We start from the raw sequence: 114313 nt of genomic DNA on the forward strand, positions 1-114313 counted from the left end.
TCCAAAGTCAGTTTCTCAGTGTCTGCTCTCCCAGGCGTCTGGGAGAGACCCATACTCTTCTGTTGGTTTTTCTTCATTTCTGTAGATTTTTCTCCCTCTCCCCCTTTCTCTCCCCCTCTTCAATTCTGTTTTTGAGGGAAGGTGGGGTTGCTTTTATTTCTCTTCTGCAATGACCTGTTCTTCCTTATGAGGGTCTTCTGGCTTTGTTCACTTTTCCCTCTGCTTTACAGTCTGTCTATTCAGCAGTATGCAGTCTTGGTTCATTCAGAGAATCTCACCAGTTCACCTATGCCATCACCATCTTGCCCCATCTCCACAAATGCATCTTTTAACAAAATAATCATTTAAACCAGGCATGTCCAACCCATGACCTGCAGGCCACATGCAGCCCAGGACAGCTAGTAATGCGGCTCCACACGATTTTTCAGCATCATGTGTTTTTTAGTGTCATGGATAAGAATAAGGTGTGATTGTGAACTGCAAAAATGGAACTATACCTCATTCATGACATAATTTTGTGACAGCACATACATTTCTGAGCAGCTGTTTTCAGTTATGAAGCACACAAAGAGCAAAATTCAAACAAACAAGTGGTCATCATTCAGGTAATGTTTGGACCCGTCTTTGGTCCCCACTTTGCCTTGTTTGAGTTCGAGTACCCTTATTAATGTTGTGTTCCCATAACCACCCTGGCAGTATCCCGCTACTGTCAATTCCTTTCTTGTAGTATTTTGGTAAATGTTCAGGGTCTGCTTATGAGCGAGAACATGTGATCCTCAGTTCTTTGTTTCTGTGATAGATCACTGAGTATTATATATTCTAAATCCATCCATGTTGTTGCAAAGTCCATATTTTGTCCTTCTTTATGGCTGCATAATATTGCATCATGTATATGTACTACATCTTTTTTATTCAGTCTAGTTTCAATGGACAGAAAGACTGGTTTCATGTTTTTGCTATCGTGAGTAGAACTGAAATAAATAGGCATGTGCAGGTATCTTTTTGGTACAATGATTTGAATTCTTCTAGGTGTATTCCCAGTAGGGGGATTACTGGGTCATACTAAAGGTCAATTTCTAGTTCTTTTAGAAATTGCCACACTGTTTTCCATAGAGGTTGAACAAGTTTTCAGTCCCACCAGCAGTGTGCAAGTGTTTCGTTTTCTCCACATACTTACCAGCATCTGTTGTTTTCTGTTTTTAATGATGACCGTTCTTACTGGAGTTAGGTGGTGTCTCAATGTAGTTTTGATATCCATTTCTCTGATAATGAGTGAGGCTGAGCACTTTTTCATGTGTCTGTTGGCTTCCCATTTATCTTCTTTTGAGGAGTGTCTATTCGTGTCTTTTGCCAACTTTTTAATGGGTTTTTTTTTTCCCTTTTAGTGGATTTGAGTTCTTATAGATCCTGGATATTAGGCCTTTTTCAGATATGCAGCTGGGAAACATTTTGTCCCATTCTGTGGGCTTTCTCTTCACTCTCTTGATAGTTTCTTTGACTTTTCAGATGCTTTGGAGTTCTATGAGGTCACACTTATCTGTCTTATCTCTTATGGCCTGGACATCTGGGGTTTTGATCAGGAATTGGTTACCTATTCTGATTCCCATAAGGGTATCTCCTTCCTTTTCTAAGATTCTTATAGTTTGAGGGTTTTACGTTAAGCTCTTTGATCCATTTAGAGTTAATTTTTGTGTGTGGTGATAGGTAGGAGTCCTGTTTCAATATTCTGCGTGTGATCATCCAGTTTACCCAGCACCATTCACTGAATAGGTTCTCCTCTCCCCAGTGGTTGTTGGTGGATTTCTCTTGGATTTTTGAGGGATAGGGTTATATTGTCAGCAAAGAGGGGTAGCTTAACTTCCTCTTTTCCTCTTTGAAGACCTGATTCCCTTCTCTTGTCTAATTGCTCTAGCTAGCACTTCTCACACAATGTTGAACAGGAGGGGTGAGAGTGGGCGGCCTTGTCATGTTCTGGTTTTCAGGGAAATTGCTTAGAGTTTCTGTCCATTTAACGATATGCTGGCTGTGGGTTTATAAGAGATGGCATTTACTGTTTTGAGGCGTGTGCCTTCTATGCCTAGGTGTTCAAGGGTTTTATCGAGAAGGGATACTGGATTTTAACAATAGCTTTCTCTACATCTAATGATATAATGATGTGGTTCTTTTTTTTTTTTTGCTTATGGTGATGTATTTAATTACACGTATGGTCCTGCAGATGTTGAAGCAGCCCTGCATCCCTTGGGCGAAACTCCCTTTGTCATGGTGGATAATATTTGAGATGCGTTGTTGGATCCGATTTGTTAGAATCTTATTGAGAATTTTTTGGGGCTGTCTCTATGTTCATCAGGGATATTGACCTGTGGTTCTCTTTTTTTGTTGGATCTTTAACGTGTTTGGGTATCGGTGTGATGTTAGCTTCATAAAATGATTTGGAGAGAATTCTGTTTTTCTCAATTTCCTGGAATACTTTCAATAGGATTGGTATCAGTTTCTCCTTGTCCATTTTGTAGAATTCCACTGGAAAGCTGTCTGGCCTGTGGATTCGTTTTTGGAGGTAGTTTGCTTATGATGGAGTCAATTTCCTGGGTTATTACTGGTCTATTTAGTGTCTCAATATCTTCTTGTTTTAACCTTGGAAGGTTGTGTGTTTTCACAAAGTCCACCATTTCATTTAGATTATTGGATTTGTTTCCATACAGATGTGCATAGTAATCTCTGATAACTTTTGTATTTCTTTGGGACCATTTGTGATTTGATCTTTTGTGTTTTTTATTGTATTTATTTGGACTTTTTCTCTATTGTTTTGGTCTTTCTGGCTAGGGTGTCCATCAATCTTGTTTATCCTTTCAAATAACCAGTTTTGGTTTTGTTGATTTTTTCTATGATATTTTTTGTCTTCTGTGTCCCGTATTTGGGCTTTTATTTTGGTGATCTGGACTATTTTGCTAGAGTTAGAATTTTGGTGGTCTTGCCTTTCCAGCTCCCTTAGGTGATTGGTTAGATTGTTAGCTTGTGATCTTCTTTCCACTTTCTTGATGTGTGTTCAAAGAGATATAAATTCCCCTCTTAGAACTGTTTTCATGGCATCCCAGAGTTTTTGGTAAGGTGTTTCTTCATTTTCATTTTTTCCAGGAGTCCTTTAATTTCTGTTTTGATTTCTGTGTTGACCCAGGAGTCATCAATATCATGCTGTTTAGGGTGTGTGTCGTTATAGGCTTGGGAGGAATTTTGCTGGTGTTGATATTTATTTTTATTCCACTGTGGTCTGAAAAGGTGCTTGGCAGTATTTCAATCTTATGAAATTTGTTTATGCCTGATTTATGGCCAAGGATGATCCATCTTGGCATATATTCCATGTGGTGGTGAGTAGAATGTATATTCTGTGGCTGTTGAGTGGAGTGTTCTGTAGTTATTTATTAAGTCCATTTCATCAAGCATCAATTTGAGTTTCCATATCGCTTTGTTGATTTCTTGCCTGACTGATTTATCTGGGGTTGTTAGTGAGATACTAAATTCCCCAGGTATGATAGACAGTGTTAGATTCAATATCTTTTTTTTAGTTTACTTAGTAGTTGCTTTATAAAAGTTAGTGCTTCTGTGTTGGGTTCATATATATTTAGGATGAATATGTCTAGTTGATGGAGTGAACCTTTTATTATTATGTAGTGACCTTCTGTATCTTTTTAATTTTTGATAGGTTAAATGATGTTTTGTGTGATATTAAAGTTGTGACTCCTGCTTTCCTTTGTGATCTGTTTGCCTAGAAGTTCATTTTCCATTCTCTAACTTTAAGTCTGTGTGCGTCCTTTTTGGTGAAATGAGTTTCCTGGATGCAGCAAATTATTGTATCATGTTTTCTTTAATCCAGTTTGCTATTCTATGTCTTTTCAGTGGTGTGTTTAGTCCATTCACGTTTAGGCTGATTATTGAAATGTGAGTGTTTATCCCTGTCATTAGGCTCTTATAAAGCTTTTTCTTTGTTTTCTTTTAACTTTTGAGTTGATGCATGTATGTGTTTTCAAGTTTGTGTGATGTACTTTCTGTTGATTCTGTGTTCTCCCATTCTCTTGGGAAGTGCATGGTTATCTTTTTTCTTTTTTTTTCTGTGCTTACTACTTTTCTAAGCATTTCCTATAGAGCTGATCTGGAAACTGTATAATCTCTTATGGATTGGATGTCTGAGAATGATTTTAATTCTCCATCACTGATGAAGCTGAGCATAGCTGGGTAGGAAATTCTTTATTGAAATTGTTTATCTTTGAGGACTTTGAATATTGGACTCCAGTCCCTTTTAGCTTATAGTGTTTCTGCTAATAGGTCAGCTGTTATTCTGATTGATTTTTCCTTGGTAGGTAGACTGACCTTTCTCTTTTGCTGCCTTTAGGATTTTTTCTTTTGTGCCTACTTGTGTAAATGAATTACTATGTGTCTAGGGATTGGTCTTCTCATTTGCTGTCTTGCAGGGATTCTCTTTATCTGTTGTGTTTGGATGGTCACATCTCTGGTGAGATGAGGAATGTTTTCTTAGATAAACTCCTTGTTGGATAAATTGCTCCAAGGTATTCTCCATTTCCCTTTCTTTTTCTGGTATGCCAATCAGGTATAGGTTCAGTCTCTTGATATAATCACATATCTCTTGGGGATTTTTTTCTTAGTTTTCTTTCTATATTTTTTGCAGAACAGGTTAATTCCATAGTTTGTTCTGAGATTCATTCTTCTGCTTGATTAATTCTGCTTTCCATACTTGTCATCTTGTTATTTATTTCTGGAAAAAAAATTTTTTATGGCAAAAATCTCTGTTACAAGTGGCAATGGAAAGGACTTTCACTTCTGATGTTTTCTCAGCCCTCTATTCTTTTTTTTAAGGACTCTGACTTTTATTCCAAGGAATTTGGAAAACCATTCAAATATTTTAAATAGAAGAATGTGATCTGATTTACATTTTTGTAGGATCACTCCTGCTACTGTGTTGCAAATAGGATATGTGGGGTTGGCAGCAAGAATTGGAGTAGAAAGCTCCCAGTTAGGGAGCTACTATAGTTATCCTCATGTAAGACTTAGGTGACTCAATAACGGTAGTATCCAAGAATGTAAAGGGCAGTGATCTTGTGTTTAATTTGGAGTTCAGAGCCAGCAGGACTGCCCTTCTTTCCAAGAAATGACAAAAGTGGAGATAAGGGCCCGGTGCCAATACTTTAGCACTGGGTTCAGCTCCAGAATCCAGTTCTGAGTATAACCTTGCACTCACTCTGGGGCAGCATGGGTCTTGGTGAGATGTGCTGTCCTTTGGGGATGTAGCATTTGAAGACTTCAGCCCTGAAGGCCTATTTTTAGAACCTAGGCACCTACCTCAGCAGTCTTCCCTGGTGCAGCCTTCTTAGAAAGGAAAACTTATAATATGAATTAAGGCTGGGCTCAGTGGCTTAGCCTGTAATCCCAGCACTTTGGGAGGCTGAAGCGAGTGGATTGCCTGAGCGCATAGGTTTGAGACCAGCCCAGGCAACTTGGTAAGACCTCGTCTCCACAATAAATAAAATTTTAAAAGTTAGCCAGACTTGGTAGTGCACACCTGCAGTTCTGACTACTTGGAAGGCTGAGGTGGAACAATTACTGGAGCCCAGCAGGTTGACGCTGGGTTTGGGGACAAACATATCTGGATCTGGTTCCACCTCAGACACGCTTAGTAGTTGCCTCACCTTGGAAAAATGACCTAACTTCCTGTAGATTTTGTCGCCTCATCTGCAATAGGGAGTGTCTCAGTTTGCTTTGCATTGCAATAACAATATCAGAGACTATATATTTGTTTTTAAAAAATATGTATTTATCTCATAGTTTTGCAGACTGGGAAAATCAAGGGCACAGCCCTGGCTTCTGGTGATGACTTTTATGTTGCATCATAAAATGGTGAAGAAGTTCATAATAGAAGCAAAAAGCAAAGCCCAATGGGTATCCTGGCTTTATGATAGCCCACTACCTTTTCAAGCTAAAAAGTTTTTGCACAACAGCAACAACAAAATCATCAAGAGAGTAAAGAGACAACCCACAGAATAGGAAAAAAATACTTGCAAGTTATGCATCCAACATCCAGGATCTATGAGGAACTCAAACAAATCAATAGGAAAAAAGCAAATTACCCTGTTAAAAATGGGCAAAGAACATGAACAGACACATCACAAAGGAACACCTACAAGTAGCCAACAAACATGAAAAAATGTTCAGTATTACTAATCATCAGAGAAATGCAAATCAAAACTACAATGAGAACAGCTCACACCACTCAGGATGGCTATCATTAAAAAGTCAAAAAACAACAAATACTGGTGAGGCTGCCAAGAAAAGGGAGTGCTCATACACTGTTGGTGAGAATGCAAGTTAGTTCAACCTTTGTGGAAAGCAGTTTGAAGATTGCTCAAAGAATTAAAAATAGAGCTACCATTTGATCCAGCAATTTCACTTCTGGGAATACACCCAAAGGAACACAAATCGCTCTCCCAAAAAGACATCTGCACATGCATGTTTATGGCAACACCACTCACAATAGCAAACCACAGAACCAACACAGATACCCATCGAAGGTAGACTGGTTATAGAAAATGTGAGGCCAGGCGTGGTGGTTCACACCTATAATCCCAGCACTCTGGGAGGCTCAGGTCAGAGGATTGCCTAAGTCCATGGACTTGAGACCAGCCTGGGCCACCTGGCAAGACCTCATCTCTACAACAAATCAAAAAATTAGCTGGACATGGCGGCATGTGCATGTAATTCCAGCTACTTGGAAGGTTAAGGCAGAAGAATCACCTGAGCCCAGCACCAGCAGGTTGAGGCTGCAGTGGCCATGAGTGTGCCACTGCACTCCAGCCTGGGTGACAGAGTGAGACTCCAACTCAAAAAACTAAAAAAGAGAGAAGAAAATATGGTAATGTACATTATGGAATACCATGCAGCCATAAAGGAGAGCAAAATAATATCCTTCACACCAACATGGATGCAGAGGGGGTCCATAATTCTAAGTGAACTACCACAGAAACAAAAAACTGAACACCCTACGTTCTTACCCATAAACAGTAACCCTCTATTCTTCCCTGATCTAGGCTCTGATTTTTTTTCTATTTTGAAATAGGGCCGCGGATGGGAAGTTTTGCTGTCTCTTGTAGGTTTGAGACTCAAATAAGGTGGAGAATGGGGAGCAAGGATTCAGAAAACACTTCCAAATTACAATGTTCACTGACTGGGATATGGGTTCCCTGAGACCCCTTCTGCACCACCACTGTATATGATGATTTAAGGGGTACATGTGTATACCCCTTGAGTCAAGAATAATGTAATATAAATGAGGAGAACAGAGAAAAGTAGAATGAAATAAGACAGACAAAAATAATAAAATAAAAAACAGAAAAACAAAAACAGAAACCAAAACAAAAAACAAGAAAACACACACACACATACACACACACACATCAAAACAAAGAGGAAAAGAAAAACTACCCCCCCCACAAAAAACAGGAAAACGGAACACATACACACACACTTAACACAAAATGAAAGGAGAAGAAAAAAAAGAAACTGAAAGATAAAGACTCAATCATTCGCAAACACACATAAACAGAAAACAGAAAATGAAAGGAAAAGGAAAAAAGAGGAAAGAAAAATAGAACAAAAAGGTGGGGAGATGCAAATTGAATCCTCACATACATATTCACACACAAAGAAAAAGAAAGAGAAAATTAAATTTCTGGTCACTAAGTGTCCTCTTGTGGTGGGTTTTATAATTGTTCCTCTCAGCTGCTCACAGATAAGACCCTCTGCTGTCTCCTGTGGAGCTGCGACCTCACTCACAATTTTTCCAATGCCTAGCTCAGGGAAGGAGGAGGCTGCAGTGGGGTGGGTGCAGCTTCACTCCTCCCCTCCCACTCTCATATTGTTGGGAGGATCCCCTCCAGTGGGGAGGTGCCAGATTGTCTCCTCCCCAGGTAATGGTTGGGGGCACCCCAGCCAGGCTTATTCTCGAGTAGAGTCCTCCTATCATGGCTGATGTCCAGGCTTCACCTGGGTTCATCCCGTTCAGTTATGCCCCAGCAGTGTGTCTGATGTTCAGAGGATTGATGGGGGGAGGGCGTTGTGTCAGCCCTGGACTCACAGCTGATCTCTTCAGGGGACTTCCTCATCCTTTTCTTGTAGCACCCTTTGTTCCATGGTTGAATCTGGTCAGGGGAGTGTGGGGTGCCTGAGACTCTGCTCTCGTCTTGTCCCTCAGAAGTTTGTATATTCAGGCTATTCCCTCTGAGTCATGATCAGCCCCTGAGTAGTTAACCTGCTGACCACAGAGTTTGGATCTGTTGCTCTGTGGTGAGCAAGCCAGAGCACTTCCCCTCTTCCCTGCCCAGTTTTCAAGATAGTGCCAGGGCACCTGTTTTGTCTTCTCCAGTGAGGCTCTGCCTCTGGCTACCTCTCTGTGCTCCCTCCACAGCCCTGGCTGCCAATTTCCAGCCAGGCACTGCAGTGGTGAGGCAGAACCTGGAGCCTGCAGTCACTCTCAGCAGCTTCTTCCTGGGAAGGATATTGCTGATTTTAAAAATAGTGCTTGGTTTCTGTGCTGTGGAAGCACTAGGGACCAAGTAGAGCAGCTGTGGCACCTGCCACTACACCAGGAGAGCTCTGGCCATTTGTTACTGACTCCACACTCAGTCAGTCATTCACATGCCCACTTACTCACAGACACATATGTAAAATTGGCCATACACTCACCCACTCACACAGGGACTTGCATAGTGCAACTGGTTCTGCCACCATCTTACCTGATCCCCCATGTCCAGTTTTGATAGAATGATTACTTGGATGCATTTCTGTTATGAACCTAGCAAGTCAAGGTCATTACATGATAAATGTAATGATTTATTTTTAGTACAAGTTTAAGCAGCATTGGGAATAACTTTAAATAGTGTAGAGATCGATAGACATCATTTTTAATTCAAGCAGACAACCAGGCATAAGCAATAGTGCAAAGTATTTACTAAATGGTTTCCCCAGATCTAAGACATTTTTTAAGTAAATGGGTATCATAATACACTGAACTTTACACTATGGAGAATGATATAAGAGTCTATCATGTTCCAAATACAATTCTAAGCATTTTATAAGTATCAATTAATTCTCCATTTCCCTGACTCTAGACCCTGGCAACACTAATCCATTTTTGAGTATTCATACAAATGGAATCATAAAATTTGTGACCTTTTTTTGTGTCTGACTTCTTTCACTTAATATTATGTTTTAAAGATTCACTTATATTGTAGCATATATCAGTATTTCATTCCTTGAAAATATCATTCATGTTTATTTTTATTCAGGTAAAAGTCACATAACATACAATTAAATATTAACCATTTAAAAGTATCTTCATAGGCCAGGCCCAGTGGCTCAAGCTTGTAATCCCAGCACTTTGGGAGGCCAAGGTGAGTGGATTGCCTGAGCCTACAGGTTTGAGAACAGCCTGGGAAACTTGGCAAGACCTCATCTCTACAATAAAATTTTTTAAAAAATTAGCCGGGTGTGGTGGCACACACCGGTAGTTACAGCTACTTGTAAGGCTGAGACGAAAGGGTTTCCTGAGTCCAGCTGGTCAATGCTGGGGTGGCTGTGAGCATGCCACTGCATTCCTACCTGGGCAATGAAGTGAGACTCCAACTCAAAAATAAAATAAAATAAAATAAAACTACACTGAGATACCACCTAACTCCAGCCAGAATGGCAATTATCAATAACTCAAAAAATAACAGATACTGGAGAGGATGTAGTCAAAAGGGAACACTACTACACTGTTGGTGGGAGTGTAAACTAGTGCAACCTCTGTTGAAAGCAGTGTGGCGATTCCTAAAAACTCTAAATATCGACCTCCCATATGACCCCGTAATCCCACTACTGAGAATATACCCTGAAGAACTCAAATCACTCTATAAAAAAGATACCTGCACATGTATGTTTATCGCAGCATTGTTCACAATAGCAAGAACCTGGAAACAACCATGCTGTCCATCAAAAGAGAACTGGATTAAAAAATGTGGTACATATACATGATGAAATACTACGCAGCCATAAAAAAGAACAAAATCATGAATTTCGCAGCAACCTGGATGGAACTAGAGTCTATAATACTGAGTGATCTCTCACAGAAACAAAGATCTGAGTATCACATATTCTCACTCATATAGTGGACCTAGTATCATAACACTATAAGAAAAGGATTGACAGTGGTGGGAAACTATGGTGGGGGTAGGGAGGGGAAGAGAGGTGGGATTAACACTAGTCAATATTTGTCTGGGGACGGGGAGACTCCGCTTATCAGGGGTGTCTGAATGATGCATATTTGTATACCTAACCCTTAACTGTACCCCACAATTTTAAAATAAAAAATATGTTTAAAATAAAATAAAAAATAAGAGTATCTGCATCAATGGCATTTATTATATTCACAATGTTCTGTGAGTATGAACTCTTTCTAATTCCAAGACATTTTCATCATCCTCAAAGACAATCCCATACACATTAAGCAGTCATTCCCAATTCCCATTCCTCCCTTTTCTGAGTCCTTGATAACCACTAGACTACTTTCTGTATTCATGGATTTACCTATTTGAATGTTATGTATACATGGAAACCTGCAATGTGTCACCTTTTGTGTCTGGTTTCTTTCATTCAGCAAAATGTTTTTGAGGTTCATTCACATTGTAGTATAGATCAGTAGTTCATTCATTTTTGTATGACTGAGTAATATTCAATGGTATGACAAAATTACATTTTCTTCATCCATTCATCCATTAATGGATACTTGAATGGTTTCTGCCTGTTGGCTATTGTGAATAATGTTGTTATTTGTGAAAAAGTATTTAAATATCTATTTTCATGTTTTGGAGATAGATACCTAGTAGTGGAAATGTTAAGCCATATGGTAATTTCAAGTTTAACTTTGTGAGGGACTGCCAGACTGTTTTCAACAGTGGCTGCACCATTGCATATACCCAACAGCAATAAACAAGTGTTCCAATTTCTCCATATCCTCACCGGCATTGTCATTTTCCATTGAAAAAACAAAAACAAAAAACTATAGCTATCCTAATGGGTATGAAGTGGTATATCATTTTGGTTTTGATTTGCATTTATCAAGTTCTTTGCCCACGTGTCAATTATGCTTTTATTGTCACGTATAAGAGTTCCTTGTATATTCCCGGTACTAGACTGTTAATAAATATATGGTTTGTAAATATTTTCTCCCAAACTATAGGTCATGTTTTCACTTTCTTGATAGTGTCCTTTGCTGAACAAAAGTTTCTGAATTTTGAGAAATCTAATTTTCCTGTTTTCTTTTGCTGCTTGTTCTTTTGTGGATATCTAAGAATTCATTGCCAAATCTGTGGTCTTGAAGATTTATCTCTATATTTTCTTCTAAGGATTTTATAGTATTAATTCCTATATTTAGGCTTTAACTCATTCTGAGTTAATTTTTGTAAGCTGTGTGAACTAGGGTCCAATTTTTAATCATTTGCATATGGATATTCAATTGTTGCAGTACAAATTGTTGAAAAGACTCCTTTTTCTCCATTGAATGGTCTTGGCACTGTTGTCAAAAATCAGTTGACCATAGATATAAGCTTTTTTGTGGATTCTCAATTTTATTTAGTTGATATATATGCCTGTTCTCATACCAGTACAACACTGTTTTGATTACTGTTACTTTGTAGTAAGTTGTGAAATTTGAAAGTGATTCCTCAAACTTTGAGTATGTTTATTTCAACGTTGGGTATTTCAGGTTTCCTGAAATGGCAAAAGAATTTTAGGATCAGTTTTGCGATCTCTGAAAACAAGGTCATTGGGATTTTTTTTTTTTAACTTTAAAAAAATTTTTAAGCTGGGCTCGGTGGCTCAGCCTGTAATCCTGCACCTTTGGGAAGCTGAGGTGAGTGGATTGCCTGAGTCCACGGGTTCGAGACCCGCCTGGGCAGGCGAGGCCTCATCTCTACAATAAATAAAAAAATTAGCCGGGCGTGGTAGCGCGTGCCTGTAATTCTGGCTACTTGGAAAGCTGAGGAGGAAGGATCGCCGGAGCCCAGCAGGTCGAGGCTGCGGTGGCCGGGAGCAGCCACTGCACTCCAGTCTGGGCGACAGAGTGAGACTCCAACTCAAAAAAAAAAAATTTTTTTATTGTAAAGATGTGGGGTACAATTCAGGGTTAGGTATACAAACATTGATCATGCAGGTACCCATGTTAATGGAGTATGCCCCTCCCTCCCCTAGCAATTTTGTCACTCATAAGATGATCTTGAACAATTATAATGCTATAAGAAAGTGATTGGCAGTAATGGGAAACTGTTGGGGGGGTGAATTGGCATTAGGATTTTGATAGGGATTCCACTGAATTTGTAGAGCACCTTGAGGAATAGTGCCCTTTTAATAATTGTAAAACTTCCAGGTGGCATGTACCATGTCCAATTGCTCAAGAAGCAGACCAAGGAGATGGACTAGGAAGATAAGGATTTCAAGCAGAAAGAAAAAAAAAGAACTTGAAGCACAAAAAGCAAAGGCAACAGATAAGGATCCCGTGGCTACTTATGGAATTAAGAAATTTGGCAAAAGTAAGCTGTTTCTTATGCCTGAGGCAATGGAAACACTTGATTTCATTCTTCAACATCTGTATTCCATGCCATAACATCTTTAGCCGCCTATAGCTACAATGAAATGCTGTCTTGGAGTCTCCTGCACAGTTAAGAAAAAACTTTTGAAAAAAATAAAAATCATATAGTGGCTCATCATCTCTTTAATAGCTTTCACTCAGCCATTCCTACCATAACTGTGAATTTAAAGTAAAACCAGTCCAAGATGGATGAATTTTTTTGGCATATTTGCTCTAGCTAGAAAGTCTCCTTTTTGGTCTTTATTCTACTCTAAACTCTGTGTTAACTGGAATTAAACCAGTTCATTAAATCAATCAATCAATCAATCAAGCAATCAGTCTTCCAGTTCATTTACATGGGATATCTTTTTAAAATTTAATCAAGTCTTCTGTTTTCTCAGTAGTGTTTTGTAGTTTTCAGTGTACAAGTCTGTCAGCTTCTTGATTAAATTTATTTCTAAGTATTTTATTCTTTTTGATGCTATTGTAAATGGAATTGTTTTTTAATTTCATTTTTGGATTGTTCATTGCTTATGTATTGAAATACAAATCATCTTTCTGACCTGATCTTTTATCCTGCAATTATTCAGAATTTGTATATTTGCTTCAATAGTTGTGTGTGTGTGTGTGTGTGTGTGTGTGTGTGTGTGTGTGTGTATTCTTTAGAATTTTATCTATATGACATGCCATGTACATATAAATATAATTTTACATATTTCAAATTTGGATGAATTTTTTTGGCATATTTGCTCTGGCTAGTACTTCCAGTACAATGTTGAACAGAAGTGATGAAAGTGGGCATTCTTGTCTTGTTCCTGATCTTAGGAGGAAAACTCTCAGTCTTTCACTATTGAGTATAATGTTCCTGTGAAGTTTTCCACAAATGTCTTTCATCATATTGAGAAAGTCCTATTTCTAACTTGTTGTGTGTTTGTTTTGTGAAAAGAGTGTTGAATTTTGTCATATATTTTTCTGCATCAATTGAGGTGATGATTTTTTCTTTTCATTTTATTGATATGAATTACATTGGTCAATTTTCTTATATTGAAACATCTTTGAATCTCTGAGTTCAATCAACTTGATCAGGAAGTATATTTCCCTTAATAATCTGCTAAACATGGTTTGCTAGTATTTTTAAAGGAAATTTGCATCTATATTCATAAGATATATTAGTCTGTAGTTATCCTTTCTTGTGATGTCTTTACCTGGCTTTCAGAGCAGAGTAATGCTGCCTTCTTTGAATGAGTTAGGAAGTGATCCCTCTCTTATTTTTTGGGAAGACTTTGAAAATAATTGTTGTTAATTCTTCCTTAAATGTTTGCTATATTTACAGGTAACGTTATCTTGTTCTTTGCTTTTTTGTTGTTCATGTTTAGAAATTTTTAATTACTGATTCAATTACTTTACTTGTTATCATTTTTTAAAGAGATTTTCTATTTCTTCTTGGGTCATCTTTGGTAATGTTTTGTGTATGAATTTGTCCATTTCATCTAAGCTATCTAATTTATTGGTGTACACTTATTCATTGTATTTTCTCAAAATTTTTCTTTAAATTTCTATAAGGTCTTTTGTAACATCCTTACTTTTATTTATTTTAATAACTTGTCTTTTCTCATTTTTCTTGATCAGTCTGGCTAAAAGTTTGTCAATTTTGTTAATATTTCTCAAAGCATCATCTTTTGCTTTTGTTGTTTTTATTTTTTCTAGTTCCTTGAGATGTAAAATTAGTTTATTCATTTGGGATATTTTTTCTTTTTAAATGTAAGTGTTTAAAGCTAAACATTTCCCGTTGAGCCTTGTTTTTGCTGCATCGTGTTAATTTGACATGTAGTGTTTTTATTTTGTCTGAAAGTATTTTCTAATTCCACCTGCAATTTTTTCGTTGACCCATTTCTACATATTTCTAAATTTTTCAGTTTTCCTTTCATTATTCATTTCTAGTTTCATTACATTGTGGTTAGATAAAACAAATCTTATGATTTCAATCTTTTAAAAATTTTTAAAGATGTATTTTGTGACATAAAATGAGGTCTATCTTAGAGAATGTTCCATGTGCACTTGATAAAAATGTGTATTCTTATATTGTTGGGTGGAGTGTGTTATGTATGTCTGGTAAATCTAGTTGATTTATAATGTTAAGTCCTTTATTTTTTTACTGACCTTCTGTATAGTTTTTCTATCAGCTATTGAAAGTGAGGTAGTGAAGTTCCCACAAATTATTATAGAATTGTCAATTTCTCTCTGTACATTTTGGAGAGCTTTACAAAAACTGTATTTCTCTATCTATGTCTTCATTTCCAGTCTTTGGGTCATTTTTGCTTGTGACAATTTTTTTCCCCCAGGCTGTCTCAACAAATACTTGTACTTTAGGCAAAAAGCATCTCTGAAAGCTGCTCCAGCCTCAGGAACTTTCTGAGTCAGGCAACACAAAGGCAAACCTTTGTGCCAGTCCTTTAAGGCAGCACCAGACAGGTTCAAAGCCACAACTACAATTCTTTGAGAATAAGTTCTGTGTTGCTTTCTCTGGCAATAGTAGTATGCAGCAGGAGTGCGGGCTGACCTCCTCATAGCTACCACGATGAGGGAGGATCTAATAGTTTTGCAAAAAGTTGATCATGAGAGTTTTTGATGGCACATTGGTGAATTTGTGGAGAGGAAGGTAGCTGGAGTTCCTTTCTCTGCCATTTTCAAGGATGTCCACAGGAGAACTTTCAGGGATGATGCTATATTCTGCGTCTTGATATGTCTGAGCATTTTTTAAAAACTCATTAAATTGTATATTTAAGACCTGTATCTTTTATACAAAGGAAATTATACTTCAGTAAAACCATGCTATCTTCTATCTTTCATCCTATACAAAACTCAAAATGGGTTAAAGATTTAAGTGTAAGCCCCAAAAGTATGAAAGTACTAGAGGAAAACATAGGGGAAGGACATCATAACATTAGTCTGGGCAAATGTTGTTTGGATAAAACCTCAAAAGCACAGGCAACAAAAGCAAAAATAAATAAATGAGATTACATCAAACTCAGAACCCTCTATACAACAAAGAAAAACAAACAACGGAACAAAAAGATAGCCTACAGAATGGGAGAAAATATTTGCAAACTTTGTATCTGACAAATTGTTACTATCCTGTATATATGTGGAATTAATAGCAAAAAATCTAATTAAAAATGAACAAAAGACTTAAAAAGATATATTTTTAAAGCATACAAACAAGTGGCCAATATGTATATGAAAGAATGGTGAAAATCACCAATCATCAGGGAAACGCAAATCAAAACCACAGTGAAATATCACTTAACCAGAGTTAGAATAGTTATTCTCAAAATGAGGGAAAAAAAATACTGACAGGGATGTGAAGAAAGGGGGAACTCTTATACACTCTTGGTGGAAATGTAAATTAGTATAGCCATTATGGAAAACACTATAAAGGTTCCTCAAAAAATTGAAAATAGAACTACCATTTGATCCAGCAATCCCACTACTGGATAGCCAAAGGAAATAAGGTCAGTATACCAAAGAGATATCTGCACTTTCATGTTAGTTGCAACACTATACACAAAACCAAGATAGGAAATCAATGTACATGTTCGTCAATGGATGGATGGATAAAAAATGTGGTCCATATACCAAATACAATATAGTCAGCCATAAAAAGGAATTAAATCCTCTCATTTGCCACAATATGGGTGAACTTAGAGGGCATTAGGGTAAATGAAATAAGTTAAGCTCAGAAGGACAATACCACAAGTTCTCACTCATATATGGGAGCTAAAAAAGTAAATCTCATGGAAGTGGAGAGTAGAATAATGGTTACCAGCGTCTGGGGAGGGTTGGGCGATTAGGAGTATGGGGAGAGGTTGGTCAATTGGGAAAAAGTAACAGTTAGATAGAATAAATAAATTTTGGTGTTCTATTGCACCATAGAGTGAATATAGTTAATGGTAACATATTTATATTTTTTAAAAGCTAGAAGAGAGAACTTTGAATGTTCTTACCATAAAGAAATGATAAATGTTAGAAGTGATGTATATGCTCATTACCTTGAGTTGATCATTGCACAATGTACAAATGTATTGAAACAGATCCTGCACAGTGGCTTAAACCTTTGGGCCAGCACTTTGAAAGCCAGCATTTTGGGAGGCAGAGACGAGAGGATTGCCAGAGCCCAGGAGTTTGAGACCATCCTGGGAAACATAGAAAGACATTGTCTCTACAAAAAAACTAAAAAATTAGCTGGGCATATTGATGCATGCTTGTAGTCTTGCTACTTGAGAGGCCGAAGTAGAAGGATCACCTGATCCCAGCAGGTCGAAGCTGCGGTAGCTAGAATCGTGCTAGTACATTTCATCATGGATGACAGAGTGAGATTCAGACTCAACAACAACAAAAAATATTTAAAAATCACACTGTACCCTATACATATTTATAATTATTATGTGTCAATTAAAATATATAAGTTAGAGCCAAGGATGAATATCTAGTTACATAGATAAGGAGAAAAATAAATAATATTTATTTATTTACTTGCTAAAAAAATTATTTGCTTCGAGACCAGCCTGGGCAACCTGATAAGACCTCGTCTCTACAATAAATCACACTTACACACACAAAAAATTAGCCAGACATGGTGGCATGTGTCTGTAGTTTCAGCTACTTGGAAGGCTGAGGCGGGGATTGCCTAAGCCCGCAGGTCGAGGCTGCAGTGGCCGTAAACGTACCACTGCACTCCAGCCTGGGAGACAGAGTGAGACTCTAACTCAAATATATATATATTTGCATAGGCTTATAGAGAACAAGTGCAATTTTGTTATATGCATAGGTTGCGTAGTAGTCAAGTCAGGGCTTTTAGGATATCCATTACCTGAATAACATACACTGTACCCAATAACTAATTTCTTATCTTTCACTCCCATCACACTCTCCCACCCTTCTGAGTCTCCATTGTCTATTATGCCGCTCTTTAAATCCTTGAAGAATAACATTTTAAACACTTCAAAAAAAGTGTTAAGAATTATTCTGGGCCAAATGTGGTGGTTAATGATGGTAATCCCAGCAATTTGGAAAGCTGAGGCAGGAGAATCGCTTAACCCAGAAGTTCAAGACCAGCCTGGGTAACATAATGAGACCTTGTCTCTACAAAAAAATAAAATAAAAAGCCACACATACACACACAAAGTTGAGTATGGTGGTGCATGCCTGTAGTCCTAGCAATTTGAAGGGCTAAGGCAGAAGGATGGTTTGTGCCCAGGAATTTGAGGTTACAGTGAACTATCATGGCACTACCGCACTCCAGCTTGAGCAAAGAAGTGAGACCTTGTCTCTAAAATAATAGCAATAATAATAATAATCTTTATCATCATCATCATCGTCATCATCATTCTGGCTTCTGTGTGATGAACATGTTGGCAGAGGCCACAGCCCAAATAAAAGACTGTTGTTTAGGCTAGAGATAACTAGGGACATTATAAGATTAAGTAGACTTATGTAAGGGTTATTGATAAGGTTAAATATTGACATAGCTTTCTTTGAAACACTTTGCACTAGAGCACAGAATTTCTCACTGCTGGGGTTAGAACATATTTGTAATGGTAGTGGAGCTGTTAGAAAAGTTCTAAACATTAAGAGTGATAACTAATCTGCTTTTCTTTTTAAAAAAATCAAGAGAATTGTTATTTCCCCCTTAAAAATAAAGCAATTGTTTTGCTACCTCTGAGTATGTTTTGCACAGTGATTAGTAGAGGTCAGCTGATTATGCTTATTACTCAGTCATTGAGTAATTGGTTTTTCACTTAGTTGAAGGCTGGGAGTTAATTATTTTGACTTTGATTATTATACAAGTTTTTCATTGTTTTTATTGGTCATATTGATCATTGTGGGTTAATGGTAAACTTTTTATATGTAATAAACATTTTAAAGTTTTTAAATGGATACAAATTGAGATAATTCCCTAATACTATACTTTAATTAAAATTGATGATCACTTATTACCTAAAAGTTCTAAAATGATTTTTGAAATCAGAGTTTGTTACTGTTTAAAGAGATTTTCAATCAGAAAATGTCAGGAAATCTTAATTCTAGCCCCTTAATTTGGAGAAAGAAAAATACTTTTGTCAAGCAATAAAACTGTCTATAAGCAGCAAGAACTTCTAGGTATGGTAGGCCACTTTGTCATAGATTAAGCAGTAAGAACACAAGGATGCAGTTTATTACTAACACAGACAGCATAAACAAGAATATTATGGTGTCAGTTCCCTGCTTCCCTAGTTCCACAGGATTACAATGAACCCGAGGGACCGAATGACAGTTGATATAAGCAGTAGGTCGTTTTGTCACGGAGGAACCTTTTCCATATACTACATCTACATGGTTCTATGGACTGGCGTTGTACAATGAGAGATGAAGCAGGAAGGAAAGTCCCATGCCTTAAGAGAATGAGGAAGATGGATGAGAAACTGCCTTTGGGCAGCTTCCCACAAAATAATAAGGTAGTGAGAAATAATCTTCACAAGACTGCTTATTTCACCATGGTACAGGGAGAGTTACAGGCCACTTCACTATGACTTAGTTCAGCTTGCAGTTGACCGTTTTCTATGTGGCCTATGTAGATCTCAGCAGAGGCATTCCTCTATAACCAAGAACAAATACCAAAAACTAAGGGAAATTTGAATTATAACTTTGAACTATATTGATACACAGTAATGCAGAAAGTATTTGTTTATAATAATAAAATTTATAGTACTATTTAATTTGTCAAATTATGGGTTATTAGAAATTCTTCAGTCGCAGCTAATCAGTACTTTAACACTAGATGGCGCATGAAAAATATAGCTGTCCTGTACTTTTCAGGTTTGGTTACAGAATCTCCCACAGTTACCAAACTCTGTAGACGCTCAAGTCTTTCAAGTAAAATAGTGTGGTGCATATAATCTACGCACATCCTCCCGTACACTTTAAATCATCTCTAGATTACTTATAAGACATAATACAATGTAAATGCTATGTATAGAATTGTTATCCAGACATAACTTGGGGATATTCCAGGTGCAGTTCCAAATAATTGCAATAAAGCAAATATCCCGATAAAGCAAGTCACATGAATTTTTGGTTTTCCAGAGCATAGGAAAGTTATGTTTGCACTATACTGTAGTACATTAAATGTGTAATAACATTATGTCTAAGGAAAAAACCCAATATACATGCCTTAATTTAAATAGTTTATTAATAAAAATGTTAATGGTCATCTGAGCCTTCAGTCAGTCAATCTTTTTGCTGATGGAGGGTCTTGCCTTGACGTTGATGGCAGCTGACTGATCAGGGTGGTAGTTCTTGAAGGCTGGAGTAGCTGTGGCAATTTCTTAAAATAAAGCAATAATGAAGCTTGCTGCATCAGTTAACTCTTCCTTTCACAAAAAAATTTCTCTGTAGCATGTGATGCTATTTGATAGCATTTTATCCACAGTAAAGCGCCTTTCAAAATTAGAGTAAATTCGCTTAAGTTCTGCCACTGCTTTATCAACACTGTTTATGTAATAGTCTAAATCCTTTGTTGTCATTTCAGCAATATTCACAGCATCTTCACCAGGAGTAGAATCCATCTCAGGAAACCATTTTCTTTACTCATCCATCAGAAGCATTTCCTTATCCATTCCAGTTTTGTCATGAGATTGAAGCAATTTACTCACACCTTCAATCTCCACTTCTAATTCTAATTATCTTGCTATTTCGACCACATCAACAGTGACTTCCTCTGCTAAAGTATTGAACCCCTCAAAGTCATCCATAAGAACTGGAACCAACATCTTACCCACTCCTGTTTTTTTATTTTTGTTATACTCATTTCCACCAAAATATCCAGCATCTATTTCTTTTTTAAATATTTTTTATTATAAAGATTTGGGGTACAATTCAGGGTTAGGTATACAAACGCTGATCATGCAGGTATCCTTGTTGATGAGGTGTGTCGCTCCCTTCCCTAGCGGTTTCCCTCAACTGCCGATCCCACTCCGCCTCCACTGACAGTTTCTCATTACTGCCAAATGCTTTCTTATAGTATTATAATTGTTCAAGGTCTGCTTCTGAGTGAGAACATATGGAACTCTGTTCTTTGTTTCTGTGATAGATCACTGAGTATGATCGACTCCAAATCCATTGCAAAGTTGTTGCAAAGTCCATATATTTGTCCTTCTTTATGACTGCATAATATTCCATTGTGTATATATGCCACATTTTTTTTATCCAGTCCAGCTTCGATGGGCAAAGCGGTTGGTTCCATGTTTTTGCTATTGTGAATAGAGCTGCAACACACATATGTGTGCAGGAATCTTTGTCCTAGAATGACTTGAGTTCCTCCAGGTATATTCCCATTAGGAGAATTGTTGGGTCATATAGAAGGTCAATTTCTAGTTCTTTCAGAAACCGCCACACTGTCTTCCAAAGAGGTTGCACTAGTTTGCATTCCCACCAGCAGTGTAGAAGCGTTCCTTTCTCTCCACATCCTCGCCAGCCAGCATCTGTTGTTGTTTGTTTTATTAATGATGGCCATTCTTACAAGGGTTGGGTGGTATCTCAATGTGGTTTTGATTTGCATTTCTCTGATGATGAGTGAGGCTGAGCACTTTTTCATATGTCTGTTGGCTGCCCCTGTATCTTCTTCTGAGAAGAGTCTATTTATGCCTTTTGCTCACTTTTTAAAGGGGCTGTTTGTTTTTTTCTTTTCGGCGTGTTTGAGTTCCTTGTAGATCCTAGATGTTAGGCCTTTGTCAGATACACAGTTGGCAAATATATTTTCCCATTCTGTGGGCTGTCTCCCTGCCCTCCTTATGGTTTCTTTTCCTTTGCAGAAGCTTGTTAGTTTGATGAGGTCCCACCTGCCTATCTTATTTCTTAAGGTATTGGCCTTTAGGGTTCTGAATAGGAATTGGTTGCCAGTTCCAATTTCCATAAGGGTGTCTCCTGCATTTTCTAAGATTCTTATAGTTTGAGGTTTTACGTTCAGGTCTTTGATCCATTTAGAGCTAATTTTTGTATATGGGGATAGGTAGAGGTCCTGTTTCAATCTTCTGCATGTGATCAGTCAGTTTTCCCAGCACCATTTACTGAATAGGTTCTCCTCTTCCCAGTGGTTGTGGTGGAGGCTTTGTTGAAGATGAGTTGGTTGAGAAATTGAGGTTTTGCTTCTGGAATCTCTATCCTGTTCCATTGGTCTATGTGCCTGTCCTTGTACCAATACCAGGCTGTTTTGATTACTGTAGCCTTATAGTAAAGTTTGAAGTCTGGAAGTGTGATACCTCCTGCTTTGTTTCTTTTGCTAAGGATTGTTTTGGGTATCTATGGCCATTTATGTTTCCATATGAATTTCTGTATTGTGTCATTTCCAGGTCTGAGAAGAATGATGTTGGTAACTTAATGGGTATTGCATTGAATCTGTAGATTGCCTTTGGTAGGATGGACATCTTAACAATGTTGAGTCTTCCTATCCATGAACATGGAAAATCTTTCCATTTGTTTGTGTCTTCTTAGATTTATTTGAGCAGCGTTTTGTAGTTCTCATTGTAAAGGTCTTTCACTTCTCTGGCTAAGATGATGCTGAGGTATTTCATTTATATTTGTGGCTATTGTGATTGGGATTGTGCTTTTTATTTGGGTCTCTGCCAGCTTGTTGTTTGTGCATAGGAATGCAACTGTCTTTTGCACATTTATTTTGTACCCTGAGACTTTGCCAAACTCCTTTATCCTTTATTGTGACAGATTGTCTTGGATTTTCAAGGTATAGGATCATATCATCAGCCAAGAGGGATAACTTGACTTCCTCTTTTCCTATTTGGATACCCCTGTTTTTCTTCTCTTGTCTAATTGCCCGAGCTAGGACTTCCAACACAATATTGAACAAGAGGGGGGAGAGTGGGCAGCCTTGTCTTGCTCCAGTTTTCAGGGGAAATGTTTCCAGCCTCTGTCCATTTAGCAATATGTTAGCTCCCCACTCCTGTTAATGCTGATATTTTGAAATTCTTCCATGAATCACAAATGTTCTTAATTACATCTAGAATAGTGAATCTTTTTCAGATGATTTTCAGTTTACTTTTCCCAGTTCCATCAGAGAAATTGGCATCTATAAACTTATTAAATATATTTCTTAAATAATAAGACCTAAAAGTGAAAATTTCCCTTTGAGTGACAAGGTGCATTACCAGTGAGCAGTAATAGCTTGAAAAGAATCTTTTTTCCTCAGTCCTAAGTCTCACCAGTGGGATTAAAATATTCAGTAAGCCATGCTGTTAACAGATATGCTGCCATCTAGGCTCTGTTGGTTCGTTTATAGAACCCAGGCAGAGTAGATTTAGCATGATTCTTAAGGGACCTAGGATTTTCAGAATGGTAAATGAGCACTGGTTTCAACTTAATGTCACCAGATACATCATCCCCTAACAAGAGAGTTAGCCTGTCTTAAAGATTTGAAACCAGACACTGATTTCTCCTCTCTAGCTGTTAAAGTCCTAGATTACATCTAGTTTTAACAGAAGGTTGTTTTGTCTCCATTGAAAATCTGTTGTTGAATGTAGTCACCTTCATCATGATCTGAGTTAGATCATCTGGGTTACTCTCTACAGCATCTATATCAGCACTTGCTGCTTCACCTTGCACTATTATATTATGGAGACAGCTTATTTCCTTAAACTTCATGAACTCTGATAACTTCAAACTTTTCTTCTGCAGCTTCATCACTTCTCTGTCTTTGAAGACTTGAAGAGAGGTAGGCCCTGTCTGGCTTTGGTATGAGGAAATGTGACTGGCTTGATCTTCTACCTACACCACTAAAATTTTCCCCATATTGGCAATAAGGCAATTTTTCTTTTTCATTACTCATGTGCTCACTGGAGCAGCATTTTTTAAAAAGATGGGGTATACAATTCAAATTTAGGTACACAAATGTTCATTATGCAGGTACCCTTGTTGATGAGGTGTGCCCCTCCCTCCCCTGGCAGTTTCCCTCAACTGCTAATCCCACCCCCCTTCCCCTGTCAGTTTCCCACTACTGCCAATCCCTTTGTTATAGTATTATGATAATTGTTCAAGGTCTGCTTATGAGTGAGAACATGTGGTACTCTGTTCTTTGTTTCTGTGATAGACTACTGAGTATGATCAATTCTAAATCCATCCAAGTTGCTTTGATGTCCATATGCTTGTCCTTCTTTATGGCTGCATAATATTCCATTGTGTATATGTGCCACTTTTCTCCCCAGTAATACTTTTAATTTCATCCAAGAACCTTTCCTTTGAATTCACAACTTAGCTAGCTGGCTCAAGATGATTAACTTTTAGCATGTCTCAGTTTCTGACATACCTTCCTCACTAAGCTTAATCATTTATAGCTTTTGATTTGCAGTGAGAGACGTGAGACTTTTCCTTTCACTTGAACATTCAGAGGTTACTGTAGGGTTACTACTGGACTTTGTTTTATTAATGTTGTGTCTCAGGGAATATGGAGGCCTGAGGAGAGGGAAAGAGATGGGAAAATGACTGGGTGGTGGAACAATCAGAACTCACACAACATTTATCAAGTTTGCCTTTTCATATGGGAACTGTTTGTGCCCAAAACAATTACAATAACATCAAAGATTACTGATCCCCAAAACAGATATAATAATGATGAAAAAGTTTGAAATATTGTGAGAATTATCAGAATGTGACACAGAGACACAAAATGAGCACAAGCTGTTGGACAAATGGCAGCAACACTCTTGTTTGGCACAGGGTTGACACAAACTATCTGCAAAGTGCAGTAAAGTGAATTGCACTACACTGAGGTATGTCTGTATTGTATTGTTTAGGGACTAACAACAAAGAAAAAATGTCTGTACATGTTCTGATCAGATCATTTTTTTCTACTATTTTCGACATGCAGTTGGTTGAATCCAGGGGAGCAGAACTCTTGTATATGGAGGGCCGACAGTAATAATCATCCAAGATGTCCATATGGAAAGTTATGCCTCTGAGAGGTTACAAACCTGATTTTCCTTAAGTCCAAAATTTAAATGAATTTGAACTTTAAATAAATGATTGTGCAATAATTCTTTTTCTCACAGTATTTATTTTTCATTTACTTTTTAATAATTTTTTTCATGTAAAGTGCTTTAAGTGTATGGAAAATTTTTTTTTAAAAAAACAAGTGAACACCTGCATATACTTGACCTAGGTTTATCAATTATTAATATATTGCTACATTTACTTTATATCTGTCTCTATTGTTTTTCTAAATTATTTGAGAGTAATTTGTAGGTATTATGACCCTTCTCTTCCCAATACTTTAACATGTATCTTATGAGAACAAGTCTATCATCCTACATTATCATACCAAAACTCTTTTGCATTGAGGCAATGTTATCTAATTGTCGATATTCACATGTCCCTAATTGTCTCCAAAATGTCTTTTTATAGCTGTTTTGTTTTCTATCTAGGTGTTAATTAAGGATAACAAATTCCATTTGGTAGTTATATCTATTTAAACTTTATTCATATATGATAGTTTCTCTGTCTCTCTTCCTTTTAAAAATATTACAATGACAGTTTCAAGGGTTCATGTCAGTTGTCTTATAGAATGTTCCACAATCTGAATTTACTGATTGATACTTCAGATCAAATATTTTTGGCAATACTAAATAGGTGATATGTGCTTCTCATTTCATCACATCAGAAGGTACATTTCAATTTGTGCTACTACTGGTGACATGATGTTTAATCGATTAAATTGTAGTATGCCAAATCTTTCTATTGAAAATGCACATTTTAATGTTTTGTAATTAATTAATAACCTACGGCTGATACTTTAAAATATTGTGAATATTTTCTTCCTCTGTATTTCGACTAATGGTTTTTGTATGCTTTGATGAACATTGCCTAAATCAGTTACTTCAATGATGGTTTTAATATGATCATTTATTAATTCTGGCATTATTTACAAATATATAAACTATTATTATTTTATAAAAAAGGAATTCCCCATCCCATTGCCACTTCTTTTTTACTATCACTGTGGACTCATGGGTTCTTTTAATTCAATTTTTATAGTCAACTACCATCATTATTCTTTTGGATGTTCAAATTTTATTAAATTTGACTCTGTGTGTGTCCTACAATACATAGCTTTAAAATTTACTTCTCATAAATTCACCAATAACAAAGATTATATTTGGGTTTTTTGGTTAGAATCAAATGATGACATTTGTTAAAAATACAGATTTCTGGACTTACTCCTAGCCTAATGAAACAAAATATTTGGGAATAAGTTCCTCTAGTCTTCATTTAAAAAATTGATACTTGAGGTGATTAAGAAAAATTCTGATGTTTGAGATGCAACTGTGTAGTAATTTGCAGCATGGAGGTTAGGTAAGAATAATTAGTGTCTTTATTCTGTGTCTTAATTTCTCCAGTTTCTTTATCAGTGTAATGTTCTCCAGTTTCTTTATCAGTGCAATGTGATGATAATAATATCTTCAGATTCATTTGGTACTTAGAAAAGTCCCTGGCATATAATAATTGTATAGCAAATGGTCTTAGTCATTTTTAGTGTAAAATATTAAACTGGATTATCACATATTTCTTATCTTGTAAAAAATAAATTAATTTTTAAAAAACAGCTTATGTAATAATGTAGTGTTATATACTTTTTCTGAGGTGAATGAATTTGTGAAAATAAAGGTAAGTGCATATTATCTGTCGAGATATACAAATATATGTTTATATGTTAAACAACTAAATATGAATCGCCAAAATAATCCTTAACAACAACAACAACAACAAAGCTGGAGGTATCATACTCCCAGACCTTAAACTCTATTATAAAGCTACAATAATCAAAACAGATTTGTATTGGTACAAGAACAGACATACAGACCAATGTAACAGGATAGAGATTCCAGAAGCAAAACCTCAATTTCTCAACCAGCTCATCTTGGACAAAGCCTCCACCGCCAATGACTAGGAGAGGAGAATCTATTCAGTAGATGGTGCTGGGAAAATTGGCTGACTACATGCAGAAGATTAAAACAAGACTCCTACCTATCACCATACACAAAAATCAACTCTAAATGAATTAAAGACTCAAACTACAAGAACCTTAGAAAATACAGGAGACACCCTTATGGAAATTGGAACTGTCAACCAATTCCTGATCAAAATCCCAAGTGCCCATGCCATAAGAGATAAGATAGACAAGTGGGACCTCATCAAACTGACAAGCTTCTGCAAAGTCAAAGAAACCATCAAGAGAGTAGGGAGACAGCCCGCAGACTGGCAAAAAATATTTGCCAACTGTATGTCTGACAAAGGCTTAACTAACATCTAGGCTCTACAAGGAACTCAAACGTGCTGAAAAGAAAAAAAACAGGCATTCCTATTATAGAGTAGGCAAAAGATATAAATAGAAAGTTCTCAAAAGAAGACAGACAAGCAGTCAACAGATACATGAAAAAATACTCAGCCTCACTATTCAACAAAGAAATGCTAATTAAAACCTCACTGAGTTACCACCTAACTCTAGTCAGGATGGCCATCATCAATAACTCAAAAACAACAGATACTGGAGAGGATGTGGTGAAAAGGGAACACTTTTACACTGCTGGTGGGAGTATAAACTAGTGGAAAACAGTGTGGCAATTCCAAAATGATCTGAAAATCGACTTTCCATACTACCCCACAATCCCCCTACTGGGAATATACCTGGAAGAACTCAAATCACTCTATTAAAAAGATGCCTGCACACAAATGTTTATCGCAGCATTGTTCACAGTAGCAAGAACATGGAACCAACCGTGTTGCCCATCAAAAAAGGATTGGATTAAAAAAATGTGATGCATATACACGATAGAATATTATGTAGCCAAAAAGAAGAACAAAATCATGAACTTCACAGCAACCTGGATGGACTTAGAGTCTATTATACTGAGTGATCTTTCACAGAAACAAAGAACTGAGTACCATATGTTCTCACTCATAAGCGGACCTTGAACAATTATCATAATACTATAAGAAAAGGATTGGCAGTAGCAGGAAACTGCTGAGGGGTGGTGGGGAAGGTGGGATTGGCAGTAGTGGAAATCTGCTGGGGGAGGGAGAGTACACCTCATCAACAAGGGTACCTGCATAATGAACATTTTTATATCCTGCTTTGTACTCCACATCATTAATTGTACTCCACATCATTAAAATAAAAAAAACTAAAATAAAAAATAAAAAGATCAAAATTTTAAAAATAAAAATAAATAAATAAAATAAAAAGCTAAATATGTATGCTTTACTTCCTCCTCCCATTTGGAGTCCAATATTTTTGGGCAGATCATGTAACAACTGTACTTACAAATGTTACCCAAAGTAATGAAGGAAAAAAATAAGATCAACAAAATCCCTCTATTTTGCTACATGTGTAAATTGTTATTATTAATATTTAGAAGAGGTATAGACTGATTTTCATTCACTTTTTAAATCTTTGCCTCCAGCACTGTATTTGTGGTGAGATTCAACACATATTTCTGGAGTAATCAAATGGTGCTTTCTTATTTTATTGTAGTATAATATACATAACATAAAATTGATCATTTTAAATATTTTAAGTGTATGGTTCAAAGGCATTAAGTACATTCATATTAGAGCAAAGGTCTAATAACATCACTGCACCAAGGGGAGGGGACCAGAAAAATCTCTGTTGTTCACTGTGGAATGTCATTTGAATTAGAAAGCTTCTTCTAGAGAATTTGTTGTTGAATTTCTGACTTTTATTATTACTAGCCTTGGGGAAATGCATGTTGAAAAACAAAATGGTAACGCTTATAATTAGATGCTAGATATTGTCAATGTCTTCTGATGCCTAGTAGGACCACTGCATGATAAAAAAAAAAAAGTTAATAAGACTGTTGCTAGGAGACGGGAGAGCCAAAATCCAATGGTCTTGTAGGGGTTCCACTGAAAATCAAGGCAATTTAAGTGTGTTTTGAATCTGAGGTTTAGCTATTAAAATCTGTCCTTTGATGAGCATGCACATTTTAGCATATACTGTTTGGTATGATTTCATGTTTTTGGAGGATTTTTGAGGATAATCTTAAGGCATTTTGTTTTTTTTCCTTAGGGGTAATCCCTTCTTCAGAGCATAGCTCATTTTCAAGTGGCTGTTGCGCTGCTGTTTTGCCCCCACCCCTTCAGTGCGACAAGCCTCAGAGCTGGTGGAGAGACAGAGACCATGCCACTGGTAAGTAGCTGAGAAATATTTTGTAAAATAGATATCAAGGTTATGTTTTTAAAAGCAAGTGCCATATTTTGATAGATTGGAATAATACAGAACTGTGTAGGAATTTCTGATTCAATCAGTGGCATTGGGAAAATGGATTAATTAAATTTTAAATATTGCATAGTCATTTTTAGTTTCAATCTTTCTTCTTAAACAGTGAATGAGTTGCTAGGAGGAAATACAGAAATTTCTCCTTGTGATTCTGGTAAGATATTTCTCAAAATAAGATTTAATTGAAGATGTTACTAAAGTGGGAAATTGCCTTCAGGATCATATGTCAACTTTATGATGTTTAGATTAGATGTTCTCAGATCTGGTTTATTTTCTGTGTTGAGAGAGCATGAGAAAAATATTTTGCAATGGGAAAAAGAATGCCATGCCTTTTTTTTTTTTTAAATTAAGAAAATCATGTGACTGGATGTCTGTACTGGAGAGAAAATCAGGAAGAAGGCAGTTCGGAATAATGTTCAGATTGATTGCTTTATGTGAAATGTGAACGTGTGTTGAATGAGAAAGATTAAAATTTGGCTTTTGGACAAAAAATCAAGAAAAAGAAACAGCAAATATTGTGACCGTGCCTTCAGAGGAAAAATATCATTAGTATTTTTGAGCATCAACTTGTATATTAAAGACAGTATTCTTGGTGCTTCTCTTTTTGTAAAGGATGTGAGAAAGATAGCAAAGATTCCTTTCAACAAAGCTTTTATGTTTGTATCTGAAATATGCCTAAATGCGAATGCTTTTGTAGATCTGTTTCTGCAAGAAAAAACATTTTTAAAAGGTGAAGTGATGTATTTGTATTTATTTAAAATTCAGATTGTTTTGACACTTGATTAGGAAGAAGGGAGAAAAAAGATAGATAGATGATAGATAAATAGAGAAAGAGAAAGAAAGAAAGAAAGAAAGAAAGAAAGAAAGAAAGAAAGAAAGAAAGAAAGAAAGAAAGAGAAAGAAGATAGATTGGTTTTTGAGTAATATGACAAAGCAGTCAGCAGGGAGGAAAAATAAAAATGAAGAAGCTTAAAAGAAAGTCCACAAGATAGACCATTTTGCCAAGTTGAACATGTCTGCTAGTAGCATGTTTTGCAGAGGAAAAGGAAGCAAACATATTGAAAGCAAAGGGAGGGGGTGTGGAACAGAGCACTGCGGCAAAGAGAGTGACTGACGCATTCAGGGACATGTGATCATTCTCTTGTGTGGTGAAGAAAATTTTCCAGGACTCCATCTTGTATAAGAAATTCTATACATACTAACATGCAAATAATGCCGTATTCTTTCTGTAGTACGTAATGCATTTGTTTTGTGTGACCGTCCATTGGTTTACATTAGTATTTAGTCTTCGTTCTTAGACTTTCTTCTCTGTGCTCCCAGTACTTTTATACACATTAAAAATGATGTTTTCCTTTTATTGTAAAAATATCGTACTCAATGTAGAAAATTTGGAAAAATCTAAAGATGAATATAAAAATTACTTATAACCCCATAAACGAAAGATAATTATATTACCATAGTAACTCTCAGTCTCTTTTCTCTGAATATATGCAGATAAATACAGTGACATGTATATTTTTATACAAAATGAATATCGTATATACATGTAGTTTTGACCTTTTTTATTTATTAAACATATATTGGGAGCAATTTCCCATATTTTAAAATATTCCACAAAAATGCGATGTTTTATGAATGCATAATTTTCCATCATATAGTTTTTCCACTAAATGTCCAATTATTGAATGCTTTTATGTGCAATTTTTGCTGTCACAAATAATGTATATCTTTCAATATAAATTTCTGTGTGCTTTTCTGTTTTTTCCCCCAGGATAAATTCGTAGATGTGGAATTCCTGGATCAAATGGTATGAGCCAGTTTAAGGTTTCTTTCCCTTCAATACATATCATGTAATTTATTTATCATATGCAGTAAACACATTATTTTCCAGTCATTTGCCTATTGATTTTTATTATCTATTGTGGTGATTTTTTTTGACATTTTACAACTTTACACTCTCAGACAGGCACATTTCTTAATTTTGATCTTATGATTTCTTTCCTTTGATGAGCGTATTCACTTGTATTTTTTTTTTTTTTTGGTCATTTAATTGCTTCTTTTTTATCATTAACTCTTTAGTCCATCTATAATTCATTTTGTTATATAGTATACAGTAGGATCTAATTTTGTTTTTTTTCCGTATAGGTCACCAATTGTTTCAGCATCATTTATTGAATAATCCAACCTTCCTCCACTGATTTGAAATGACAACAACTGTTCTCCCATTAGATAGGGTGTAGCTTTCCACAGGTCGGCCATTTTCTCTTTACCCAAGATGGTTACATTCCACAATACTACTTCTACCTTCTTGCAGCTTCTGGCAGCTTATGCCTTTCAAGAATCCTAGGCATGTGGCAGCTGAGGGCAGTTGTTTTTAATTAGGACTTTTTATTTTAAAAATTTTGAAAATTTTATTGTTGTCATGTGCTTTTTACAAATTAAATTGAGGAATACGAATATATAAAACTATTGTTCCAGGTGTCCTAGTCTTCTTAGACACACCTGATATCCCAATTGTATACTTAAAAAAAAAAAAAAAACTTCTGTAGTTAGTGTAAGTCCTAAAGTTCCTCCTTTAACCTGTTTTTCTACTTCTCAGGTACTCAGAGAGTTAAAGCTGTCTGGATTCAGTTCCTGGAGCTTTTTTTAATTTTTCATTTTTACGTGATATAAGAGAGAAATGTAAGAAATATATGAGGACTACTGTTGTTAGCAATCGTATGATGTGGGGATTTAAAGAAATTAGGGTGAGTCCCAAAATCTATGCTACCACTGACTGCCATCTCCTCCTCTAGATAGAAACACCACAATGATCCACCTCTTTTCACTGCAGGTAGAAGGCAAATGATATAAACGACGCGGTTTTTTAGTAGGAGATGGGCAAAATATTGCCCACAGAGAGATTTGACAATTAAAATCACCTACTACTTATTACTGACCACTCCACCCCCGACCCCAACCAAGTCTTCTTTATTGACTCCTGACCCTGACCTCTAGCTTTACATATTTTGGAAGAAAAAAAGTGGTGACACATGAATGGGAGGCTGCCTTGCCTCGGTTATTGCAAGGAGCTCCTATGGTTCACAACCTCAGCTTCAGTTATTTCCTGACTTGCCGCATTAGGCTGTGATTTGTTTATGAGTGGAGGCTGGTTACCCTGGCAACCGCAGCTTGCCAGGGCAAGCGCATTCGCTCTTTCGCAGTAGCAGAATGCTACTGTGGGGATAGGGGAGGGGTCGGAGCTGCAGTGGCTGAAAGAGTTATTTGGCAGACATGATGTCAATTTTTCTGCGCTAAACTGCCATTGTTATTGCATATAAAGCATTGCGTTAAAAAATACAAAACAAAAAAACCTTGGGAGGCGTTGAGCCACTTCCTTTTTCTTCCTCTCAATATGTTCACCAGTGAATCACGAAGTCTTTCCAACGTTTAAGGGCACTGATGTCCTCAGGTCCCCAAGGATATTTATAATAGTGTAGGAACAGGGAGCAGACTGCCTGGTTTCAAACCTCCGCCACTTGTTAGCTGATTGTGGGACAATTATTTAATCTCTGTGCCTCAGTTTCCTCAGATATAAAATGAGGATAATAATAACACCTCTAGAATAGTGTCTGGTACACAATAACCATTATGTAAGTGTTGTCAATTATTATTTGTAGATATTAAGAGAAACAGACTTGCGCTAGCAATGTACAAACTCACCCTCTAATGCCCACACTGACGAAATAACACAAACACACATTTGCTCCCACAGCACACAGATTTGCCGTACAATACACAGATACACCCCAAGGCACACAGCAAAAATACTTTCCCCAGAGCACACAGACACTCCCCATATCACTAGATTCTCCCAGAAAAATATATGTTCTCCCCAATGCAGAGACACACCCAGAGGACACTGAGCCATCCACATGATGCAAACTCTTCCCACCCTAAATTATCTACCCATGACACACAGGCAATCCCCAACATCATACACTGTCCCCCACATCACCTAGACTATTCCTAGGACACACACAGTATAAGACTTGCCCTACAGAATACAGATTATCCTGAAAACACATATTCTCAAAGCCAAAAGACTCACACGGACTCTCTCCATAGCATTCAGAGTCTTCCCATAACACACAGACTCTCCCCCACAGCACGCAGATACTCCTCATGATATACAGACTCCCCCCTTGCCTCATTGACTAAACCTATGACTGAGACTTTTGCCAGGGCACACAGACTTCCCTCACATCACATTGGTACTCTCAAGAGCACACAACCTCACCTCATGACACACAGACTCACCTCATGGCACACAGACTCTCGTCATGCAACACTTTCTCACCACAAAACAAAGACTCTGCCTACGGCACACAGATTTGCTCTAGAGCACAAAAACTATTGCCACAGAACACAGACTTTTCCTCAGAACAGACTCATGACACAACTTGAAGACTCATACCATGACACAAAGAATCTCCCACATCAGGCAGATTCACCCTCTGGCATACAGACAAGTACCACAGGCCACAGACCATCCAATCATGACATATATTCACTCCACACTACACAGACACACTCCAGATCATGCAGACTCACCACACAAAACACAGACTAAACCCACAGTACAGAGACTCACCCTGCAGCAGTCAGATAATCTAACAATAAACACAGAGATGCAACAGTACATCCTACAGCACATATAGCATTCCTGGATGCACAGGATTGTGCCACAGCACACAAACTTGTCTTACAATGTGCCAATTCAATTTTCAACACACACTTACTACACGATACAAATACTTGCTTCACAATTGACTCACTTGCCCTAAAATATCTGGACCTCCCCCCAAACACACAGAGTCACCACACAATGCATACTGTTGCCCTATATCACCATAATGGACCTCAGATTCTTCAGACACACACTGAAAAATAGACATACCTCACAATGCACACAGCTTGGGAACATAGCATAAAAATTGGCCCTACAATGGACAGACTTGTTCCACAGCAGACATACTCATGCTGCTGCAATATATACTCTTTCTGTAAAGCATTTAGACTCACCCATCGGGGCACAGTCGCAGATGTGATTCACAGTACCCTGCCTCAACCCACCACTGAAGCTACCTGCAAAATACAAACACATTACACAGCATAACACTCTCCCCTTACAGTGCTCAGAATTATGTCACAAACACACAACTGCCATATAGATTCATTTCACAAAAAACAGGCTTCTTGCAGTGGCTACAATGTAAACACATGTCCCAAAACACATGAAGTCATTTGCTATACCACTCTCCGGTTTCCCCCAGTCGTATAAACTGACTTCATTGTTGAAGCTGCTGCCTACAAAATAGGCTATGTCCAACCATGCACAGAAATCCACCAAAATGTAGACTCACCTGTCAAAATACATACTTGCCTCACAACTCACACAAACATCACTGAACACCGAGACTCACCTTAATTTTTTAGACAAGCCCTTCAGTGCACAGACTTATCCCATAACATGCTAAATCACACCCATAACACTTAGAAGTGACTTAAGATTCATAGGAATGCCTGTAAACACATAGATTCCTTATATGATGCATAGAATTGCATCACAACACAGACTTACTCTATAAACGCAAAACCTACCATACACATAAATATTTCCCAAGGTGTAGAAATACAGCACACATATTACTCTCACAATGAAAGGATTTAAATCATAGTGGACAAACATATTTTACCATACTACTGAGCTACCACTCTGGCCTACAACAGAGATACTGCTGTGTAATGGTTGTGAGCAAGGTCCTGGACCCAGACAACCTGGGTTTGAATCAAAGTCCCATCCCTTGCTAATTCTTTCACCTTGGGTAAGTATATTTCTTTTTTCTTTAGTTTGCTCATCTGAAAAACATAGATAACAGGAATATCTATTTCAAAGAGTTGTTGTGAATAATAAATTGAACCAAGATATGTTGTGTTTAGTAAAGTGCCAGGCATATAGAAACTATGAGAATTGTTTACTTATATTACAATCATCCTCCATTCCTACCCAATCACCACCATTACTACTAAAGTAAAAAGGGCCTACCCAAGACACGTAGAATCATCTGACAACAAAAAGTTTCCACCACATCATACATATACTAGCCCCAGAACATCTAGAAACACTTGACAGCACACAGACCCCCTGCCATAGTACCCTCATGCTCTATAGAACACAGACAGAACACTAAATTAGACACCACTCACAACACATAGAATTACGTCACAGTTAAAAAATTTGCTTATCAATGCACAGGCTTGCTCCATAATACACAGACCCATCCCACAATGCCCAGACTAGATGCACAACACCCAGCCTCACCCCACAAGACATAGACCCATGACACAGCACACACACACACACACACACACACACACACACACACACACACATATAAAACTCATAGATATTCCCTACATCATACAAACACACCCTATCACACATCTTTTTTGTCTCATAACATGTGAAAACCCCTACCATTTACAAACATGCTCCTAAATCCATGAGACTAAAATTTACAGTATAACCTTAAAATACAGAGCACCCTTCCCACAACACATTTACTTTCCCATACCTCATACTTGACCCATAAAGAATTATGTGCCCCACATCTCCCAGCTTGTCCATAAATCTGACTTACTTCAAAACACTACCACACATCTGACCACAGGACTCACAGCACACAGATTTGCTTTGTAATACCTAAATAAATCATACCATGCAGAGATATCTTCCTAAGCACAAAACCCCTCCTAAATGCAGTTACATCACAACATAAACATAAACTCATCCCACAACATGCAGACTTACCCTGAAACACCCAGACTCACACAAGGCAAAACCAGGCTTACAATGCAAAAACCCTCTGCATAGTGCCCAGGCTGGCACAAGGCAAATACTAGCCTTAATTCACCTAGACTTAACCTACATAATACAAAACTTGGCCCACAATACCCAGACTCTTTCTATGGTTAAAAGTTTATACTCAGAACTCAGACTGTCTGGGTCCCAATCCCACATACATCACTTACTAATTTTTTGATTTTGGAAAGGTTTCTTGGTCTCTCTTGTCTTAGTTTGCTGAGCCATTAATTAGGAATAATATTTGTACCTACCTCATACTGCTGTAAAGAGGAATAAATGAGTAAGTGCCTATAAAGTGCTTAGAACAATGCCTAGTAAAGAATTAGTGATATTGATGTTCACTGATCATGTTGCTATTGCTATTACATGTGGAACTGGACCATAATGGTAAGACTTAATCTGAAAGAACTAGAATCAGCACACAGCTCATAAAATATCACCCATAAAGCACAAATTCACATCACAACTCATATTCTCGCCACTCTTCCCTTATAACATCCATATTGATTGCACCCAACCTATAGCACCTAGAAGCATCTATCATAAAGAGTGTCTACATAACACCCAGACTCATCACACAACAGCTAGACACACTAAAATGTACAGACATATCCATGAAACAGAAACTTATTCATACAAAGACTCATCCCAGGTCGACCAAATGCTCCCCATCATACACATACATGCTCCACATTACACACATTCATCCCAGTATACTACATTGGCTCTGCAATACAAACAACTCACATCAAAATTCCCAGAAACAACCCACAATCCACACACATAGCTCAGCTTGGCTACAATGAACAGAAAAGCCTCATAATACAAGAAACCAGGACATGCCCTACAACACACAGATTTTCTCCATGATATACATACTGTTCCAGCAAAATGATCTTGCCTATGCAACACTAAAACTAGCCTCATGGAACACAGATGTGCTGGACAACACACATTAAAATATCTCATAATGCACATATATGTCCTAAAACACAGACTTCCTCCACTACACCCATACATACCTTATATCATCCAAAATTGACTGACAACCGCATACTTGCCTAATAACACATGGCAATACCCCATAATAAAAAGTCTGTCCTTACCACACACAGTTTGGCCAAAAAAGTTTTCCTGCTATTACTTTCCTTACAGCAGCACACCCCACAAAGGATGGTTCACACACAGATACAATGCGTAGATATGTTCTCAACAGACAAACTTTCTGCACAAGACCAAGGCTTTCCATGAAACACTCGAATTCTCTTCACATCATACAAACTCACATCCCAAACTCCAGACTAATCTACCGACCCATGGACATGCTCCACAAGACATGGATAAAACCACAACACACAGACATACTCAGAACATATGAACTTACAGAGACTCTACCCTTAACACCCAGATAGACTCAATAAAACACACCTCTGCCTTTATAAAACCTAGCCTAGCATCATGGAAAATACACATGGAATCAACAAGGCACAGACATATCCCACTTCAACCAGCCTTGCCCTATAGCACCCAGACACATTTGAAACACAGAGATTCATTCCACCATACTCAGACTAGCTCAAAGCACCAAAAGAGGAGCCATGGCATATGGACATAATTCCAAATATATAAATACTTCTCACACATATATAAAACATATAAATATATAAATCTTCTTATAATTGTTCATCCCACAAAACCCTTCTTTGCTCCACAACACCAACACTTACCTTTCAGCACATAGAAATTCTTGATGATATATAAAAACTTCCTACAATTACAGACATGTTCATGATACTATGCTTTTCTGTAACACACCCAGACTTGCTTCAAGGCACATAGAATCACTCCATGACAGCTGAACTCACCCAATGACACCCAGCAAAATAATGAGCATGATCTCTAATACACATAATCTCCAGACAACAAAGTCTGGCCCTGAAAAAATGGGGTTGTTTGCACAGCACCAAAACTTTGAGAGCACCAAAAAATGCTGAGCGAAAACACACATAAAACCCCATGATACATAGACATTCCTCACAACACCAAAAGTCACGCCATTAATACTGAGTCTCACCGCAGCACATCGACACAGAGACTCAGACTATCACTTGAAATCCAGATCTACCCCCACCACATCCTAAGACCCCATGTTACCCAGACTTACTTTTCATAATTGCCAGACTTGACCTGTAATAGCCTTACTGGCTCCATGACAACCAGACCAGACTATTCATACAACACATAGAAAGGACCACTGCAATGTATGCTTGTCTCCACAACACTGAGATTTTTATTATAAACACATAGAAATGACGCAAAACACACACAAGGTCTGCAATGCCAAGATTTGTCCTCATAATCCCCAGATTTGCTGAACAACACCCAGAATAGCCCTACAAAACCAAAAAAAAAAAAAATGCACCACAACAAGCACACATGCCCTGCAACACCAGGTTGTGCCTTCTACCACATGGCATGCTCTATAACACACCAACTTCCCAATAATATACACTGACTCCACAGTTACTTGCCTCAACAAGTAACTGTGAGAAGTGTTGAATAACACACAGAAAAATCCCATAAAACGCAGATATGCCACACAACACTGAGATTCATCTCATAACACTCAGGTTTGCCTGTGATGGTAGATGCACCCTAACACACCTAGACCTACTCCACAGCACCCTGACTTGTTCTTCAAAACCAGAAATACCACGTATCACTCAAACACTTCCCAACAACTAGTATTGCCTGGAAATCCAGACTTGCCTCACAACATACAGTAATAACCTACAGCCAAAAAACTTCTCACAACTTACAGATTGGCCACCAAAAAAAAAACATCTTTTTCCTTTCACACTGGTGCTTGCCTCATAGCACATAGAAACAGTGGATAAAATACAGAAAATCTCACAGTGTACTGGTATGCCTTATAACACACAGACTCACTTCACAACCCCTAGACTCACCCTGTAATATCCAGACTGGCCCAGTAACACAGAGATAATACCCACAATAAGCAGACATGCCCCCAAATATATAAATTTATCTCACAACACACATATTGTCACCACAAACACTTTTTTTGCCTCTACAACAACAACAAAAAACTAGTTTCACAGAACAGAGAAATGCTGGACAGTGTACAAGCAATTAAAAAAAAAAAAACACCTCACAGACATAGCATTCATCATCCAGATTTGTTCCATAACAATAAGACAATCCCTGGACACACATATCTACCCCACAACATTAGACCAGTTCCATAAAATTACTTCTTGCTTCTACGTTAACAAGACTTGCCTCACTCAAGCTTGAAGTGCAGGAGAACATCCAGACAAAACCCCTAACATACATAAATGTCACACAGATTCACTCCATGACATGAAATATATACATATTTAGCAGAGATGCATACATATACAGATTTACAATCACAGAAGCATATATCTACACACATAGACATATAGATGTAGGCCCAAAGAGACACAAAAAGCTATACACTGGCAAACGCGTCTACATTCTCACACTAACTCATTCAGCTACACAAGAGGAGCATGCAAAGCCACATTCACATGCAGAAACACAGGTAAATCCAAAGAGACATGGCATGTGCACAGAGACAGAGATATAAACACACTTACACTCCTACAGACTCACATAGAGATGACAAGTTTGCACAGATGCATGCAGAAATATATATATAAATGTCCAAATGTTTATAGACATTTATAAACATGCAGACATGTCATATAAATGTACACATACATGTGGCAATGCACCAATATATACCTGTAAAAACACAGAGACACACAGATACACAAAGAAGTTTGTGTCTGTTGACCTGTACAAATAGACATAGAAACGTGTATCCACACTGAAAGAGTCCAGCATACCTTCACAGACACATACTTGTGCAGGCAATTGTGTGTAGTCATATGTATAAACACAAGCATAGTTGAGCATGCATATTACAGAGGCATGACACAAACAAACCCAGGAACAGAGATACATTTGTACTACAAGATGCACAATTCCCATGCCATATTGAATGCTCACATGCATACAGCAACATAAACAACTGCAAATGGACACGCATATACTCACTAAGAGATTCATCCAAATATATTCATTTGCATGCTGACAGATTTATGCAGATACACACATATGGTTCCATAGACATGCAGATGGTCATACAAACATATGCGTGTAAACACAGGTGGATGATCACATAAACACTAAGGCATGCTCATGTGAATATAGAAGCACCTAGACACAGACAAACAGACTAACAAGCTAGAATGTTCAAGTACAGACACAGATTCACACCCAGATGCACATACATATGTTATGTACACATAGATACATAAGCATGTGGAAGCTAACATGGATGAATGTTTGCAAGCAGTAAACATAATGACCAAATATGTCCACACAAACACAGGTGCTATCTTGTATGCATGGATTCATGCAGTAATAAATGCAGGTAAATACAGGCATGGACTCACAGACTTACATATGTACGCACAGACATGGTAATGGTCCCTAAAGAAGACAAGATTTCACCCATTTAGATGGTGACACACTCAAAACCCCTCTTACAGGCACATGTACAAAGAGTTCTAGAAATGCACCTGCATATACAGACGTGTAAGTGCACATGCAGATGTACACTCAGATTCCATGTACATTCTCACAGAAATACCCAAGCAGCCCACATACTAAGCATATAAAGGTAAGAGACATACACATATATGTATTGTCAATGCATACTTAAACACACTCCAAAATGTGCATAAGCACATATAGATATCCACAGACACACAAATGCATAGGTACACAGACATGTATTTTCACATATCAATTCATATTGGCACACAAGGTAATCAACAAATGTATGCTTATGCTCACGACACAAAAGCCCTAAATGCACATTGAATATATGAATGCACCACATACACATGTGCCAATATAGGTATGCGGATGCATTAGCAGACTTAATCATACCACAGACAGAAACACATACTTGCACATGCACAAACATAAAGACACATGCAGATGTATATATATGAAAACACAGACACCTGACCACAAATAAACACTTTGTCAAAGGATGCTGTGACTTATAATTTGCCCTTGTCTTAGCCTTTTCAAGAAAGAATAAAAATTATAAATTCTGACCAGGTGTGGTGGCTCACGCCTGTAATTCCAGCATTTTGGGAGGCCAAGACAAGAGGGTTGTTTGACAGGAGTTTGAGACCAGCCTGGGCAACATGGAAAATCTTCATCTCTAAAAAAAAAAGCAAATTAACCTGGCATGGTAGCGTATGCCTGTAGTCTCAGAGACTCAGGAACCAGAAAGATTGCCTCAGCCCAGGAGATCGAGACTGGGGTGGACCATGATCAAGCCACTGCACTCCAGCCTTGGCGACAGAATAAGACCCTGACTCAAACATAACACATAACACTCAGTGAAATGAAGGTCTTAGCCTAGTGCGTAGAATGTCACAGATGCTGCTGCTAACTGCTGTTATTTTTTGGTTTGGCTACTGGCAAAGTGCTTAACTAGATAGCATTAGTTTATTTGTGTGTGTGTGTGGTCAAGCTGCATGATTATATCAGAGAGATGTATTAACCAACATTATTTGTAAATATATTAATAAATAATAATTTATTAATGTAAGACTAGATAATGTCAACAAATAAGGTCATTTCTGAAATTCACAGAGATGATAAGAACTTATGACCTTCCCTGGCAAATGGAATGACATGAAAGAAATATTTCCTGGTATTGTTTGTTGCTGTTGCTATCATTAATGTTCTTTTCCTTTTTGCAGGAGGAGATGGAAGATTCAGGAAGAGCAGAGAAAGGGATGTGGAGATAGGGCTTCGTGCCCAGTGCACATTTGCCACCTAGTGACCAAGTTGAGTAAGTACCATATTTGTGGATTGCTCAGAAACATACCCAAAACCATCCATTGCAAGGTTGTGTGACCCATCTGGCGAATAAGCTCACATATATCAAGTTACAGCGGTTTCTGCTACATCTAGAAATAAAAAAGAGTCATAAAATAAAAAGAAGTTTTTGCATTTGTGTGTCTGTGGTGTCTATCCACCACCCCAAATTTCCCTCTGAGCTTCACTGAGACCGTGTTCTTTAGCAGTGGTCTTTACACTTTTTCATTATTTGCCATCTAAAATCATTTTGGAAAACGATATACTCCATTACACATCTTGAAGTTAACATTTGAAATTTCTTATCATAAATATAGCTGGGTGTGGTGACACGGACCTGTATTCCCAGCTACTTGGGAGGCTGAGGAGGGAGGATTGCTTGAGCCCAGGAGTTTTAGGCTGCAGTGAGCTGTGATGTTGCCACTGCACACCAGTCTGGGTAACAGAGTGAGACCCCTAACTCAAAAAAAAAAAGTTTAAGTATTTGGAGAGTTATCACTTCAAGCAAATTTTAAATATTATACTTTTAGATAAATTGAGTTCATCATATTTTTGCAAGCATTTAATGAAATAAAAAAACCATACTAATTTGAAACTTTTTATTGCTGTTTAAAAAGAGCCAGAATAATGAAGGAAGTCTTTAAAAGAAATTTTACATGATTTTTCCACCTCCAATATCACCATTTCAGTTTCCCTTACATAACTTATCCTAAAGTAATATATTTATTATGTTTAAAGGTTCTTTTTTTGTCATCTTACCATTAATCTCTACAAAAGGTATATAGGGATTGAAATAAATTTTTTGTGACACAAATTCTGTAAGTATTAATATTTTTATTATTTAATTAGTAGTAGTACACAGTTAATCAGAAGAGCATAAAATATTACACATTTTGATAAGTGACTAGTAAAGCTGAAAAATAAAATTAGTTAGAATTACATCTCTTAAGTGAACATGACTTTTTTCCAAATTAGTTCTTGAATCTGAGGATGACATATGCTTTTTTCTAATGAGACAAACTGCAATATAAATTTTGTTCTTGTTTTTTTATTTTATAGATGAAAGAACTCAGAATATATTGTTCCCATAAATAAGTAGAAAAGAATGAAATGGGTGTCCAAGTCATGGGCCAAAAAACACACAATGACATATCATCAAACATAATTTTTTCTTCTTTTATTATTTCTTTTAAAAATATGGGGTACAAGCCGGGCTTGGTGGCTCAGCCTGTAATCCCGCGCCTTTGGGAGGCTGAGGTGAGTGGATTGCCAGAGCCCGCGGGTTCGAGACCCGCCTGGGCAACTTGGTGAGACCTCATCTCTACAATAAATAAAAAAAATCAGCCGGGCGTGGTAACGCGCGCCTGTAGTTCCAGCTACTCGGAAGACTGAGGCGGAAGAATCGCCGGAGCCCAGCAGGTCGAGGCTGCGGTGGCCGGGAGCGGCCCCTGCACTCCAGTCTGGGTGACAGCGTGAGACTCCAACTCAAAAAAAAAAGGTGTACAATTCAAACTTAGGTACATAAGTGGTCACAAATCAAAAATTTTTAAGTAAAATTTTAGTTTTTGACAGAGAACTTGATTAGGCCTTTAATTCTGTGAAAACAAAGAAACCCTCTGATTTACTAAAGGATTTGTTGCCGAGTTATTTACTAATTAAATTTCCGAAAAGTTTACTAAAACGGCTTTCTAGAATTAATCAAATGACTGTTATATGTTATGCTTTCATTTTGAGACATAATTTTCAATCAACTATACTTATAAAAATCTGAGAAAATAAAGTACTTACAGTAATATATCTTTGCCAATACAATAATTTTAATAAAATACTTTTAACTTATTATTAATCCTTTGAATATAAAACTTGAGGCTACAGATTTGAATCAACAACTTTATAGAAAATATTTACAATATAATTTAATTGACAAAAGCAGTGTTCATATCAACATAATTGGCCAAATCCAATTTACTTTCAGAAAAAGTGTCTGACTTCATTTTTCAATAAAAAAGTGTTAATATACATTTTGAGGAGCCTTATTAAAACCAGGGAGAGGTCAGTTATTGGACACCTCTTTTAAATAGATAACTAACAAAGTAGATATAAGATTAGAATAAAAATGAGATTTTCATCCACTTCAAAATAAATTAAGAAATTAAATAATAATTTTCTTACATGCAATTTTAAATTAAATGATGTAATATGTAGCCATGCTTGAAACAAGAAATACACGCATGTATATTTTGGAACATTGGGTTGAATTTTTGGGAATAATTAACTAAGACTGACACACCTTTTTAAATCCATGAATTTAGTTACACCACAAAACAAAACTTTTCAACTATATTTTATAAGCCATAAATGTAGGTATTGCTAAAAAATAATTGACCTAGCAATTAGCATTCTATTTTACTTTTCATAACATAAAGTAGAAAATATAAAGATTGTTAATAAAATGAAATGAGGATCTATTTTAATCTATTTTAATTAGAAAATATACTTTAAGATACAGTTTGAGCAAATAGGTTCTAACAATTTTAATTGAGCAATGTGCCCTATATGAAGGAAATCACATACAATATCTTTTTTAAAATAATTTTTAAAATATATTTTATTTTTTGATAGATTATATTTGTTTTTATTTATGGAGTACATGCAAAATTTTGTTGCATGTGTAGAATGTGTAATAATCAACTCTGGGTATTTTGTGTATATATCACCTTGAGTATCATTCCTATATGTTGGATACGTTTCAGGTCTTCTCTTTTAGCTATTCTGAAAAAAATGCAATACATTGTTGTGAACTGTAGTCAGCCTACTCTGCTATCAAAAATTGGAACGTATATAAGCGTTTCATTAATTATACACTATTTAACTGTGTTTCTACCCATTAACCAATCTCTCTTCATCCCCCTACCACCTACATACTGTCCCCAGTCTCTGGTTTCTATCATTCTACTTTCACCTTCATATGATCAACCTTTTTACCTCCCATATATGTGAGAACATTTGATATTTGTCTCTCTGTGCCTGGTTTATATTACCTAACATAATGACATCCTGTTACATCCATGTTGCTGCAAATTGCAGAATTATTTATTTTTTATGACTGAATAGTATTCCATTGTATATATATACTACATTTTCTTGATCCATCCTACTGTTGATAAACACTTAGATTGATTCCATATCTTGGCTACTGTGAATAATGCTGCAATAAACATGGAGGTATATGCAGCCCTTTGATATATCAATTTCTTTTCCTTTAGATAAATACCCAGTAGTGGGATTGCCAGTTTCTATAGAAAGGTTTTATTAGTGCAAACATTTTTTAGTATTCGGAAACTGTCCAATTATATTTAAAATCAGCATCAGCAATATATATTGCTATTAAGTGTATCTCCTGATAGTATCCCTACTTATGCACTTTTTGAAAATAATACCTGCCACAGTAAACTAGTTTGAAGACCACTATTCTAGACTGTCTCCAGCTATATTATTCCAGAGCAATATAATGTTGTCATTATTGGAATAACCAGTTTATTGTAGTTGACATTCACAAGTGGGCGGTGGAAGTAGCTGCCACTCTTGAATTTCTGCCAAATGTTTCTGTGATTAATCATGTTTGAGTAAAATGTTCTGGAAGAGATTTTTTTCTTTGTTTTGTTGATAGATACATATATTGACTAGACCCGTGTTGTCCAGTACGGGAGTCACAATCACATATGGCTACTTAACATTAGAAATATGACTGGTAGGTAGCAGACAACAGACACTCTGGCTATTGTCCTCACAACATGCCTTTCCTTGAATAAATCCATGTTTCCTAGTTCAAAATAAAAAAGAAACATGGCTAGTAAAAACTGAGATATGCTGTAAGCGTAAAATACATACTGGATTTTAACGACACAGCAAATATAAATTAAACATCTCACTGATATTTTCACAGTAATTTCATGTTGACATCAAAATATTTCAGGTATATTGTTAACTGATGCATATCATTAAAATTGATCTCAGTTGACTACTAGTCTTTTTAAAATGCCACAACATGAAAATTTAAAATTAAATCTAAATCCATCCAAGTTGCTGCAAAGTTCATATGTTTGTCCTTCTTATAACTGTGTAATATTCCATTGTGTATGTGTAAAACTTTTTTTTTTTATCCAGTCCAGTTTCGATGGGCAGCATGGTTGACGTTCTCTCATAAGCAGACCTTAAACATTTACTATAATACTATAAGAAAGGGATTGGCAGTAGTGGGATACTACTGAGGTGAGGGGGGATCATGACATCAATAAGGGCACCTGATCTCAAACCAGGCAAAGTGGGGACCAAAGGGAGGCCCAAACTTTATCTATTTAATGTCTACTTTTATATCAAATCCTGAATGGTATGCTACATCTTTGCAATAAAATATATATAAAAAATAAAATTTGAATTTACTTGCATGGATCGCATTATATATATTATTGATTGCACTGTATTGTATGATAGCACTTGTTTAAAGCTTATATTGAAAATCTCTAACTTTCTCTAAAACCACAATTATAAAAAAACTTATTGTCCACTAATCTGGTCCAGTACATTGGTGTTCTGATGTAACTGGTACCTTTTACTAGTAGTTGGTGTTCCATGTTGGGAATTTCTTCTTTTTTTTTGAGTTGGAGTCTCACTCTGTCACCCAGACTGGAGTGCCTGATCGCTCCCGGCCACCGCAGCCTTGACCTGCTGGGCTCCGGCGGTCCTTCTGCCTCAGCCTTCCAAGTAGCTGGAACTACAGGCATGCCCTACCACGCCCAGCTAATTTTTTATTTATTGTAGAGATGAGGTCTCGCCAAGTTGCCCAGGCAGGTCTCAAACCCGTGGGCTCAGGCAATCCACTCACCTCGGCCTCCCAAAGCGTGGGATTACAGGCTGAGCCACCGAGCCCGGCTCATATTTGAAATTTTTATGTAACACTAAGAAAATATTATTTCCAAATGAACTATGATATAATGTTTTCACATTCATTGAATTTTAATTTTATACTTGCTGAGTTATTTTAGACCTATTTAGATATATATTTGTAGTAGATATTATGATACAGCAACAGCCATGACCAAGTTTGAGTGTACAAAATATCCACTCCCATTCAGTTGCCTCCTGGCCCATAGTGACTGTAAAATGGCATTATAAGACACATTATGATTTCAGACATGTGAAAAAACATGCGTCTTAGAACCAACTAAATACGGTATGTCATTTATCAAGAGAAAAGAATCATGGAAGGCAGAAAGCCAAACTCCAAGATATCAGCCTAATGAAAGCACCTTTTCTGTGCATTATTGTATTTACAAAAATTAAAATGTGGTTTTAATTTAAAATTAGTTCTCTTAAATAGTCCTCTAAAATAACATTACATAATGCATTTCATTATAATTGGTATTGGTTTTCCAAGCATTCTGTTCTTTGTTTCCTGGCCTGGACGTGAGAGGGCTAGGGAAAAATGGTGACAGGTGGGGCAGGGCTGGAGATAGACTGCATCTGTCTAGTATCTCTGTTGGGAGAACCACTCAGCTCAGTCTTCTGTGAGACTGTGCCTTCAATGCCTCTGTTTGTTTTTCATAAGTGGGTTGACAAAGGGAACCTTTCTCCTTGTCACAGCATAGTTTAGTCTTAGTATAATCAACGTATACTTTTTTGAATGAAGTGCCAGGGAGAGGAAGGAATTGAAATTGAACTGTTTTCCCAGTTCTTGTTTTTTTAATTTTTAATTTTAAAGATGTGGGGTACAATTCAGGGCTAGGTATACAAATGTTCATTATGCAGGTATCATTGTTGATGAGGTGATAGTTCTTGTTTTCTATTGTATTCAAGACTGTCAACAAGGTTCATTGAAATTCTACAGGAAGTTCATTATCTCAAAAGTCAATAAAATAAAAAGCAGATTTGTCATCCAGGAACTATGACACATTTCTGATTCAAATGGTCCCCTGATAATATAAGAGACTTACAAGAGGTAACAAAACGCAAGTTTTTATGAAATAAGAAGAATAAGAGAGCAAATGACATATTTCCTCCCTTGTTCCTACAGTGAAATCTTATTGAAGACATAAGTGACTTTTGAGGGTTCATAAGCAGGGCCAACTTCATGAGCTGTTGATCTGTGCTTTCACACAGGGCCCCTTGCTTTGAAGGTCTTCAGGCTTTGCTTAATGCTCTGCTGTCACTGTCTTGAAATTCCTAAGAATTTTAGAAAAAGGGGCCCCACATTTTCATTTCACACTATTCTCACAAATTGCATAGCTGATTCTGTTCAAAAGGAGATACTTGCTAGTGGAAAATTACCTGAAGTTGCAAAATTAAGCTATAAGCATTACTTTCCCTTTTCTTTGGGAAATATATATGTATTTTTAAATTTTTAGAGTTGTGTGGTGCCTGTGAGGATTTGCTACATAAATATATTGCATAAAGACATGATTTGGGTATCTAGTGAGCCCTCCCCCCATAATGAACATGGTATCCAATGGGTAATTGTGTGCCCTTTATCACCCCTCTCTTCCCCCCTTCTTTAGCAGTGCCCAGCATCTGTTGTTCCCACTTCTGTGCTTGTACACCCAATATGTAGTGCCCGCTTATGAGTGAGAATGTGTGATATTTAGTTTTTTTTACAATAGTTCACTTGGAATGATGGCCCCAGTTGTCCATGTTGCTGCAAAAGACAGACTTTTGTTCTTCTTCCTAGCTGTATAGTATTCCACTGTGAATCTGTACCACATTTTCTTTATCCAGTCTACCTTTGATGGGAACCTGGGTTGATTCCATGTTTTTGCTGTTGTGAATAGTGCTGCAATAAATATATGTGTGCAGGTGTCTTTTTGGTAGAGTGATTTACGTTTCTTTGGCTATATTCCCAGAAGTGGGATTGCTGCATAGAGTGGTAGCTCAGTTTTTAGTTTTTTGAGAAATTACTACACTGCTTTTCATAAAGGCTGAACTAGGCTTACATTCTCACCAACAGTGTAGAAACATTCCCTTTTCTCCACAGCCTCGCCAAAACCTGTTGTTTTTTGACTTTTAAATGATAGTCATCCTGACTGGTGTGAGGTGGTATCTCATTATATTTATGTAAGGGTAAAAACAGATGTAAAAAGATGACTTATTTTCTTCTGAAGCTTGAAGTGTGGGTGGCAAACACCTTCCATGGGCCCTAGGGGCCTGAGTTAGAATTGGCAGGTATTCCAGGGCATCCTAGAGCCAGAAAATCAGTGCCTTCGAAAGCTCAAGAGCCCAACCAGGGCATCTCACTACTGTCAAAAGGGCTGGGTTGCGATACCTGGATGAAAACTGCAGACATGCGAACAGGGCTAGAGGATTCAAAAGAAGGGAGAGGAAGTGCAGCCTGGAAATATCCTCTGAGCCCCTGAGGCATGGTCACAAGCACTTGTCTTTGGCATCAGGATTGAGGAAGGAGCCACAAAGGGTGCCAGCCACCTCAAACTGACATGGAAGTTTTCTTATTGTCCAGACAGAATTCTGTTCAGAACTGTCATTATCTAAGTAAAGAAAGGACACTTTTGTCTCCATTGTGTGAAGGAACTAATTTTCCTGGACGTAAAGGGAAAAAACTCAAAACGGAGACCTGGAAGTAGTCAAAAAACATCAGCTGGCTCTAAAATATGCAAGAGTGCCTATTGATGATTAATTTCCTAAGACATCCTTAGAGTCTTATTTGAACATTTGCAGAACTTTTCTACAAAATGCAATGGAGAGAGTGGAAAGTAGCACTTTAAAGAAGGCTACAGAAAATTCCATTATAAAGCTAATTTGCATATCATCTAGGCAAAGTTTTCTCTGGCTGATGGGAGATGGTGATCAACAGTTAGCTTTATTCACATTGTCTCTTCTACATTGTGGGCAGAATGACCAGTGTGTTCTTCCCTGTCACTCAACCTTAACCTGTCCCAAGGAATCAATTTAATTTAACCTCATTATATCTTTGTAGAGAACTTTGATCTATTTTTTATAGTAAGCAAACTGAATATATTGGTTGCATTTAATCTAAAGAAAGTTTTCCAGAGGTACTTTACTTTATAAAAGCTTATTGGAAAATATTTGTGTCAATTGAATTATGATTTAAATTGTTTAATGCGCCATCACATGAGCACAAATTGGGACTGGCAGATGCTGGACATCACTAGGAGAGGGAGGGAGGAGGGATGGGGAATACACGGCAACACACTGGGTACCAGGTCCACTATTGAGGGGGGAGAGAGTTCTCTAGAAGTCTAAACTTTACCTGCACGCAACTTACTGATGTAGTAAATTCTCACATGTACCTCACAACTCTAAAATACAATAAAAGTAAATGAGTAAAAAAAAATGTGATACAAATCTATTTAGTGTAGCTTATTAAAAGGTTTTGTGCTGAATATTTTTTAAAACCACCAGTTATACCCTATTTATTTTTAATATGTGGGCTTTTTAGCTTTATTAGTGTAGGGTATACTTGTGAGATTTCTGTGAAAGAAGTACTAAAAATCTTAAAGTTAGTGACTTTCTTATTGTTAAAATGTGGATAACTAATTCACAGTCATTTGAGACTAGCTCTTAGATTTGTACACTGAATCCAGGGTGATAAAAAATAGGATAGAAACATTTTTCTTTTTCCTAAATACCACCTGGTAGATCCAAGTAGACAACTTCTAACTTCCCTTTTCTGTATTCTTTTGAATTGTGGCCCCTTTTGCAAGTGAAGAAAGAAACAAGCTACTTAAATCTCCGAAGTTTGAATATACATTCAGGCAGTAATTCTGCATTCTGATATTTGTTTATGCGAATATAGGCAGAACATTTCTGCACAACAAAGTATTCCTCTAAATTACTCTATGTGAAAGCAATTAGTGTGATTGAACTGACAAAACAAGCAATGAATACAAGAAAGAATATTGGTTCTTATTGTAGAAGGTGATATATGGCATGAGTGCGTGAGAGAGATTTATATTCGGTAAGATGCGAGATAGTCATTTTAACTAAATGTATGTGAGAAAGGGATACACAGATGATAGAAGAAGTGAGAGGCAGTTTTGATAAACTCTGATGATACTTGAAATCAGGGCTTAAAGATGACAGTTACAGTCTTATCAGGTTCCCCAGTAAGAGTGATTTTTGTTTGTTTGTTTATTTTGCTTTAAAAGCACAGTGGTGAGAAAATTCCTCTTTATCCTGAGTAGTGATGCATTTTGTTTGACCAACTTTCTATTACCCAGTATGAGTTGGGTGTGAATTTTTACAAAAATATTGGAAAGATATGCTTTCCAATTAATGATATATTTACAAGATATTCAAATATTTGCACAGAAAAGGCTAGAAGAGAATCTTTATTATGCGCCTTGCACAGAACCCACTTAATCTGTTATTATTCACACACCATTTTATGAAGGTACAAGCAATGGACTTGTCCAGCAGTTGGGCCAATAGACAGAGTGAAGAACTGTTGACATTAGGGGCAGAGAAGTCCTCCCCACAAGAAAGTCTAGGGGGCTTCAGTTCCTTCTATCTATTCCTTTTGATCTTAGAATTGATAGGGTATTGAGGTGTTGTTACTGACGGTACAGACCTGGAAACAGCAGGGTTCGCTAAAATCGTCATTTCTTGTGTGTGGCAGAAACGAGAATAGGATGTTGCTTTTTAGGAGTGAGCATTCATGAGAAGACTGTTTCCTGGCTAAGATGTTGCAGTGCATTTGATTCCATTTCTTTGTTAGGAAATGATTAGTTGGGGGGGCAGTGTTACTCTATTGTGTCAGAATTTTTTTTTTTTTTTTTGTACTTGAGTTTGCGCACTAGATTCTGACTGCGGCAAGGACTGCAGACCTGGTAAACCAATAGAAAAGAGCCAATGTCTTGTCTGTGATTGGTTCAGATCAGAGACTTCCAGCTGCCTAGCAACTGGGCTTGGAGAAAATGAGTAACAGCCTAGATTAGGACTGGAGACAGGAAGTGAGAATGCTGATTGGACATCTGCATTTGTACTAAACAGGTTTTGAGCATGACCACTAAACCTGTGCATTTTGAGAGGCTTTCGTCACAAAGGAGCCTGCACAGAGGAGGTGGCTGTTGTACACAGAGGTCTGGGTACAAGCACAAAGATGTCTGTATGTGAGTGGCTGTACAGGGGGTGAGGAAGATGCTGTGGGGGACTTCCTGAGCTAGCTGGATGGAAGTGAACTGTGCAGGTACCTATAGCTGACTTAGGTCAAGCCTAGCTCTGGTTGGCATTAGAGCTTTTTTGAACTACCTGCACCACTGCCTGGAATCCATAGTGTTCCCAGACTAACCAAAAGAGGACATCTTGACAGTGAAGGTAGGTTGCAAGCTCAGCAATGACTTCATTTGTGATGTAGGAAGATTTTCAGTGCTTCCTGTCGGACCCTGGTTGAAACTGAAGTCAAGGGAAGAGAAAGTGGTAATATAGTCTTAGAGCTGCAAAGAACCTTTAAAGGTCGTTTAGTGTAATTCCTATATCTCAATTTTGAAATTCCCAATTAAATCATCCTTCCTCTGCTTGAGCATCTCCAGGACTGAGGAACTCAGTGTTTCCTGATATAGCCCCTTAAGTCTCTTGCCATCTTCAATAGATAGCTTTTCCTCATATTGGACTGAAATCTGCCTCTTTGGGTACAGATTTTCTTGGCAAATCACCTCCTGCTAACATATGGCGCTCTTTTTAATCATTGAAAACAGTTCTCATATCTCATTTAACCCTTCTGCTTACTTAGCTAAGTCTCTTTGAATCCTTTGTTGATTTGGGGGCTCCTGTTCCTTTTCTCCTTTCAACAATGCAGGTTGCCAGGGTACCAAAGTGTTGTAAGTGTTTCTGGTGCAGTTCGACTACTTGTTCCTTAAGCTGAACATTATTCCTCTATTAACTGTATGACATTTATGGTAAGATTGAATTGTTGACTCACTCAGAGTTTCCAGACAGTCTAAATCCCGCTGAAAGATTCCCAAATGCTGCATCACCAAGAGTTATAGGGATAACCAGCTCTTCCAACCAAAAGTATTTCAGTGACTGAAAATTAGGTCATGGTGACACAGGAAGGAATAAAATGGAGGGTAGAAAGTTACCTGATGTTGTTTTTGTTGAGAAGTTTAGTGTCTGTTTTTCTTTGATATATCTCTAGATTATAGATTTGTTCATTTGTTGATATAGATTATTCATTTGTTATTTCACATGGTACCTGAGAGATCAAGCCCAAGAAAATATGGAAAAGTTAATAGGATTGAGGAATTTTATTAATCAAATACATTGCTCACACTAAATCAGAAGTGAGCTTGAAACTCTTTCTCTCGCCTTCCCCACCCCTCTCACCCTCTCCACCCCTCGCTCTACCAGAGTATTAAGAATGAATGATACTGCCTGCAAATAGAGGAAAAGAGAACCTGGTCACTTAAAAATATAGCATTTTGATTTTTTTCTTTCTCTAGATTAAAAAATGTAATTGACAAATAGTAGTTATATATATGTATGGGGTACAATGTGACGTTTTAATATATATTTACATTGTGGAATGATTAAAACAAGCTAATTAACAAATTCATCACCTCACATACTTAATCTTTTTTTGTGGTGAAACATTTAAATCTATTCTTTTAGCAATTTTGAAATATGAAATGCATTATTATTTATTATAGTCACCATTCTATGCAATAGATAACTAAAACTTAGTCTTCCTTTCTAACAGAAATTTTGTACTCTGTGATCAACACTTTCCTTTTCCCCATTCTTCTAGATTTTAACTAATAAGTTTGTTTACTACATGGATTAAAAAGTGTAATATATTCTGCATCCCATTAATTAAATAATAATCCCCAATAAAATATAAAGAATATGTGATTTGGCCAGATATATTCTTCATATGGTTGAATGAGAGTAGGATCCAGTGCAAAGTTGCCTTTTGAGAACATTCACATTATTGATGGATTTATACAATCTGCACACATCACAGTGATCCTCATTTACAATTATGTAATTGCTCCATACAAGGTCTAAACTAAAAATTATGACAAAATGGGTGACATTTTTTCATTTGTACAGTAGGAATAACAATAATATTTGCTCTGCCTACCTCATAGGGTTATTTTGCAGATGAGTAAGAAAATACATATGGATGCACATAAATTTAATGTGATATACAATTGTGAAGTATTGCTATTATTCATTGTAATAATAAAGATAAGTTATTCTTCAGGTGTGGAAATTAATTAATGTTTTATTTAATATGAATGCATTTATTCCTTCAGTGAATTGTAAAAACTATGGATTTTATTGTACAATCTTATTTTTGGATAAAATTTGCAGACATCTTTGATATGCCTCAAAAAAATAAGGGAAATTCTGCTTAATTGGATTCCAACTTTTCTTTTTTTTTTTTAATTGGTCATTTTTCATGAGTGTAAAAGGTGGTTAACCCAGTTCTGAAATAGCTTTCAGATGACAACTTTGTAACATTTCACTTGTGAGGCAGTTGTATAGATGTTGTAGTCCAAGTATCTATAGATAAAGAAATATATATTTTGACACTAGGAATTTTCCAAAACATTCTGTAATCATCCTAGATAACAGGGAGATGGGAACGTTTTTATGGTACAATTTATTTTCCCCCAGATTGAAGATAAACAAATTGGCCCAATTGTTAAAATAATGAATAACAGAGAAATGAGCATTGCAGCTTGCAGAGTAAAATGGGTTTTGATTCTGAAGCACACAGGTGTTCATACAATGACTTTGATATTGACTCTCTTAAGGAACACTTGAAGAGACATAATAGAGGAGCAATTTGAGGCTCAGTAAATTGCCCAGGTGCCAATGAAAAGGGAGGCACACAGTATTCAGCTTGTGTTCAGGGTAGAAGACTTGGATTCTCTACACATTATGAGCAGCAAGAGAAGAGGAAAGATGGTGATGGGAGGAAAAAGAGAATATCTGCAGGTAACTACTTGGAAAGTATTTTAATTTTGCAATTTTAAAATCATGTCTTTAAGTGTCCATCTTGCATGAATAGATTAAGAAATTTTGGTGTATATATACAATGAAAAACAATTCAGCCTTAAAAAAGAAGGAAATATTTTCATTTGTGACAATATGGATGAGCCTGGAGGACATTATATTAAGTGAAATAAGCCAAGCGCAGAAAGTCAAATATCACATGATCTCACTTATATGTGGAATCTAAAAGAAGTTGAACTTACAGAAGTAAAGGATAGAATGATGACTCAGGGGCTGAGGGAGAGGGGAAATGGGGAGATATTTGTCCTGGATATAAATTTTTAATTATGCAAGATGAATAAGTTCAAGAAATCTGTTTTACAGCATGGTAACTACAGTTAATGATATATTGTATTCTTGACAATTGCTAAGAGAGTAGATATTAAGTATTCTCACCATAAAAAATGATGTGTGTTAGGTAGTACGTATGCTAATTAGTTTGATTGAACTATTTCACATTGTATAAATATTTCAGTATGACATCATGTATATGGTAAATATGTAAGATTTTTTGGCCAATTATAAATAAATAATTACATACATAAATAAAATTTTTTTAAACGTATTACTGTTGATAGGGGACAATTAATCTGTGAAATAATCACTGTGAGTCCAAAGGGAGATGCATGTGATATAAAATGAGACCTGAAAACCTAAACTAATTTGCCAGGGGGCAGAATAAATTTTGACGAGGCTTCGATGTCTTTCCATGCCTGGATGAACAATTTGCTGAGATGGAATTTCAGAGGACACAAGAAGATTAGCTTTGTATTTGATTCAGGGTATTAAGGGCTTCCCAAAGAGATTAAATCAAAACCTGATTACAGTCCACTAATACTTTATTAATGTAGCAGACATTTTTGCTTTTCAAGTTTTTCATTTAAACGTATGTTCATGAATATTATTAAACTCTTTGGGATTATGGATTTTTAAAAAGCCTTGTTTGCAAAGCCGCATTATTCAGTTCACTGCAGGAACTCAGAAAGCCCTCAATACATCTACCCCACAGTTCTCCTTCTTACGTGGGGGATTTAAAAAGATAAAGGGATCTGAAACAGCTTTGGGAGAGGAACTTGGCCAAAAGGAAGAGAGATGTTTGCAATTGCTCCCTCACCTTTGCCATCTCATCCTCTCAGTCCCCTCCCTGGATCCCTTGGTGATGATTATTTTAGGGACAGGACATAGTAGTTATCCCTGGGGGAAAACTTAGATTCAGCCTCTCTAGTGGGTTTGCCAGGGTTCCCGATCTGCAATTGTAAGCTCCCCTTGCTCTGGCTCCTCTCAGTCCTTTGGGTTTTTCTCCCGCTCCCCATCAGTATGCTGCTGCCTTTGCCTCCAGTGCTCTCCTCAATTCTGCTGTTCCAAACTCATCTCATCTGTCAAGGCTCATCTCAAATGCGTTCCTATCATCCCTTCCACCACAAGCAGGAAACAAAGTTTTCAGCAATGTCTGCTATTTCCAGGTCTGCATAGACAGTAGCAAAATCTCAAAATCCTATCAAATCCAAGGTCAAGAGGAGGAGGTGAAGAGAAAAAAAGCCCCTAGAGTTTCTTGTGGGGAAGGGTTTCTGTTTCTAACATCAATAATCTTTCAATGTGTCTATTGAAAATATACTGCTGGGTATAGTCATTTGCTTGTATTCTCACAATGTGGGGCGTGAATACTGCCAGATTAACTGAGCTCTGTGAAAACCCCATAATAAAGGTTATCTTGCCTTTTCTGTGCAAATATCTTGCAAAATTTTCATTGATTAGGAAGGCTGCTTTTCACTTTTTTGGTAAAAATTCATGCCCCACTCATATTAGTTAATGTAAAATTAGACAAGCAAGAATGCATGACTTTTCTGGGCGATTGGGAATTTTCTCACCACTGTGCATTTAAAGAAGAATAAAGAGAAAACACTCTTGCTGCAAAAGCTGGTAAGACTGTAGCTTTTAGCCTTAGCCCTGATTTTGGGTGTTGAGTTTGTCAAAATTGTCTCTTCTCTATCTCTCGTCTGTGCATTTCTTTGTCATATATGCCTAGTCAAAATGTTCTAATAACTAATTGTACAGGTATATATTTGTAAAAAGATGTGAATTGTCATGTCAATATTACACAATTCATGACTTTGAGTACTAAGATTTTTTCATTTATTTCAACTCTTTATATGTTCTTTTCTACATACACCTAAGCATCTTATGGGTAGAAGTTGCATTTCCTTTATTTGTTGTGTCCCATGGAAATCTAGTACAGTGCTTTGTATTGGGATGTCTAGTCAATGATTGAGCATATGAAGGACAGAATCAGCAAGTATGTGTTGGTACATTTGCACAGTCATGTGGTGTAACAGTGACAAGAAATAGACAAGCCAATACTTAGGCAGAACTGTCTTCAGATTAACACCAATACAAAGCACTGAGGAGAATAATTAAAAGAACAAAAAAGGACCCAAACAAATAGACCAACAGCTCTCTCTAGTACACATCATTGCATATTAGGGAAGCACGTATTGATAATTACTAAAGAATTTTTTTTAAAGAAAGGCTTTTTAGTTACCACACACTCCTGAGTATGAAGCAGGTGGCTATTAGTATTTAGGTGACCTTTGCTGACTCTTATTTCCTCAAAAAACAGATGAGAAACTAAAGAGATTGTGTAATCAACCAGTGGCCTGTGACACTCCAAATACTCTTTTGTTTAACACAAGTCTGTTAATGAGGCATCTGATTGCTCCTACCAGATGTGTGGATTGTTCCAGAAATCAATCACTCCATTCAACTAGGATCCTCCTGAGTTAATTTGGTCCTTTAACTATCTCATTCTTTGTGTGCTGAAATCAACAGTTGAAGAGGCATCAAATAAGCTCTCCAAAGCCTGCTATACCAAAAAAAAAAAGAAAGAAAAGAAAAGAAAAACACAACAAAGTGAGAATTAGTTATTTTAATTCTTTAACACAAAATGAGAAGTTTCTGATAAATTTGCGAAAATGATAAAAGTTTGAATTGCTGTTGACATAATTTTCTTTATTATATATAACAATAGAGGAAGACAAGTCTCTTTGTTTTATTCAGCATTAGAGAAAATGCTTCTTTGTTCATCAAGAAAAGGGAAAATCAGGACAGATGCCACCTTTTCAACTACTAGTCCCTTTCAGGATAGTAAGAAAAGACCAGGATTCCAGAGTCTTTGTGCTAATTACAGTCTAAGCTACTAATTATCAGTACAATATGGGACAATTCTTCCACTTTGGGCCTCAATCACCTTGTTAATAGATAAAAGAGTTGGACCAAATATCTCTGGGCCCTTCCAGATTGGAGCATCTGCAACTCTGTGAAACACTTTTACCTTTATTGCTGTATATAGTGTCATTTTGGATTGATAACAAATAGGGAAATAAAAACCATACCCTTTTGGGCGATATTCATTCAGCTTCTAGAGTTGTGCTGTCCAGTTCAGAGGACGTGCTGCACATGTAACACATACACTACATTTCTAAGACAGTATGAAAAAATTGCAAACTATCTCATTTTCTATATTGATTACATGTATGAATGACTATATTTGGATATGTTTGGCTATATAAAATGTGTTATAAAAATAAATTTACCTGTTACTTTTCACTTTTTTCATGTGCTATCCTGAAAATTTAGTATTACATCCATGGCTCCTATTATAATTCTGTTGGATGATCTGGTTTAAGGAGTTACTTCTGCTGCATGTGACTCGAGTTCCAATTATTCAGAAACCTCCCAAGATCAAAACCACCCAAATTAGTGGCACTTAGCCTTAGATGCATACTAGAATCACATTAGCATCTTAAAACTGTACTGACCCCTTTTTTCTTACGATTCTAATTCAACTGAATCTTAGTGAACTTTCTTCTAGGACCTGGATTTTTTTCATAAGGTCATGGGTGGTGTAATCATAAAGAAATAAAGCCCTGTTATTTAGGAATGCCAGAAACTCGTATAAGTCCAAGTTGGACGACTGCTGGATGAAGGGTGAAAACAATGCTGAAACAGGCTTCGGCCTGACTTAAACAGTTTCAAGAGCAAAAAGCCCTTCTCCTTAGCTCTTCAGTTCTTAAAAAATCAAGCAAACACACAGAAAACAGTAACTTGAATTAATTATGTCTTAGCTGTTGCTTCTTGTTTGAGTTCTGAAAATCAGCTTACTGCATTCCCATCTGGCCTCCCAGGGAGATAGTTGGCATTACTGGGTCACTTTTCAGAGGGAAAAATGGGGCTCAAAGACTGATCCTCAACTTGGTTAAGAAAAATTCTTGCACCAGATTTTTTTCCTAGTTAAAGGGATAGATTTATTTATTTGTTTATTTATTTATTTATGATTCCTAAGGGAACTAAGGAAGAGAACATAGATAATGTAATTTGATTGGAGTTGGATTGATCTCTAAAATGGAGCAAGCAGCTATCAATTTCATGTCGATTTCTGGTAACACAGGCTGTATTTTTTACCTCACTCTCAAATTTTGGGTGTCACCCTCACTGAGCCCTACCATCCCCATGTGCTTATTTGATCTACAGTTATTTCTGGTTGGGCTCTATCATGAGACTTAGATAAGAAGGGAAGCTGCTTCTTTCTTTTCCTAATAGTTCTTTTGGCTGTCAGAGCTAATAGATATTTGTCCAACTTCTATGGATGACTAAATTTGGAGTCCTGGTAATGAATTTGGAAGATTTTTAAATTACTAAAAATACTAGACTTTTAAATTAGACTCTACTGAGCTGTGTCTTAGGATCTTGGTAAGTTATAGAACTTCTCAGCTCTACAGGTACTTGACAAAGAGTTGTTGAGTTATTGTGATCATCAATGTCTATATTTGGTGTTACATTCAGTGTTGGTTATCTTATCAAGTCAGTGGAGAGTTGATAAAAGTTTCAATAAATAATCCTATGTATCTACAGTGCCTTGAGGTTTTACCGTTCCTCTGCCTGAGATTTTTGATCAAATATCACCTCCTTGAGTTAAAGATTAGGTTAAAGAGGTCTGTATTTTCTGACTTATTTTGGAATGGCTCTTCCACTTACTAGCTGTGAGGTCTTGAACAATTACCTTTGGTAAGCGCTACTTGTAAAATAGGAATCCTAATACTCTCTAACACATATTCTAGTTGTGAGGATGCTATGAGTTATTTTACATATTTCCTGCACCTTGCACAATGATGTTCCCAGAATAGCATCTGAGGAAAGATTTGTGGAATGTGTAGATGAGTGAATTCATGAATATTAATCTTGTGAACGTACTTGTTTACAGAGTTGCCCTCTCTTTGGATCATTCTGAAAGTACCAGAGTCTAGTCCAGGAGCTAATTGTCAAACTCCAATTAGTTTCTATATAGAATATTTAGCCCCAGAGTATCTCCACTCCTCTGGCATTTTCATAAAATAGATGCTAGACATTGATGGAAAGCTAGCAAAAGCATCTTCTACCAGTTGCCTTTGAGTTTCACACTGGCCACTTTACACATTTTATGTTGAATAAATAGCGATGTTTTAGGGGATAAGATTGTCCTCAAATGTGAAAAATGATAAATTCAGGTAAGTTATAGTTGAATATAAGTAAACTTTTCTAAATAAAGAGTCAATAATATGGACAAGCATGTGTTGGATTGGTAATTATTCATTCTTGAAATCTGTACATTTAAGTGTTTAAAGAAAAAGTAAAATTATCTGAACTGCTTATATTGCCTCCTTTAAAGAAAATAGAGCAAGTAGGTAACTAGGAGCCAGCTTCTTCTTTTTAAGAACAACTGTAAGAGAGTAGTGATATTAACTCAACAAAGAGATATTACATGGAGCCATAGATTTAGGCTTTTTTGTGTGTGTATAAAGTGAAGTCTGAAAATACAGCATTAACCCCTTGTTATTCAAGACAGATTTATTTTCTGAAAATCTGTAATCATACTAGAGTCATAACCTATATCACATTTGAATGAATTTCCGAAGAAAATGAAATTGAAAACCTCTTGTATTTAGGTAGTTGTGGCTACAGTGTATAAAAGATGCATGCTTTGAAGTTAGGTCAAGTGTAGACAGATTCAACCCTGGCAGGATTCAATAGAATTCCAATTATAAAGACAGATCACCTCCATAGCTTCATTTTATTATTTTTTAATCCCATGAATTATTTTTCTTTGGCATCTCCATCATAGGAGCTCTATGGAATGAGGGAAGGAAGCAGAGAATAATAAGACCATTTGCATGTGTAGGGACAAAGTGAGAAAGAGAAAAGCAGGTACAATAAGAATAAGGGAGGCTGTATGCCCAGCCAGCTCAGAAGGTGCTATGTTGAACTGGCTAAGAAAGTCAGTTGAGGCTTTATCTTAGGCCCTGTGCCTGAGTGAACATAAGGAAATATGCATTCGCAATGCCATTGCTTTATTTTCAATTTAGTTAACAGTTTTTAAAATCAACATGTTTTATAGCAATTAACTATAATTAAAAATCTTTTAAGCATTTTTATGGATAATTGTTTTCCTAATTATTTTCCATTCATTTAATTCTAAAAGGATTTTACTATGCCATTTTGACAAGTGTTTAGTGTTTTAAAAACTCGTTGTGAATGCTCTGATACTTAAATATGTTATAGAGTTTCACAAAATTTTCCCCAATCTGAAAATGTCTATAACTGTTTGCAGTGACTCCCTGTCTGCTGCAAACTGACTCTCACACCTGTAATTGTTTAGAAAAGACTGTCACCACTGCCAAGGAAAAATGTTTCTGACGATCGAACGACAGGGCCAATTAGTCAGTGGCAGAAGAATTGGCTCTATATTTCCGATGGCGGTTGGCCACTTGGCAACAGGCCACCAAGTGAATTATTGATGCATTGGAACCAAGCCCATTTAAATTGCTATGATTGGCTTTCTGTCATCTGACTACTAAAATTATGCACCTGGAGGAGATGAAAAAAATGTAAAAAGAGTAATCTATGTAATCTACAGGCTTGAATTATCGAAAGTGAAATATAAAATATTGTCAACAATAGAGTAGCTAAATAGCAGAAATACTGACCACTTAGATTTAGATGTATTTAATGAGTCTCTGAAATTAGTGAGCTGGCCCAGATAGCATATGAAGTGCTGTTTGTGGTGGGGAGGGAGAATGGTAAACAGTACTGGTGAAGAAGTCCAGTAAGTACTATACTTGCAATGAATTCTTGATAAGAGGGGCAGAATAAGGGGGAGGACACAGAAGAGATAAGATCAAGTTGTGGTTCGGATGCTTATTAGCTAGGAGACCTCTCTTCACATGATTTCTTAGCGGGATGCATTAGATAGTGTGGATAAAAGCATCTAGGACAGCACTTTGTTTATTTATTTATTTTCTCTTTTAATTTTTTTTTATTTTAAAGATGTGGGGTACAACTCAGGTTTAGGTATACAAAAGTTCATTATGCAGGTACCCTTGCTGATGAGGTGTGCCCCCCTCCCCCGGCAGACTCCCACTACTGCCAATCCACCTCCCCCACCACCCCTCAGCAGTTTCCTGATACTGCCAATCCTTTTCTTTTTTCTTTCTTTCTTTCTCTCTCTCTCCCTCTCTCTCTCTCTCTCTTTCTTCTTTCTTTTTTATTTTTTTGAGTTGGAGTCTCACTCTGTCGCCCAGAATAGAGTGCAGTGGCCGCTCCCGGCCATCACAGCCTCGACCTGCTGGGCTCCGGCGATTCTTCCGACTCAGCCTTCCAAATAGCTGGAACTACAGGCATGCGTTACCACACCTGGCTAAATTTTTGGTTTGTTGTAGAGATGAGGTCTCACCAAGTTGCCCGGGCGGGTCTCGAACACATGGAATTAGGCAATCCATTCACCTCAGCCTCCCAAATCCTTTTCTTATAGTATGATAATTGTTCAAGGTTCGCTTATGAGTGAGAATATGTGATACTCAGTTCTTTGTTTCTGTGAAAGATCACTCAGTATTATAGACTCTAAGTCTATTGAGGTTGCTGTGAAGTTCATGATTTTGTCCTTTATGGCTACGTAATACTAGGACAGTATTTAATATGTAGTAGGCTCTCAGAAATGTCTTTTTTCTTTCTTCCTATACATCTTAGAGTTGTTCTTATTGTATAAAGAACCCAGATCACTTCATTTTGAGAAATTTTATTTTAACTTATTAATCAATCAGTGAATTAGGAATGACCCATTACTAACTTGTAGAGCCATATAATTTTCTTTTTTTCTTTTTCTTTTTCTTTTTGAGTTGGAGTCTCACTCTGTTGCCCAGGTTGGAGTGCAGTGACATGCTCATGGCCACCGCAGCCTCGACCTGCTGGACTTAGGCCATCTTACTGCCGCAGCCTTTCAAGAACCTGGAACTACAGGCAGACGCCACCACGCCTGACTAGTTTTTTGATTTATTGTAGAGATGAGGTCTTAAAAATTGCTCAGGGTGGTCTCGAACCCGTGGGCTCAGGCAATCCTCTCACCTTGGTCTCCCAAAGTGCTGGAATTATAGGCATGAGCCACTGCACCCAGCCTTAGAACCATATAATTTTAAAACCTTTCTGTCATTGTATTATAAGCATTTTAATCTATGACTTATCTTACCAAGGTTCAAAGATAATTAAACAAAGATCTTTAATTATTTATTTAAAAATATTAATTGTTAAAATAGTAGTCAAAGAAATACTAAAACTGGGATATAATTGCATTGGCAAACAAACACATCATTTATTTTTGCAGAATATGTGCATCTATTATATAAAAGTAACATATTGTATGAAAGTAATAATTTCTTAATAGTTTTTTATCCCTTTTTCTTATTCTCTTGGATGATGTCGACGTTTGCTCTCCTAATTTCTGCAGTGGCAAAGCAAAGAATAATTAATTACCTCTAATGTTATTACTGACAGTGATAAGTGATGGCTGCTTGTCTGTGTAGGTGTGAGGGCCAAGCCCGGTAGCTCACAGCCCTTGTATCACTTACAACTTGCCTCAGTCTAGATAGCCAATTTTCTCCCAGCTCAGCCTTCTTTCATTTATTCTTTGGGGATGAAACATCAGCCCAATATTAAGAAACTACAATCATGGTGATGACTAATCCATTTAGAAAATATTTATTGGGTCCATTTACTGAACCAGAGACTCTACTAGGTGATGGGACAATGGAGATGCCTAAGGTGTTTATAGTCTAACAAGGGAGTTAAGACCTGTCTATAGATAACCCTAAAACAAGATAGAAAACAAGTGTCACCAGGAAGAAAAAAATAGAGTTCAGAAAAGGCAGTGATTTCTTCTAGTTGGGGATATTCAGGAAAGGCTGTACTCATTTACGCATTTATTCAACAAGCACAGGAGCAAGAGTCTATGCTAGGTTGTTGATATGAAGACAAAAAAACTGCTCTCCAGGACTTTACCTTCCAGGAGAAGACAGATATGCAGACTTGTAAAGCATCCTGGATAGGGCTAAGTGATACAGATGATTGAGGTAGGAATAAAGTGTTTTGGGGGCCAAGGGGTTACTATCTTTGGAGAAACCAAGGAAGGAGTCATGGTTGAAGAAATTGAACTGGGTTTTCTTTAGAGGGTGTATAGTGGAGTGAATGTGACTGTCATGCACACAAATAATACCAAGCAAAAGATGCTTAGTTTCTTAAGAGAAATTCAGACTAAGGGCTGTGAGGGAGGTTCAGGAGTGAGTGTGTTTACTTCCAGTTGGGGTCTCAAGTTAGGATTTACCAAATAGGTCAAATTGGAGGTAGGTATTAAATGATTAGTAGAAGTTTAATAGGGAAAGGAGTGAGGGAGGGGGTAAAATAAAAGGAACATAGACATAGTCTATGCCTGTTACTGGTGAGTCTTTTGAAGTGGCTACAGAGGACTAGGCTGGATGGTGGCACCGGCTGAGGAAAATCATGGAAGGTACTGAATGCTAAGATCATTGGATTTTATTGAGTACACAGTGGAGAGTGACGTGTCTTTTTTTCTTCTGATTGTGTTTGAGGTTGAGGCAATAGTACTTAAAAGTGAAGGATCCAGAATCAAACTATTTGGGTTCAAATGTTGCTCCACTCGCTAGCTATATTAACCTGAGCGAGTCTCTTTGCCTTTGTGTCAAATGGTGGTGACAATAATGCCCCTTCCACAGGTACAATCAATTAAGATTGGTTTAGCACAGTTTAGCCTTGTTAGAACAGTGCCTAACAAGAGGGAACACTATATAAATGTCAGTTGTTGCCAGTCGTAGCAGCAGTAGCAGTAATAATCCTGACATAATTGATAGCAACTTTAGGAAATTCTTTTGTAGAGACACACTTAGGGTGACCTGACATGCCTAGGAAAATCAGGAGTGAACCTCAGGGACTATTAAGAAATTATAGCCGGGCTCGGTGGCTCAGCCTGTAATCCCGTGCTTTGGGAGGCTGAGGTGAGTGAATTGCCTGAGCCCGCGGGTTCGAGACCCACCTGGGTAACTTGGCGAGACCTCATCTCTACAATTAATCAAAAAAACTAGCCGGGCATAGTAGCGCGCGCCTGTAGTTCCAGCTACTTGGAAAGCTGAGGCGGAAGGATCGCCGGAGCCCAGCAGGCGAGGCTGCGGTGGCTGGAAGCGGCCACTGCACTCCAGTCTGGGCAACAGAGTGAGACTCCAACTCAAAAAATAAAAAATAAAAATAAAAGGAAATTATCAATACTGCCCTCTTTGCACAATTGTTGAGGTACACCTGAGTTGAGCCACATAAACAGCTGGGCCTCAACAGCTAGAAATGACCTAGCCAGCATATTGAAAGCCAAGGCAATGGGGCAGCCAATAAAATGGGTCCAGGGTCATATCCAAGCTAGAGAGTTTCAGAGATCTCTTCTATCTATGATACAAATTGCATCATCAGGAGAGTTTGCAAACAGAGTATACCTGTGATTAAATTTAAGTCTGCACATAAAGTCTATCGATAAAAACATTTCATTTCTATGTGCCAGGTGTCTTTAGTTTTCACACACCCAATCTCAAGTTAAAATTAGAAAGCCCTGGAAAACTGTTTTTTTTTTTTTTTTTTTTTTTTGCACTGGCCTTCCTGGCATGTTTGGACACACTCAAATACAGCTACCTTTAGCAACTGGCCAGTGATTAGTACATTCTCACTGTGAATCAAACTGCAGATTCAACAGATGGATGTCATCATAAACATGACTTTTTCTTACGGGTTGTTCTAAACTTTGGTTCTTTTAATCTTGTTTTTGGTCATCACTAAGTACCCAGGATGCTGCTACAAGGCCGAAGCACCTTACTAAGTACCGGAAATGCCCACAAATGTCCCTTCTCAAGTGAGCATTAGCATAGTGAGTTCAGAGGTCCCTTAGCAGATTCACAACAAGCTTCTGCAAGTTTCTCAGACACAGAGAAATTCAAACGGGCCTCTTTTTGAAACCTCTGCAGCTTTTACAAAGCTCTATGCAAATATTGTTCTGTATGCCTAAAAGTTGGGATTCATACTGCACTGGAAAAAATATTGTATGTCTTAATCAAAAAAGGATTTAGGGTAGCCTGTGGCAAGTGTTCTGCCAGTAACCACACAGCCCTCTAGGCTTAAGCCTTAAGTATCTTCTGCCCTGTTTATGCTCTTTTTATCAGAAAATGGATCTAATCTAACATCCTGTTTTCGATAAACATTAACTAAACCTTAACCTAGAAGAAAGTTGTTTTTGTTTCCTTATAATATTTTCTTGAGAGGGGATATTTTTGATGGCTCATGTTTGTTTAAAAAGACCATCTATTGTAGTTTCCTAGAATAAACATACTTTTAGCAAATGGAGGCTTTCAAAATCATTCATACAACTAGAAATGGAGAAACAAGAGAACCGAAGTTCAGAAGAGTTAGGTTTAGCAAACAGAGCATGGCATTTGCATTAGAGCTCACGTGTGTGAAACTGAGCAAGCCAGTGTTCAGACTGTTTCTTCACCTGAAAAAAAGAAAAAGGCAAAGAACATCTGCTTGCATCACAGCATTATGATGAGAAAGGATTAATTAAAATACCGTACTTTGTGAAATACCTTGCAAATTGCAAAGTGCTATTCAAATATTAGGAATTAGTACTATAATCATCCCTGTCCAAGGTCCTACAGCTTTTGACGAGCTAGTCAGTTTGTCTAAATAACTAAATACTCTTTCCCCACTAGAGGGCAGGCAAGCCACTTGGTAAAATACTGACTGAGTTAGGGTTCCAAAAACCAGAGCAATATTCTGGTTTGTGAAGCAGTGTAGCAGTGGACAAAGTGTGAATTAGAAATCATGAAAAGCAATATGCAGCCATATCACCCTGAATGCACCTCATCTAGTCAAAAGTCATGAAAGCAGGGATACAGTGGCTCACACCTGTAATCCCAGCACTTTGGGCGACTGATGCAGGAAGATTGCTTGAGCACAGGAGTTCATGAAACCAGCCTGGGAAACATAGCAAGGCTTCATCTCTTCAAAAAGACAAAAAAAAAAAAAAAGGCTGGGTGTGGCTGTGGCAGTGTATACCTGTAGCATCAGCTACTCGTGAGGCTGAGGCCGAAGTGGTGCCTAAGCCCATGAGGTCGTAGTTGCCATGATCTGTGATCATACCAGTGCACTCCAGTCTTGGCAACAGAGTGAAACCTTGAAAAAAGAAAGAGAGAGAGAGAGAGAAGACAGGAGAGGAGAGAAAAGAAAAGAAAAGCAGCAACAGCCTGTATTGTAAAAATGAATCTCATTCAAACAGCATTGGCTTGCAACTTACCCAAAATATATATCTATGAAAACGTGGTATTTATTTTCGATTATGAGAAAAAGGACAGCTACAAATAGGTAAAATGTTTCGCCCACTTAGTTATAGCTAACAGACTTGATTATTTGTAATACCACTTTACAGGTAATGGCTTCACATATATCAGAGACTGAGAAACTGCTTCTGCAATAGCAAACATTTCAAGCTTGGAAAGTTACATGGTCTTTATTGAAACTATTCAACTTTTCTACTTTAGCCTGAAGATAGCCTGAGAGAATATGGACTGCAGTGGGCATGGCTGTGTTATAGGCTAGGGATCTGGCAACTGGGGCATCTTACATATCCCATGTTTGATCCTAAGTTGTTTATCTAAATGTACCAAGACAGCTTCTTTGTTGTAACTTCTCATCCCCTCCCACTTAAGGAATTATCAACTTGATTAGATCTTGAATCAAGCCGAAACTGCAGCAAGGCCTTGTTAATTCAATCTTGATGAGGCTGGTGAAGGAATTCGAGATCTTGAGTCCTGCTTTTGTTAATTTAGCCTTAAGAGTAGACAAGGATCTATGGAGTACAAATTCCAAGTAAGTTGTACTGCTGGATAGTGAGTTTTTTTGGATAAATACACTAACTTGCTCCCTGATTCCATGGTACCAGATTAAATACCCGTTTCTTCCTTTTTCTACCTCTTGTCTTGATTGGCCACGAGGGATAGCAGTCAGTTTATTTGGTTTCCATAAACTTTTACTTATAAATTCTTACATTTGAAATTTATATAACTTTTATTTGTCAAAAAATTGTTTCTTTGGGCATTAAAAAAATGCAAAAATCATTGTTAGCGCAAAGACCATGTAAAAATGGCCACTGGCCTGATTTAGCTTGCAGGCAGTAGTTTGCAGATCCCTGGATTAATGTTCAAGACTTAAGCATCTTAGCCATCAGACAGAAAACCTCTTAAATTTATAAATATATATATTATATATAGTATATATATAATATGAAAGTTGTTATGAAAGTTGTATATTTATATTAAACATTTATATTAAATATACAACTTTCATAACAAACATTTCAATATGGTTAGTATATATATTCTTTACATTTGTAAATTTCAAAAAGGCCATGTAGTTTTTTTTACCTACCATTACTATTGTCTTGTTTGTTAAAGACTATAGATAAAATAATTCAATTAGTTGTTGCACTGTTCCTCAAGTTGTCAGAAAAAAATAGAACATCCGGTTAAATTTGAATGCCATTTAAATAATGAAAAATAAAAAGTATTCATTGCTCATCTGAGATTTGGTTTGAACCCGGTGACCTGAATTTTGATTTGCTAAATCTGAAATTTGTTCTTGTAGTTTGTAGACTTTGCCTGATCCTCATTTATTAAGGCCTTAAAAATAGTTGAAGATCTGAAGACAAGACTCCTGAAGCAAAATATATCTTTTGGGATTACAGGGATCTATGTACCTTCACTGCCTTGGTTGCATGCGGTGCACTTTTAACACATTAAAACAACTGTGTGGCATATATAACTGTTTCACATCCACTTTCCACTGTTATTGTTATTGAATAACAAACAGACACCGGTGGGGGTTTTCATCACTTTGGCCTTGAGTTGGTCCATCCGGCAACGTACTGAGTGAGGTGGGGGAGCCGGGTGCGGTGGGATGTGTGGTGTAACCTAGCACACTGCGACCTTGCGGGGGTGTGGGGGAAGGAGGAGAGCCCGCCCAGAGCAGAGGGAGGCGATGGACCGGCGGGCGGGCGGGCGGGCGACGGACGCTGGAGGGGCCATCCGTGGGGGCAGGTCTCTCCGGAGATCCACAAGGCACTAACGGGCACTGCGTCAGAGTAAGCGCGCTGCAAAGACAAGACGCATCCTCCCCAGAAGGGAACAGCTCGTGTCTTGGTGGTGAAGGAGAGGCGAGAGCGGAGTCCGGAACAACCAGACCGGGTAAGCCAGCATCCTTCCAATATTCCGCAGTAAACAAGCTGCTTTCCCCGGGTGATGGCCACCCATTCGGCGGAGCGTCGTAGGCTCCCAGCCAGCCTGCCGAATTCCCCCCACCCCTTTTCCCCGAGGCCTCCTTCCCCCATCCTGAGAATGCCCATGTCCTGACTCTCGGCTTCCTCCTTCAGGCTGGGCTGCATTTTACCTTTTCTCCAGCTGCAAAATCGTGGTTGTCACCCCCTCACTCACTCAAATCACTAAGGTAGGAACTAGGGCAAAACGAATGAGGCATTTGCCTTGGGGGCAAAATTTAAAGGGGGCGCCAAGTCAGAAATCAATATAAAGACTTCCATAGAGTTTGTTTAAAGTTCAAAGTTAATGCAAAAAATTCCACGAGGACCAAGATATGAAAATGTTAAATAAAGACAAGATCTGACCCTGGACTTGGCACGACTTGGCTTCACTTGCCTCACGCTAGTCCCTGGTGCTGGAAATCAACTCTGAAGCGATTCGCTCCCCTCTCTGTGGTGCGGTGTCCTGGACCTCTGTAGTACATTTGGCCTTCTGTTGCCAGGAGTTGGGTTTCCCTTGAGTATATGCCTCCTACTTCACCATCTTGTGTCTCAAATAGAGCAGTCGAGCTTGCTCCCTGAGGGTTGTGAGGACAATATGGAGTTTGGAATCGCTCGAAGGTGGGAGCTTATGCACGGCCCTTGGTTGCAAAGCTCTGCCTTGGAGCCCACAAAGTCCCATAGAAGCAAGGTGTAAGGCGAGGCTGCGCTCCCTTAGCTAAAGCTTAGGAACTCATTCCGCAATTGGATTGGATATAGAATCTGCAAAATAACTAAACAGGGAAGACTTTTGAAATGATTTTGCTGAAAGAGGGTGCCTTTCCACTTGGGGGCGCATTGTTTCTCTAGACCGCCATATTTGGTGGTATTGTAGTTGAGTCTGAATTTCAGATACAAGCACCTTTCTTGAGAATCACACTCAATAATTTATGGTGCATCTCCCCTTACCATATCTCATTTACCTCTACCAGCAGGCAACCAGACACTGTGTTAGGTGCTGGCTAAAAGAGGCTGTCCATTCTCATTATCCCCTGGAGCCATTTTAGGCTACTCTTGAATTGTTTGCTGCCATTATTGTTAAAGAAGGTGGTAAGGGGCACATCTAGTCCAGAAACAGGAGATGGCCTGGTTATATTTCTAAATGCTTCCTCTTGTCTTTTGCGGACAGATGAAAAATGAGGTAAAGAGGAAAAGCAAATGGAGGAGGAGATCAGGGATCTGTTGTTCAAATCTGTGTGCCTTTTCTTAAAAATCTTTTGAAGTTTTGGATGTGGCCAGTTCCCCAAAAGAAAGAAAAGGGAATTTATTGGAGCACTTGCGGATCCTTGTTCTGCTAAGAAGAGTTTGCTTCCCTTGAGGAACTATCAAGTCAAATCCTACGTAATTTGAAAGGGGAAGATGGTGGGGAGAGCAGTTACTGTGGGCATTTTCTAGTGGGGGTCACCGCAGAATCACCTTAGTTTTTGCTTTTGTCCGCCCTGTTTAACTGTTCCACACTTTAGCCAGAAGAGGGCACTGTTGCTACATACACTATTTTTACTTTGGTGGAGAATTTTCAGAGGTATTAAAAGTGGTAAGAGTATGAATTGTTTTCCATGAAATTCTAATGTGAAAATAAATTATTATTAAAAACGTATGGATGTCTATTTGAAGGGAAAGTGAAGTTGTTTAATAGCTGTCTTTGTTATCAAAGACGAAAATAGCAAGAACAAACAAGCAATGTGATAATAAATATCAGGATTATATTCGTAAATTGTTTACAAAATAAATAGTTAACATTTCTGCCTATAGAAATGATGTGTGAATTTTCAAATAAAGGAAATTCATTTGTGAGTTTATATTACATATTTGGAAGATTGAAAACTGGGATGTAATAGCCATGTGATCTTACAACCTACAATTTAGTTTTCTATACAGAAGTCTCCATTAAAATATGACTTTATGTGCAGTGGGAATTTAAAAGTAAAAATGTGAAGATTTATAATAAAATACCAGAAATAAAATAACATCGAGTGTAATTCTGGGCAAGATTAAGATTGAAATCTGTTCACTATGTTTAGTTAATATATGTGGAAACAATGGAACAGTTGGATACATACTAATTTGCTTTTTATAGTTTTGATAGGAATTTATGAAGCAAGAGGGAAGTTCAAATTGGAGAAACTTAGACTCACACTTTGCATTGGAACCTATGAGCTATTCTGGGTGTTTTATTTTAATATGGTTTTTGCTCATTGTTATTGAAAGGGTCCACTGAGGGGAGGTGGACCGGTGCGGCTGCCGAAGACACAGGAATAATGCAAGGTTGCAACAAGGAAGAAACTAGAAAGAAGTAAAGTTTATTATTCAACTTTCACAGATTGGAAAGGGGGCCAACACTGAGAGGCAAGTGGGTAAGGGGATTTTGGTTTGAAAGAGTGTTACAGGGCGATGGGTCTTTGATGTTGATTTTAGTCACATGAGTCTTAAATTTTGAGGTTGCCAGATATTAGCATCTAGTGCCGCAGGTAGTGGGCTAGATGGGAGGAGACCAGGACAGGGGGTTTTCCTGCAAGAGATTATGTCAGACATTTGCAATCCACAAATTCCTTGACCAAAAGGTGGTCTATTATCATTTATATGTCTCTGTCCTTGTCTTGCTTCTGATGGAGATTTGCTGAGGGGGTGGGGTAGTCTGCCACTTGGCCTGCAGTGGAATGTCTGAACACTTCCTAAAACCTGCTTACTGAAAACTTATCTATCTACGTCTAACCTGTGTTAGATTCACAGCGTGTCAGGGGTAAAGTCTAAGCAAAAATGACTATGCTGAGTCAAAAAGATTACACTAAACTAAATTTATTCTAGGTTTCTATAGGTACCTCCTTTCAGTTATGTTACAGATACTATAAATCTTTTCTAGTAGTGGAGGGCTTCTTTTTAATTTAACCTCAAATTTCTTGTGTTTGGATGATCTTGAGCAGGTAAGAATTACTGGAAAATATCTTAAGGTCATTAGCTTCAAGTACATTGTCGTGGTTAGTAGTATGGAGGCTGGAGCAAGGTTGCATAGGTCTAAAATATTCGGCTTTTCTACTTAATAAATGTGTGATGTTGGACAGATTATGTAACCTCCCTAAGCCTCAGTTTCCTCATCTGTAAAATAATGGCAATAATAATACCACATAGGATTGCGTTCAGTATTAAGTGAATTAATATATGTAAAACATCTAAAACATTGCCTGATCCAGTATAATCACTTTAAAAGTGTTATTTACTTACTATTCCTCCTATTATTGTTAATTATAATTTTCCTGTGCATATATTTTAGATCTAGAGCAACTTAAGTTTATTTGCATAGAATATTGTTCCTATATTTTTAAATGTGATTCTTTGCAACTTGTGCCTTTTAAACATTGACTAGGTAAGAGGGTACTTGAATAATTGCATAAAATGTTCTTTGTCTCTTACTCAGAGAAGAACATTTTAAATACACCTTTTCTCTGAAGTTTTTAGCTATAAATCTGATTGTAAGATCCAAGGAATAGAACTAACATCTTTTTGATGTTGAGCACTCAGTATGTGGCAGACTTTTTATAACAATCAGGGTGCCCCAGAGAGATAGAACCAATAGGATGGGTAGATAGACAGATGAGAAGGTGAATTGGGAATTAACTCTTGTGATTATAAAGATAAGTCTAAGATCAAGCCATCTGGAGAGGGCTTTCTTGCTACATCATACCATGGGGGGTGGATAGCCAGAAAGTGCACAAACATGCCCTTTTATAATGAATCTACTCCTACAAAAAGCAATATTAATCTATTTGTGAGGGTGGACACTAATACCTTAAAAGTTCCACCTCTTAACACTGCCATAGTGTAAGTAACATGCGTTTTGAGCAAACATTCAAACTATAGCACAGCTCCATGACAGAATGTTTGTATGTACCACACTGTGAATGATAGGTACTTAGCAGACATTTTAAGGGAAAGCAGTCTAGTTTTTTGGGAAAAAACATGGGTATTGGAGTCCAGAGTTTGGACACTAGCTGCGTAACTTTGAATATACCACGTGTTGTCTTTGAGTTTCTACTATTTCAGATACAGGGTTATTGTGAGGAATAAATATGATCATGAAATAAAGGGTCTGCCACATGGTGAGTGTTCAATACCAAAAAATATTAGTTCCATTGCCCGGACCATATCCCCTTTTTCCTTTGATACTGCTTCAAAGTATCAACAGAAGTCTTCAGGACCAGGGAGGAAATGAAATGTTAAGGTGATTTGACTGTGACAAAATGGTTGGTGTTAATACATCCATTCTGTACCTGTGTAGTCATTTTAAAAACTGTAAAAGATCACTGTTGCGTACTCTCTCTGGGCCTCTGAATGAATCAGTAGCTGTAAATTGATTGAGTTGGTCAGGATCCCTTTAGAGCTGATATTTTTGTAATGTATATGGATGAAAAGTTCTGGGTTTGGAAAACTTTGGGAAATACATATTTATACATATATATAATACGTGTGTGTGTGTGTGTGTGTGTATATATATATACATATATATATATCTCCCAAATATATAGTAGCGTGTGTGTGTGTGTGTGTGTGTGTGTGTGTGTGTGTGTGTGTGTGTGTGTTTATGTGCATGGATAGTACCTAGTCACTGCCTCCAGGGCCTAATTCCTTCTTGAAGGTAATATAATGGAATAAATTGATCTTGAGTTGGTTGATGGGATTCATAGGTAGTGAGGAGGGGGCATACTAGTTGGAGGGAATAGTGTGAGAAAAGGTATAAATGTGATTTCGGTCAGAGGTCAATGAGTCAATAACCTGTCTTACCAGAGAACCTTTCTTGGAAAAGGTGTGTAGTGTAGTGCTCACTAACGCAGGAAACAAGAATAGAACAAGGCCGCTGACAGTCAGTCCAAGGAGTTTGGAATGTGTCCTGTAGGTATCAGGGAGTCATTGAAGACTTTATGAGCAAGTGCAATATAGCAGAGGTACTGTTTGGGGAGTAACCAGCTGAAGGCTATGAAGATGGACCTGATTATAGCAAAATCTATCAGGAGTAGTAGTAGTCTGAGCCAAATCATGTTGGAACTCATGCCCCCAAATGCTCTTTCATCTATATTGTTTCTCATCTTTTACATTTTTTAAGACCACTCCTCTTATGTTTTTCAGATGTCTTCCATTTCAGTATTAGGCCCTTTTTTGGTATTTGCAAGTGGTAATTCCATAATCCCATTTGATTTCCATAGCATCTAGTGTAATTATTTTTTGCTTTATGAAAAAGTAGGATTTCCGATACTTTGTGCTAAAACCTAGTAGCACGAAAGAATAGGCCGGATTTATCTTAAATATCTGCTTTTATCATTCATTGCAAACATAAGCCCTTTCATTAATATTAAGAAAACTGAACATAACTATCTCAGCAAAAAAAAAAAAAAATGTAGCATCAGAAATCCTCCATGATTTGCCTCAACCTACTTTTTGCAGTTTTGTTTTCATTACCCTCTTCAGCCACCATTTGTTTCAACCTTATCTCTAATCTACATACTTACCCAGCATTTTCCTGTTTCCACCTTTGCCCCCATCTCTCACCTCTCATCCACTTGCCCTCTCCTTCACACCTAGAAATCTTATCCTTTCTCAAGATCCTATTTTGATGTAGCCCCTTTTAAAAGTGTGGCATGCAGGTCTTACTTTCTGTACTCCCCTCCATCCAGCAGATATTTGCCTGCATTCCCACAGCCCCATTATTACACCCAACAGAGTAAATAACAATTGCCTAATTCTGTTATAAATACTGTCAGGGCATTCCTATATGACTAAAGCATGGGGAAACAGATGACAGTATAGAGAAATGTCTTAACTGCTGTAATTAGAGTAAGCATGGGAGAGAGTCTCTCAAAGCTTTAATCAGCTCTTCTGAGTCAGCAAGAGAGAGCAAGGAAAGCATCCAGGAAGAGGTGATACTTTTTTTTTTTTTTTTTTGCGTTGGAGTCTCACTCTGTCGACCAGACTGGAGTGCCGTGGCACGCTCCCCGCCACCACAACCTCGACCAGCTGGGCTCCGGTGATCCTTCCGCCTCAGCCTTCCAAGTAGCCAGAATTACAGGTCCGCGCTACCACGCCCGGCTAATTTTTGTTTTATTGCAGAGATGAGGTCTCGCCAAGTTGCCCGGGTGGGTCTCGAACCCTCAGGCTCAGGCAATCCACTCACCTCGGCCTCCCAAGAGTGCTGGGATTACAGGCTGAGCCAACTAGCCTGGCTAGGTGGTACTTGAATTAACTGTTGAAGGTTAAGGAAATCTGAATGATCAAAGTAAAATCACCACTGACTCACATGTAGATTATAAAGGAGGAAGGGAAGAGTTAGTGAGAGACAAGTCTGGGAAAGTGGGCAGAAGGTTAGACTTTATTTTATTTCATAAGCCATAGGGACTCAGGGAAGTGTTTTAAAACAGAAGAGCTCCTGGATGTTTTACTTCTGTTTTAGAGAGGTTGCTGGGAATCTCAGTAGTAGATTGAATGGCATCTTTGTTTATCGTATTAGCAAATGCATTGCCAGTAACTTATAAATTAAGGTTTTTCATGGAATCCTGACCATTGGTTACCATTCAGGGCATCATACTTTAAAATGTTAAATGAATCATGATGATTTATATTTTTTGAGCTCATCACTTGAATGCGTGTGTGGGAGGGGATTAAGATGTTTGAAAGGAAAAAATGATTGCTCTGAGTAGCTTGTATAAAAGCCAACCCTTTAAGATCAAATGCTCATTCATAAGAAAATTTCAATTAACTTAGTCTTGTTTGCCCATACAGATCTGCAGTGGGTGTGATGTTAAAAAAAATTCCATGTTGTTTTTGGTTGAAATGCCTGAGAGAAAAAACTTCCTGAGATCATTTTGCCCTTTTGAACACTTGAGCAGTAGAGCCCAACTCCTCACTAGAAGATCAACTGGTCAGGTTTTATTTCTCCTTAAAGAGGGTGCCAGGTATTCTTGGACTCTCAAGGAGTAGAAGAATGTCATTACACTCTGAACCTGTAGGTAAATATACTTTGGAAAAATACTTTGAGAATACTTGCACCTGATCACACTATTATTTATTAGCATTCTAACAACTTCAAGTCTCTGTACAGCTTGTAAAACAGAAAGGTAACATAGGAAGTTTATTTCAGAGGCCTTAGTCTTCACACTGGCTTAGCTCCAGCATCATACAAAAGTCACATATCCTTAGTAAGAATAGAAAGTTTTACCCAATTACTTAGTTGAACACAAAGCAGTCATTTTCTTTACTCAGAATTATCAGTTTGTATTTAACAGTCTGTTCCTTATTTCCTGTCACAAATCTTTATCTGTTGTATGGCATAGAAAACAGTTGTTATTGGTATTATGAAGTCAAAATGCCCCCATGGTCAAATAACCTGATTTGGAAAATTGCTATAAATCTTCTGTTAAAATTTGGCAGAGAAAGAGAAGACTTGTGATATGAGTCTCTTACCTTTAAATTGGCATTGGGATTCAGGCTTCATTATACTTCACATTGAATCTTTTAACTTAGAGTAAAGGAAATATTTCATCTAAAGTGATTTCCCTCCAATGATTAATTCATTAGTTGTAATTCTTCTTCTTGAATTTAACCTGAAAAGCCACTAATACATATGTAATAGTGTCCAAAATGTAACTAAGAAACATGGAATTATTGTGTCATGCACAAACATGCATACACATGCACTCTTTATTATGAGAATTTTCAAACCTAGAGGGAAAAAAAAGCTCAATAAATGCCCACCTACCAAGTGCTTTGATTTAGCAATTGATAACATGTTGCTAGAAAATAAATTGCTAATGGCATACTTATATTTGCATCAGCTCTTCGCCTACAAGCAGATATTTTCCTATATTACCAGAACCCCATTAGTACACCCAACAGAGTTAACAGCAGTTACCTAATGCCATCTACCAGCCAATTCATGCTCAGATTTCTCGAGAACTTCCCAAATTGTCTGCCTATTTATTAACTATTAGTGAAATGTTATCAGAATATTAGAAACCAGTTTCTATTAGTCAGGAGTATGTCCTGACAACAGAACAAACTTAAGCCAGCAAAATGTATAATAATTATGTATGTGGAATCACTTTCCTTCCTAAGCTACACTAACCCCCAGAGAAATTGAGGGATCAAGTAGAATCAGCTTGAGCCCTCAACCTGGTCACCACGGAGCTATGATGCTATTGGAACAACTTTGGCTGTAGTATAGGGGAAAAAGACCATTGAGTGAGATCTCCAGACACTTGTAGATGGATAGTCAGTTATTTTTTCCAACATCAGTTTTTCAGTCTTCTATCCTTTCCTTGATATCTTGAAATACTATCACATAATTATTAAAATACTAAAAGAGCCGGGCTTGGTGGCTCAGTCTGTAATCCCGCGCCTTTGGGAGGCTGAGGTGAGTGGATTGCCTGAGCCCACGGGTTCGAGACCCGCCTGGGCAGTGAGACCTCATCTCTACAATAAATCAAAAAATCAGCCGGGTGTGGTAGCGCATGCATGTAATTCTGGCTACTCGGAAGGCTGAGGCGGAAGGATCGCCGGAGCCCAGCAGGTCGAGGCTGCGGTGGCCGGGAGTGGCCACTGCACTCCAGTCTGGGTGACAGAGAGAGACTCCAACTCAAAAAAAAAAAAAAAAACTGAAAGAGAATACATGAACATATTTCTATTATCTTAGTGGGCTAATTGATTTTCACAAAAATGCAGCATTGGACTACATAAATACTTGAAGGATCTTTGTGGGAAAAGACAAAATAAATAAAATCAAACAGTAAGTGACAGACTTGGAGAAAATCTTTGCAGCATACAGAGGATTGAAAATAAGAATTCCTTGTATTTTATGATATAGTAATGTAACTGGAAAATGTCAAAGTAAGTAGATTTCATGTACTCTTACCAGAGAAAATGGTAACTAGGTGAGACGATGCTAGCCTGTAGTAATCAGTTCACTATGTGTATTTATATCAAAACGTATTGTTTTATCCCTTAAATTTCTTGAATAGAATATTGATAATGTATGCAAAGGGGAGAAAAAGAAAATAAGAGCTCCCTAAAATGCTAACAGTGCCTACAAATATGTAAGAAAAAATTACAAGGTGGAAAAAGGATAAGAGAAAGAACTTAAAAATGAAGAAATAGAAATACCTTATCATATGGAAAGATGATTAAAGGAATGAAGATTAAAACAAAAATGAGATACCTTTTATTCACCTTCTAATTGGCACATATCACAAAGGCTGATTATGTTTCATGTTGGTGAGTATACTTTTAGCATACAAATTGGTACCATTTTGTGAAAGCAATTTGGCATATCTTTTTATTATTCTAAATTTCCATCCTCCTCATTAGCTCATAAACTTCTCATTCAGATTGCCTCTGTTCCTGACTTTATATCCTATTTTTTGTATCTGCTTTCTTCTAGATGTGGCACAAGCTTTTCACTTCAGCCTGGTAGCCTGACCTTGACACCTGAGTTCCGTGATTCCTTCTCAACTGCAAGTCATTCCCATACAAAATTTGAGTGTACCTAGTCTGCACCTTTGAGAGCTTTGGAACAATATACAAGTTCAAGTCATGTTGCTTACTGACTATCTCATGAGACAAAACAGCATTTGAGTTACTTGCTTTGCCCTTGTTGTTCTGTCTGTTGTTCCTCCTGCAGCCATTGATCACGCACGTTTTGTCATACAAAAACTGTTTAGCCTTTTTTATTTGTCTTGTGAATTTTGTTATTTTGTTCTTAAGTATTACAAATCAATATTGTGTACTGCTCAGTGATATAAAATTTTCAGTCATTGTAAATTTGCATAAGTTAGGATGAGAATGGCCTCCAAGCCAAAGAACAAGAAGATGGATGATAGAAATGCAAGAAGAGTGAAGTGGACAAGAAAGGTAATGTCAGTAGCAAACAAAATGAGAGTTCTTAAGATGCTTGATAATGGCGAAAGCAAAACTTCTGTAAGCCATTTCTTTGGTGCTAATAAATCCGCAGTTCATACAGTTAGGAAATATGAGAAAACCGTTAAGGCCAGTACATTGAGGGGCACCCCAGATTGAGAAAATCATAACATGAAATATCAAAATAGAAAAAATGGGGGAAATATCTGCCTTTGTAACTTCTAAAACAGAGAAAGCTGAACAGGCCTCTTTCTTTGTGATGCCAGCAGCATCATAAAAATGCAAGTTTTAATTTCAGTGTGGATCAAAAGTTATGCTATTCGTTACAAGTAATGACTGGTTGAATAGGTTTAAGAAACCCTATGGCCTGTAGTGAAAAGAAGTGTCTAACACAGAAAGTCAATCATGGAGCTGCTGCAGAATATCCTGAATACCTGTTCTGTAAGTGAACACCTACTTGCACACCTATTGCAAAGGATCGGAAAAGGACCAGGGGCGTCAAGCCTGGAAAAGTCAAGCTCACAGTTGTGCTTTGTTCCAATGCTTCTGGTGACTCTGTTTAAACCCATGTTGCTTCAAAGATTCCAAAATCCTTGCCCTCAAAAAAATGCCAGAAACACTTTTCTGTCTGTATGAAAGGAATTTATGAAATATGGATCACTGAGAAACTCTTTTTGGATTGATTTTTGAAGCGTCTTGTTCTTTTGGTTAAATAATGTGTAAACAAAAGTAAATCTTGAATTCAAATGTTGCTGATTCTGGACACTGCTCCCGCTGTCAAAAGTGCAATAGTAATTGCTGCTCTTTGTGTCCAAGTCATCTTCATTTCTTTCAGTACAACTCTACTCCTTCAACTCATGCATCTGGGAGTGCTAAAAATGTTTACGGTATACTATAATCAGCATTTATTTTGACTATCTTGCAGATCTTATCAAAGAGACACCAGAACTTATTGTGAGATTAGCTTGGCAAAATTTGTTTTTTTGTTTTTTGTTTTTGAGTCGGAGTCTTACTCTGTTGCCCAGGCTGGAATGCAACGGCACGCTCACGGCCACCGCAGCCTCGACCTGCTGGGCTCAGGTTATCCTTCCGCCTCAGCCTTCAAAGTAGCTGAAACTATAGGCATATGCCACCATGCCCGGCTAATTTTTCTTGATTTATTGTAGAGATGAGGTCTCGCCAAGTTACCCAGGCTGGTCTCGAACCCCTGGCCTCAGGCAATTCTCTCGCCTCGGCCTCTCAAAGTGCTGTATAGGCGTGAGCCACCGTGCCTGGCAGCCAAATGTCTCTATTTGTAACGCTTTAACAATAGAAGAATCAGTGAGAGAAATAAATTAGTGAACATTTATGGAAGGCTGGCAGAAAGTGTGGAATGATGTCATAACTGATTATGAAGGTTTCTTTCCAGTAGTGGAAAAAATTGAAAATGGTGTAAGAAACATTTAGATGGTGAAGCATTTGAGACATTTAATTAAGTGATATTGCTGAACTGTTAGACTCACATCCTCAGAAGATAGTTGAGAAATATTTTGGAGATGTGATCACATCAAAAGTTGATAAAAGAGGGCGGCATAGGTTAACATCCTGAATTTGAAGAATGTTGAAGTATCCACTTCACAAATCAAATTGCAATTATGATTCAGAAGAAAGACATCCTTTGGGGTACTATCTATTGACCTCCAGGCAAGGCTTAAATGATTATTTATAACCCTATAAAGCAGTAATAAGAAACCTTCAAACAAAGGCAATGAGTCTTTTTTCTCTGCTTGCTTGACAGGGATGAAGAGGCTGGGCCATTGGGTCATGTCATTCAAAGCCCATTCTGCAAACAGGAAGCAGAAGCTTCACAAGCAGAGAGTTGAACCTTGGAATTCAGACTGATGGCTTTGCTGATGTTACGATCTGTGTCCTGGGTTGAAGCGTAGCAGAAGACCGAGCTTACTTCTCTGCAGAAAAAATGCAATTTTCTCTACTTTTTCTCTGTCACTACAGTTATGACCAAGCATTTTCATTGGTGTATTCTCTTCCTCATCTTGGGATTAGAGAGAAAGAGAAATTAATTGCCCAATATCTACTATTGCAAATGGAAAATTGATAAAATGTCATTGAAGTTTATCACATTATTGTTTTAAAAATTTCTTTTTTATTTTAAAGATGTGAGGTACAATTCAGGGTTAGGAACATAAGAGATCATTGTACAGATAAGGTTTGGGCCTTCCTTTGGTCCCCACTTAACCTGGTTTGTGAAAGCCCAGAATATTAGTTTGTTCACTAAAATGAAACAATAATGTGATACACACTAATTTTCTGGGCTTTCATAATATTGCCTTCGCTGCTCCATTTTTCTCTAAAAGGTCTTAAATTCCTCCAATACAGATATGAGGGTTTTAGAAGCTCAACTGTAAACCTAGAGAGGGGCTACTCTGTTGGACAATTTGATTTTATACTTTTGGTTCTGAAATGTATTTTAATTCTGATTAAGCTTAACTTACTACTTGACCAGAAAGGGCTACTTTGTTATAAGTTAATAAGTTAATTTGTTTTGCAGCAATCGTATATGTTAACTATTGGCTGGTCCTGAAAGGTAGCACATTTATGATGAATTCCTGTAATTTTGGTACCTAATTAATGAGGAGGAGCTACTACAGTTCATTTTCATAGATGTTCTTTGGTCTCATATCTGGCCTTTCTAGTGATTTTTACAGTTGAATATCCTCCAGCAAAGGGATGCTGATACTTCTTGTTCGTTCCATGAAGGTGGTGGAGGCTTCATTCTCAGATTTCTAAAAAAATCCGTTCTATAATTCCATGTCTTTGTTTGTTTCAGTTGTGTTACAAAAGTTGTTGTTATGGTTGTTTTTATGTTGGATGTTTGAAATTTTTCAGGCAAATTTAACAAAGGGAAAACAATCACAAAGCCATATATACAAAGCTGATATCATGTTCTAAGAAGTTTTGGCAAAGACATGATAAACCTGCCTGTGATTTTACCTACGTGTACACGTTCCCACATGATGTCCATTTTGATCTCAGTTGGACAGTTATTCTGGGGAATAGAAAGGCAGGAAGTCTGAATAACATCGCTGTTGCTTGGGTCCTAATTGCTCTTTGTGCCAGAGTCACCAGCACTGGTACTATAATTACATGTGATAATGATGTGCAGAAAACCTGAATAGAGAGAAAAAGACAAATAATTCACTGGCATGTACTTGCCAAAACAGATTTTATGTAGCTTGACAAAGAATAAAGACAACCTGAAATGATGAGATTTATGTTCAGTAATGAGAAAAAAATACTTTAAACAGTATGCTAAAAATGACATCAGAGAGTACACTTAATTTGGTCTTGTAAAAAGCAAGAAGCAGCCCACTTGAGTTGAGATTTGGAGAGGAGGAATTAAGTAATTTCCTTTCCAGTCTAGAGGTCTGAATGATAGGTTACCTATATCTGAGTTTGAAGTTATTGGGGAAAAGAGAATTAAATACAAAAGGTTAAAAGTGTTTACTTGTGTGGTTATCATTGGGATGATGACTATTCTTCAACAAGCTCGAATGACTTGGGAAGATAAAAGTTGAAAAACCATTTTAGGGGGCTCTGGACTTAGTGACTCACTACAATGCCAGGTGAGCTCATGTTTTTGCTGTAAGCCACACTGACTGTACATCAGAGTCATGATTGAAAAAACACAGATATCTGAAAACTACATGCTGACCTGATGAATCAAGGATAGAGCCAGTATCTATGTATTTTGAAAGTTCCATAAGTGATTCTTTATATATAGCCATGGTTGCAAACTGTGGCTGTAAGGCTAAACAAAATTAAGATGGAAAATATAACGTAACTGGTAGTGGACCGAGGAATTAGAAAACCTTAACTTGAAGTGTTTATTCTGTCACTAGCTCAAAGGATGGTCTTATTTAAGTCACTCTATTCGTTCCTTATCTGCCAAATGGGAGGATAGGACCACTTGGTTGCTAAGTTCCTTTTATTTTTGACATTGTTACCTCAGAGAAAGGTGTATCAACCTCATTGGTTGATTTTGAGAATACCTAAGCCCTTTCATAGAGACCAAGGTAAGTAGTAGTATTATTGTGTTGTGTTCTTGTTATTTTAAAAGTTGTGCTTATGGTTCAGGTTTTACCATATTTTAGTCCCTTCTAGGAAAGAAAGTTGGGCATAGTTGCCATAGATACAAGGCAAGCATAACCTCAATTTCCTGAAAGGAAAGAGAGTATAAATTCTTTTTCTGTGATAATTGTAGTATTTTCCTCTGGGTTATAAGATTTGGAGAAAATAATGAACAAATATTGTGTGCAAAACTCTCTAATATTTTTTATCTATTATTTCCATAAACCAAAGCAGAGAACTCTGTATGGCTAGTGCTTTAAGTTTCCATGGATTGTTTGCTTAGTTTTTAAAAAATTTTGTGTTCAGATATTAATCATGTCCAGAAGGAAATATTTTGAATCTGTGATCTTTTTACCATTATAATCAGTGGTTTCATGTGTCTTTAAAAAATGAGCTTTCTTGATAATTTTGCCATTCATTGAGATTACTATGTTGGCAAGGTTTTCTCTTAATTTGACCAGAAATAGAGAAATCAAATTTTAAATTGAATTGCATCTATTAGGAATTCCTAAAATAAAATAATACTATGAGGAATTGATTATTGTATGATTTTAGTTGTCATGGAAATACCTTGGCTTTGTCCTGATAGATGGAAACATTTGAAGTAAAATATTAAAATAAATCTAATCCTTCTTTAAGGCAATATCCAGTTAAAATAATCTAAAAAGTATCACTGATGCAAAATAACATTTTAATGTAGTTGAGTTTGACAAATCAGAGAACTTATAGGAGGATGTGAAGTTTGGTATAGGTTAAATGGTAGAAACAAAAGTTAATGGCAACAGTGCCCTGTAAACTGGTATTTTTTTCTTCTTTAAGAATAGTCCCCAAAATAGAAAAACTGAAATTTATTCTAGTATATCTTTTAGTAGAGAGAATTTTTTCTGTTGTCAAAAAGTTTGGATAAATTGTTGAGCTAAATATTATGAAGTGCAAGGAAATTTCCTTTCTATAGAGATGTTTAGCCACTGTGGAACAAAAAAAACAAAAAAGCAGAGTGGAGTGGGGAGAAAGGGCAGCCTAGGTTACTGAAATGTGGAGGATATATTAGAAAACTGGAATTACATTTTAAAAGAATCTTTCGTTTAAAATCCTTTATGTTCAATATGCAGAGCAGGTTCTTCATGTCACACATGTGGATTACATAGCTGCTGCCACCTGGTTGCTAATAAAGGGTTTCAAATGTGTGTATAGTCTAAAAGCTTATGTGAACAATGTTTGTGATGTGAAATGCTTTGATCACTGAAGTTTACATAGTATTATTATCTTTTAAGTTTTTTATATCAGTGTGTTACGGTTGTCTAAGAATTCAGAAATAAATATGTGCTGTGAGCAGGGTGTATATATTCCCAGGAACTATAAAATCAAATAGAAAATAGATGAAATAATAAATTCTATATTTCATTAGCATGAATAGCAAATTTTGAGAAATTGAATATAAAACCAGTGTGTTTGAGACATTACAATTCATCTTGCATTGCTACATAAACCCAAAGATATAATTAACCGATCATTATAAACACCTAGAGTAGCTATGCTGTTGACTACTTGGCAGTGGTATGATGAATGTCTCAATGAGAAGAACATGGACGTAGTGTGAGACTTCTTGTCTGCTCTGGGCTGGTGACTCTCTGAGTGAGTGGTGCTTAGTCATGGCATTATAACCCTTGGCTTATTAGGGTGTGAGAAATCAGCATGAAGCCTAGACTTTGAAGTCAGACAGACTTGCTTTCAAATCCTGCCACTGCCAATTACCAGCAGTGTGACTGCGGGCATGTTTCTTAATCCTTCCAGACCTTAGTTTCTAATTTGTAAAATGGGGTTAAAAATGCCTGCATCTTAGGATTGCTATGAGATTTTATGAAATGCTTAGTACAGTGCCTGGCACATAGTAAGCGCTCAATAAATTATTGCTATTATTATTATTATTATGACATAAATAAGCATTATAGAATTAGAATATGATATTTACTCTTGTCTTTACAAAAATTTAATATTTTTATATTTTATTTAATTTTCCTTAAAGTAAGATATGCCTGATGGTTTTAAGATGAAAGAAGGAATAAAAAATTAGTTTTAATTTTTTTTGGTTTGCTAGTGAAGAATACCTAAAATAATAATTTCCTTGTCTCTAAGTTACTCCTTGACCTACAGTGATGCTTTATGCTATATTTATAGTGTGGTTATCATTGTATGATATATACTAACATAATGATTAGAGGCAATTTGTTTTTTACTTGACTGTGTTCCTATCTTCTAGAAAAGAATCCATCTGCTTGATTACACTTTAAAGATAATTAATTATCTCTGATACAGAGTAAAGAAAAAGCTACATAGGACTTGATTTTCTTGACCACCAAGTTATTAGCACAATTGCCTTTGAGAGAAATTGTGTACATCTAAATAATTTTACTAGGCAAGGACAGTTCCACACAACTGGCTTCTGAATTTTGTATTCTATGTATTCTCTGATGGCATTCAGGATGCTTAAAGTAATAGTGTTCAGAATACTGAGTATTCATCATAATTCTAATGCTGTATCTGCTGAGTGACAGAACAGTCACTGCCTTAATTCTATCCCCCACTACCACTTACCTGTATGACTGTGTTAGGCTCACATTTCAACCCTTTAAGTGTTTTAACTTGGAGTATTTGGCGTTCTACTATGTATATCTGGTAGTCTTGACTATTCAGAACGTTGCTGTTTGACTAACTTTCCTTGTTTATAGTTCTGATTCTGATATTCCTAATCAAAGACTTTTGTTGGCTGTTCACGGCCTGTGTATTCTACTACTTAATCTTTAAATTGTGGCCATCCCAGTCTACCTTACCAGTTTTGCATGCCAATCTTTTCTTTTCTGCAATATACATTTTAGTCCTTGTCTTCCTCAGCCTTATCTAAGTACTGAAGACCTTCAACTTATAGTTCAACTTGGATCTCTTAAACTTGTTCCTTAATCTCTGGTGGGTAAAATCAGAAATTACATGTACTATAGGTGGGCACCATGGCACATACCCATAGTCCCAGCTACTTGGGTCTCAGCTGTAATCTCTTTCATCTCTTTTCTGTTCCCCTCCATATATGCCCGGTGTTGTAGAAGTGGTTTTCTTCTCTAATTTTCTTCTATTAATTAGGACTTTCCAACAGATTCCTTGCAATCTTGGTTAGAGTTCTGAATACAACCCTGCCCAAACTACTGCTTAGAGATTAAATCCCATTCTTAGGTTCCTGCTGGCCTCTCCTCCTGACTATCATTATATTACATGTTTTCATTATTTACCATTGGGTTTCAAATTGCTCTATCTGTTCTTTATATGTGAATGCTAGCCTGTAGTGTACTTATTTTTACCATACCCTAGATTTGGCATCTAGAGCAAGGCTTGGAAAACTAAGGCCCTTGGGCCAAATATAGACGAACTTTTTAAAAAATAAAGTTTTATTGCAACACAGCCATCCTTACCCATTTGCTTATTGTCTATGGCTTCACTGCAATGGCAGAGTTGAATAGTTGCAACATCGACCATATGGTGTGGAAAACCTTAGATATTTGCTATCTGATCTTTTACAGAAAATGTTTGCTGACCCATGTTCTAGAGCCAAGTAGTTTCCCTAACTTAGATACTGCTTATTCTTTGATAACTTCCCATCTACATCATGTCAACCCACTAAGGCCCAGAAGGCAAGATCATAGAGACTATGAAGCTAAGTTCCAACTTATTGAAACTACTTGCTTTTTCTTGAATTTCTCTGCCTTTTTGTCTCTTTCCTAAGATGTCCTTGTGTTTAGCTTTTTAATGGAATAAATGTGATAGTCTTAAAGACTGTAAGACTAGTCTCAGGATGTTTTTAATGTAATATCTAGGACCTAATGGCAATATTTGTCTTTCAATATTGCCAATTTTTTTTTGAGTTGGAGTCTCACTCTGTCACCCAGACTGGAGTGCAGTGGCCGCTTCTGGCCACTGCAGCCTCGACCTGTTGGGCTCCGGTGATCCTTCCGCCTCAGCCTTCCAAGTAGCTGGAACTACAGGCGCACACTATCACGCCTGGCTAAGTTTTGATTTATTGTAGAGATGAGGTCTCACCAAGTTGCCCATGCGGGTCTTGAACCCGCGGGCTCAGGCAATCCACTCACATCAGCCTCCCAAAGCCTGGGATTACAGGCTGAGCCACCGAGCCCGGCTGCCAATATTTTTTAAACATAGCTTTCTAATACCTTTATGATTAGGCCTTTTTATTCTTCAGTGTCTCTAACTCAGGTTTTCTGAGTTCCACATCTTCCAACATCTTAAATTGACAGATCTTCCAAATATTATATGGTCTATGTCTCTGGCCTGCAGCATCTTCAGTGCCCATATTTTCCAATCTTCCCATTATTGGAGCAATTAAAAGTTAGATTTTTCCAATGTCACCAGCAGTCAAACTTCATCCAGATTTTGTTTTTCAGGAGACAAAGTTCTAACTTACAATTCTTTGGTTCTAAGCCTCCAAAGTCTACTATATACAGGTCTTCTAGAGTCCATGAGTTTTACAGTATTTGTCTAGATTTTTAAATATCTTCTAGCACTTGCATTATTCAGTTACCATATCTTTGACTGTCTCTTAAATCTTGGTCTTAAAAAAATTTTTTTTTTAAATCACCAGTTCCTACAGTGCCCAAGTCTTTCACTATCTCCAAGAATCAGGTCTCCCAGCTTTTAGGTATTTCAATATTTCCAATGTCTGAATGACTAGATACTTTAAAATCCGTATCTCCTAATATTCAGATCTCCTAATGTCTGGGGCTGCCAGCATTGGTGGCCTCAAGCATCTTTAAAATTTAATTCTTCCAAATTGTTTGTCTTTTGATATAATTATGTAAATGTCTATGTTTTTCAATGTCTCCCAATATCCAGGGATTTTGATTTCAGGATATTTAAATATCTACATCCTCAGTTATCCGCCAGTGCTTAGGAGTTTCAAAGTACGAGACTTACAGTATAGCTAATGTCCAGGGCTTCCAGTGTTTATGATTTCCAATATCCAATAAGCCAAACTTCAGGGCCTCCGAAGTCTCCAGTGTCCACAGTAACCAATATCTCTGAAATCCAAGGCTTCCAATGTCTCCAACATCCTGTGCTTGCAATGTTTCCAATGTCCAGGGTTTCCAATGGAGCCAGTGTCAAGGTCTTCCAACAACTCCAGGTCTTCCAACAACTCCAAGTCTTCCAACAACCCCAAGGTCTTCCAGAAAGTCCATGTCTTCCAGACAATTTATGTCTTCCGGACAATCCATGTCTTCCAAGAACCTCCAAGTCTTCCAGTAAATCCAGTCTTCCAGCAACTATAAGTCTTCCATTAAATCCAGATCTTCCAGGACAATCCACGTCTTCCAGAAAATTCAAGTCTTCCAATAATTTCAAGGTCTTCCATCAAATCCAGGTCTTCCAGCCAATCCATGTCTTCCAGAAAAATATGTCTTCCATTAAATCCAAGTCTTCCAGTAGATCCAGTTCTTCCAGACAAATCCAAGTCTTCCAATCACTCAATGTCTTCCAGAAAGAAATCCAAGTCTTCCAGTCAATCGGTGTCTTCCAGAAGGAAATCCAAGTCTTCCAGTCAATCAATGTCTTCCAGAAGAAAATCCAAGTCTTCCAGTCAATCAGTGTCTTCCTGAAGGAAATCCAAGTCTTCCATTCAATCAGCGTCTTCCAGAAAGAAATCCAAGTCTTCCAGTCGATCAGTGTCTTCCAGAAAGTAATCCAGGTCTTCCAGTCAGTCCATGTCTTCCAGAGAAAATCTACGTCTTCCAGAAAAAAATCTACGTCTTCCACCAAATCCAAGTCTTCCAAATCAATCCATGTCTTCCAGAAAAATCCAGGTCTTCCAGCCAATCTATGTCTTCCACCGAATCAAGTCTTCCAGTCAACTCATGTCTTCCAGAAAAAATCTGTGTCTTCCACTAAATCCAAGTCTTCCACTAAAGCCACGTCTTCCAGAAAATTTATGTCTTCCAACAACTTCCAGGTCTTCCAGCTAATATATGTCTTCCTGAAGATCTACGTCTTCCAGAAAATCCATGTCTTCCAGTAATCTCCCTGTCTTCCAAACAATCCAGGTCTTCCGGACAATTCGGGTCTTCCTGAAAATCCATGTCTTCCAAAAAAGCCACGTCTTCCAAAAAATTCATGTCTTCCAATGATTTCCAGGTCTTCCAGCCTATCCATGTCTTCCAGAAAAATTCTTGTCTTCCATCAAATCCATGTCTTCCAGGAAATCCATGTCTTCCAGCAAATCCACGTCTTCCAGCAAAACCATGTCTTCCATCAAATTCATGTCTTCCAGCTTACTTATGTCTTCCAACAAAGGTACGTCTTCCAGAAATCCATGTCTTCCCACAAGGCTACGTCTTCCAGAAAATCCATGTCTTCCAACAAAGCCATGTCTTCCAGAAAATCCATGTCTTCCAACTAAGCCACGTCTTCCAACAAATCCATGTCTTCCTACATCTCCAGGTCTTCCAGCATCTCCAGGGCTTCCAGCATCTACTTGTCTTCCAGCATCCCTACGTCTTCCAGCATCTCCACGTCTTCCAGCATCTCCACGTCTTCCAATATCTCTATGTCTTCCAGCATCGTCATGTCTTCCAACTACTACCCAGTCTTCCATCAGCGGCTCAGCATCAACGTCTTCCAACGTCTCCAGTTGTGCCGATCTTCTAACATTCAGGTCTTCCAGTGTCTGCAATATTCAGGTATTCAAACATGTTTTATGGCCTTGGTCTTCCTAATTTTCCCCAGGTCCAAGCCTTTTCAAATCGAATCTTCCCCTGTCCAGGCCTTTCTATGTTAAGATCTAAGATCTTTCCACAGACAGATTTTCCAACTCAAATATTTCTGCTTCTTGTTGAATTCGCTTCAAAAAATTTTAATAGGGTATGCCTCCTTTTAGTTAAGATCTTATGAACCAACTGTACTGCAAATTTTTTTTTTTGCTATTAGGAATTGTGTATTTAATCTCTACAACTTTTAAGAGAGTGTTGTTTTAAAAAGCTATAGAATAGACAGATGGCATTGCTGCAACAGTTTCCTATTTTCCGAGTGATCATAGTTTTTATACAGTTGACTATGTTTAGGTACAAGTGAGGTTTTTATTTAAAGCAAAATTCTTGTTTAACTCTGGTATTTTAGATAAAGTTAACATATTATTTGTCCCCTTTTAAATAATATTAATTTTCATTTGTTTGGTCTTACGTGACTAGATAATAATAACAACAACACATGACATAGCTTTTACTATGTCCAGGCACCATTCTAATATCCTTACATGCATTAACTAATTTAATCGTCATAACCATAGAAGTAGGTGCTATCATTATCCCCACTTTACAGATGAGGAAACTGGCACACAAAGATGAAGTAAATTGCCTCAAAGACGCAATTACTAAATAATAGAGCTGGGATTTAAACCCAGCTATCCTGTTTCCAGAGTCCAGGTCCTAACTGCTATGCTACAATATCTGCTGTTGAAAATTAAGATGAGAATGATGGGATCCAAAGCTTGATTGCTCCCATATTATGAGTAGAATATTATAAGATCTTATATATAAATGGTCTTTCTTGATCCAGTCACTATCAGAGCCTCTTAGTATTCACAGCTTTTATTCCTCAACCAGCTACTATCATTCTCTTGCTCACGTATATGGAAGTAGGTGCAAATACATTCTGATATCATTTTCAGTTTTTGCAGGAAGGATATAAGGGAGAACTGAGTTCAATTGCCCTTTGCTTTTGAATCATATTTATAGCTCCAATTTTTAAACACTGATGCTTGCAATTTAACTCTCATCTATTTTAATCCCTTATCACTGACCATTCTCCAATTTGCACCTTACTATCTAGAGCACATACCATTAGTTTGTCTTTGACCCCCAGGATCTACCTGCTTTTTCAAATATCATGACCTCCTGGGTTCCTGACCACTACTTTGTATTCAACTCATGGTAACTCCAACTCCTTAAATCCCAGCATGCTGACCTAGAGAACTAATTATTTGGTTCTCCAAGTCTCAGCTCTCATCAGGTGCTTCCAGTAATGTTGCTACCCATGCCTCTGGCTGGCATGAAAGGCCTGAGAGGCAGGCATGAAAAGCCTGAAAGCCACATAATAAAATTTATACAGTTAGTGAGGACTCTCCAAAGATTTAGAATCATCCATATGGTAACTAAATGGAACAATAACAGTAATACTAATTAAAATAGCAATACCTTTTGAATGTCTAATGTTTTACAGTTTACAGAATGCTATTGCCTCATTTATCCATTCATTCACTCATTCATTCATTCAACAAGTATTTATTGAGCGCCAACTGTGCCAGGCATGTATTAATGGAGCATAAAATCATCTATGGGAAATAGACAATGTACAAATAATTGAACAATTACTTACCAATTGCAGTAAGGCTATGAAGGAAAAGTAAGTATAAGATTCTGTGAGAATTTAGAAAGCAGAAGAAAGTTTCCTGAGGAAGTAACATCTATGGTGACTCTGATCTATTTTCTCATTTGGTTATTGCAATATAACCTTGTGGGTTACATAAGACAAATGCTTTTATATCAGTTTTACTAATCATTACTAACAATGGCCATGGGCTTCATATGTTTTGACTTCTTTTTTTTCCCTTCTACTCCATTCTCCCTTTAAGTATATATGAAATATTGTTTGGCAAAATATATAAAGGAATATTAAAATGTTCTCTTTGACTTCGTATTTCCCACTTCAAGGAATCTATCTAAGAACATTATTTAAAATGTGAGAATGTATTGCACAAAGATGTGCCTCACATAGTTATTTGATAGAGTGAAAAATAAAAACAAAAACATAAGAGGGAATGCTTAAATGTGCTCTGTACCTATGATGGAGTATTATTCCATTAAAATATCTAAGATATATTCATTTTATAGTGTTAACTGAGAAATCAGTATACAAGGTTATATAAAATATGATTGCAACTATTTTAAAATACATAATCAGAGACAAATGACCAGAAGTAAACACACTGGAGATTGTAAATTAATTATTGCTGGCTGGGTAAGATTGTGTGTAATTGTTTTCTTCTATATGTTCATTTTGCTTTTTCTAAAGTTCTTGTGATGTGAAGATATTTTATTTTCAGGAAAATATTTTAACAATTATGCACAAAATTTATTATTTATTCATCTTCTTTATTGTACATGTAATCAATATTTGCTGTTGAAAACATTTCAAAATATAAGTAAGCAAAGCAAAAAAATTTAAATTCTCAAATAATCTCAATACCCAGAAATAATCACCATAAAGTTTTTCGTGTATGTTTTTCCAGACTCTTCCACAGGTATATTTACTTTTTTTACAAGGTGGAATCACTCTGCCACTTAACCTGTTTCTTTCACATAACTATAAATTGTGAGCAACTTTCTGTGTCAACAACTGTGCATTTTTGTTACGATTTTAATGTATATTTTTATACTCCATCTCACATTGGTGGGCATTAAGTTTCTTCCAAATGTTTGTATTATAAAAACTGCTATGATGAGCAAATACGTTGTGTAAGTTGTGCAGAATACAAACCGCGTTGTCCTACATAGTGGCCTTGTATATATTTGTGTGCAGATTTGTTCAGATATTACTTAGGATAAATTTATAAAAGAAGAACTGCTGAGCCAAAGGCCATATACATCATAATGCTTATCACAGCAAAAAATTACAAGCAGTCCACATGTTCAAAAACTGGTATTGCTGAAAAATTGTATGGAAACTATATGATGGAGTATCATGCAAATTTATAAAAGAATATTTAAATTTATAAATGAATATTTACTGAAATGGAAATATGTTCACAAGGTAACATCAGTGAGAGGAATAAGACACAGGAAAGTAAGTATAATATTCATATTTTATAAAAGAGAAATGATATAAATGTTTTCAAAAAATAAACAGAAGCAGTAAAAGTACCAAAAGGAAAATGGATAAATCATGATATGTTTACACAATGAACTATTATATAGAAGTGATATGAATTCTCTACTGCTACTCATAATACAGGGAGATGTTAAATTAAGATACCAAGTCCCAAAAGACTGCATATAAAATAATATCTTTTTTATATTATTCAAAATCAAGTAAAACTAAACACTGTATTATTTAGGGCTACATATATATATGGCATGCAATCAACTTGTTACAAACAAAAGAATATTAATGAAATACTTCAGGATCATGGTCACTGTGTTTGAGGAAAGGAAGTCAGAATATGGGAGAATTACATAAATGAATTTAAGTTATTGTTGATATTTTAGTGCTCCGGTCTGTTGATAGGTGGTTATTATGTCATTATATAATTAAAATCGTTTATTGGTTATTTAATAATTGTATGATTATTATTAAAATTAAATAAAAGAACAAGTCAATGGATAAAATAAAAGAGGGCCATGCATGAATCAATGAGACAGTGTGCACAATCTAAGTATTATTCTAATTCTGCGCTCTCATATTTCATTGTTTTAAAGTAATTTTCTCTGGGTAATGGGAGCACATGGGATTTTAATTCTCTCTCTCTCTCTCTCTCTCTTTTTGAACTGGGGTCTCACTCCTTTACCCAGGCTGGAGTGCAGTGGCCCACATGCTCCCGGCCACCGCAGCCTCAACCTGCTGGGCTCCAGGTATCCTTCTGCCTCAGTCTTCTGCGTAGCCGGAATTATAGGCACATGCTACCATGCCCGGCTATTTTTATCTTATTGTAGAGATGAGGTCTCACCAAGTTGCCCGGGCTGGTCTTGAACCCGCGGGCTCAGGCAATTCACTCGCCTCGGCCTCCCAAAGTGCTGGGATGACAGGCTGAGACACCGAGCCTGACCTTGAATTATTTTTAAAATTCAAAAATATTAATTGAAATTTAATGTTAATGAGTTTTTAATGATAGAGGAAAATGTAATTTTCATTGAAAAACAAGCTCAAAGTTGCATAGACTAAGATCTAAAATATGCTTAAAATACATAACAGAGATTAAAAAGAAAAGTTGACATATTAATAGTAATTGCTTTTGCATAGTGAGATTTCAAATTGCTTTTTTCTGTTTCCTTATACACACATACGATCCAAATGTTATAGGGTGAGCTAATCTTTTGTTATAAAAGTAATATATGCTTATTGTGAAAAATTTTTAAAAATACAATTGCAAATTAAAAAGTGAAAATATCCTTCTCCTATTCTCACTACCCAGATATAGCCATGACTATTCGCTTTGTATATTACCAATACTTTTTTTTGTTTATGTGCATATGTTCCTGTGCATTTTAAAAATGAAATCATCCTATACATACTATTCTACAACTTTCTTTTTTCCTAACTCAATAGAAAGTCATTTTTTAGCTACAAAGAATTCCAGAGTAAGCTGTACTGTATAATTTATTAAATTTTTTCCACATGATAGAATTAACAGTTTGTTGCTATTAAAGATAATGTTATAAAAAGCACCCTCTGAATATATTTTTTGCACTTTTACAATAATTTTTGAAAGCTAGTATCTTAGCAATACAACTTCTGCATCAAAATGCTTAAGCTACATTGCCCTCCTGGCATCTTGGACACTATTATTCTTTGTAAATTTTTGTCAGTATTTTACATGGAATATTTAATTTTATTCCTTTAAATTATTTTTCCTAATACTAATTAAAGTTAAACATTTTTCATATATTTATAAGCTATTTATATTTCTTCTATTGGAATTTGTTTGGTCATAACCTTTACCTATTAGTTGTGTCATTTGTCATTTTTCCTTATTAACATATGGGTGATGTCTGGCTATTAAAACTGGTATCATTTTTATCTGGATTATATTGCAAATGTCTATCATTTGCTTTTTAAAATTTATGGTGGTATTTGCCTTAAGATTTAATTTATGTGAATAAATATTTTAATCTTTCTTTTACAGTTTTTGGTTTTGTATCATACTTAGGTAAGCTTCTGTACTGCAAGGTCATAAAAATTATCTTCTACATGTTCTTCTAATTTTTAGTAATACGTATATTCTTTAGAGATGAGGGTTTCACCATATTGCCCAGGCTAGTTGTGAACTCCGGGGCTCCAGCAATACTTCCACTTCAGCTTCCTGAGTAACTGGAACTACAGACACGTGCCACCATGTCTGGCTCACATAATATATACCCATTAATTGCTTAGTGCTCTAATCTATCTGAAATTGTTTTTACTTTTGTAAGTGTGTATAGTGGAAAGTAGGAATCTATGCTTTTTTTTTTTCAGAAGAGAGCATTAATTTTTCCAAATTTTTATTTAACTAAATTATTTCCATACTGATTTGGAATTCCTTTTTTATAATAAACAATATGGACATATTTCTAATGTTTCTCTTCTATGCAAGTGAAAAGATTTGCTTATTACTGAGCTACTACTTCACTGTTTTAATTACTGTAGCATTATGTTTTTGAAGTATGTTAGGACTGCGCCCCTTTCGTCATTCATTTTTTTCAGAATTTTTGACTGTTACAGTGCATCTTATTTTTCCAGATGAATTTTAGAATCCACTCATTAACTTTCAGAAAATAATCTCTTGAAAATGCCTCCGACCTTTTCAGTAATATGTCAAGAAGTGCCATATTAGTTGGGCACAGTGGCTCATGCCTGTAATTCCAGCACTTTGGGAGGCAGAGGTGAGAGGATTGCCTGAGTTCAGGAATTCGAGACCAGCCTGGGCAACTTGGTGAGACCTTGTCTCTACAATTAAAAAAGAATTAACCAGGAATGGTGGCATTGCCTTTGGTTCCAGCTACTTGGAATATTGAGGTGGTAGGATCACCTGAGCCCAGCAGGTCGAGGCTGCGGTGGTTGAGTGTTTTACTGCACTCCAGCCTGGGCGACAGAGTGAGATTCCTACTCAAAAAACAAAACAAAACAAAACAAAACCAAAGTGCCATATTTAGGATAGTGCGTTTTGTATCTGAGAACATGGTGCATGTTTTAATTTAATTTTATTGTAGTCTCATTTTAGATATTAAACAATTGTTTGGCTTATTCTTATTATATAGTATTTTATTCCTTTTATGTGAGTGATACTGCATTTAAAAATCATTATCAATAGTGTGTAGAAAACTATTGATTTATAATAATTATGTTCAGGCTTCATATTAAACTTTGTTCTTGGTTTTAACAGTGGTTTTTATTTTCATTTGATTATCTTGAATTATTAGGTGCACACTCATGACGTTTGTGAATAATGAACCATTTAACTTTTCCTTGCTAATGATTGTATCTAGTTTTTTTTTTTTTTTCCTTTTAGCACATTGGTACAGACTTTATGACTTCCAGGACAATTCAAATTGTTAGTGATTAATAAAGATCAGGCAATATTCTCTTGTTTTTGACTCTAATAGAAATGCCTCATTGTTTCAGTCTAAACTATTCAATTGACATTGTTTCCATTAGATGAGCATTTTCAGGGTAGAAAAGTGCTCTTCTATTCCTGATTGACTTATTATAAGAAATGTATATAGAATGTTATCATTATGCCTATTCTGGCATCTGCTAAGCTGATATTAAAATGATAATAGGGTCATTTTCTTTAATCTATTAATACAGTCAGTTACCTAATGTTGAGCTATTTTTGCATTCCTGGAATAAAGCTGATTTGATAGTGGTGTTTTGGTATGTCGTTATTTTATTTAGGGAGTAAAATTCTATATTAACAAGTGCCCATAGAAGTGCCTCCTTACCTCTTTAACATCATAGCATGGTCGACTCTACTTGGCTGCCCAACTGCTTTAGGAGGCAAAGATGACAGTAAACGAATAATCCAACCACTGGATGGATGCCAGTGTGGCGTGGCACATTTGTTGGCAAACTCTTATTTATTATTTTTGTAAGTGTGAAGTATCTTTCCCAATTTGATACAGGATTATATTACCCTTGTGAATAAACTTGAATGTTTTTTCTTTTTCTACAATGTAAATAACTTTTGACACAAGATTTACTTAAACAGGTGGTAATATTCACCAATAAAACCATTTTATCTTGGTGCTTACTTGGGGTTAAAAATTTAAATCTTTCAATTTCTTTTATAATCAGTTTATCCAAGTTTTGCACCTCTTCTGGAGTCAGTTTTGTCAAAACTTGTCTGTTTCATCTGAATTTTCAAATCTATTGATTGGAAGATACATGTAATATTGTCTAATGTGTATTTATTTTTTGTACATGCAGCTATATACCTTTTAAATTCCTTTTTCTAATAGGTCTTTCCATAAGTTTGTATAGTTTATTTTCAGTTGTCTTTTTTTATGCCAAGTGAGTTTTAAGTATAATTTTCTGCTTTCGCAAATTTCTTCTTTTTACATTTTTTGATTTTGTTTGATTTTTTCTAGATTCTTTAGGTGAATGCTTAGTTTGCTTTTCAATCTTTCTTATTTTCTATTTAATGCATTTAAATTTTAAATGCTAATCCAAATACGTAGATAATGATGCCCCATAATTTTTGTGGTTCTTTTCTCACCTTATCTGTAGTTAAAATTTTGTTTTCCTTTTTAATCTAAGTTATTTAGAAGTATATATATTTCATTGTGGTTAGGTTTTAGTTAATACTTTGTATGTCTATGCTTTTTTCTTAATTACTACTAATACTGTCTCGTGGATGAAGAATATTTCTTGCATGAGTTATACATTTTGAGACAGTTTCTTTGTATCCTATATGTAAAACATTTTAAATAAATATTTTATGGACAATTGAAGCAAAATATATTTTATTTTTGTTGGGATAAATATATGTTTCTACATTGTAAATAAAATTTGTTCATTGTTACTCAAATTTTCTATTTTTGCCTTCTTGATCTAAATTTTCAATTAAAGTCTGTGAAATATCTCGCTTCATTGTTTTATCAAAATCTCCTATTTCTAACTTTTTTGACTTTACATATTTGAAATAGTTTTTCAGTGCATTAAGTTGTATCATTGTCTTATTGGATTATATACAAGGGGAGACCCAAAAAAAACCCAGAACTATTTTTTGGAAGATGGGGACCCTTGCAATACAGGCTTCCCCCGCTAGGTAGGTGTTCTAGGCACCCATCAGCATCATTGTACCAGCTAGCCTTGTTGTGAGAGGCTGCGTTCAGCTACAGTGTATTATTTTTGGAGATTCTTCAGCATGTTTGCTCATTTCATAATGGGTGATTTACGACCACACCTACCCACTGAGTATTCAGCAGTTTTTGAACAAAAGCGGCATGATCCCCGTTCTCCATCTCCCCTATTCACCTGATCTTGCCCTGAGCGACCTTTTTGTTTCCCTAGAAGAAAAAAGACCTCAAAGGGAAATGTTTTGCTGATGTGGCAGAGGTGAAATACATGACGGCAGAAGCACTAAAAGGCATCAAAATTGACAAGTTCAAAAACTGTTTTAAGCAGTGAAAAATATGTCTTGACAAGTATATTACATTAAACTGAGAGTACCTTCAAGGTAACTGAAGTTTGAACATGTAAGATAAATATACAATTTTGGGGGGTTCCCTTTGCATTTTAGTTCACAAAGATGACTTTTTTGACCCACTTAATGATTTTTGCCTTGACTGTTTCTACTACCTCTACTTTATTTCTGTTAGTATTTTTCTGGCATATCTCTATTAATTCCAGTATTTTCTACTTTTCTGTTTTGTTTTGAGAGTGTCTTTTCAAAACAGTGCATGATTTGGTGTGTGTCATCTGAGAATGTCTGCCTTTTAATTCACAAAGCTTTCACATTTCTTATAATTTAATGAATTCATTAATTTTTCTGTCATTGTCTTTTTAATTTCTTATTGCAAGCTTTTCTAAAGTGCATGTGCTTTTTCCTATACTGGTTTAAAAGTTTGAAATATCATTTCTACTAGTGATTACATTGAGATGGATGCATACACACATGTATATTTTACTCATTATATGTTTTTATACTATTGGAAATTTGAAAGTGAGTATGTGATACCTTTGTAATAAAAAATAGAGAAGAAACATCTGCTTTTGGTTTCTTCTTTGCCAATCTCAATCTCTTCGCTAAAGCTATCATCTAAATTATATATCTTTTCACCAAGCTCCCAATCTCTCACTGTTCCTTTCCATTCTCTTTATTGCTAACAGATCAATCTCCTTAAATATCATTATATCATGTCACCCAAAAACTTAGAATTCTGGTTTCCTAATTAAATCTAGACTTCTACTTGTGGCATTGAAGTCCCGCATGAACTTCCCTACATAATCATTTCTCTTTTCTTGCTCACAGATCATCTACTCAGACTGATTTCCTCACTACCTCATACATTAATATCTGTTCCTCTCTTTACTTTGATTTACTTTGTTTTTTATAATTTTTCTGTTTTCTGAGTCCTATCAAATCACTGGTCTTGGAAAATTTGTTATTCTGTCCTAATGGTTTTCCATGAGGGAACATTCTACATTTTCAGAAAGGAGAAATGGTCTGACCACAAGATTGTGGGAACAAACTTCGTTTTTTAATCCCAAACCTTCAAGTATCTGCTGCTTATTGAAGAGATATTTTGACCATGTCCGAAAATGATTCAACTTTGAGAATGATGTTCAGCCCCTCACCCCAAACCAGAGGTTTCCTTACATTTCTACCTTGGTAACAGTACTGACCTCTATCACCTCATTTTAAACCTTTTTTCCAGTTTTGTACTTTTTGAATCCTTAGCAGAGGAAAGAGCAGAGCAACTCCCACTTTTCTGGAGTTGGTTGGGTCAAATTAGCATTTAGTCCATGATCTCGAGCTCTGGAAATTTCTTTCAATTTCTCCAGGAATGAGGCCTCAACAGAGCCTTTGTTACTATTTCAGTCAGTGTGGCCCTTCCTGTCCTGAAATGGAGCTAGGAATGAGGTAGGCATTGAAAAAGCGTTTAATACTGATATCGTGAATTAATTCTCCACAGTGTCTCTACCCCAGCAAAACAAGGTCTTCCGCATAGTTTTTATGTTCACATTTTCCCCCTCCACCTCCCCTAAATGACTCTATCGCTGGAGTTCCTAGCAGGGAGGACAGCTGCAAGGAATACTGCCCTCGTGAGGTAGAGTTTTGCTGGACCAAGACAGCTGAGTTGTTGAACCACGGTCCCTTTTCTAGATTTTAAACTAATTTTGTTTGTTTACACTGTGCTATGTCTATTTTAGGACTTTTACTTAAAGTTTTTTTTCTAATTTGATAGCCACATAACCAGTAGTTACTGAGACAATATGTTTTTCTGGAGACCTCTGTTAGCACCAAGTCTTTTTGTTTCTTATATGCATTTCTCGCATTTAATGAATATAGCACATACTTTTTTTCCCTAAAGAGTGGTATAAAATCTGTTTAAAATAATTCAACAAAGCTTCTCTTGGGTACCTAGGATTTCTGGGAACTGCTAATGTTCGTACAAGATGGGGTTCTGACACATCAAAACTCACTGCTATAACACCACCTTATAATATGTAGACATTATGCCAGTATTTATAAAGAAATTGCACACTGTATCTGCCTCCATTTTGAACCATGCTCAACATCAAAAATATCCTGTTTTCATCAGCAATGTGATAAATTTGACAATGCCCAAGTGCCTGTGCAATATATATTCCTAAGTTTATAGTAGCTGCAGAAATACACAGATATAATTTCATATTCAGACTTAGGTGGACCCAATGAAGAGTTTGAAGAATGTAATCAGACATGCATTTTCTGCAACCCAGGCCCTGACCCTTGGTTGGAGTTGATAGCTAACTACAGTTCTTTGTATTTCTGCCCCAATTCAATGACATATATAACTTGTTTCTTGCTTACCTCATGTTGTTTTCTTAAGCATCATCATGCACTTTGGGCCTTTTGTGTAGACCACTGGTTTTAGGTGGCCCGATTACCCTTTTAAAATTCAAATTTTCTCAAACCAGCAGGAGCAATTTTAAGCTGACTTCTGTATCATCACTTTCAGTCATCATTGAAAATATCCTCACTTCTTCACAAGAACAGGAGGTTCCAAGCCCATTTTAAAACATGCTACTCTCTAAGGAACCCAGTTTTGTTTTAGTGAAAAATTGAGAGACTAAACTCAGGATGCCAGAAGTCGAAATTATTTCACACAGGTGCTTGGGGTAGAACAGGGTAATATAGGGGCTACTATCCACTTTCATGATATATCAAAAATATTTATTTTTTTCAAAAACATACCAAAAGTTCACATGGTTGCTGTTAAGTCATTTCTTTTTACCCTGTTTGATGTGAATTGATTAATCCAAGTCCTCATTTGTTTTTTGTGTTGCCACATTTTCTCTTTTTCTGGTGACTTTATTAAAACATGCTATGTGGCATAAAATCATATCATGTTTTCAAATTGTAATTTGTGTTCTCCTCATTCTCAATTTAGTAGTCTTCATTTTTTACAAGCTTATGTTTCTTGAAAGTGTTCACAAATTGTGTAGCTTCAGATAATCTTCATTGCTATCACTCAGACCCCAGTTATCTGCAAAGATAAACCCACATTTTCCTTTTGAGTATACAAAGACCATACATAATTCAAAAAGAGTATCATACAGTTTTATCAAAGTTCCCTTTACTGATTTATTTTGACGGAAACTGATGTTTTTATTGCATACAGGCAGCTTTAATGATGAACTTTAATTTCATAAAGGCCTTTAATAAATGAAGATATTTATTATCTTCTTTTCTATTTTAAAGATGTGGAGTACAATTCAGGACTGGGTACATAAATGGTTTTTGTACTGGTGGAGTTTGGGCCTCCCATTGGACCTCACTTAGCCTGGATTAGGATCAGACACCCTTACTGACGTTATGTCCCTCCGCCCTGGCAGTGCTCCATTACTGCCAATCCCTTTCTTGTAGTATTATGACAGATGTTCAGGGTCCACTTATGAGCAAGAACATGTGGTACTCAGTTCTTTGTTTCTGTGATAGCCGTCTGAGTATGATAAGACTCTAAATCCATCCAAGTTTCTGTGAAGTCCATATATTTTTCCTTCTTTATGGCTGCATAATAGTCCGTCATGTATATGTACCACTTTTTTTTAGTCTCTTTACTAGCTCATCTTTGAAAATGGCAATTAAAAATACTAGAAATGTAGCCACATTAATATAAAATATTATCAGACATTAATTTTTTTAGAGATTTCAAGTGAAATTATTTGTGTGTACTGGTATAATTCACAATATTATTTATCATAAGCACCAACTTATAAAACCAGAAAATGAAGATAACAAACTTCAGTTGCAAATTTATGTTCAGCTCAGATTTATTTACCACTCAGTGCATTCAGTCTGGTACAACAAAATATGATAAATTGAGTGAGTTATAAACAACAGAGATTTATTTCTTATAGTTCTGGAAGCTGGAAAGTCCAAATCAAAGCAGATTCAGTACCCTGTGAGGGTCCACTTTCTGGTTCATAAATGACACCTTCTAGCTGTGCCCTCAAATAGTGGGAAAGAGGCCTCTCTGGGGCCTCTTTTTATTTTATTTTATTTTATTTTAGTTTAGTTTAGTTTAGTTTAGTTTAGTCTTAGGGGGTACAAATGTATGTTCCTTACAGGGACATAATGTATAGTGGTGGAGATTGGGTCTCCAATGGCCCATTCCCCAAATAGTGAACATTGTACCCCATAGGTAATTTCTGAAGCCTCTCCTCCCTCCCCTCTCTCCCACTTATTGTTGTCCCTAGTATTTATTATTTCCATCTCTGTGACCATTGAGCTCCCACAAAGGGGACCCTTTTATAAGAGCACTAATCCCACTTATGAGGGCTCTGTCCTCATATCCTAATCACTTTCCAAAGGATCCATCTTCTAATAGTATTGCACTGGTGATTGGGTTTCAACATATACATATTTTAGGGGCCACAAGCATTCAAACCTATTACTTACCCTTCTTTTTATAACCTCCTCCCCATCCCAAAATATTGGTATTTTATCAGGGTTTCTTATAAAAACAAGGACAAAACAACCATTTAAGGTGTTAGTGCAAAGATCAATTCCTTTAGTTGATTAAGTTATACCATATCTATAAGCCCTATGTTGAGTTTAGTGGTAACTTAATGATCACCACAGAAAAGAGAAACCAAGTTACTTTCTTCCAGATTACTTGGTTGCTAGCACCTGTATTACCTCCCCATTGCAGTACAATAAACCACTTCAAATTTCATGGCTTTAATCAATAATTCTTTTTTCCTCCTGAGCCTATGAGTCAGCTGGACATTTCTCATCTTGGTTAGACTCACTATGTGTCTGCAGTCAGCTGTGGTTAAGGTAGGAAGTTCTGTTCACTTGACTGGACTTTCTTACAAATAACCAAGCTCCTATCCACATGGTCTTTCTTCCTCCAGCAAGCTAGTCCAGGCTTGTTCTCATAGCATGGCAGAATTTCTGGAGGGAGAACAGAAGTGTACAAGGCCTACTGAGGTCTACAGGTGGAAATGACATACCATCACTTTTGCCACGTTCAGTTATCATCATTGTAAGGGTCACCACAGTTCTATTGTTCTTCATGAATCTTGGCTCTGCCCTTTGAGACAATCTCAGATATTCTCTCTTTTTTTTTTTCCACCTGTCATCGTATATTTAGAAATAAAGTGTTGGAAGATATACCTTTTCAACAACTTCCTCAATCTACTCTTAGTTCGTAACGACTTGGGGGCCCAAAAATCTCTTTGCATTTTGAATTCTTCAGTCCCCTTTAGATTACAGACAACACTTTTACAAGTACAATCCCTCAACTTTTTTGTAAGTTTTCTATGAATCTGAATCAACTTCATTGGGCAAAAGCAACACCTACAAATGTTTTTGAGACAAGCATTCTCTCCCCATGTAATCATATCTACTTTGGGCACACTAGTCTGCTGTGGACTAACACTTTTAAGATTCTTGGAGGCCCTTTTGTCTACCTGATATGAGGTACCACCTTAATACTTTCAACATTATTATCAAAGTGTCCTACATTTAAAATTTTGATTGTATCTTTATAATGAGACCATGTCATTTTACAATGCCCTTATCTGATGTTTTATTGGATTTAGGGCCTGGAGGGGAAAAAAAGTATATTTTTCAACCTAGTTAAGTTCTGACTCTTCTATGTCTCCTCAAAATTAGGCTTACAAACTAACCAGTTTTTCTTTGGCTCATCTTTTTCTTACTATACTTTATCATACACATCTGGTAGTAACCAAGTGGCATTTTCAGTGTTCTGCATGGAGATCTCCTTAACTCAATTGACAAGTTCATTTGGAATATTTTCCATCTTCCAATTTACTTCAAGTAACAGTATTTCCAATGATTTTGCTACTGTATAACACAGTTTGTCACGTTTTCAGTCTCTAATCACAATTTTCTCACCACATTTTTAGGCTTCATTCCTAGTTTTCTAGTCTCTGCCTGCCACTCAGGCCCAAAGGCAATGTCATAGATTTTAGATTTTTATTTTGGCAGTGGCTCACAGAAGTTATCAATTTTTGTATCTGTTAGCTGTTATTACATAATAATTTATCCCCAAACCTGGTAGTATAAAATAACAACTATTTATTATTACACACATGTAAACAGATTTGTTGGTGGTCTCAGCTGGATGGGCTTGTGCATCTTCTGTCAGATATGGATTAAGTACTCAACTGTACCGTTCTTGTCTGAGTTCTTTCATATATGAGGGATCAGTTGGCTCTAGGGTGCCCTAGAATGGCCTAATCTGCGTAAACTGGGCTCTATACAACATTTTCCCTAGCAGGCTAGCCTAGGTTTATTTTCAGGACATGGTTGGAATCCCAGGGAGGACTTGGGTATGGTCAATGTTAGTCACAAGACCAACTCAAATTCAAAGACTGCAAAAACAGACTTCACTTCCTAATAGGAGAAGCTTCAAAATTCTTTATAGATATTTATTAATGGGGGGCATTAAATCAGTCAATTTACCACAGGGTTCAATAAGATCATAGAGTATTGCATATACTTTTGTTAAAATTCAAGCAGGCTATTCAGGTATTGGGCTTTATGCTTGGATCTGGACAGGACCAGCACAGTAATTTGTTTTCAACTTCTCCTTGAGAATGGTTCCCCCTTCACCATCATAGGGGACCCTGGAGATTTTGGCTACAGTCTCAATCTGCCTTAGAGTGGGGTTTCAGCCTGCATTACCTTTTCAGGCTTTGATTTTCCGTGAAATTTCTCATTTTAGTCTATAATTTCTCCTTCCCCACCACTTTGCACTTTACATGTATCTCTAACCTGTGAGAGAGAAACCTGTGATGCTATTCACCTGATTAACTGATCTTTTCTCCTATCTCCGATTACGTTGATTACAATAGCCTTTGTTTAAAAGCCTATTCATAATGCCTTGTGGGAAATTTCCCAAAACCTGCAAACATTTTACTCTTTTCCTTTTGAATCCCTTAAGATGAATCTTTAAATAAAGGAAGTCAGAATGCTTTTCAAAATGGTACTTCCACATACCTACTCATCCTTGTGTTTGGCTCAGTGGCCATAGAAATCAAAGCTTTAAGTGAACATTTTTACATGACACAGAAGGAAAAGGAGGGAAATCTTCTCTAAGATTTCAACCATGAAGTGAAAGTCTGGGAAAAATTGATTTTCCTTGATGTGTTGCCAACCGCTTTTATTTCAACCAGTTACCAACCAGCACAATTGCTTTATTCCTAAAACAAATAATGTCAGAAACACAGTAGTTGGTTGTTTAATGCTGTAGTTGAATTGTCTCAATATCATTTTAATTTAGTATTATTACCAATTGCTTCGCAAATCTGATAGCTGTAGTGGTGGTTTTTGAGTGTTTGTTTTTTTTGGCCAGTCCCACTTCTAATACCAACTACAGTATTTCAAGGAGTTATGAAGTGGTAGAAAGAGACCACATGAAAAATCATTCATGCACACCCACACAGGCACACATGTACATGCTAACATTAGATATAGTCTTAATTGATATATGCATTAATACAGAGTCAACTGGAAGCAAGGTGAACACCCAAACTGGGGACATATGCAGCCAATACTAGCCCAGTTTCTGTTGACTCCTGAAGTTTCCTACAGGGGTACAGTTGTCATTGACGTTGCTCCTACAGGAAATAATCATGCCAGACATGAGAAGCTCAAGTATTTGTGAACTGTCTTCCTTTCAATCACAGGAATTATATTACCATTCAGGAAAAGTTTTGTTATGGGCTGAAATGTGCCTCCTCAAAATTATTAAAGCCTTAACCCCAATACTTCTGAATATGACTATATTTGGATATAGGGGCCTGAAAGAAGTAATTAAGTTAAAATTAGGCCATTAGGACAGAAATTAATCCAATGTGACTGGTGCCCTTCAAAGAAGAGATTGGCATATACAAAGAGACACTAGGGATGCATGTGCACACAGATAAAAGACACAGCAAAAAGAAGGCCATCTGTAAACCAAGAAGATAGGCCTCAGAAGAAACCAACCTTGCTAAGAGAAGGTTCAGATTTCTAACCTCCAGAATTGTGAGAAAATAAATTTCTATTGTTTAAACTACCCAGTTTGTGGTATTTTGTTATGGCAGCCCAAGCAAACTAATACAAGTATACATAATTAATCTATGTGCCTTCTTTTAGGATAATATTTTTAAGTAGAATCCCTGAGTTATTGGAAATTATTTCTGCCTTTAGGTGATAGTTTTCTGGTATACACAAAGTCCCTTTCCTAGCAATAGTATTTTAAGTTTTTTTTTTTGTTTTTTTTTTGAGTTGGAGTCTCACTCTGTTGCCCAGACTGGAGTGCAGTGGCACGCTTCCGGCCACCGCAGCCTTGACCTGCTGGGCTCTGGCGATCCTTCTGCCTCAGCGTTCCAAGTAGCTGGAACTACAGGCGCATGCTACCACGCCCAGCTAATTTTTTATTTTTATTGTAGAGATGAGGTCTCGCCAAGTTGCCCAGGTGGGTCTTGAACCCACAGGCTCAGGCAATCCACTTACCTCAGCCTCCCAAAGAGCTGGGATTACAGGCTGAGCCACCAAGCCTGGCTGTTTAAAATCCTTTTATTTCAGAATTCCATAAATCTAATAACATTCCCCATTGTGGATGCAGAATTCAATGCCAGCTAATACAGCTAACCTTTTATCCCCCCTCTCTGAAATCTTACATGACTTTCTCTTTATACTTTAATTTACAAATCATGTGCATCAGGGGTTTTTTTGTTGCATAAGGAACCATAAGAAAACTTTGGGGATTAAATTAATCATTTATCATATTGACAATTCTGTGGTTTGGCAATTTGGGCTGAGCTCAGCTGGGCAGTTTTTCTGCTAATCTATGATCACTCATGCACCTTCATTTAGCTGTAGAAAATGGCATCACATGTCTGGGGACTGCCTGAGTGTCATTTAGGGTGACAAGAATTACTGGGTTTCATAATCTCCTAGACTGACTTACATGGCAGTCAAGGATTTCAGGAACAGTAAGAAAGCAAGACTTGATATTCAAGAGCTTTCCACATTTCTGCTTATATCCTATGTACAAGAAGTAAAGAACTAGAGTTTTTTTTTAAAGTTTAAAAACAGTGTCTCACTTTGTCACCCAGGCTAGAGTGCAGTGGTGCAATCATAACTCACTGCAACCTTGAGCTCCTGGGCTCAAGTGATCTCCCCACCTTAGCTTGCCAAGTAGCTGGCACAAAAAGCATGGGCCACCATACCCAACCGTGTCCACTTCTTACTGAGAGGATATGCAGTATCATATTGCAAGAGCAAACATGCAGAAAGGGAAAGAATATGTGGCCATTTTTACAATTTACCACATTCTTCCTCCTCATCTCATCCTCTACTCCTGCCTCAATATTTTCTCCACTATAGCAAAACTGACCTCCTTGCTTTTTCTCAGAAAGGCAAGTATCCTCTCACCTTAAGGTCTTTGCACATAACGATCCCTTCAAGTAGAATCTTCTTCTCTCTCATTATATATCCACATAGCTAGTTCCTTTAACTCCTTTACGTTTGTAGGTGGGCAGTTTGGCTTGAACTCAGTTGGCAATTATTTTGGTCTTGACTGTGATCACTCATGTATCTGTGATCCCCTGACAAATCAACTGGGTGCTAGGAAGATCTCAGCTCTGACAGTAGACACTACAATATGGTGTCTGCTTCACGTGACTTTTCACCCATCAGCAGACTAGGATGGGCTTGTTCATATGGTAGTCACAGCAAGTGTAGAGGTGTGTAAGATCTCTTGAGATATATTAATAGCTTGGAACTAGCACAACGTCACTTCCACAACATATTATTAGCTAAAGCAAGTCATGAAGCCAATTCAGAGTCAAGTGGTGGTGCTATGTATTCCATTTTCACTAGGAGGCATTTCCATCACATCGCAAAAGGGTGTGGATAGTGGGAGGGGGATGCAGTCTTTCTTGCAAGCAATACACCATAGTGAGTAATTTTTCAGCATTTTGCTTCAGAGGAATAGTCTTCAAGCAGGAAGGTACATTTTCTGTTACTCCTTTATTATGTTTCGCTACATCTCCTTTTTTTAAAGATGTGCGGTACGAATCAGGGTATACAAACACTGATTAAGCAGGTACCCTTGTTGATGAGGTGGGCTCCTCCCTCTCTAACCTAGCAGTTTCCTTCAACTGCCAAACCCACCCTCCCTCACCTTTTTTACTTTAAAGATGTGGGGTACAATTCAGAATTGGGTACATAAGTGGCCTATGTACAGGTGAAGTTTGGGAGTCCCATTGGATCTCACTTTGCCTGGATTGGGATCATGCACTCTTATTGATGTTGTGTGCCCCTCCCCACCCCTGGCAGTGTCTCACTATGGCCAATCCCTTCCTTGTAGTATTATGATAGGTATTCTGGGTCCACATATGCCTGAGAACATGTGGTACTCAGTTTTTTGTTTCTGTGATAGATCATTGGATACGATAGACTCTAAATCCATCCAAGTTGCTGTAAAGTCCATAATTTTGTCCTTCTTTATGGCTACATGATATTCCGTAATGTATATATACCACTTTTTTTGTTAATCCACTCTACTTTCAATGGGGAGCACATTTGGTTCCATGTTTTTGCTATTGAGAATAGTGCTGCAATAAACATCCAGGTGCAGGTATCTTTTTCATAGAGTGATTTGAATTCCCAGTAGAGGGATTGCTGGGTCATTTGGAAGATCAATGTCTAGTTCTTTTAGAAATAACCACACTGTTTTCTAGAGAGGTTGCAGTAGTTTGCATTCTCATAGGCAGTGCAGAAGTGTTCCTTTTTCTCTGAATCCTCTCCAGCATCTGTTGTTTGTTTTATTAATGATGGTCATTCTTACTGGGGTTAGGTGGTATCTCAATGTGATTTTTATTTGCATTTGCCAAATGATTAGTGAGGCTGAGAACTTTTTAATATGTTTGTTGGCTGCCCATATATCTTCTTTTGAGAAGTGTCTATTCATGTCTTTTGCCCACTTTTTTTTTTTTTTTTTTTCAGTTGGAGTCTTACTCAGTCGTCTAGACTGGAGGGCAGTGGCACGCTCCCGGCCACCGCAGCCTCGACCCACTGGGCTCCAGTGATCTTTCTGCCTCAGCCTTCCAAGTAGCCGGAATTATAGGCACGCACTACCACACCCAGTTAATTTTTGATTTATTGTAGAGTCGAGGTCTCGCCACGTTGCCCGGGCGGGTCTCGAACCCGCGGGCTCAGGCAATCCACTCACCTCGGCCTCCCAAAGTGCTGAGATTACAGGCTGAGCTACCAAGCCCGGCCTCTTGCCCACTTTTTAACGGGGCTGTTTGTTTTTTTTCTTTCAACATGTTTGAGTTCCTTGTAGATCCTGGATGTTAGGCCTTTGTCAGATATACCGTTGACAAATATCTTTCTCCATTCTGTGGGCTGTCTTCCTGCTCTCTTGATGGTTTCTTTTGCTTTACAGAAGCGTTTCAGTTTCATGAGGTCCATTTGTCTGTCCTATCTCTCATGACATGGGCTTTTGTGATTTTAATTAGGAGTTGGTTGCCTATTCCAATTTCTGTAAGGGTGTCTCCTGCATTTTCCACAATTCTTATAGTTTGAGGTTTTACATTTAGGACTTTGATCCATTTAGAGTTTATTTTTGTGTATGGTGACTGGGAAGGGTCCTGTTTTATTCTTCTGCATGTGGTTAGTCTGTTTTCCTGGCATCACTTACCGAATAGGTTCTCCTTTCCCCAGTGACTGTTGGTGGAGGTTTAATTGAATATGAATTGGTTTAGAAATTGAGGTTTTTCTTCCGGAATCTCTATCCTGTTCCATTGGTCTATTTGCCTGTTCTTGGATTAATACCAGGCTGTTTTGATTATTGTAGCCTTACAATAAAGTTTAATGTCTGGGAGTATGATACCTCCCTCTTTGTTTCTTTTGCTGGGATTGTTTTGTCTACATGTGATTGCTTTTGTTTCCATATGAATTTCTGCATTGTCGTTTCCAGGTCTGAGAAGTGGGTATTGCATTGAATCTGTTGATTGCCTTGGGTAAGATGGGCATCATAATGATGTTGGGTCTACCAATCCATGAACATGCAATATTTTTACATTTGTTTGTCTCTTCTTTGATTTATTTGAGCAGTGTTTTGTAGTTTTTGTTGTAAAGATCTTTCACTTCTCTGGTTAGGAAGATGCCAAGGTATTTCATTTTTGTGTGTGGCTATTATAAATGAGATTGTACTTTTTATTTGGTTCTCTGTTTGTTGTTTGTGTATAAAAATGTAATTGTCTTTTGCGTGTTTGTTTTGTATCCTGAGACTTTGCCAAAGTCCTTTATCAGTGCAAGGAGGTTTTTGACAGATTCCCTTGGGTTTTCCAGGTATAGGATCATATTATCTGCAAAGAGGGATAGCTTAACTTCCTCTTTTCCTATTTGGATACCCCTGATTTCCTTCTCATGCCTGATTGCTCTAGGTAGGACTTCCAACACAATATTAAACAGGATGGATGAGAGTGGGCAGCCTTGTCTTGTTCAGGTTTTCATGGGAAATGATTGCAATTTCTGTTCATTTAGTAATATGTTGGCTGTGGATTTATTGTAGATGGCTATTATTGTCTTGTGGATGTTGAGCCAGCCCCGCATCCTGGGGATGAAGCCTACTTGGTCACGGTGAATAATTTTTGAGATGTGCTATTGGGTCCGATTTGTTAGAATATTGCTGAGAATTTTTGCGTCTATGTTCGTCAGGGATATTGGCCTGTAGTTCTCTTTCTTTGTTGGGTCTTTGTCTTGTTTAGGTATCAGTGTGTTGTTAGCTTCTTAAAATGCTTGGGGAAGAGTTCCACTTTTCTTGATTGCCTGGAATACTTTCAGTAGAATTGATATCAGCTCCTCTTTGTATGTTTTGTAGAATTCTGCTGGACAGTCATCTGGTCCAGGGCTTTTTTTTTTTCCTGGATAGTTTTCTTATGATGGAGTCAGTTTACCAGGTTGTTATTGGTCTATTTAAGATCTGAATTTCTTCTTGTTTCAACCTTGGGAGGTAGTGTAGTCAGAAAGTTCTCCATTTTGTTTAGGTTTCATTTTGCTTCCATACAGGTGTGCATAGTAATCTCTGATAATCTTTTTTATTTCTTTGGGGTCAGTTGTGTTTCTAATTGTGTTTATTTGGGTTTTTCCTTTTTCCTGGTCAATCTGGCTAGTGGCTCATCTTACCTTTTAAAATAACCAGTTTTTTGTTTTGTAGATTTTTTTCTATGACATTTTTGTCTTCTATGTCCCATATTTGGTCTTTTATTTATTTGGTGATCTGGATTCCTCTGCTGAAGTTATGGTTTTGGTGATCTTGTCTTTCCAGCTCCTTAGGTGATTTGTTAGGTTGTTAAACCGTGGCCTTTCTATTTTCTTGATGTGTGTTCATAGAGTTATAAATTCCCCTCTTAGTACATCTTTGGTAGCTTCCCATATATTTTGGCAAGATGTGCCAATGTTTTAATTTATTTCCAAGAAACTTTTAATTTTTGTTTTGATTTTTCTGTTGACCTAGGAGTTGTTCAGCATTGTGCTGTTTAGTGTCCATTTCTTTGCGTGTTTGGGGAGGATCTTGTTCATGGATAAATTTATTTTATTCCACTGTGGTCTGAGAAGGTGCATGGTAGTATTTCAATCTTATGGAATTTGTTTATGCCTGGTATATAACCGTGGTTGTGGTTGATCTTAGAGTCTATTCCATGCGTTGATGAGTACAATTTTTATTCCATGGTTGTTGGGTGGAGTGTTCTGTAGGTATCTATTAAGTCCTTTTGGTCAAGTGTCAAGCTAAGGCTCAGTATGTGCTTATTGATTTTTGTCTTTATGATCTATCTAGAATTTATCAATAAAATTATTAAGAACTCAGTTCCTACATCTCTTTTTAAAAATTATTTAAAATTCGTGCTAGACAGACATTGACAAACCAATATCTATTATTCATACTTCACAATGTTTCTTTCTTAATTTTCCTCTCCCATCCCCCTAAACACTCTAAAAGCATATCTTAATGTGATCGTCCAGACATCAAATTTTACTTCCAGCTTGTTTTTCTGCTATCTAGGCCCTTTTTTTTTTTTTTGAGTATGCCTTTTTAATCTGGCAGTTATATTTATATTGTCCACAAACTTTTTGCTTTTATACACCTTTTTAACAGTAGCTCATTCTATTGTATGGACACAATATCCTCTTTAATCTTTCTGATTTTTTTCTAAAGTTTTTTTCTGTTTTCTGGATTAATTCTTTGGGAGTAGTAACTTTCTTCAGTTTTGTCTCACTTTTCACGCTGTTTATTATCTTCAGGTATCAAAAAACTCTTTTTTTTTAGTTTTTTTTTTTTATAAAGATGTGGGGTACATTTCAGGGTTAGGTATACAAATATTGATCATGCAGGTACCCTTGTTGATGAGGTATGCCCCTCCCTCTCCTAGTAGTTTCCCTCAACTGCCAATCCCGCCCTCCCTCCCCTGACAGTTTCCCACTACTGCCAAATGCTTTCTTATAGCATTATAATTGTTCAAGGTCCGTTTATGAGTGAGAACATATGGAATGCTATTCTTTGTTTCTGTGAAAGATCACTGAGTATGGTCGACTTCAAATCCATCCAAGTTGCTGCAAAGTCCATATATTTTTCCTTCTTTATGGCTGTATAATATTCCAACATGTATATATGCTGCATTTTTAAAATCCAGTCCACCTTTGATGGGCAACACAGTTGGTTCCATGTTTTTGCTATTGTGAATAGAGCTGCAACAAACATATGCATGCAGGTATCTTTTTTGCATAATAATTTGAGTTCCTCCGGGTATATTCCCAATAGGGGAATTGCTGGGTCATATGAAAGGCCAATTTCTAGTTCAAGAATTGCCACACTGTCTTCCAAAGAGGATGCACCAGTTTGCATTCCCACCAGCAGTAAAGAAGCATTCATTTTTCTCTACACCCTCACCAGCATCTGTTGCTGTATGTTATATTTATTTATTTTTATTTGTTTATTTATTTTTTGTTTGAGTTGTAGTCTCACTCTGTCACCCAGACTGGAGTGCAGTGGCTGCTCCCAGCCACCGCAGCCTTGACTTGATGTGCTCCGGCGATTCTTCTGCCTCAGCCTTCCAAGTAGCTGGAACTACAGGCGTGCGCTACCATGCCTGGCTAATTTTTTA

The 114313-nt window shown here is 37.0% G+C and overlaps 1 protein-coding gene and 2 long non-coding RNA genes across 3 annotated transcripts; 2 read left to right on the forward strand and 1 right to left on the reverse strand.

Annotated features, from left to right (window-relative positions):
* The first annotated feature begins 28875 nt into the window (after positions 1–28875).
* On the forward strand, positions 28876–79281 carry LOC103264120. Its single transcript, XR_504552.2, has 5 exons — positions 28876–28910; positions 30772–30807; positions 41745–41836; positions 54651–54834; positions 79065–79281. It is a non-coding gene; the product is annotated as an uncharacterized LOC103264120 (long non-coding RNA).
* A 93-nt stretch (positions 79282–79374) lies between these two features.
* On the forward strand, positions 79375–81655 carry LOC103264126. The gene is made up of 2 exons (XR_504555.1): positions 79375–79534; positions 81318–81655. It is a non-coding gene; the product is annotated as an uncharacterized LOC103264126 (long non-coding RNA).
* Positions 81656–87860: 6205 nt separating this feature from the next.
* On the reverse strand, positions 87861–94241 carry LOC103264133 (cerebellar degeneration-related antigen 1). Its single transcript, XM_021714202.1, has 2 exons — positions 89931–94241; positions 87861–88980 (listed from the first exon to the last, which is right to left on the reverse strand). The coding sequence occupies exons 1-2, from the start codon at positions 90315–90317 to the stop codon at positions 88831–88833; spliced, it is 537 nt and encodes a 178-aa protein (XP_021569877.1). The 5' UTR covers positions 90318–94241; the 3' UTR covers positions 87861–88830.
* Between the last annotated feature and the right edge of the window lie 20072 nt (positions 94242–114313).

This window comes from Carlito syrichta, unplaced genomic scaffold (genome assembly GCF_000164805.1).
Source record: "Carlito syrichta isolate Samal-C Ts95f unplaced genomic scaffold, Tarsius_syrichta-2.0.1 Scaffold95507, whole genome shotgun sequence".
Lineage (NCBI taxonomy): Eukaryota > Metazoa > Chordata > Mammalia > Primates > Tarsiidae > Carlito > Carlito syrichta.

What these genes read in the sequence shown, in the direction of transcription:
- LOC103264133 (XM_021714202.1), bottom strand. Translation starts at nt 90,317, where the DNA reads ATGGAAGACTGGGTAGTAGTTGGAAGACATGACGATGCTGGAAGACAT. An exon ending in ACGTGGATTTGCTGGAAGAC is followed by an intron (nt 88,981 to 89,930) that starts ATGGATTTCCTG and finishes TTGCTGGAAGAC; the next exon opens with TGGATTTACTGGAAGACTTG.